This window comes from Miscanthus floridulus, chromosome 19, assembly GCF_019320115.1.
Source record: "Miscanthus floridulus cultivar M001 chromosome 19, ASM1932011v1, whole genome shotgun sequence".
Lineage (NCBI taxonomy): Eukaryota > Viridiplantae > Streptophyta > Magnoliopsida > Poales > Poaceae > Miscanthus > Miscanthus floridulus.
The window spans coordinates 97,475,997-97,615,418 of record NC_089598.1 but is presented as its reverse complement, the minus strand read 5'-3'; the positions used below and the strand labels follow the sequence as shown (position 1 = coordinate 97,615,418).

The window sequence follows — 139,422 nt, the reverse complement described above, 5'->3', positions numbered from 1 at the left end:
AGCGCTCAAACTTCCCCCTAGTCATCATTGGAGTCCCTCGCAAGGATCCCTCGCAAGGGCCAAACTCCTGATCGGGTAACTCCGTGGATAGCCTCGGACCTTCCCCACACGTAAGTGGGTCTCTGGTGTGCCTCTCCCGGACCGCTCCCCGCCGTCTTCACTATCAAGCTTTCGGCCGAACTGCCGTGGGCCTTGTTCCCTTCGGTACACGGCGGCGGCCACACCACAAACACGGTTGATGAGATCTCGCAAGACTTACAAGCCCCGCCGAGTACAATAATGGTGCACGCATGCACCGAGAGATAAGAGGTGTGTAAACCTCACTAAACACTAGGCCTAAACCTAGAGGAAGCGCATATGAGCGTGGTCTAACTAACTTAAGCACTTCACAAATCGCCTATGCTAATCACCTTGTGATCTATTAAGCCCTATGCAAATGGAGAACTCTAAAATGGTGTATCAACACTCTATCATCTTCCCATAGCTTCTCCACACTTCATTTGGCTGACCAAGGAGGTATTTATAAGCCCCAAACCAAAAGAGCCGTTTGGTTCCTTAATGGGCATTTCTGCGTCCAATAGGACCGTCACTGTTTATTGAGTCCAGAGGTACTGTTCACAGGGTTCGGTTCCCTTCTAACGGTCACTTGAGCTTACCGTTACATGCGCGTGAGTAGCTGCCATGTGGGCCACCCAACCGGACCGTCGTTTGATGGTCATGTTCATCCAATCGGACTCGGTCCTATTGAATTTGCGCTCTCTAGAACCAGCTGGATGCAACCGGATCGTCACTGTTGATGGTCCTGTTCACACAACCGGACTCGGTCCTATTGAATCAGTGCAATCTGGATACAACCGGACCGTCACTATTCACTAGGTCAGGACTGTCACTATTCACATGGTCCGGTGCTCATATTTTGGGTATAACTTTTAGCTCCGAACTCTGATTTTATTGATCTTGGACTTTTTGAAAAGCTAATGAAAAGCTCTACAGCCTTAACGGAAATCAAGTTGGAGCAGATCATAGCAACTGGACTAGGAAAGCATGGTCCTGTTGATCACTATTCATAGGGTCCGGTTCATTTCCAACCCTTCGTTTCTTCGCAACTTTTGCATCCATCTTGGTTCCTATCTTTGTGCTTGGACTTTGCTTGATTTCTTGGGTCTTCCATTGTGCTTCTAAGGTCTTTGCTTGAGGTGTTGATCTTCGGACCACCTCGTTGTCTTCGTCCAAGTCACATTTGCACCCTGTTGAACTACAAAACAGACACTCGCAAATTCATTAATCTAATTTGGTTGTGTTGATCATCAAACATCAAAATCCAAACGAAATAGGTCAAGGGTTTATTTTCCTTACAGTACTGCCCATGAAGTTGGAAATTAAGGCGTTTTAAGTCAGTTATTAGCCTCGGTTAACGAGAAAAATATAGAAGAACAACGTAGTAAACTAAAAGGCCCAATAGTACATATGATCTATGTCTAACCATAAACTATACGTGTGTGTATATGAACTTATCCCTTCTCTCTTTCAATCGCCAAACCCTACCTACCCTATACTCGACGACGGCTCCTCACATCCCTCCTCCAATCCTACCGGTGGTGGCTCATGCCCTCCCTACTCCAATTATATTGGTACAGCTCCACAATTATGTTTTTTTTTCTTATTATGGCTGCTATAGCTTCAAACGCATGCCTACACAGAATGTGCCAATGTTGAAGAACAAATGGATGGATGATAGACCCAAGTTCTCCTTCGCGGAAGTTCAAATGTCTGATGGTGAAGGCTCCACTGTGATGATTTTTTTTGCAAATACAATGATGTTATCTTTTGGCTTTGCAGGTGAATACAATGATGTTGTCTTTTGGATTCACAGATGAATAAGAGGAGGTTTGATTTTATTTGTGATCTTTGAGCTTACGGTGGTATCTCATAAAGCTTTGCCCATGATTTAGTTATTGTATACTAACGATGTGATTTAGCCTTTGAGATATAAACATTAAACCATAATCCCTCTGTTCTAAAACTATACACATTTCTAGTTTTGTAAGTCAAACTATACTAAGTTTAATCAAATTTTAGAGAACAGTATTAACATGAATACTATATCAAAGAAATAAAACATGAGAAATATATTCATTAATGAATCCAACGATGCTCAATTGATATTGTAAATGTCATTGTTCATTTTCTATAAATTTAGTCTAACTTAGTATAGTTTAGCTTGGAAAAAGGAAAAAAAATACTTATATTTTAAGAAGGAAGGAGTGATAGTATTGATAGATGCGAAAAGGTTCCGAAGGAGTAATAGTATTGATAGATGCGAAAAGGTTCTGAAGTCGTATAAACTATACTAGTATACAATTGTGCAAGATGATCGTAATTCATGGTATACTCTCTCTTTAACATTGTTCATCCGGATATTCCTCATACTTAGCGCTTATTTGGCTACACTTTGATACACCCCAGTCCATGTGTATTAGGGTGGATTGAGGTGCCCAAATACATGCAGAATAGAGTGGCTTAGAGTGCAGTCAAACAAGACCTTAGTAGGAGCAAAATTGATGCCGTTGTTCTTCCTACATCATAGAATTCACGTTGCGTCATTCCAGTGGGTGCAGCTGCTAGGCCCTGCTGACTCCACTTATGGATGGTGTACATCTCTCACAGTAACACATACTGCCATGGAGCCTAACTTCACTTATGGCTGGTCTTGTGCTGCCCTAATGCTGTCTTCATGGTGCGCTTGCTTAGACTAATGTCACGACCATTCGTTGGCTTTCCATTACCCAAAGAAACAAGACAAGCTTTGGCTCATTGCCCTGACCACAACAAAATGGAAACATCAGATCACCTGTTTAGTTCACCTCATTCCAGACAAGGTGATCTGATGTTTAGCCAAGAAACTCAGCTAAAGTGAGGTGAACCGAACAGGAACCTTGGCATCTTGGCGCGGTCCAATGAATTCATTCAGGCGGTAGCAAGCCGAGAGATGCAAGGAAACCTTTTGTCGAGTATCTATATGTGCTTCTTTGTTGGTCGGATCCAAACAATAAACCTGTCCATTGCTATCTATATCTTCATTATTGTTCCTCTGTCCATTTACATTTCGTGAAAGAAATTACCAAAATCAATAGCAGTCTCTCTCGTCTGCTTTTGGCTGCCTACGTTGCATGAACCTGTCATAGCCATTGTTGTGGTTCAAAGCTCCATTCCTCCCGTGCCCTTTAGAGGAGACGGCTGTACCGGTTCAGTAGAGTAGCTGGCTTTCTTTGGACAACTTGTTAGTTCGTCATCATTCAAGACTTGGGACATTTATTCTCCATTAATTTAATTATAGATGTTATGATTCACGCAATCCTTAGCTTTGATTTGGAGTAATAAGGGTGGATTGTATTAAAGATAGCCGTGTACTATTTGGTTATGGTTTGTAGATATAACAAGCAGATTATTATTTGAGTTTATGTTTTCGGATTGATTGACGACTAAGTAGTACTTGCTCGTATTCAAGTTAGGCACAGGAATTAATGAGGTGTACTTGGAAATCGTATAATTTATGTTAGGTATTGAATCATGTATGAAAAATAACTAAATTAAGGATGAAATTAAAAAGGAAGTAGAAGTGCAGGGCCCGGCATTGATGGCATAAGGTGTTGAACGGCAGGCGCCATGACTACTTTCCTCCAACAAAATGACTGTATTACTCCTCTAGTCAGGGCTATAAATGGCCCAAGAAATTGCTACTCTCAAGGGTAAGTATGTCTTGAGAACCTTCTCAAGTGTATAAATAAAAACACCGGAAAAGGTGAACTCATTCTACTTACGTATATATTTCTTCTCTTCAATCTCCACCACCAATGCAGTAGGATCTGGTAGTCACCACCATCTATGTAACAATGTGTTGTTGGCTAGTTTGCCAATTTGAGAATGAGAGGTGTTGGGACAAGAAGAGCTACGGAGCATGGATGTGGTGCTTCCACCAAGGGGACTGGCTCTACTTAGGCCTAACGTAGAGCCACCGTTTGGTAGCATGCTACTCTAATGGAGTTGTGTAACCCCACTTAGGGCAGTCCCAATGATGTATTGATGATGGTTTCTATCCTTATTAAATGACTTGTCACGTAGGCAAAACGCTGATATGGCAACGTAATTAATAAAGAAATAGAGCAAAAATCATAGAAATGGTTTCCTCATGAAGAAATCAGGTCTTCTCTTGACCCAATGCACCAAGAAACCATGAAATCGTCATTGGGGAGAAACCACCAGTTTCTAGGGGGCTCATGCCGCACTCTCATTGGAGGAAGAAGATAGAGTTGGGAGAGAGAAAGAGAAAATAATTATTACTCATAGAAATCATGGGTTGAAAAACAGTACTTTTTTTTGTGCGGTATCCTATATTATAGAAACTACTAGTTTCTTTCATTGGGACTGCCCTTAGTGTCTATTTGAACGAACTAGGACTAACAACTAGTCCTATTAGCTCCTATAAGTAGACTAGTGAACTAACAACTAGTTTATGACTAGTGGATTAATAATTAATCCACCAGTTTGATGTTTAAGGACTAAACATTATTCAATTAGTTGTTAGTTTTATGGATCAAACAGGGCCTTACGGAGTTACAACTCGTACATGATGTCCTTCTCGTCTATATCTTCTGTGTACGCTAGCGAAGACTAATTAGCGATGTCATTGGAGACACCACAGATGATCAATCCCTGTACCCGCAAATGACCCATCACCAACAGGTAATGTCCAACAAGGCTTGGATAATCCATGGGTAACATGGTAAGAGAGGGAGAGGGACTATGTAGACATCCGTGGACTCGTTGCCGCCTCTGCCTCTGTAGCCTGTGATACTGTTATCATACTGAGAGTCTAGAGGAACAAGGAACGCAAATGTGCCGTGTCGGGAGGCAAAACTCAAAACTATTTGGGTCGGAGTGGATCATTGTGCTGGCAATGAAGTAACTAGTGAGGCCCCAATCCCCAAGACAATAACGTGTGCGTGTGTAGCTCTATGAGCCGTATGTGTGCTCATTTTGGGTGTCAGGAACTGTAGAAACTTTACTCTGAACTCATACACATTCCAGTTTGGAACCCCAAATTCAATGATCCAATCCTCTGTTCTACAATATTCTTCGATTCCTATGCCCTGTTTGCTTGACTGATAAGTCATGGCTGAAACTGTTGGCTGATTTATTGTGAGAGAAAAATATTGTTCGTTGGCTGAAAAAGTACGGCTTATAAGCCAAGCGAATAGGCGCTAGTCCCTGCTGTCTCATTTTTTTTACAATTTGACCATTTTTTGAAAAAAAAATTACGTTTGGCCCCCCTGTGAGACGTAAACTCATCTTTGGACCTTGGGGGTTGACGTCAAGACTCATGGCTCCAAGGTAACACGTCTCAGCGCCACAGATCTTGGCTCCGAGGTGCCTGGCCGTGCACAGCAGGGCATCCTAGGTGGCGTTGACGTGGCTGGTACCTCGGCGCCAGAATGCATGGCTCCGAGGTCGACGCCACAGATCTTGATGCTTCGAGTCCTCATACACCGACGGGTTACGGCTAATGAAATTCTACTCCCTCGATCCAGACATAAAAAGTTGTGTTTAGAGATCTCTAGTTAGAATTTGCAGAATTTATCTTTTTTCCTGACATGTATATAGATGAAACCTCAGCTTAAATTATGTAAACACTTGTTGCATCTATTAGGTTTCAACTCTTGATCTTATTAGTTATTGCAATATTTTTATCCAAGTGTTAAATTAAAAGGTTGGTCCTTATTATATCATTTATTCAAAATTTTATTTTTTCAATTAAAAAATATTCTAAATCCTATGTTATCCTCTTAGTTACTTGAATAGTATAAAGAACATTTCAATCTGCATATTAAATTTGTTATTGGAAGAATTATATATGTAGTAGTATTGTTTTATAAAAACATGGAATGCTTAAATAAAAATTTCTAGTATTGGGTATAACATAATATTTTAGTTAAAACATACACAAATATTTATAATAAAGCTTATAAAAAATATTTTCATAGATTACTAATATAATTTAAAGTGAATAGTTAATGCCATTGATATATGATTTGTTAAGAAAACATTCTTTCTTGATAAACTTTTAAAATAAATAATTATTCTATTGTATGCATGTTTACTTTTGGTTTACATGGTGGCACGTAGCATCATGCTTACTTTTTAATTTAACAATGGTACATGTGTATATTTAGAAATGTAAATAAATAGCGTAGTTTGTAGTTATTGAGTTGAATTACTTTGTATAACCATTTAATACATAGATTTGAAGAATATTTTACTGTACTTTTTATAATTAACTAATGAATTTGCTTGTGTGTTGCTGCGGTCAAATATCTGTTTAGATGTCACCTGCAGTGCCGGGTGCCGCCACACGCTTTGTCTATCGTTTGTATATCGATCCAACCTCTCCATCTTTGCGCCATCTCCCTCATCATGTTGCCTCATTTGGCTCCACTCGTCTTATGTCCACGAAAAGGCAAGGAGAAGGAGAAAGCAAGTGAATTGACGCAAAAAAAAAAAAACACTTAAAGCACAAGGCACATGTATGCACTTAAATGCATTTTTAAATCAAACATAAGAATGTCGTGTTGTTCAAAATTGACTCAGCTGTGAAAAGTGATGGAACTTCTTACCCAAAACCTACACAAGCTGGTCAAATACTGGAAGCTCTAAAATCTAGTTTAATTATAAGAGACATTTTGATTTTTTTTAATATATACCTTTTGCTATGCACTTTCTAAATGCATACAAAAAACTATGTATCTAGAAAATACGAAACGTCTTATAGTTTGAAAAGAATGAAGTACTCCCTCTTGGTCCCAAAATAAGTGTCTCTATAGCATTTGAAAATTTTGTCCCATCATAAGAGCACTTTTAGCTTATTATGGACCACCTAAATGCTACCACTATTTCTATTTACAAAATACAATCATTATATGTTGGTATATTTTTGATAGGCGTATATATTTAATTTTACACTAGCATTGATTCTTTCTCTCATTTTCTAGAAGTGCACTTGTTTTAGAACGGAGGATGAACTAATTTTGTACCGGAGGATGAGATCGCCAAGTAGATGTGTATAGGCGTCACTCTCCCTTCTAGCCAGTAGTAGCAGATAGCCTCCACCGTGTTCGTAGAATGCGTGCAGGCGGACCTGGAAGTGATCTGCCAGCTAGCCAATGCAAGCCGCCGGCGGCTGCCGTAGGTAGAATCATGTCGCTCGCGTGCACGTGCCGAGAAACAACAAAATTAAGTTTGTCCCGGGGACACGCCGGCGACGACCGTACGTGGAATCCAACCACGTACACGTAAGCACGTCTGCACCCTGATGAGCCGAGAGAAAGAGAGAGAGAAAAGAAGTGGACGATCGAGTAGTACGATACATACGTGTCTATGTGGAAGCGTGCTGGACGTCCACGTCGTTACCACGTAGTACGAGCACACGAGGAGTGCTTGCTTTCTCAGCGTCGGCGTCAGCCCGTACGTACGTACCTGCCGGGCGGCATGCACTGTGTCGTGGCGTAGGCACCATGCCGATCGATAAAGGGTCGGGAGACCACGAGGAAGCGGCCACGCCCATCCATCCTCTCTGGTGGTGCGGCGGTCGGCTTCGCTCGGCGCCCGCCTGGTGATTGCCTGCCGGTGCCGGCGAGGTTGGTGCGGCGCCGTGCTCGCTCGTGAGTGGGAAAGGCAATATCGTAAGAGGCGGATCCGGCCGCCTGCACGTGGATTGCACCCATACCCAGGTGAGCTCACGATAGAAAAAAGAGAGGGTGGCTATGGCTATGGCTATGGCGTATGGATACGTCGTCGTCTTCGATGTGTGCCAAGATAAACTCTGGCATCGTGTGTGCTTGGACTCAGCTTTGGTGCTCTGCGACAGACGTACCGGGCCGGGGGCGATGAATGAATGGACTGATCATGTCTGATCTCATGACTTGTCGTCTGCTTACTGCATACTCACTGCATATACTTTTTATATATATATGGGGATAGACACGTACGTAGGTACATGGTCCCTGTGACCACCACGTATAGTGCTGCTATTCGCGTCAATCGAAAATGGTATGGTAACAGCCTGCCTATCAGCTGTGTGCCCCAACATACACGTAAACTTTTGCACCGAGGACGACTGGATCGGAGTACAAGGAGAAAACTCGCACACAGGTTTCGCCATTTATAGAGACGACCAGCGCCTCCACTTCCTACTTGCTCCAGGCATCAGCTAGCAGCGCCATTATTGTTCACCGCGCGCGCAGATCAGCGCAGCGAACGTACGTACAGCCGTGCGTGACTCCGTGACAGGGGAGGACCGTACCGATGGGCAGCGTCGGCGGCTCGCCGGAGGAGGAGCAGCAGACGGCAGAAAGTGGCCCTCCGCCGGCGGCGGTCTGCGTCACGGGGTCCACCGGCTACGTCGGCTCCTGGCTCGTCTGCACGCTGCTCCGGCGAGGCTACCGCGTCCACGCCACCGCCAGGGACACAGGTACGTACGAGGGCCAGGGATCTAGCTACCTGATGCACGTAGTGAGGCTAGGCGGGGTGTTGAGCTGCTAGCTGACCCACGGTGGTGTTGGTGGTGGCAGGCAAGGCCTGGCAGGTGCTCGGCGCCGTGGAGGAAGGGAGGGACCGGCTCAGGGTGTTCCGGGCGGACATGGGCGAGGAAGGGAGCTTCGACGCCGCCGTCACGGGATGCGTGGCGCTCTTCCACGTCGCGGCCTCCATGGAGCTCCACGTATCACCCGCCCATCACGACAACCTTGGTGAGCTAGTTGTTGTGAACTTGCCGTGATATATGATATAGATATATACATGTAAAGTTGTCGACAGCTAGCTCACTCTCCCTCCGTTCTGCGTGATCCACACAAATGCTTCGAGTCCTCATACACCGACGGGTTACGGCTAATGAAATTCTACTCCCTCGATCCGGACATAAAAAGTTGTGTTTAGACTTTAGAAAGATTTGATGGATAAAAATAAATCTTAAAAACTACAAACGTCAACAAATTTTTAAGTTGTGTAGTTTCAAAACATATAGCTATGTTTGTATATTAGTTTTTTTATAAAATGCTTTTGAAAACTCATAACTTTGAATGAAAGGTACTCTCTCAGTTCTAAATTGTAAGTTGTTTTGTCTTTCTTTGATACGTAGCTTTTATTACACGTCTATGTTTACATACTTAGTAAAAGCTACACTTCTAGAAAAATCAAAACAATTCATAATTTAAAACGGATGGAGTATATACTATTGAAAAATTAGTGTTCATGGGTACACATCGAAGACCATGCAGGTTAAATGTGTGATAACCATTTTTTACTCTCCGAAGTAGTAAAGTAACAGGAGAGCACCACCGCACCGGTTGGTTGGAAAAGAGATCGCCAACAGCTATGTAGACTAGATGTAGTTAAAGATGAGCAACGGGCCAGCATGGCCCGGCATGGCCCGAGCCCGGGCCAGGCACGGCCCGATCGGGCTCGGACCCTTTTAGCCCGCCGGGCCACTGGGCTGTGCCTGAACAGTCCACCGTGCCTGGTGGACGGCCCAGGCACGGTCCGTGGGCTGAATATCGGGCCGTGCCAGCCCGTTGAGCCCGTGGCCCACTGGTTCATCGGGCCAGCCCATAGCCCGTTACACAGTAAATACCATATTTCAAACAGCACAATCACAGGTTCAAACTTCAAACAATCACATGTTCACATATTCATATTCAACAATCACAGAAACACCAGATGACAAAAGATTTGAGCTGTTTATGCAATGCCGCCTCATTAAAAACCTTTCTAGGTAAAACTCACATCTCGTGAGATAAAACCCTAGAAAGGAAAAGAGTACGACCAGCTCAATAAATTAAAATGTTCAAATTGTTCAAAGTTATTACAAACCAGCTAGCTCAAATGTCTCAACTCTCACAACTAAACTCGCACTCACAGCCTCACAGGCTCTCAGCTCTCAGCAGTCAACCATCACCAGCAGTAGATGATCCACCAGCTTCATCATCAAGGTACTGCTCTTTGAAGTACTCTTCTAGCTCTTAGTCCTCCATAGTGTGCTGTCCATCGAATTCACCTAGCTCCTAGTCTTTGACACAGATTAGCATCTCCACGTTGTTCGCGCCCAATCGCCGTCGCCGCTCCTCAATGATCCTGCCAGTAAGACTAAAGGTAGACTCCGAAGAAGTAGTTGATACAGGAACAGTCATAATATCTTTAGCCAAGGTACAGAGAACTGGATAGGTTAGTTTATGCTCATGCCACCAATTGAGGATATCAAAGTCATCATCATATGCCACAACATTGTCACTGTCAAGGTAAACAGTGAGCTCAGAGAGACCAGGAGGCACAATAGATCCTACAGATGCACTTGAAGGACCAGAAGAAACTGATCCTCCAAAAATTTTGCCCCATGCCTACTTTCTCTTACCTGTCAGTCCAGATGGATGGGTGGTTCTAGCTGGCCTAGCAGCACCAAACTTAGATTCATACTTGTCATAGAGTTTATGCAACTCAGATTTAACCTCAGCAAAGTAATCAATGTAACTCATATTGTTACTTAGAGCAAGCAAGTCAAGCACATTTCCCAGACCTTTCAACTTAGCCCTTGGGTCCAGAATAAATGCAAAAGAGTATAACAGTGGTATATTCTTTCAATACTTAAGAAATTTATTCTTCATTGGCACAACTACAGCAGCAAGAGTATTATCATGTTCAAATTCATGCAGATGGGATGCAATCTCAAGTATGTGATGCAGTACCAAAGGACTAGTGGGGTAATAAACACCAGAAAGTACAACAGTTGAATCATAGAACAACTCAAGGAACTGCAATACCTTGTTAGCAATGTACCAATGCTGTTCATTCAATAGAGGATAGCCAGACTGAGAATTGATGAACACAGAAAACACAGATCTATATGGCATGAGATGTTTTAGCATAAGGTAGGTTGAGTTCCATCTAACATCTATATCCAAAGCAAATTTACGAGGCCTCATACCCTTAGCAATGCAGTAGTTTTTGAATTGTGCAATGCGATGATTAGATGAATTCAGAAAGTTAATTGCAGTCCTAAAAACCTCTATGTGTGGTTTAAGCCTTTTCAAACTAGATTTAACAATCAAATTAATTATATGGCAATCACATCTCTAATGCACAACATGATAGATCTTTTTACTAGGATTCAATGGATCAATATCATAACCCAAGTAACCAGCAAGCAGAGGACTCAAAGTAAGCATAGCAGATGTATTAGCAGATGCATTATCAAGGCTAACAGAGAAAACTTTGTCAAGTAGGCCCCAATCTCCAAGCACACCAGCAATAATTTCAGCAATGTTAATACCACTATGAGTCACTTCAATCAGTTTAAAGCCAATAATAGCTTTCTTAAGTTCCCACTCAGAAGTAATGTAGTGAGCAACAACAGTGATATAATCTTCCTTAGCATTGCCAGACCAGATATCAGATGTCAAACAAACAGAAGACACACCAGGCATTACTTTATTTTTTAGGTGATGCAGTTTTTCATTGAAAAGCTTAGAAAGATCTCTAGATGTGGTGAATCTAGACACTCTCTTGTATCTAGGATTGTGAGCACGCTGAATGTAATCATCCCAAGCATCATTGTCAGCAATAGATAAAGGCAGATCTAATCTAGCAATCAAACGGCAAAGCTCAGCTCTAGCAACATCAGGCCTATATTCCCAGTTCCTATAAGACCCATCAGGATTCAAAGCAAGCCTAGTTTGAACCAAATTAGCCTGTTCTGTTTTCTTCTTGCATGAGAGCATATGTCTTTTCAAATGACCAGTGTCATTAGCAGATTTACTAGACAAACGAGACTTACAGAGCTTACAAATAGCAACAACACGTACCTCACCGTCCACTGTCTCTATGATTTCATCAAAGTTAGCCCAGACAGGGGATCGACGCTTACTAGTGGTGGATGAAGCCAGAGATGTTGCATCGCTGGTGGCCGCAGCACTAGCCGCTGCATCGTCTCGGTTGGTCGGAGCAGCACTCCTACCGAACAAGAGATGAGCAGCATCTCCCATGTCGTCTTCGTCATCGGGGATCTACCCTGTGGCCCTGAGCTCATCGTTGATGGTTGGACCATCGTCACCATCAGCGGACTCAGAGCTGGCCATGGCAGATGGCACCCACCCAACCGGCACCGTCCCTCAACGCCTCCTGCGACACCAGCTACACATCGGCGACCTGCGAACCAAAAACACCAAGAAATGGATTAGGGTTCGTGTGATTGCCTACTAGATCTAGGGTTAGGGTTAGGGTTAGGGTTAGAGGTACTTGCCTGCATGGAGACGGAGCCCGGCGCCGGAGAAATGGAAAAGAAGACGAAGACGAGACGGAGAAGAGGGGGGAGACAAAAGGAGATCCCAAGATCCGGTCAGAGAGAGACAAAGAGTCAAACTAGTCAGAGAGGTAGGGAGGAAGAAGTAAGACGAGGAGGGGGGAGAGATCAGAGAAGAGGAGATCTCAACATCCGGCGTCGGCAGCGGTAGCCTGGGAGGTGGACGACGACAGCGGTAGCCTGGGAGGTGGTCGACGGTGGGCGGCGGGCGGCGACCGGCGACGTGAGGCGAGGCGAGGTGGGGATTAGGGTTAGGGTTTCAGAGCTCAAAGGCGAGGGTGGCGGGCGAACGGCTGCGGGCGCGGGCGGAGTGAGGGGGAATGGCCGAAGGTGGGGGTCCGCCGGGGCAGGGGGGCTTATATAGCCCCTCCAGCTGCCGGGCCTCCACCGGGCCGGGGCTTCAGCCCAAGCTCGGCCTGCTACGGGCTTTGGGCCGGCACGAGCCCGGTTAGGGTTCGGGCCGTGCCGTGCTCGGGTCGGGCCTAATAAGCGTGCTTTGGGCCGGGCCTTTGGCCCACGGGCTGCATGCACATCTTTAGATGTAGTCCACCAATCCATGCCTTGTATGTGCTAGTGGTTTTAATAAAAGATACAAGTGTTAAAAGTGCAATCAATGAATTTTGCCTTATAATTTACAAGTAATCAAAATGGTTTATCAGTGTTATTTCTCGTTTATTCATATTTTGACACAATACTCCATACTTTATAATATTTATTTATCCATTTTGTCATATGAAATTAAGTTATCAACCAGCATGCATGTGACATAGATGCCAAAAAACAAAGTGAACATGTATAAAATTTTTCATCTTGTGTGTTTCCTTCGTTTTCATTGAGTTCTGCTGGATGGATTCCAAAAGTTGACCGTGGGACTCCCTATTTTTACCCTGAATACGCTTTGGTATAAAACTGTAAAAGGGCAGAGAATTTGGGCAATGGAAAGCCCTGGGTCAATTGGGCCAACATTAATAATTCCTATGTGTGGATAGACCTACCAAGACGTGTTTTCTTTGCTGAAGCATTCCATCTTTGGTCAAGTATGCTAGTGATAGTGAGTCTTCTAGAAGTCATCGGTCACTTGCATCTTGCATCTTGCATCTTGCATCTTGCATGTGAGTCTTGTACGTCAAAATCTTGCGGAAAATGACCACGCGAGATAAGGTCAAGTGATCCTGCCACTCCTCGTACGTCTTGTTCTCATGATAGACTTGCCAAATAACTTCCTTGCTTCATGCCAAAGTGCAGTAAGCATGGCTCGACGTACATTGAGTTTGGACAAGCGGCGGCCGTGGGTTGGATGGACCAACATCCTGTCTCTAGGCCGATCGATCCAGGTAGTCTGTGATCTCTGGGCCGGTCTTTAGATATCTTTGCACATTCCCACATTACAAAAAAAAAAGATCTCATCTTGTTTTAGCTTGCAACGGAATTGCCACCAAGAACCTCTTGGGAAAACTACAATGGTCGAAAAATGGTATATACACATTGGCTCAATGCCAAATGCGCCAATCAAAAGTTTGAGATCCTCGATCATCCTGTTTCATGGGAGTTATGGAAAGAACATAACGCAAGAATTTTCTAGTCTAGAAGAAAAATTCGTTGGCCATTGAGGTAGTCACCAAGATCAAAGATGAAGTGACAAGCTAGATTTAAGTCGGAAAGAGTCTCCAGCAGAAGACGACAAAGGGGGCAATTCTCCGAGTTTGTCGAACCATGAGTCAATCAACAAATAATCAGATAACCTTCCTCGCCGCACAATGAACACGAGCCATGTGGCTCCACCAATGTGGGGGACATTCTCGCCGTGGTCCCAACTCCCAAGTCCCAAGTGTTTGGGAAAAGGTTGGTGATGTTAAGCCATGTCACGATGTCCTTCCACATTCGTCTAGTGAAACGACAGTCTTAGAAAAAACGGTTTAGTGAACCGACAATCGTAGAAATGGTGGATGTCAGTTGGTAAAAGACGACAATGGGGGCAATTCCCCGAGTTTGTCCAACCATGAGTCACCGAATGATGAGATATCCAGACTCTGTTTTGTAAAGCAAGTAAGTTGAAGAACTTGCACTTTGGCTGTGTCAACGTCTTCTAAACTGAGGGAGCATAAATTTGTTTTTGTGGAGTCTAGGTATATTATGAATTTCTTGCTAAATGAGTTGAACTGTCCAACTGATTTAGCAAGAAAATATATCACAAATTAACAGATAAATAGTCACTAGCTAATTCGAATGTCAATTAAAACAGGAAATGTACCACGTATAACGTTACTTTTTCTTAACACTTGTCGGATTGAATTAACCTGCCGTGATATTGCAGAGGAGCACGTGAGGTCAAGCGTGCTGGAGCCGGCGACGAGGGGAACCATCAACGTGCTGCGGTCCTGCGTCCGCGCGGGGACCGTGCGCCGGGTCGTCTTCACGTCCTCCGTCAGCACGTTGACGGCGGCGGACGCGGAGGGGCGGCGGAAGGCCGTCCTCGACGAGTCCTGCCTCAGATCCCTCGACGACGTCTGGCGCACCAAGCCCGTCGGCTGGGTGCGTGCACTAGCTTCTCGCTTCACGCAGTGATCTGCTTCGTCGACCTCTCAGCTCTTTCTGAGCTGATGAACCCTATGCTTGCTTCTGACCTGTGGCAGATCTACATCCTGTCCAAGCGGCTGACAGAGGAGGCGGCGTTCAGGTTCGCGCAGGAGAACGGCGTCCACCTCGTGTCCCTCGTCCTGCCCACCATCGCCGGGCCGTTCCTGACGCCAAGCGTCCCTACGAGCATCCAGCTCCTGCTGTCACCCATCACAGGTACGGTAAGCCGACACAGGTCGTTCGATCCATCACAGTCACAGAATCACAGGTTGCGCTGCTCTTGACGCTCTGTCTGATCTTACCTGACGCCACGCCGGCGCGGCGCTGCCCGCAGGTGACCCGAAGCTCTACGCGGTGCTGGCCTCGGTGCACGCCAGGTTCGGGTGCGTGCCGCTGGCGCACGTCCAGGACGCGTGCGACGCGCACGTCTTCCTCATGGAGGCGCCGCACGCCGAGGGGCGGTACCTGTGCGCCGCGGGCGGGTACGCGGCGGCGCACCTCGCGCGGCTCCTCGCCTCGCGCTACCCTCCGTTCAGGCCTGGCGACAGGCTGAGCAGAGACTTCGACGACGCCTCGTGCTCGCCGGTGGTTTCGTCCAGGAGGCTGCAGGATCTCGGGTTCAGGTTCCGGCACGGCGTCGAGGACGTGGTGAAGGACAGTGTCGCGCAGTGCCTTGCCCATTGGTTTCTGGAGCATCCTGAGACCTGAATGGGACAGAGGCACAGAGCTCCTAGTTGGTTTCAGGCTTTCAGCCTTCAGGGCTTCAGGCTTTCAACAGCGATATTGATATAGACCGGACGTCCGAAGCGGCCGGACACACCGTTCCACACCTCGCTCTTCCACACTCACTTCCCCCCGCACCCCCGCTCCCCCGCACACGCTCTCCCCCGCTCCGCCAGCTCGCTCTCAGTGCCGTCCCCTGGACAGGGATGCCGCGCCCACACACGCAAGCTCGTAGCGCGCCCCGGCCGACTGTGCTCCAACCCTCCCTTCTGTGTGACCTCCATGCCCACCTGTGCTCCCAGTGACCTCGCTCCCACCAGATACGAGGACAACCGCGACGGCTCAAACGAGGTAAGGTCGGTCCTTTTCTAGATTTGAGCCCTCCCCCTCCTCCCCCTTCTCTGGATCTGAGCGCTCCCCCTCGGATTTGAGCCCTCCTTCTCCTCCTCCCCCTCCTCCTCCACTGGATCTGAGGGACGTGGTGGCGACTAGGGTTCCGGCAAACTCTGTTGCAGTAGCCTTGTTTGGTTGTTGCAACAAGTAATATTTCTTTGTTGCATTAGTCTTTTTTTCTGATGTTGTATCTCACATTGCAGTAGCCTTGTTCTGATGTTGCAACAAGTAATATTTCTTTGTTGCATTAGTCTTTTTTCCTGATGTTGCTTTTCTCGCATTGCGCTTTGTTCTGTTTGTTGCAGTAGCCTTGTTCTGATGTTGGAACAAGTAACATTTCTTTGTTGCATTAGTCTCTTTTTCTGATCTTCATCTCAAATTGCAGTAGCTTTGTTCTGTTGTTGTAGTCACCTTGTTTTAATGTTGCAGTAACTTGTTTTGATGTTGCAAACAAGTAATACTTCTGGACACGCGCAGCTAGCCGGGCTTCCCGCGTCCGAACGCTAGGAGTGCCGTTTCAACAGTGATAGGATAGCACTGGAGAAGGCAGCCAGGCAGAGCCGGGATGGATGGTTGGGCTTGGGCTTAAGCATGGCATGTTACCTGGGCCTAACGGCTCTTATGATTTTGTGGGCTTGAGTTCATTGCGCTTTTCGATTTGTAGTAACTTCCCACACTTTTAAGCCGCTATTGAAATAGCTAAACTAATAGGAATATGTTTGTGCAATTGTGCGTACAAGCTTGTTATATATAACAAATTCTTAAGAACTCGTCTAGTTTGTCTGAAGTGCTCAATTTTGTAGTGAAATGTTCATCCGGGTTTATTCATTGAAAATTCCCCTGCATTTCAAACTGGCAATAAAATAACGGGGGACATAAAAAATATTTAAGGAGAACATGCTGCCTATAGTGTTCTTCAAGACTCCAACTTCTGGAATTTGTGCTACTAACTGGAAAGTACAAACCATAATGTCACGAGACTAATATAATCTCCAGCAACTATTGTACTAAACAGTAACTTTAATTGACAATCAAAATAAAATATACTAGGATGGATCAAATCTTATAATGTCTCTATGATCATTATATATGACTATGGAGCACGGGAGAAGAGCACATACGTGGAGTACTTTTAAAATTTGGAAAATCCACATAAAACCGTTCCTATAATGTTAGGCTTTTGCCGTGTTTTTTTTACTTATTATCAGAACTTCCTATGTTTAAAACCATTAAAGAGAGAGTCAAAAATAAATATAACACATTTTTATTTGTGTGCATCTAAAGCACGTGAATTTCATAGGAAACTATTCATTTAATGTCAAGGTTTTATCGTATTTTTTCAAACCATGGGAACTTCCCACATTTTAAACCGTTAGAAAAATATCTACAAAATAAAGAAAGTATGTATTTGTATTTGTTTGTGTAAATTGGTGGGAAACCATTCATTTAGCGTTAGATTAGAGTTTTATCCGACTTTTTCAATGTATGGGAAACTCTCACATTTTAAACTATTGAAGAAACATCTGAGAAAATAAATAAAACATAATTTTTTGTTTGGGTGTATCGTAGAGCAACTCCGGTAGCCCTCAAAACAGACCCCTACTTTTTATTTGGGTGTTCTCCCTACTTTTGGGGGCCTGTTTTCTAGACTGTACTCCAGCAGTGGCCCTCAAAATGGAGCCCACAAATTCATTTTAACTGCCAATGACACGTGGGACCTGGTTGTCATAGACTAACTCGGCCAAAGCAACTAGATTCGAGGGGAGCGCTGCGGGCAACAGGGAAGAGGCCTGCGAGTCTGTGCGCCGTCGCAGTTCGGTCACGGGGAGTAAGGCCACTCGCCGTGCCGCAACCCGGAGTGGAGGTCCAGCGTCCTCGCGACTAGATCCGGCGCGGGAAAGTGGAGGCCGGTGAGAAGGGAAGGAAGCAGGGAGCAGCAGCGCCGGCCGGTGAGAAGGGGAGGGAGGAGGCAGCGGCGCCGACTGGTGAGAAGGGGAGGGAGGAGGGCAGCGCGTCGGTGAGAAGGGGAGGGGGTGCTCGTCGGAGCAGGGGAGGAGCCGCCGCTCGGTTGCCGGGGGAGGGTGACTGCGCATTCCGTACAGGCGCGGGAAGAAAGAAAGGATGGGGGCCGGCGTGTTGGGCCAACCAGAATGGGGTCTGGAGGAAGGATTTTGGTGCCCCAACAAATTTGGGATCCTAGTAGGGGCCCTGCTGGAGTTGAATTTTTGACCTGGGCCCCCATATTTAGCTATTGAGGCTCAAGTAAGGACCCTGCTGGAGTTGCTGTTAAAGCACAAGAATTTCGTAGGAAACAATTCATTTAATATTAAGATTCTTTTGTGTTTTTCGATTTGTAGGAACTTCGCACGCTTTTAAGCTGATATTAAAATTGCTAAAAAAGAGCAAAGAGAACATGTCTTTTTTGTTTGTATGTTAGGGTTCTTTTGTGGTTTTCGATCTGTAGGAGCTTCCCGCGCTTTTAAAGCCGATCTTGAAATTGCTAAAAAGAGTAAAGAGAACTTGCCTTTTTTGTTTGTATGTTAGGGTTCTTTTGTGGGTTTCGATTTGTAGGAACTTCCCGCGCTTTTAAGCTGATATTGAAATTGCTAAAAAGAGCAAAGAGAACATGTCCTTTTTGTTTGTATGTTAGGGTTCTTTTCTGATTTTTGATTTGTCGAAGCTTCCCGCGCTTTTATGCCGATATTGAAATTGCTAAGAAGAGCAAAGAGGACATGTCCTTTTTATTTGTATGTTACTGTTCTTTTGTGGTTTTCAATTTGTAGGAACTTCCTGCGCTTTTAAGCCAATATTGAAATTGCTAAAAAGGGCAAGGACAATATGTTTTTTTGTTTGTATGTTAGGATTTTTTTTTGTGGTTTTCTGTTTGTAGGAACTCCGCACGCTTTTAAACCGCTATTGCAATAGCTTACAAAGAACAAAGAGAGCATGTCTCTTGTTTGTGCAAACCACGGACAAACATGATCTCCAACATCTAATGAACTAAACTGTAACTACTTTAATCCACAATCCTATCAAAATAAAATCTACTAGGATGGTTCTAAATCTTTTGCTATGTCTCTATGATATGATCGCTATACCAAGCCGCAAGATCTAAGCTTTACATATGACCACGAAGCACGGGAGAAGAGCACTCGGGTTGAGCAGGTACAGCTCCTCGATGCTCGAATCGTCGCCGACCTGGCCGGCCACCGAGTCGAACCCCGGCTGCACGGCGACGTCCCTGCCTCAGCTTCTCCAGCGGGCGGTGGATCCTCCCCGCGATCACCCTGCACACGAACAACGCGTGCTTCACGCCGCCGTCCGGCCCGTCCCTCAGCCAGTGCCAGCGCCGGCGGCGCCTGGTCTCCTGCAGGCAATCCAGCGCGTGCTTGCTCGTGGACGTGGTCAACACGCCGACGCCGCCGTTCCTGGAGAAGCCGTGGCGGATGATGCGGCAGACGTTGCACAGGCTCGACGTGCACACGCTGTGCGAGCCGCCGGCGCCGAGGGAGCAGGAGACGGTGGTGCCGTGGAACTGGAGCAGCTCGTTGCCGTCGGCGACGCAGCGGGGGTGCTTGTTGTTGTTGGGCAGCCCCGCCGCCCTGCCCTTCACCTCCTCCATGTACTCCTTGAACCGGTCCACTCGCCGCTCCATGCTGTGGACCTTGACGACTCGCTCGACGCGGTCCAGCGCGGCCTCGGGATTCGGCCACCCGACGCTGTATATGAGCTCCACCACCTTGCTCGCCGTCTCGCCGTCCGCCACCTCGGTGACTGCACGGAAGAACCGGATCGGAGCCATCAGACATGAAATGCAGCACAACGACTTCGAATTCCTGATCAGAGAAATATGCATGGATCGGAGCACGCGGTGCTGGCGCTTACCGGCGTGGTAGACGAGGTGATGCGATTCCAGAGCGTTGTCGTTGGGGAAGAGGCCGCCGCAGCGGTTGCACCGGACGGCAACCTCGCCGCAGGATGCCCAGGCGGGAAGGAGCGACTCGGCGTCGCCGAAGGCGCCGGCGCCGAGGCAGAGCGGTGACTTCCTCTGGGAGAGACGTGCGCCGCCGGTGGCAGACCGCATCAGGAGCGGGCTGTGCGCGAACGGCGGCACCGCGCCGATATCCCAGGCGGCGAGCCCCGGGGCGGAGCCGACCTGGAGGTCGCGCCCGGACCCGGTGGCGAGCAGCACGTCGTGCGTCACCGCATTGAGCACGTCGCCGCTCTCCACCGACATCGGGCTGTCGCACTTGCCGCGCACGGCCGCCGGTGGCGCCTGGAACCTGGCGCTGTGGATCACGTCCCGCAGGTTGGAGATGGAGCGCGAGCACCCCGACCTCGGCAGCGACGACGACGGCTGCAGCAGGAACGACGGCTTCTTGTGGTTGAATTCCCTGGCGCTGCCGCCGCGCGAGTCGTCGTCGCGCCTGATCACGTCGCAGGAGCCCTGGGACTTGCAGCTCAGGGACCTCTTGAGCGCCGTCCACCACAGAATGGCCATCTCCTTCGATCGATCTCCTCCGCCTACAAGATCCGGGAACACCGTACCTTCACCTCGCTGGATGGCCGGATTGCTGCTGCTGCTGAGAGGCATCGCTATTTATCAGCCAAAACACATAGGATGCATTCAATGCGAGATTGCAATCAAATCTGAGCACAATAAATGGTCTCAAATGAATTTGCCAAAGATTCACCAAAGTTCATGAGACGAGATCGAACAGCCTGAGGAGGCCAACCATGGAAGGGAGTGGGCGTCGCAGTCGCTGCACCACCACCACCGGCACATGCAGCCAGCGGTAATGGTAACTGACATGAGGAAACAAGTGAGGAGGAGGGGAGCGCCGCCGCCGCTGGAATTTTCCCTCCGTGACGATCATGGAGCGTGCGCCCCTGCCACAGGGCCGCAGGCTGCAGCCAGCGTGCTCTCCCCAGGGACCAGAAGGCACAGAGCTACAGAAGCGGCCGAACAGGTCGCCGCCAAACGGGCTGCGGAGTCCATACAATGCACAGAGCCACAGAGGTTAGTCGTCTTTGAACAGAAATTGAAGAAAAAAAACACTGGTCAGTCCAGCAACGGTTGCTCTATCTAGAAGTAAAAAAAAAAAGAGTGGACTGCGGCCTAAGAATTCAGAAATGTGAGTTACTGTATCAGCAAGAAGATGGACCTGGATCCAGTGCAGTTGCTATAGCGACTGTAACTTTAGCAGTCCCACCATCCTGATCGTCCATAGCGAATCGTAGGGCAAAGCATGGATGGTTTCATCCTATCCACTTTACTAGTCTCCATGCCTATCTTCTTTGCTATTTTGGAGGGAAAATCAGAAGTTTGGCATCATTTTTTCTGTTTGCTCGGAACGGAGCCGAGGCGATCGCGAGGGAGGCCAGAGAGGGGCCTCGCCACGGAACCTCCGGGGCCGCCTCCGCCATGGGTGCGCCCTATCGGACCTGCCTTGCCTTCTCCTCTATCTCTTGTCCCAACGCCTGCCCCCGCGAAGCAGTGCCCTGTTCGCTTGGCTGATGGCTGAACATCGGTTGATTTGTTGCGAGAGAAAAATACTGTTTGTTGGCTGAAAAAATACGAAAGCGAACACGGCGCATGAAGGCGTCGTCGCGACTGCTGGAGCTGCTGTCCTCTCGCGCTCTCATTCCGTCGGTCGTGGAGGCACCAAGGTGTCCGCGCCGGCGCCAAAGAAGACAGGCGCAATGAAGAAAGCCAGTGATGTTCAGCCTCCCCAAGCTCCTCTACGATCTGCAGCAGCACCGAGGACGCTGACGAGTGCTGAAGAAGCCATAGATGCCGTTGCAATGGATGACGTCCAGCAGCTGCTCGAGGAATCGCCTACAAGGTTTGTTCTCGTCTTGTAGTTAGCCTTGTTAGTTATTAGCTTCTGCATAGTTGAAGTTCTACTGCAAATGAGCAAATGTTGTTGGTCATGTTGTGAATGCATTATTTATAACTGCAGAGTTGCTGCAATTCCTTTTTGGATCCCACAAATTGGTATGACATTTAGCAGTTTCGATGAAGCTTGGGACTTTTGGGTTACATATGGTGGCCGGATTGGTTTTGATGTTCGAAAGTGTTACACAAACACAACTACTCTTGATGGATTGGTAACATCGAGTAGGTTCGTTTGTTCAAATGAGGGTTCTCGGCTGAAAATAAAAAGTTCTGTGTCAGCAAGCGTAATCGAGCTCATACTAGAATAGGCTGTAGAGTTCGCATGGGCATTACTTTTGAAAGAGAAAATATGACTTATAAGGTACATGACTTGTTTATCGAGCGCAACCACATTCTCCAAACTGCTCATACTAGTCATTTGATGCCGTCACATAGAAACATTGGCTTCTATTGGGTGATACAAGTTTTTGTATATGAAATGGGAAAGAGAACCTTCTTATGTGCAAAAGGTTTCCCATTAATCATACTCTCTTTTGTGGATGCAAGGCTGCTAATGGTTGATGCAAGCTTTTGTATATGAAATTAGAAATAGAGAACCTTGGTGTATAGAAAAGGATCTCAGTTTAGCATGTCTTTTGTATATGCAAGCTTTTGTATTAAGCTCTCAAATTACAGCAAACACATGCAGCTTTGTTCTATTTAATTGGATTATAAGATGTATGCATTCTCTTCTCTGCTCTTTATAATTTCTTCTAAAAGAAACAGAGTCTAACAGCACGACAGCCATAGGGAGGGAAGGAGAAGAAACTATGGCTTTGATCATAGCCATCCGTGGCTTTTTGAATGGGTCAGATGCAACTATTGCATATCTTGCAATAGCAGTTGTAACTGCATTGGATCCAGGTCCCAAGAAGATATCTTGCGTTATTCTAAAAAAAAAGATATTCTACGCTGTCGCTTTGTCAGTCAACGACCTAAGCGTATCCTACAATGGCCCCGTTCGCTTCGCTGAAAAAACAAGCAGAAACACTGTTCCGGCTGATTCGTTGTGAGAGAAAAACACTGTTCCGACTAAAAAAGACGGATTATAAGAGAAGCGAGCAGGGCCGATACCGTTGAAGGACAAGAATGAGTGACGTGATGCTTCCGCTGTGCTCTCCGGTCTCCACAAAACCTGTTTTTTCTTTTTTTCTTTTTTGATAAAAAACTATTGTGGCTCATGCTTCCTTATTGGCACTTGACTATAAAGATAACTTGTAATCTTTTATTGTTATTTAGATATTATATGTATAATTTTGTAATTGTTTGACTATAGAGAAATCTAAATTATTTCTGGTTATATAAGATTGTTGCCTAAAAATTCATATACGTGAGATATGGCAACTCTTGTTATTATAGCTATATACACTTCTTGGCCCTGTTCTGCCGCACTACTTCAGCAGTACTTTTTAATGAACGAACAGTGTTTTTCCCTCACAACAAATTCAGCATAAGCCAAATTTCAGCGAAACGAACAGGGCCAAGGCAAATTTGGGGTGAAAAAAATGCAGTGACAACCAATAGCATGTTAAGTTTGCAATGAACACAAACCATACCAAAATTGGTAACCCTAACAAAAGTTAGTCCCTATCGTCTGTTCAGTAATGTCATAATGGAAGTCAGTTCATATGTTGTTCATTTTCAACATACGACATAATGGAAGGCGATTTCTATTTTTTGTCTACTTCTGATATATATTTCGTGACAAAAAGTTGGCTTTGGTTGTCGGTTCAATATGTCATAACAACAGTAACATCGTAACAGAAGTTGGTTCATATGTTGTTCATTTTCAACATATGTCGTAATGGACTGTTTCTATTTTTGTCTACTTCTGATATGTATTTCATGACAAAAGTTCGCTTTGGTTGTCAGTTTCAATATATGTCATGACAAAAGCAATTTTCTATGTTGTTTCTTTTCAACATTTGCAATGGAAGTCGGTTCTGTTATTGTTTTCTGATATTTTTTCATAATGAAAACCGGTTCCTATTTTACATATTTATAACATCTATCATAACGGGATTTGATGTAAGTTCTAACAGGTTCCTATTTTTTATGTGTAACGGAAGCTGGTTCCTATTTTTGTCAATTAGTCGCTTTGAATATCCGCTTCCTTTATTTTTCTCCTGTGTTCTCTCTTCTCTGGTAAGCCTTGGGTTGCTTTTTTGTACTTGTGTTTGCAACCCTCTTAATGAAAACATGTTTACGCGTGGCTGCCAAAAAAGAATATATGACACAAGCCATGTTAGACGAATCTAGTGTCGCAAGCAAACAACTAGAGTATTATTAGACTCCTCATGTCTCCTCTAGGGTTTTGTAGCTTCCTCACCATGTGCCACTCTGTTTCTATACAAGTTGATGTCGAGGGACTAGTATCCATTGCTTAATGATGTGCTAGCACCCGAGGACACCTTTATTACCAATAATCAACATAAAAGCAGTCACATTAACTCTTGCATCCAATAGGATTTTTTTTGATAAAAAAACCCTTTGATACAACCTACTATCATCGAGGTCATGAGGCGATAAGGTATTTCTGAAATCTGAATCTTTTGATGCCAAACACTCAAGATGTTGCAATAGCAACAAACAAATAAGAAATATAATTGAGTATTTTCTAGATGACAAAGAAAGTCCAGTTAAATAACGTGCCCAAACCTACCCATGGGCAAATGTTTGACCTATTTTTTGGGCTAGGGCAACCACTCATTTTTGTATTAAAAAAATAATCGGGATAATAGTTTTAGGACCGACTGATTTCTTTTGGGCTTCGTTATCTTTATCCAAGCTAGGTCTATTGAAACCAGGGGCCTGAGGTGGGCCAAACTTGTTTAGGGGTTTGTTTGGTTGCACTCTAATCTATATGTACGTATTAGGGTGGATTAGAGTAAAACTAATGCTTGGCTACACTTTAATATACTCCAATCCCACATGTATTGGATTGAATTAGGATGAAAAAACAATTAGTTTTTCACTTAATCTACCATAATACATATAGATTAAGGTTGATTAGAATGTTGCCAATCGAAAAAGATGAATTCCTTTTCCATTTCAACAAAGAAAGAACCATCTTAAAAATTCTTTTGAGTCCTAACCCCTTTGTAGGTAATTAGTAAGTGAACCCACCCAAAGAGAGCCCCCTTAGAGTCAAGACCTAAGGGATTGTCTAAGACTGCTCCACAAGCTCTACCATGGATCAACTCCATAAACAAAACTAGAAAAAAATCCCTTTAGGTACTCACAACTACACATTTTTTCTAGAGCTGTGTTTGCGAAACTACACCTGTTTTTGACTTAAAAATATTGAGCGGTCCTAGACAGACACTGGCTCTATTTTTTTTGAGCCTGGACTCCTAGTGTACAAGTTGTAATATCTGTATTCAACACAACACACTCACACCACCACACACGCACACCCCTAGAAACTACAATCTATACACCACAAACGTCCTTCTAGAGATCATTGAAGCTCCACAAGCCTCGTAGACGACGGGCACGTCGTAGTTCCATTGTAGCACTACGTGATTGTCCAGGACCTACACGAAATAAATATGGGTGCGAGACCGGAAATTCTGCTCCGGGGGATCGAACTCCGGCCGATAGGCCCTAGCACCTGGGCACTTGCCACCCGAGCTAGGCTCGGTCCGCGACACTGGCTCTGTTACAGGACCCGAGAGTGAAATTTCACTCAATTTCAATCATCCATGGTTGGACATACAAACGGAGCAAGGACTCATGTCATGTGCCCTTGATCCAACCCTATATAATGGGCCGGGTGCCGGGCTGTAGGTCCTTTTCTAGCACAGAAGCACCTAGAAACCAAACCAGAGCCACGAAACAGGGGGGGGAGATCTAACTATTTGCCACTCTTACGGTGGCTGCCTCTCCGTTTGCCAACTTTATCGTGCCAATTACAAAATTGCCCGAGAAAATAATAACCAGACTAATATTTTGCCATTTTCGCTGACGTGTCATGCCAGATCAGCGCGCCAGCGTGGAAGTTAACGCCTCCATCTCCGCTGACCAACGGCGCCCGCAACTGTTTGTCAGCTCCCCCTCGTCCTGCTAATGGATGGCCATTTCCTTGGAACTCTGAACTCAGCAAGGTCAATCGACAAACCACGCATCATCGAATCAAATGACATCAGAGCAGCATCATTTCCATCTCCTCGCTGAATTGTCCTTGTGAGTTTGCACTTGGAGATGAAGAGGGTGTCAGTGTAGTTGAGGCGGCACAGCTTGAGCAGCTCCGACGCTTTCTGCTTCAGCTCCGGTGCACAACCACTCTGGATGACAAGTAGAAGCTTCGCGGCCAACCCCGCCTCCATAGCAGCAGGTGCACACTCTTCAGGAGCCATCCGGCACACCGTCCACAGCATCGACAGCGCCCGTCGCGTGCATGCCTCTGAAACTCTCATCAGCAAGCGGACAGCATTGGGTATCGTCCGCGGACAATCCTTAAGAGCCATCCTCCCCTCTGGAACTGCAGAAAGGGCATCTAAGATGTCCAGGGCCGGCTCGACACACTCCGTTGCTAGCTCCGGCAACAATTCAACCAGCTGCGACACCGCACCAATGCTAACAATCATACTCCTCGCTGGCCCGTGCACCGCACAGATCGAATTCAACAGCTCGAGCCCCGCGATGACACCGTCCGGATGCCGCTTGTCCCGGATGAGGCGCATGACACCAACCAAGAGGCTTAGGCTCGCCACCGTCTCCGGCCGGAAACCCCTCACATCCATGAGGATGCGGATGAGGCGGACACAGTTGATCTTGGTGTCCGTCGTGCCCTCGTTGAGCATGTCGACCACGAGAGACACCTTCGCCGGCTGCATGAGTGCGGCCTTGGCGTCAGCATCAAGCGGCACCCCGCTGACAAGAATGGCGACCGCCTCGGTCCCCACGGCGTGGGACGTGAAGGGGCCGAGCAGCGACGTCAACAGGGCCACGCCGCCGGCCTCGGCGGTGGCCTTGGTGACGGACTGGTGGGTGGTGGCGAGGGTGCGTAGCTCCCGCAGCGCCGCGACGCGGGCCTGGCCCTTGAGGGGCTGCCACCTGGGCACAGCTGTGCCCCGGAGGCTGTGGACGAGGTCGGCGGCGCGGCCGTGAAAGTCCGCGGAGCGCTTCTTGAACCGAGTGTACCGGCGGGAGAACCAGGTGGCGATGAGCTGTCGGAGAGTAGCGTTGGGGGTGAGCGCGTCGTCCCAGAGCTCCTGCATCGTGGTCGGGCACGTCCGGTGGCCCAGGGCGAGCCACCGCGAGATGTTGGCCTGCTCGTACGTCTGCCCCGTGCAGAGCGTCACCAGATCCACCATGGGCTCGAGCGAGATCGGGCAGATGAAGACCGCCGGCACCGCCTCGTCGCTGCCGCCGTCCCCGGCCGCGTCCAGCTCGTCCATCATCTTGCGGAGCTCCACAGGCTGCTTGCCGGCGTCCCCCGCCGCGGCATCTATGGGCTCCAGCGCGCCCCCGAGGATGCCATCCTTGAGCGCCGTGTCGATGTCGAGCACTTGCCCGCCGCAGGGCAGCTCCTGGTACTGCGGCATTGTGGCGGCGCAGCGACTGAGTCCCCGCCCACGCACACCACCACCACCACGACGGACGGCGAGGGGCGCGCTGATGACACAGCGAAAATGGTAAAATATTAGTCTGGTCACTATTTTCTTAGGTAATTTTGTAATTGACACGATAAGCCCTTGTTTAGTTCCACCTCAACTTCTAAAAAGTTGCTACAGTACCTGTTGCATCGAATGTTTACGGTTCGTGCATGGAGCATTAAATGTAGACGAAAAGAAAAACTAATTGCACAATTTGGTGAGAAATTGCGAGACGAACGTTTTGAGCCTAATTAGTCCATGTTTGAACACTATTTGCCAAATAAAAACGAACGTGCTACAATAACCTAAAATCCAAATTCCTACAACTAAACACAGTCTAAAATTAACAAACGAAGAGACAGCCACCGTAAAAGTGGCAAATAGTTAAATCTTCCGAAACAGGAGGACTTGTGATAACGGTCTAGGCAAAAAAAAAAAAAAAAAAAAAAAAAAATCCGGTTCAGACTGGATAAAAGGAGTCGAGACGCAGACACCTGTTTGGTCTCGGCGGTCCCCACGACACGTCATCTCCGTGGCCCAGCGCTCGTTTCCAGAAGCAGCCGCGAGCTTCCACCGTCTTCTTCCCGTGCTTTTTCTCGAGCGATTCGTTTGTTCCGACCACCACAGCGAGAGAGAGAGAGCACGCGCAACTGAGCAAGAGAGTGGACGGCGACGATGAGGGGGTGGCGTGAGGAGGTGGAGGTGGTCGCTCTGTCGCTGCGGGGCTACGGCAACGAGGAGGATGACCGGCCGGAGAAGCCGCGGCGGTACGGGGTGACGGAGATGCGGAGCCCCTTCTACTCCTTCCGCCCCGCAAACCAGGCGCTCCAGGTTCGCAGCCGGCTCACAGCTGCCAGCCTGCCACCCCTGTTTTGGGCGCTTCGTGTGCTCTGCTCTGATTCGTTTGGTGTTTTGTTGTGCCGAGCTCGATGCCTGGATTGGGCGTATTCTAATTGGGAGTGCGATTCAGTTTCCCTGGAATGCGAATACGGGTTGAAGCCGCGTTTGATGATTAATTAGTCTCGATAATAGATTCGTACATCGTACTAGTGCTTGGATTGAGACCATATGAGTAGTTTCAGAATGTCATCGTCGTGGGCGTTGCCAAATTTTTCGAACCGAATTAGCCGATTCATGCTAATTGTACTGGTGTTTTTATATTATTATATCCAGCATCTAGGTTTCTGTTATGTGATGGAGGCACAATAAAGTGTAGATGACTCCCTTGTATTTTGATTTTAGCAAGGAATAACTAGTCCCCAGCTGTTCTTTTAAGTCCCCCGGGGGGGATTTGACATAGACAGTAATGAAACTGAGTAAAGTACAGTTCACCATAGGAAAGAATATCAATAACTATTTACTGGTTTTTGCAGGCACTGGGTGGTTATGGTTAAATGACTGCTGTATATTTTCCTCTCTCTTTCACCATCCTAACCATTACTTACTGACATTCAAGCCAAACGTTTTCTGTTTATTATTTCAGGAAATATTGGATTCTCTTAGTCCATTTGTTGATGGTTTGAAGTTTTCTGGCGGATGCCATAGTTTGATGGGGAAGGAATTGGTTAGAGAGATCACTGATCTAGCACACAAGCATGACATTTATGTGAGCACAGGTGAATGGGCCGAGCATTTGCTGCGTCAAGGACCCTCTTCTTTCAAGCAATATGTAGAGGTATGCGTCTGTTATGGATATGTAATTTTGTGACAGTTTGAAAATAATGTGCAAAATCACTTCCGAGTAGCACATGACATGAGTATTCCACTTCAGGAATGCAAGGCCTTAGGGTTTGACACAATTGAGCTGAATGCTGGATCTCTCAACCTCCCTGAAGAAGCTCTGTTGAGGCTAGTCCGCCTCATCAAGAGTAGTGGTTTGAGGGCAAAGCCAATGTTTTCAGTGAAGTTTGACAGTTCTGATATTCCAGCATCTCGTGATAGGGCCTTTGGGGCGTACATAGCTCCAGTCAGGGAGAAGACCTCAGGTAAACCAAACAGGGGTGTCTTTTCAACATTTATTATACACACACTGTGATTGGTATGACCCTAGTTACCTCCTATCATACTGAATACTGAATAATGTTTGCACAAAGAAACGGCACTTATACTGAACAGTGGTCAGTTAGATGGTTCTTTTAACTAACTGCTTGTGTTGCGTTTTTGCCACTACTATCTTTTGTTATCACAGTTCACTGCGTTGCACACTATGCTACGCCTGTATCTTTTTTTCTAAGCTATAAGTAGTATGGCAAAATCAAATTCCTTTTTTTTTACTCAAAACACGTGTGTTTGGTGTCCACTCTTGCAGAAAAAGTTGAAGATGTTGACCTGCTGATTAGGAGGGCAGAGAGATGCTTGGAAGCAGGCGCAGATATGATCATGATCGACGCCGATGATGTTTGCCAGCGTGCTGAATCTCTGAGGACAGACATCATCGCCAAGATTGTAGGCCGGCTCGGGCTTGATAAAACCATGTTTGAAGCTTCCAACCCCAAAACCTCAGAGTGGTTTGTCAGACGATATGGCCCAAGGGTACTGACTCCTGTACCCCCTGAATAAACTCAAGCTGAGCAATGGTGATACCATTGTTTCTTGTGGTTCATTTGATCTCAAAGTTTTGACATGTATCGGCCTGCAAATGTAGGTAAATCTCTTTGTTGACCACTCCGACGTGATGAATCTGGAGCGCCTCCGGGGCTTCAACATGCTCAGAACCAACTCCAACATGCTCAGAAGCAACTCGGCCTCCCGTTTTGCCCCGCCGTTCTTCCTGATGTAAAATGCGCTAATGACCATTCTCGTATCCTGAGCTGTGACAGTTACGTTTCTACATGTAGTTGTGGGCCTCACGCAGCTTGTTATGGCCTCGATGTAACCACCAGCGAGCAGCGGCATAGCATCTGTTATGTTATCAGCAACGCTACTGTAATAATCAGTTCTGTTGTGTAAGTGGTGTATGGGTGTTTGTGTTTCATTGCATGGATGAGCCAGATCCTTGTATTCATGTTTGTGCTGTTGTATGCGTGTGAATATCGGCATTTTCTATTTAGCACAGATATCTTCTGTATAAACTAGAAACATCTCTGTTTAGCACAGATCTTCATTCCTGTTTCTATGCTGCTATTAGGTGGCATTGTCAGGTATATGAGATCATCAGCTATGCATAAGCATGAAGAGATTAACAGCCCGTTCGGCTGGTACACAAAAGTACTGTGTACCGGCTGGCTGGTACACAAAAGTACTGTATACCGGCTGGTTTCAGCTGATTCAATAGTGTTCTGTGAGAGAAAATAAGTTGAAACAAGCGAGACAAGTGAGGAAAAAATACTATAAATTCTCTGGAGTGTACACAAAAGTACTGTGTACCGGCTGGTTCTGGCTAGTTTAATAGTGTTCTGTGAGAGAAAATAAGTTGAAACAAGCGAGACAAGTGAGGGAAAAATACTATAGATTCTGTGGAGTGTAGAAGCTAGTGTAGGTTATTAATTCTTTTGGTTCCATGGCATCACCTTCCTAACTGATCAGCCTAGGTTTAGATAAGTTGTCAGGAACACGTCTTTACAATTTCAACAATGGTTCATACAGAATACTAGGTAGGAGCACATATACACATACTAACTTCCTTATGCGGTATGGATTCCCTGCTATCCGGATGCTCTTGCGTGATTTGGTGTTATCAAACAAAACTTAACTATCCGTAAAAATATACTTCCGCCACGTACTCCTCCCTAGACGCGTGCCTTCTCCGCAGGCCTCCGTGTCCCTCCATGGATTGCCTGCCTCCGCACCTATTGGGCTTTAATTTTTTTTTCTTCTCCTGATCCAATTGGCCCACCGTGCCTTCAGCTCGGCTTCGCCCTCGGTGCCGTCGTTTCCGGACGGTGCGGCGGCCTCTAGCCTCGCACGCGACGCCGGCGCTGCGGTGGTTGCCTCCGTCGGCTGCGAGGAGTGCCTTCTCCTGTTCCTTTGGGTGTGCTTGACAGCATATTTCAGTCTTATATATGTTGCCTACTATTCTCGATCGGTGATGTAGGGACACCCTTGCATTTCTTCATGGCGCCTACAAGGCCCCATCATAGTGCTGCAAATTCTGTTGCTTCCTCATCCAGCTCTGCCCGTACGGCTCTATCCGTGCGTCGCGGTCGAACCGGTCAGCGCACATCTCACACAGCCCTGCAGGCAGTAGTCAATTCCGGGTCGGTCTTGGAGCTTGACATCCATGGTGTGCTATTTTTTCCTCGCGGCGAAGCGCGCATCCCGACCTAGTATCTCTCATGTTCTAAGTGTATGGAACATATTACATTTTTTGAATGTACGGAAAATCATAAGCAAGCAAAGTTGTACTGCTGTACCTGGACCCTGGAGGTTGGAGTGCAGAAGCTTATGTAAGGAACAACATCCTTGTCGCCGCAGCAGTAGTTGGCTACCTTCCTGACCTGGCTAGAATTTGTCTCTATGCTGTATAGCCCATCAGACATCCTGATGAACAGGACTCGGCTGGCACCACCATCCGCGAAACCATTCACCTGAATTGAGTTCTTGATGAGTGCACCTGAAGGAAGCACCTTCCGTAGATCAATGTCTCTAGTTAGAACAAAGCCTGCATCTCCATCTGGACAAGCCACCCTCGACCATAGCTGCAGTTTGTCCTTCACGTTGGCAGCAAATCCTAGCCCACCATCATCATCAGTCATGAGCACAATGCTTCGTGTCAGACGACGGACTCTATGTGGTAGGCGAACCATAGATACTTCCCGTGTGGCCATGTCGTATTCCACGATCTCGTCGATAAGATGAACCAAGAAGTAGACTCCCCACGAGGACGCCGGGCGCAGGCTTCAAGATGCTGAGGAAATTGGGGGTGGGGCGCTCACAAACGGCTACGTTGCTCCACGCAGCAGCCTCAGATGTGTAGACGGACAAGTACATGTTGTGGGGCTTGATGTCAATGACGACAACCAGGAAAGGTCCCTGGCGGCAGTCGAGGTGGTCGCAGTCGCCACCGGCGGCGGCGGCGCAGGCCACGGCGGCGTTCCACCTGCGATAGTACCCGTGCAGGTAGAACGGCGGCTCGGGCAGGTCTCGCTGCTCGTCCGTGACGGGGTCCCAGATGGAGAGATCAGCCCGCCCATAACTCGAAGGAGCGCTCCGCCAGAGCAGGACGCGGCCGTGGCGAGCATCGATGGCGCACCAGCCGAATTGGCCGCGGCCGGCGGCCGGCGGCAGCGCGCGCCGGGAGGAAGGAGGCTGTGGGGACGAAGTATGCCGTCGGCATTCGCAGGAGGATTTGTACTCTGTCCCGGCCGTAACGGTCGTAGGTGTCTGTGGCTGTGACCACGTCCTTGCTGTAGAGCACGCCGAGCAACTGCGGTGGAACCTGCGGCGGAAAGCGGCGCCGCAGACGAGGCGGCACCAGAGCTTGCGGACGAGGGCGGTGCGGGCGAGGCTCGCGGGGTCCTCCGGCGGGAGGCGGAGGAGGACCTCCTCCACGAGCTCCTCCATCAGCTCCGGCGGCGGCATGCCTCCTTGGTTGGTGGTCGGTGACAGCAGAAATGCAGAATAGATCCAACGGACTATGGTTTTCTCATCAACAGGGCGGCTTGCCTGGTCTGTTTAAACCAGTTAGTTCGATGGTGTCTCTGCCAGGTGGGTCCAGATCGAGGTTCAGATCCCACGGGCCAGCGACGACTGCAGTTTTACGAAGTTACGATACACGGTATGCAGCAGCGAAAGCAGGCTGCGAAAAAACTTCTCTGAATGCAGAACAGCGGTAGCATATATCCATCATCACATGATTTCACTTTTTTGTTTATTTCTTATTTCCATTAATTTCCAAAATTCTGAGAGTGCTCAAATTCAGCATCGGTACACGGTAGATAGCTCCCATACCCCACCTGTATTATATCCGTATTTTTGAATTTTTTTTTCAATACCTAGAATCATGCACGTGATAATTCGAGTTTGAATACGTGTTATATTATAAAGAAACGATGCTTTGAGCGTGATGTTTTTAACATTCTGTTTGTAGCCGATCATCGATACTACATGAGTTTTCATGAAGCACGGAGCATTAGAATACAATCTATGTTTTGATGTGAACAAAGGTAAACATCTGTGTATTGATTAGTACGGTAAAATTATAGTACATCCATTGGCGTTGTCAAGTAGTACCACCGTTCTGCGTAAATTGGTTGACGAAGCTGACAACTTGTTTCAAAAATATATTAGAGGTTATCTGCTAATATGTGAAGATCATGACACTCACCATGAGTTGGATTGAATTAAAAAACTATACATATAACATATGGGCTAATGTATCCCAACACCCTGTGCTAATATTAATTCAAAATAGTTACTCAGTACCAATGTGGTGCTTGTTCTATATAATCACATAAAAACATTATCCGTGCATACTATTTTGTAAGAATATTTTTATGGCATGTTTTGTGGACATGAGTTCAGAATGAAGAAAAAAATCATAGCAGGAAGCAGAGTTGATTGGTATGATCAAAATCTAGTTAAAAGAGGCAGTAACTTAATTATACACAAGATTTGAAGTTCAGTTAGAACTGCACTTTACAAAGTTACTCCGTAGCATAATTGATTGTGAACATTAAGAGGTTGTTTGGCAGGACTTCTCGAGCGGTTCCGGCTCCGACTGCTGCAGAAGCCTTGCCAAACACCTCTATACAGAAGAGCTCAGGCCAAGGAGCCTGCTCAGAAAATAAACTAGGAGCTCGAAATTGTGGCTTCTACAGCTCCTCTCCTTTTCTCTGGTCACGTGCACAACCATGGTTGGCTGGAGGAGTCTTATGTCTGAACAAATGAAAAGGTTGTGAGCCACGACTAAGAGCAACTCCAGTAGGGGCCTCTACTTGAGCCCCCATAGCTAAATATGGAGGCTCAGGCAAAAAAAAAACTTGCTCCAGGGCCTCAACTAGGGTCCTGAAATTTGGTTGGACACCCAAATCCTACCCCCAGACCCTATTCCTGTGGGAGAATGGGGGCTCAGGTCTAGGCTCCCATCCTACAGCAGCGACACTTTCCTCTCCCGTGCACTCGCCGGAGCCCCTCCCCGCCAGGCCATGGCGCGAGCGCGAGCCATCTGCCTCTGCCACGATCGCCTAAAGCTCCTCCCAGCGACCTGCTGGCGCCGCCCTGCCTCCGCCACGCCCGGAGCCGCTCCCCCGAGGCCCGACGCGAGCACGCCGCCCGCCATGGATCTCACGGCAGGGAGCCCCCGCAGCTCCCTTCGCCGCTGGCGCAACGTCCCAGTGACTCCTCCGTTCGGCTAAAAGGTCCTAATTGGCTAGAGGGGGTGAATAGCCTAATTTAAAAACTATAAACCACTAGACAAACTTGTTAGACAACTCAAAGGCTATAAAGCTTTTTGCACTAGCTCTAACAAGTGTTGCAAGCCTCCTATCCTAACAATTCTAGTTGATATAATCTCTAAGACAATCAATAGCTAAGTCACTAAGAGCTCTCAAAAGCTAGTTACACTAAAGAGCTCAACTAGCAAAGGTAATACAAGCTCTTAAAACTAATTTCACTAAAGAGCTTGTTACAACTAGTTAGCACAAAGTAAAGAGACGATGGAGAAGTTTATACCGTCGTGTAGAGGTGATGAACCAATCAACCAATCAACACAATACGAATACCGGGTGAAATCCAAAGGCAAGAGACAATTAACTTTTCTCCAGAGGTTCACGTGCTTGCCGGCACGCTAGTCCCCATCGTGTCGACCAACACTTGGTGGTTTGACGGCTAAGAGGTGTTGCACGAACCCGTCCACACAATTGGACACCGCAAGAACCTACCCACAAGTGAGGTAGCTAAATGACACGAGCAATCTACTAGAGTGGCCTTTGTCGCTCCGCCGGGGAAGGCACAAGACCCCTCACAAGCAACCGATCGAGGCCGGAGACAATCACTAACTCCGCTCAACGATCCTCCAATCACCGGGCCGTCGAGGTGTCGGCAAACACCAAGAGTAACAAGCTCACCACTAGCCCAAATCACCAAACTAGTGCCACAAGATGATGCAATTCAATGCAATGCACTAGAGGCTCTTCAATCTCACTCAAGATGATGAAATTAAGTGAACAAGTGAGTGGAGTGTGTTGCTCAGCTTTCAAAGGGTTGTGCACAAGTGTATGAGGTGCCAAGAGGGTGGCCAAGGCTGGCCACACCCTCTATTTATAGCCACACAAGCAAATAAAGTCGTTACCCTTTTAGAGCTGTTTCTACGAGGGCACCGGACAGGGCGGGTCCCCTTTACTAAGTTGTCATCCCTAGCATGATACCAGAAATGCGTTGTTGGTAATTATAAATGACACTTGAAAACTCAAAGAAAAATTACACACACATATATATATATACATATATATACATATATATATATATATACGCACAGATAATATACTATTGTAGCATTTCATCCGGGAGTATACCAGGTATCGTTATTTATATTTTTCCACAAGGAGGAGCTATGGAGTTGTGTTGGAATATAGATATTGACAAATATATATATACTTATGATAAAATCACTCTCATGCTACGGTAGGGGTAAGTCAAGAGATAAATAAATGATAAGTGTAAGGTAATAATGATATTCTAGAGATAGAAATAGAGACTCATAAAATGTAGTACGGCTAAACAAGAGATTCGTTAAGAGCAAAAGATTTCTAAGTCATTCGTTATTTACTAAGTCTTTTGTACACACAAGTATATACACTCTCATCTATAGTATAACTAACTTTGAATCTATGCATAAAGAACATTACTAAGGAAGATCAAGAACATAGCTGATCTCTCTTCGTAACCGCGTAGAAGCAATCCTTAAGACGGTGGAGAACCGACGTACGAAGGAGGGACTGCCAGGTGGGCCTAGGGGGCTGGGCGGCCTTAGGTGGGGCGGGGCAGCCCCACCTGGTAGCCTCTTGCCCTCTACTTCGGTGACGTGGCTTCTGGAGTCCTCTGGAACCTTCTTGAGTAGTTTTCGCCGTGAATAAGCGCGATTTAATTTAACGTTTTGATCCCCCTTGACGATTTTCTGACATAACCCTGCTAAAAAACTCGTGGAAATTGTCACTTTCAACCCCTAAGTTTATGTTTGTGATCATTTTCATGCATTATTTCAAGTTATATTGAAATTTATAATGAATAATAACTATCGTCAATAGCGGTCACCGGACAAGGGGTGACGGTGCCCCAACGGTTGACCAACGGCTAGTTGGTCACCGGACAGGGTGACGGTGGCACCGAACAAGGTGTGGCGGTGCCACCCTAGCCGAGCCCCCAAAAACCCTGCTCTCTGAATAATTAAGGCAATGCACCACCACCCCACGGCGGTGACCAGGGCGGTGCCCTTTCGGCCCTAACTTCAGCATGTCCCAGCCTCGATTTAAAAGCGGCAGTGCACACTGCCGTGTCAGGTGACCACCTCAAAGCTGCTACTCTCGGCCATGTCCAGGAGAGCACCAGACAGGCGTGGGCGGTGCACCGCCTCACCCATGGCGGTGACCACCCGAGGCAAAAACCTCCGTTAGCTGCATTTTTTATTCTCAATTTGATCCACAAGCATTCTAACACAACTTTGCAAGCGATGCTAACTCTCAAAGTGTTTTCTCAAAATATATTAGAGCCAAGTTAGCATTACTCAAAATATTTTTTTATAAATATTTTTGCTTGCTCTCCGATGTACACTAGGCCTAAATACAATGAATGAAGTCCAAACCTAGTGGCACTAAGCCCTCTTAATAGTACGGCCATCTATTCTAAATGTGATTACACTCTCTATGATGTCTTGATCACCGAAACAAAACCCCCTATTTATACCCTTGCCTTGATCTCCATAGGGTTTTGTTTTTCTTTCTTCTTTTTCAAGTTGAGCACTTGATCATCATCACATGTGACCATCCCATCATTTCATGTGATCAGCATCACCATTTGAGTGCCCATGCTCCTCACTTGGATTGCACCTCGCCCCAGTGCAGCGGCCCCAGCGACATCTCCTCCCTGGACTTGTCTCAACGGCGATCCAGTAGTGCCTGCAGCAACCACGGTGGTCGCGACAGAGCAGGGCCAACGTGGGCGTGGCCACCAGACGCACGGATCCAGCTTTCCCGACTGCCGATGGCACCTTCGGTCCCGTGGGCCGTGGCGTCAAGACGGTTTCCTCTGCTCGGTCCTCCGTTTGCCCCTCTGTGTCTACCGGTTGTAACACCCTTAGTGTTACGAACTTGTTTAGCACCACGATTTAGACCTAAGAAAAATTTCCGAAACGAGTTTTTCGGATTTTTAATTTAAAACGTACTTGCTACGACAAATGAATCCCGTGTGACTTAGTTTCGTGGACTCAAATCAACGCTCAAGATAAATTACGCAGTGCGTAGAAATATTCAGGAATGTCCGACGACGATTCTAGAGAACGGTTTGTCCTGTTAGATTAAGCATGAAAATCAACTTTTATAAATAAAATAAAATCCATTAATAAATAGAACGATACATATATATAAACTCACGGGTTTATTTTGTTAAGCACGAACTGACGAGAAAGAGAGCGCATCAGCTTCGTTTATTTTTCCGACATGCAACGTACTTGCCTGGCATTACTTTTTGATCACTGTCTCGTTCTCATTGTGGCCCTACAATTCTCTGCATTGCAAAGTCTCCTCATCCATCCGCATCCATGCTCTCCGGCTTTTGCTTTGCTTCTGTCTCTGACTTGATTACTTCTGTCTACATTTGTCGAGCCGCTCCTTGTTTTCCCTCCCTCTTTGTTTGTCTCTGCGGCCGTGGTCTTGTCCGTGCCAACCGGCACACCCTGTCGGCCACGTTGGGCCTGGGCGTTCTGCCGTCGTGTTTAAAAAGTAACCAAGCCCGCACGCGTCTCCTTGCTTGTTTGTCTTGAGCTAGTCTGCGAATGATCTTCTCATTCTTCCTTCTTAATTTAATTAGCACGTACACTCTTTATTGCTGATCAGCCCCGTTGTCACGACAAAGACACACTGAAGTTCAAGTCCATCATGAATCAACTATAGGATGTGGCCTGTGGCTCGGTATGTCTAAGTGAAGTGCAACAATGGAGCTAATAATACGACTCAGCACAAGACTTCCAAAGTCATGGACGGATGCAAAAGGAGTTTTGAACAGCTTCAATTATTTGCTTGTTGTCTGTGCGAATGATGATCAGTGCACTGATGAAAATGACATGCTGGTCAAGTGGCAGTATTTAAGTGTAGTGTTCGTCGAGCATGGACAATTCCAGACTACTCTGATCAACTAGCCCAGTTGACACGTCGAAAGACCAAAGACCACTCAAGTCCATCACCAAAAATCAAAACACGGTTCACTGCGTCCTGCATGTCTTGCACGTCGGGGGCACTGTAGCACCGTGGGGGAGCACTGTAGCAGTGAAAATTACTGTAGCACGAAGTCAAGAACCGGCTGACACGCCAGGTGACTCAGCCTGTTGTCTTGGTCGAAATTTTTGACGAGAAGGCCAGCGGAGAGTTAATGCGATGCTAGCGTTTTTTTCTATGTTTCCAGTCGCATGTGGCTGCCGATCATGAGAGAGATGGACCGTGTGCAGGGCGTCCATTTTTTTTTGGACCGAGCAATTGAGAGAGGAGGCAGGCATGCAGGGTTCGTACATGACACTAGCACTAGCAGCCAACACATCTTTTAAAGGGAGTACCAGCAGCCGAGTAGAGAGTGCGCTCTTTGCAGCACCAGGGCGGCTGAGCAGTCCAAGCTGCAGTAGACCCTTGTTTCTCGTCTCCAAGTGCGGCCGGCACCCCGGCGTCCGTGCCCGGTATCCCAGCGCGCTCATGCTACTGCCGCAGCACACCGGCGCAACCACGCTCTGGTTGCCTCCGCCCGCCCGCGGCATAGCGACGCCCGCACTGCCGACCTGTTGCCCTGGCTAAGCTCCAACTTATCTCTTTCGTCTTTTAAATATCTTGTTTATGCATGTTTTCCTTAGACAAGCATATTGCAACGATGTATACCATTTAGGTGCGATGGTGGATTAACTGGAATCACCAAAAGAAGGCATGATGGTGACCACACATCGACGGAGGAACGATGAGGGATCGTGGGATCAACTGGAGTAGCTGAAAGATGATGCTATGGTGATCATATCACGAAGATGGAATGCTAACTTTTGGTTATATTTTACCAAGGCAAGCCCCGGTGCATAACCTCTACTTTCTGCAGTTTAAATTATATTTGTGCATTAAGTTTCAAGGAGTTGAATGAAACCCACTTGCATATATATATATCTTTATCCTATGAGTCTTACTAGTATGACAGGATCGTGTAGATTGCTATGCTACAGGACTCCGGTAAAAGTCGAATGATTGCCTGTCACTCGCGAGATACAGGAAATATGTTACTATATTATTATCACTTGGGAAATATATAATGGTGGAAAGGAAAAATGGTGACCGGACAGGGATATGGTTTGGGTATTGGTGAGTGTAAGGAGTTGTGTCGCCATGGACACGGGGCATAGCTTGGTTACACTATTTTTCCCTGTCTGGTCGGTTAAGGACCGATCGTTGCATATGACTCTAGGCAGGTCACAGACTTATTATCCCGAGCACATACTTGTGTATGGGCGCTTGGAAGACTTGTTGCTCTCTTGTCGCGGATCCGGCTCTTTCCGGACCGACTGTTAGGGTTTGTTTTGGTGGAGGAGGTCCTTGCACCGCACTGAGTCTGGGACTCAGGGGCGGGGGCTTGGAGTCCCAGTTTGGACGGGGACCTGGACACCCGGGACAGGAGAGTGATGGGTTGGTCCTGCTTGTGCCCGGGGTACAAGCGGGGCGTGTGTTTTCGGGGTACCCAGCTGGGGGCATTGATTCACGAATCGCCGGGCTATCCGGTACGGCTTGTCTGCGGTTTAGCATCGTAGTAAGAACTGAAGATGAAAGATGAAAAAGGAAATCTGATTGCTTACCACCTGCTTGAAAGTAGCACAGGTGCTTACATAGAATGGTTAGTTAATGAACCAATGCGACTTTTATTAAAAATCGAATATAAGGACGCACGCTTAGTAATGCTTCCTGCAAATGCAACCCACAAGCCAGATAGCCTTGCATATCCTTGGAGTTTTTTCTTTTCTCCTGTCGGGTAAGTCTTGCTGAGTACAATTGAGTACTCAGGGTTTTATTCCCCCTGTTGCAGGTGACAGGTTGATGCTAGAGCTGACCTTTGTGTGTGGATTCCTCCTAGTGGGCTCAGCGAGGATTCCTTTACGTCGCGATCGTAGTTTTTATTTATAACTCTCACCAAATGTTTTTATAAATGAAAGTTTCATAATCTGTTGTAGTAGTTTATATATCAATACTTCATCATATCATTAATAGATATTTATTTCCGCTATAATTCTGATCACATGTTTAAATTCCGCTGTACATTAATTTATTTATAACTCTGATAATATGATTACATTCCGCTGTTATACCATAACTATTATACTCTGATGTTGTACTAAAAGGGATGCATGAAATGGTTAAGAATGATGTAAGCTTTGTTCTCTCATTTGTGATCCTGATGGCAAAAATGTGGATTTTCGGGTTCTCCCCTGGGATGTGCTCGACGGAACCGAGTAATTTAGTGTTCTCCCTTGAGTGCTTAGTGTCTAACGGAACCGAGTAATTTAGATTAGGCGGTTCTGCCACAGGTGGTATCAGAGCATAAATGAGGAAATAAAGCTTTCAAAACCTTTTCTAAGCTAAAATTTGACAACCTGTTTTTACAAAAAGTTAGGACGTTTACATGCGAAGTTATATAAGTAGCCCTATTACTATGGTTATGTATCCAGGATAGATGGCACTCTGCTGACTTAGATAGGCTTAATCAAATTTTCTGTAGGTACACTGACTCGAGCATAGTTCGATAGTATCGACTAGCTACAAGGAGAGAACGATGTGCCAAAAATCTGAGAACGGTTGCCCTATATGCTGGCAATAGTGGAAGGACGTATAAGACGTGCATTCATGCATATCCTATTTGTGCATTGTAGCGCTCGTATTGCTTGTAGTTACACCCTCCATAGGTGTCACGATTGACTCGTTCCTGTTCCATAGTTAGGTCTGCACTGTGGCTCTGTGTTATGTGTTCGCTCATGGTTTCACGCCTGTCGTGACCCATGTCTCCCCGTACCCCTTTTATGTGCTCTTGTCGGACCCTTGCCCTGCAGTCGTACTAGTCAGTAATGGCCTCGAACGTCGCTCGCCTCGAACACGCGGAATTTGGTCGATTCATCGTAGTGATCTCGCGCGGGAACCCTGGTGAACCGCGCTAGGACCACTGAGCGCTCCGCCTTTATAAGCAGAGCCTGACTTAGCTATTGGTATCACCACTCGGCGCATTTTAGCTCGCTTAGCTTTTCCTTTGAGCTAGCTTTCCGCTCAGCCTTCCTTGCAACCACCACCAGAGATGGCAGAAGCCTGGGTTAGTACCTACTGCCTAAACGTTGAGGGTTTTCCCAAAATCCTGCATACCACCCTACAAAAGCTCGGAGTCAAAGATCGTCCCGAGTATGAGGGCCGTGAGTATGAGGAGCATGGCACCGAGCGGTGTGAGGTTACCGTCTACATCGGGAAGAGTGAGGAGTTCCCCGACCTCACTGAAGCCTGGAGTGTGACTGCAACCGGGTTTCGCTTCACCGACACCTACCAGGTTGTGGCCCGCAAAGCCTTGCGGTACCTCTGCCAGATCTATGAGGAGCCCATTGCCCGTACCCCCATGCGGTTCTTTCCACCTTTGGACAGGAATCGGCGGGCATGGAGGGCTCGCATGGAGGCCTTGCAAGGGCGGGATGCGCAAGAGGACAGTCCAACCGTGGTGCACTTGACCACGTACCTGCTTGCTCTAGATGAGCAGTATGATCGGCAAGCCTTGGAACTGAGGATCTGCCTCCATCGAGCCGAGGAAGCCGAGATCTTCACCCGAATGCTCGAGGTGCAGCTCGCTGAAGCGCATGCCAGTGCTGCAGCTGCTGAGAGCCGAGAGACTGTCATGTCAGAAGCTCTAAAGGAGGCTGAAGACCGGCATGTCCATCAGCTGCGTGAGGCCTAACTTGTCACTAGGGCCAAGCGGAGGACGCTGGCTACTGAAAGGCAGGATGCCCTGATCTTGGAAGGGATCCCTATCCACTCGCCAGAAGGAAGGAGAACCGGTGTGGCAGTCCAGTCCTCAGGAATCATTCATACTCAAGAACTCTGTATAGCACAAACAAAACAACACGAAAAAAAGGAGAAAATTGTCAGGAGACAAGAAAGCAAACATGTAGCCCTGAAAAAACACTCATTCAAGAACTCCATATAGTGCAAACAAAACAGCACAAAAAAAAGGGCAAAAAGAGCAGGACCATGTAAGACCATCTCCATAGGGGAATGCAGAGAAGACAATATTGGGCAAGGGCACTTAAGCCTGGGCGTTCGGGTTACCCGATTTTTTCGAGTCGGGTAATTCGGGTAGTTCAAAATTCGGGTAATGAAAATTGCTACCCGATATTACCCCCGAAAAAACACTACCCACAAATTCGGGTACCCGATAATTCGGGTTCGGGTTCAGGTATTACCCGATATACCCAAATTTATAGAAAACAACCAACTACACTAAATTTTAGTAGCGATCTATACATAATTTTAGCAGCAATTTGTATAGAATTTCAATAGCAATTTGTAGAGAATAATATATTACAATCACTCGTTCAAATAGAGAGAATTATATTCTAATAAAGTGATAAGTTAAATGGTTCAGCTAACAACATATGATAAATACAAAGACAAAAATAAATCTTTGGATAGTTCGGGTAGTTTGGGTACCGGGGGATATTACCCAAATTATCCAAACTAATTTCGGGTAATCAAAATCGCTATCCGAATTTGGGATCGGGTACCTCGGATTCAGGTAATTCAGGTCCGGGTTCGAGTAATTCGGGTACGGGTAATGGGTATCGGGTATTTTGCCCAGGCTTAAGGGCACTTGATAGAGAGCTGACTCGTTTTACAGAGCCGACTGAGGAGATTGAGGGAGCACAGAGCGACATGCTGCAGGCTGATGATATTTCGCAGCCTTCTGAGCCACAGCCGGATAGGTACCAACTGCAGGACCTATTTATGCAGGACCCATATTTCCAGAACCGGGATTCCATAGTATGGGGGTGAGCTTTCAGATCGGGGATTCCACACACATGGACAGAACTTCCAGCAGTTTGGACAGCATATACATAACTACATAACTATCAGCCAATCATGGTGTTATGAAGATGTAGCCCAAACTGCTGAAAGCTAGTACTACCCCATAGTCTGAAATCTCTTCATCTACTGCTAGCTCTCACCAAACTGTGTGAAGGTGTTATTCAAGAAATTCTGAATATTGTTCGAATTTACCAAACCACCAGGCAGCTCAAAAATTGAAATTGCATGGAAGGATCTAATAGCACTAACTCTCAAGTTTAGCAGGGCAAAAGCACTTAGCCTTAACATTATCATCATGGCCATATATGAATTTACCAAACCACCAAATAAAATGTGTAAATTGAACAGTAACTGTAATCACAGATAACGGCTCTAAGAACAGATTGAGATGCAGTCCCCAGGTTCCTATAAACATGTGAAACGTGGAGACCACTCTGTATAGGCCTAATCATAGCATCACCAGTAAATGCCCATGGCTACTGGAGACGTGGCATCAGGACCATAAAAACATCAGGACAGTACACATCAACAAGATGTTTATGTAGAATCCCTCAATGAACCTATTTAAATCACCCCCCACAGGTGAATCCAACAGCTGCACTTGTGAGCTCCATCCCAGAAAAAACCACAAAGGCTATGGTAGAAGGATGGACATCTACAGTTGAGGCCGCTGCTATTTAGAGTCAAACGGCACTACCTATCTATGGGTGTTGAGATCTTCACTGGGTCTAAATAGCAGAACTTGTCACAACAAACTAGAGAAATTATTGGTAAAGGCAAGATTAAAGCAGTCATCCTACGATACCTTGTGATCAACCAACAATGGAGAAACCAAAGGCCGTACACATCTGCAGAAGAAAGTTTGCAAAGGATTCAAGCATAGTGAGGAATGTTGGACATCGGGATGCACATACTGTTTGAGAGGACAGTGAATGCATGATAACTTATTCCAAGCTCGCTATTGGCAACGTACAGCGCTGAATGCACTACAGAAGAGAAGCACATCAGAGACTCTAATTTGTTGCCTCTCAAGACACAATATTACCACAGTGATGATTTTTTAATAGAAACCTCAAAACAAGCAAGATTAACATGATACATATATACATACGATACAAACAGCTCGGAAAATAAAGCAGAGGCCAACAAGATAATTCAGATGGCTCAGTTCAGCAGGATATTCGGCATACAGGTTAATCTCATTAAAATAAAGAGATTGACATGTGATTTGGTCTGTTGAGCTTGATTATTACCAAGTCTGTCACTGCCATCACTCTTAAATTCATTTATCAAGATATCAAATCAACCAACTTTTAAAATTAGCTCACAAGTGAACAAATGGTCTCACACCGCATTAGTTCATGAGAGAGATCAACAGATAATAGGCAAAAGTTTGCCTGTTCTGCAACAATCATCTCATTGAACGCCAAGATCAAACAAAAACGAAATCAGACAATCAACTTTTGTTCAGATTTAAAATTTAAAATAAAATGCAGCTGAAAGGAAAAACTTCAAACTACTATAAATACATAGTTGTTTCAGATAAGTGTTCTCAGCACCCTTTGGAATAAGACAGGGATAACTGTATTTTATTTTGTTGTCGTCATCCACACATCTAACTAGACCAATTGCACAATAAAACAAAGTTTCAGGGACTGATCAGGCGCTTTCACTTTTAAAGTTTTACATTATTTGTATCCCAAAAACACATGGATAATTTATCAGCTTGGCATGTGATGGAATATATGTGGCCTTTCCAGGATTGGATTGACACAAAGAACGCCACCAATCAGGATATAACCACACAACTATCTAGAATAGCATGTAGCGTCCAAGCCATTATACAAAGAGGAACAGAGTCATCCTCCAGAATTGGTAATGGACGCATCTAATGGAAAAAAAGAAAAAAAAAATCTACATCTAAAATGACAAAGATATTGCTCACTTGTTAGATGAGTTCAGACAGCCAAGGGTTTGGTCTTCAAATACCACTAGTATCAGAAACTCTAGTCCAAAACACAATTGCTCATCACCACTCAAAATCTAACTTCTCAGAGCAGGAAGTAAAGAACAATGTATGTAAACTAATAATAAAAAGGTTGAGAACTGGTACTTCGGGGCTCAGACAGCCAAGGGTTTGATCGTCAAATACTACCATGATAATATCTGAAACTCTAATCTACAAAAGTTGCTCTTCACCACTCTCATTTCAAATGAACCATTGTAACCACACAGAAATGAAGACACGAATCATGTCTACGATGCTGTCTGGAACAAAGAGAAAATAGACCAGAACCAGGACAAGACACTGAGCTACAGCTTCATGCCACAGCTGCACAGCTTATGCTTAGAATCCTAGGCAAGGACAAGAGATTGATGGGATGTGCCTGAAGCTATTTAATAGCTCTGCCCTCAGGGTTTCTAGGCATCATTATGCTGCATAGAATGCATTTTGGACTTTAGATTTAGTTATAAACTACCAATCCAGTCTAGTTTATAAGTCACACATGTATATCAAGAATCAAACTTTACAATCTTTGACAAATAATTTGGCCAACAATTTTTAACTATTATAATACAGATTTGAATATTTGATATAGTTAAATTTGTGATCAATGTACTCTTCAGCATAAGTTTATAACAATTATAATAATATAATGTAAAATAAATGAATAGTGAAATCATGAAAATGGAGTGGGGGACCAAATGTAACCGAGACTTAAAAACTGTACAAAAGGTAGTAGCCACTAGCCAGGCCAACCTAGCAAATAATACCGGTGGTTTCTATACAAGCTCAAATCAATTTGGTCAGTCCTGTTATAGATACAACTAGTCAATGGAGGACGTTAGCTACATGCAAAGGCAGCCAAAACTACAGGCTGTACATATAAGTAGCAAACTTCCTTGTTCTGAAGGCTGAAAAAATAATTATGTTGCAACAAAAAGGCAAAATATGTGGCTTAAACCCACAGAAGTAAACAATCTTGTGCTGTTATTTAACTCCCAACTCACAATACAGAGCTGAAGCTGATGACAACACACACTCTCCGAGTTTTTCAGCCTCAACACAAATCAGAAAGCACTAGTGCAAGGATAGTTAAACTCGGTTCCGATTTACCCAGTATAATTATTTGAGAGAAAAACTAAACTACAGTACTATTACTAAACTGCAAATGCATTTGGACACTGCCCAGTCTTGTCATGCGGGTGCAGCAGCTCCAAGTAGGAGCTACTACGCAGGAACTTGAGCCAATTGCAGCCTCCAAACATTGGACGACTTCATGAGTGGCCAATGGGATGCAAGGTTTGCACCAAGAAAAATGCATGATCCTAAGTATAGATTTGCCAAAACATGACACTGATAAGGCTCAGATATGAATCAGCTTTATCTGTCATGAGTTATCAGAAGCAGAACTGGCGTTGTAAGCTGAAGGTTGTATCATCACTGCTAAATCAATCACTTGAACGAAATGACCTAATGCAGAAAATAACAACAGACAAGTGAATGATTACTAGAAGGCTCATATTAAGAAATTCAACCATTAGTTTTCCCTTTGCTTCACGGGTTAGATCAGAAGCGCGGGTAATGTCAAATCACTGCCATCAATCATCAATTCAATCAAACGAAAGGGCAAACCAAACATAATAAGAAATTGTGTACTACGAATATCTGTATCCATTGCCTTGACACAGACCGATCACAAGATTCGTCAGGGCCTGCAACACTGAATGGCATAGTGGATCTAGCACAGGCATTGGGGCTTCCTTCTTCAAAGTAATAATCCGACAAGCCCGGGGTTAGCACCGTGCGGAAACCGAGTTAGATCTTCAAATCGCGAGCGAGATTTTTAAACGAAACAAACAGAATAAAGGCGAAGCAGTGGGAGACAAAACTGTAGTCAAGCAACAATCATTTTGCCTACTGGAGTCATGGCAACTGAAACGATTTCTTGACGCGTCGATCTATCCCCTCCTTGCGTGGGCGGTGCAGCACGGAAGAATTCGTGCCCCCGCCGGTATGAACAGGAGAGGAAAACAGTACGGTACAAATCAAAACGATGCAAAACAACTCCGCCTGTAAAGATATTATTACGAGTGAAAAGGGAGAAGCAGACTGCAGCGCGGAGGACAAACGATGAGGCGGGGGCAACCAGGACGAAGCGAAAGCTTTAGGCGAGGCGGCGGCGGCGGCGGCGGCGGGCTGGTTCTTCAAACCCTAGGTAGAAAAGAGCAGCACGGGTTGGCTCTTTTATAGCCTCCGTGGCGGCGAACGGGTCTAGGGCAAACGGCATACCGGCGAAGCCGAGTTCAAGCGTCGAGCCGACCTTGAGAAACGGCCGAGCCTACAGACAGCCTCGAGCTCGATTCCACTTCCACTGAAGCATGGGCCGCCTACAAACTCCCATGGGCCGCCTATAGGCCCTTCCGGCCTTCCCTGTTCTCCTCCCATTTCCCCTCGTGGCACTCATCGTCTTCGGTTCACCCTCTCGGCCGCCGTCTCGACTGTAGCAAGCGGGGTCGCCGTCGGCCGCGTTCAGGAGCCATGCGGGAGGGTATGAGGGAGAGGGACAGAGGCGGGAGCCCGGATGCGTCGGGCCCTCCTCCCTTCCGCGGGCCGGCGTACAAGACGAAGCTGTGCGCGCTGTGGAGGGGCAGGGGCGGCTGCCCCCGCCCCAACTGCGGTTTCGCCCACGGCGAGGCTGAGCTTCGGAGGCCGCCCCCCCGCGCCTCCTTCCAGCCTCGCCCTCGACCTGGTATGCACCACGCGCACCTCCATCCCCCCGCTCTCATTCTCGGACCGCGCTTAGTTTGTCGTTTTAGGGCTTTGCATCGCCTTACCGTCTGCTTCTGGGTTTTGCCGTACCCAAAATGTTGTCGATTCCGTGCCAATTTGGCGGATTAGGCTATTTGGATGGTTTCAATCCGAGCAAGAGACACTAGCGCGCTCTTCTTCAAAGAGACGCATCTTCTGCCTGTTTATTCATCGAGCTATTGGGATGATTTGTTGAATGACTGGAGGCACAGCCCAATGTTTGAATGCTAGTGGCGCAGCAAACACTGACAGATAGCATTGTGATCTGAATCGTATGGTCTCAGGAGCAGATCTAGCAAACAGGGAAGATAGTTGCAACTGCAAGAATTATATAATGGTAACAACTTGCAAGTGCATCCTTGGAGGATGTACAAATTGGGGGTGCAAATGTTAACAGCTGACCATTCTGGGAGGCTTTATAGTTTCTACTCGTGGCTGAGAAGACTCTACACTTCAATTGCATAACAGTATGATGGTCTGCCACCTGAATCTTTTCTCAGTTTGTGTTATATCTTCTCGTCTTATGGTGCATATACACTATGATTCCTGTGTAGTGGTACTTGAATTGAGTGCTTGCTGTTGCAGAACACAAAAATCATCAACAAGCCTGATTTCACTGCAGATAATCTTGGCATTGCTGGTTATTATTTTGATTTTACAATAGATGTCTCATGGGCAGATTTGTTGAGATTGACTACTTCCAGAGGATGACACATCCTATTTCCATCTTGGCCTTCTTTTCAGTTGGCACTCGATCATTTATGATCACTTGAATGCTTAACCTGCATCAGAAGAACTTAATATGGAAGATATCATACATTTTATCTTCTCGATGAGATTCATGCTATGGTCAGTGAGCTTTAACAATGCTGTTAGAAGCTTTTGCATCTAATTGAAACACGCCCTTTGAATATACTGCATCAAGCTATATCCGTGGCTTTATTGTTACCTGCCCTTCAAGTATCATCTTGGAACAAGATTTTTGGCAGTCATATGGGTAACATCTGATCAAGTGCAATTAAATTTATTTGGTGCTACTGGAGTTTTGGAAGATTTTACGTCATGATGATTGGAATATGATAGCTAGTTATAACTAATTTTGGTGATTCCATCCAAATGTACTTCAGGTGATTGGTATTACAAGTACTGGATCTATTCTAAGTGGTGAATCATGATGTATAATCATGTATTGGCATCTATTCTTTCATTAGTTGTATTGGCTCATCTGTGTTTATGGCCTATGGTGTATTGGTGTTATTGTGGACCCTCTAATTCTTGTAGCTAATTGAATAACCATATGGCTCAAGGTTGTGGTAAGCTTAATGGGTTTCTGTGTTGCCTTGTATGTATGCAGCTCCATCTAACTTTTGTTCTTTGATGGCATAATGTTTTTTGGGTAAATCTTCCACCTTCCTGGTTTGTAGGGAGAAGGGATTACAGAGATCATGAGTTTAGACTTAAGCCTGAGAGAAGACACTCACCGAGGTATTCCCCCGAAAGAGATATCAGGCGTCGCTCGTTTCGTGATAAGAGACCAAGTTCTGAAGATAGGGGTAATCACTTTTTCTGTGCACACTTGTGCCAATAAAAATTATTTGCCATTGTCCATTCTATCCTCTAACTACTCCCTGAAATTTGACTTGCAGGATCTAGTCGTTCAAGATCACCTATTAGGAAGAGGTATGTAGGAACGATTATTAGGGATTCAATTCAGAATGTGGCCACTGTTCAGTTTGTCGTGCGTTCAGTTAACTCTGTATATACTTAAACTTGTTTATTCCATCGGGCTAGTCTATCTTCATGTGACATCATGACTTAATCCCTGCTGATTTATTGGTTTCCTTTAATTTTTTATCTGTGCGAGCTGCAATGTTAAGTTTGTGGTTTATGAGACCCTTTATTCTATTGTTCAACCACAATCTACCATGGAGTGTAATCATTATCCATTTATAACTTTGGGTGGGTGTAGGGTCTTCAGTGTTGGTTTAACCAAGGAGAGTTTTGATCTTATGTTAGACATGTGACCTGTATACATGCTATTTTTTGCAACTTTTTATGGCTTCTGAAATTGCCTATCTTTATGTTTATGTTCTATGGACTGTTCAGTGAGAGAAAACATAGCAAAAGTCCTGATGGTGGAAAAACCGATTCATCCAAAAGTTTTAGAAGTTCTGATAATGAAGACACAGGAAAAGATGAAAGGTACTTAAGCAGTGATGAGAAAAATGGTCGTGAAGAACAAGTAAGTTTGAACTATGCGATCCATCTCCTTGTCATGATAACATACAAGTGAATCTATCCCCATATTCCTAGACCTTTTTATATATTTTTCATGTTCCCTGCAGCTGAAACAAATGCATCTGGACATGGAAGCATTACGTGAAGATAAATCAAAGCTGGAGGTCAGTTATGATTTTTCAGGACATGTCTTACATATTGATTACTTATCACCTTGAGTTGTTAATATATCTGGAGGAATTGAAAGGATAATGCATGGATTCCATCAGTTCATTTTATTTGTCAGTTGATCACAATTGTGATTTTTTTAGTTACTCTATGATTTCAATTGTTCCCTCTTTTTGTTATTTTTCTGCCTTAACTGTAATGATTGTGATGAAACTTTATTGTTGTGGAATTTCTCATCTATGTTACAAGACATTTAAATTAACCCATTAAGACCAAGTAGAACTTCTGTGGATGAGGACTAAGCAACAGTCCTGATCATCAAATTAGCATAATCAACCTTGGCTAGATATTACAATTATTCACTGATTCACTATGCCGCAGGCGATATTGGAGAAGAAGACTGATGAAGAGCGCAAACTTTGTAGCAGAGTAGAATATCTTGAATTGCAACTGAACAAAGAGAAAGAAGATTGCCAAAGGTCTTATATTTCTAGAAAATACTTCTTTACATATCAGTTGGTGGGTTCTTCAACATAAGAGAAGATCACCAAGTATTTGTTTCCCCTCCCTAATGCCTCCTTTTCAATTTAGGATGACCTCCAAAACCAAAAAGCTAATCAAATCACATGGGCGTTATATAAAAGCACAGGAGGATTTAAAGAGGCAGGTTTCTTTTCCCCATATATTAAATGTTCCTGAACTTGTGTATGGTCTGAAATAAAACATAATAGCACTCCTAGTTTTAGTCCTTGTATGATTACTGCATAGCTGTTCACCATTTTGAGGTCTGCAGGTCTCAGGCTCGCTTTGAGAGGCTAGCAGATTTGCTTGCTTCAGATATTTTGAAGCCTTGTACCAAGGAGCAGGGTTCCATCGGGATTACTGCCAATGAAGATCCATATGATGCTAATGGAATGAGCCCAAGTGACCAAAGACAAAACCATGTTTCAGCAGCAAGAAAAAGACCTATTTCCCTCCCAACAAGTGAAGAAGCAAAAACTGGTAAACCTACATGAGATCTTTGTAGACATAAATTTGATCCTGGGATGATATTGTTTATCCATATTGATCAAGTCTGTCAAGATAATTATTACCTATTCTCCACTTTTCCCTCTTACTGGTTGATGCTTGACATATCTCCTGTTCTCACACGTGGGCATCATTATCTTGAATATGTGCACATTTTACCACATTTTTTTTCATGTGCAAACTGTTCCTTTTCAGGAAAGAGACACAGAGAGAATGACGATGATATGATCCCAGCATCAGAGAACTATAGACCTGAAGATGCACTAGAACATGTCCAAGATAGCAAGGGAACTGATCTACCAGAATCATTTACAGTGAAGAAGTTAAGGGAGGGTGACTACGATGATGTAGGAAACATTGTCTCTTCAAGCAATATTTTTGCGGATAGGGTGAGACGTCTTTCTTGCATGAACTCATTTAGCAAAATTGTTTATAATCATTTGCTAAGTATGTCATGATCTGTTGCCTCATTATGTTATTATTAGACATTCTCTTTAATGCCCTTTGTTATCCTACAGCTATTGTAGTTCTGCAAATTCCATGGAAATTTCTGTAGTTTTCTGAGTTTGTTATCATAGAATTTAGGAGAGGTTTCAGAATATGGTTCTCAATATGCATGCCTCACTAAGATATAACACTCAATTCTCGCGACTTCCGAAATTTGACACCGGAGACACCCAATCTTTATTTCAGGTGTTTCTATCCCATTTTCTCTGTTTCCCTTCTTTTCCTTTTCCATTTTATTTCCCAACGCATGCTAGTGGACCATTATGCAGTTGCCTCTTATCCCTTCACACAGAATACATCTGGAGGCCAACCGCTGTCTACAGTCACTTGCTCTCTGGTGAATCATTCCCCGAGCAACTCACACTTTCTTCCTCCCTGTCACCTCCCACACATGGATCACAAGGTCCTCTCCAGACATTGCAAGGTATGATCCGACCAGGCTGGAGTTGATGCACCACACAGAGCCCATTTGGACAACCAACTCCTGACTGAGTGAGCCCCTTGCACGTCTTTCTATACAGCCGCACCTGAACCCTTCCAGCATTGCACGAGCCAATGCCATCAAGGCTGTCCAGGTGGCAGAATTGAGGCGCTAAAATTCTTTCTGCTTCTCCCCTTACTTGGTGCTGTGGTGTCCATATGTGACAGTGGTCCCTAAGTGTCTGATGTCATGCAGCCACCCTCCTATGGCTTCCTCTGGGGCTTGGATGTGGGGGTGGACGGGGACGTGGCAGTTGTCAACAGCTTCATTGGTTCGTGCACGATTGATGAGCAACCAATGCAGAGCTCAAACTCCTTGAAGGTGAGCTGCCGGCCAGTACGCATCTCACATACTACCTCCTCATGCACCTTCCCAACCTTGATTCTGTGCTTTTGCTTCCTGTTCTGGCATTTTCCCCCACTCCCCATCGCTGGAGCTGGCTGCCGCAGTGCAACTACAGAGCAGCGGCTAGCGTCCTTTGGCGGCGCATCAGGACGAGCGATATTCAGACGCGGGCTGGCAGTGGCACAATTCCGGAGCATGCTCAGGGGGCGATCCTGAGGAGGGTGCGGTGCAAGAGAGGAGCATGGATGGTGGAGGTCCAACCAGCAGGAGTGGCAGCACAAGAAAGGATGAGGCGAACAGGAGAGCCACACATTGATATGTTGCACTCACCCTCTAGAGGTGTTTGGTTGCCTGGGCGAGCCTCTAGGCTATGCTATCCCTTGGGCAATCTTACTGAATGATTCAATAACTGTGGAGGAACATATGTCTGTTTTTGTACAAAAAAAACGTGGACATAGGACTAAATCTTCATGTAGCCATATAGGTGGCACCAGTAATGGTTACGGTGATCCGACATTTCAATTGTTCAGCAATAATAACTTTATTTATCTATATGTAGCCCCATGTTACCAAGTAGTAACCAGCAACTGGGTTATGATACCATTAATTTTCTTTGTTATTATCTATTATGTATATGTAGAACATGAAACAGCCTAATTTTAGCATGTCCTTCTTGGTCAAGCAACTCATTGCATATGCATCTTATTATTTACAATTTACAATAATTATGTCATGAGGCAAATCTTAGTCATGTACAAGTTGTAAAAATACTTTTCACCTTGACCATTTTCAAGAATTTTGCAGTGTTTTTCTAGGGCCTGATGGGTTCTTGTGGTATTTCGAGTCGTCTACATGTCTCTTTCTAACCTATATTTTTATCTTTTGAAACATTTTAGTGTATCATGGAATATTATGTTGTAGTTTGCCTGACTTAAAAATGTGCTTTAGTTTTTCTCTATTGCTCTAAAGTTTCAGTAGTACCACCTTCTCGTTCAGATATAACAGCTCATTTATCATTTTTGGAAGACATTTGAATATGTTTTTAAAATTAGCTTTTGTATGCATTTCTTGAAACAAACTCTTGACACTATGCCTTCTGTTTTTCAGTACAAGGGTGATGATGAGGAAGTTGATGTTGATTAGTGAGCAGATGCTGTCGGTGGTTGATAATGATTTGAGCTGTAGGAGGCAATTTCAACAGACGACATCGATGCCAGCTTCTAAAACTACTTGTATGCCTTTTGCTTCGGGTCATAGGGGCTGGTATATTTGGTAGCTGGTATATTTGGTAGCTATTTATGTGCTTAGACTGAGTTGTGATGCTGTCAAACATGAGTACATTCTTTTTCTTTTTGTAGTATTTCCTGAGGCTCGAAGAGGATACTAACCTGTACTTGCTTCATGTATTATTCTTAGCCAGTTTGAGTAGAGACTTTTGGATTGGTTGTGTTATTCCGCCTCAGCCTCAGGTTACAAACTATGCATCCATGATTCATCTACCTATCATGAAATGCATGCGTGATCCTTGAACTTACCAAATGCCTTCTAAGTCTATGAATTCTGATACTAGAGGTTCATAAAGTTGTGGACTTGTCTTCAAAGTGCACAAAAAATGCTCACAAGTTTGACTTGTCAACATGGAATCTCCACATTGCCATGCCATGTACTCATGCTAGCAACATTAGGGCGTTCTGAACATTTCATACTTGAATGGCATGCTAACTATGATATGATTGTCTTAGGAAATCAACAGTATGTATAATCATGGTTTTTAAGGCGTCGCCTAGGTGTCCAAACACTAAAAAAAGCCTTAAAAAAATCAGCAAAATGAGAGCAGGGTAGGGAGAAGAGAACTCATTGCAACATTGCAACAGTAGGCCAACAGTTCTCACACAAGGCTGAGCACCCATCTCCATCCGCTCTAGTTCCCATCTCCATTGCAACATTCTTCACCAGCAAATTTCTGCGAGATTTCAGATCTAGGAGGGGGCTCTAGAAGGGGCAGCAGTAGGCCAACAGTTCTCACACAAAGGATTTTTGGAAAGGGTGTAGCGCCAGCAGTGAGGAAGGGGATGGGGATATGGAAGGGGGCGGCAATAGTCGTGAGGAAGGGAAGGGGAAAAGGTCGTTGGAGATGCTCGACGATGGTTTGGGAGGACCACAAAAGGTCATGTAACATGCCAGGAAGGTTATATGGGCTGCCTCGTGGTCTAGGCCTTTTTTGTGTGCCTTGTCCTTCTTTTATTTTATTTTTTTTCATTTTCATTTCTCTCTTCTCCATGCCTTGTCTTGCTTTATGATCGCCTAGGTGTCGCCTAGCGACAGACCAAGATCCTAAGGGGTGGCTCGCCATGTCTCGTCTCACTGCCTTAAAAATTATGTGCATATAAAATTCATATGCTTGATTGTTTTCATGCATGTAACATATGTACTCTTATAAAGATCGTAAATGAGAAATCCTTTTGAATTTTATAGAAACTCTAGAGAATCAATTTCCTTGTGATCCTAACCTTAGCAGCCATGCCTCCACAAGGGAATGGGAACGTGGAACGAGAACGATAACTTTTGGTGTCATTTTATAACGTGAGAACATCGGGGATGTGGACGTTCCCGGAATGAGGAATGTGGCCATGTTCTACGTTTTCGGCTGCTAAGATCCTGACAGATCACAATCCAAATTTCTTTTAGTAGACGAATTACATTATCTTGTATCGAGAAAAAGTATTCTATCTTCTTGAACTATCGTTTTCTCCTTAAACTTTAAAACTAGATATCTTATTCACCAAACTCTCAAAATCATTCAAATTACTTGCCTATCTGGGTTTGGAGTAGTTTTGAAGGTGGGTTTGTATTTTTAGTTAAAATTATCAGTAAACACTTGATAAGGTTTTTAAACCACAGAAAATATCTAAACTTGTAAGAATTCCAAAAAAAAGTCTAGAGATATGGGATATGACAAATCCAAATAAAGTATATAAAGCTCATGAAAATATCCCTAGATGCTTAAAAATAGATTTAGCTCCAGGAAAATGGAAAAAAAATATCCATAAAAATCTAGAAAAAATTCAAAACATTATAATATAATTGATATGTAAACATAATTTGAAAACTTTTTGAAACAAAAACATAATACACAGCTAGCATGATTGCATGAATGCATTCAACATTAATGTATGTTGTATTCATGTTGGTTGTATCTTATATTTTTATCTTGCAAAGTTTTAAAACATATTTACACATCAATCATAATGTTTTGTATTTTTTAGTTTTTTCGGATATTTCTCACTTTCCTACATCTAAATTTAATTTTTGAAGTTTTTAAAATACTTTCACAAGATCATAAAATTCTGTTGGATTTTTTAATATCTCATCTATCTCTAGATTTTTTTTAAAAAAAATTAAAAGCTTAGAGATATTTTAAATCTTATCAATATCTAGTATTTATCTAACTAAAAAAGATAAAGCCGCCTTAAAACCGCTCCAAACCAGATCTGCAATTGATTGGTGGGCCTAGTCGATCACGAAAACGAATCTCCATCCTATTACATGATGGGCCGATTGGAGTCTGGAACGGGACCGTCTTGTCCAGCGGCCTTTAGCCCTTTGCGAGGCCAGCGTGACACCTCGCGCACTCTCTCGGCCCCTCGTCTCCTCTCCTCCTCTCCTGTCCCGTCTCCGCCGCCGCCGTCGCCGGCTCTCGGAGCCCTACCCTTCTTCTCGCCGGAGCCCCTCATGGACCGGCAACCCCAGGATTATGCGGCCGCGGCCATTGCGTACGCGCAGGGGCAGCAGCCACCTCCGCCGCAGTACGGCGGGTACCACCCGCAGGCGCCGCCGCCTCAGTACCCGCCTCACCCTTACGGCGCGCCGCTCCCGCAGTACCCGCCCGGGCCCTACGCGCGCCCCATGCCGCCGGCCTACTCACACCTGCCGCCGCACCAGCAGCCGCCTCCCCCCTACGCGGCGCACCCGCCACCGCCGCACGTCTTGTCCACGCCCTCCCCGCCGCCGCACCACCCTTACATGCACCCGCCGCCGTTCGAATCCGCCCCGCCGCCTCCGGCCGCGCCCCCCGCCGATCCGGAGCTCCAGAAGCGCATCGACAAGCTCGTCGAGTACATCGCCAAGAACGGGCCGGATTTCGAGGCCATGATCCGCGACAAGCAGCACGACAACCCGGACTACGCCTTCGTCTTCGGCGGGGAAGGTCACGCCTACTACAGGTACATGCTCTGGCTCTTGCCGCGCCCGCCGGTGCCGGCACCCTACCCGCCGGGCTCGATGCATATGATGCCCCCTATGGCCCCTATGATGAGGGGGCCGCCGAGTCACCAGCCGGGGTACCCTCCATTCTATGACCAGCACCAGCAGTTTGCTGCTGCTCACGGCCATGGGGACTATGAAGCTGCGGCGCAACCGTTCAAGGGACTGTCCGGGCCGCTCCCAGCAGATGTTGCTGCTGAGCTGCAAGATGTGCTTAATAATCTTAATGGCACTAAGGAATCAATAAAGGGAGCAAAGTCATGGTTTATGCAAAGATTGCCATTTGCGCCGGCTCTGGCTGAAGCTCTTAAGGAGAGAGTATTTGTGTTGGAGGATTCGGAGCGGCAGCTGCACATAATTTTCCTGGTGAACGATATTCTTTTTGAAAGGTATGACTCGATTTGTTTCCTATCTTTATGTTTCAATTGTAGTTCTTCCGTTGAGAAATAGTCCTTATGTTCCTTTTGATGAATACTTCAGTTATCATGCTGACTGACATACCAGTGCATGAAGTGTTATCTTATCAGCGTATATTGTTTTCATATCTCATTGCTGTAGTGCAGCAGCTTGTAGAGTGACTAATTCATATTTCAAGCATCCACACTATTTATCTCTTCATAAGCACTCACTGAATTGGGAGTACTTGATGCAATCTTAGTTCACCCTAATTCATTTCAAAAACTACTAAACTTTGCTAAGGCGAACATTTTAACATTGGAAGACAAGTACTTCTAGGCAAATAGAAGGCCTTCAAAAAAAACAAATCTACTTTTGTCTTTTGGCAGATTATAAAATCGATAAACATAGAAACTGCAGTTTCTAATGGATATCATATATCTTGTAATTTAGGACCCTTTTCACATGCGGATGAAAGTGGTACTCCCCAGTTTGTTACCATTTTTTGGTCCATTAGAAACTGCAGTGCTACAAACATAGCAAGTAGCACCCTGGTGAAGCTGTGATGTGCTTTTCTAAACGATATTCTGTTGTACCAAATGCATACATCCTTTTGTTTAGAGGGACCCAAACAAGCTTATCAATACCATTCTGGTTTACCCATTGGAACGGAATGTTTCGGTACCAGACAATATCTGTGTACGGTGTACCAGTCTAGAGTATAATAAACTGTAAATGCATTTATATTTATTAGTAATTATTTGCGTTGCAACGGGGAGAAAAAATTCCCCGTAGTCATATGCTGGCAGGTCTGAACCAGCCCCTAGGAGGCGTATAGCTCTAGCAGGTCACCCGGACCCACATGCCACATCTGTTCTGAGTATTCCAAACACTGTGCTCCCGCGATGAACGATGGTTCAATTGTGAGCATAGAAAATCAGTGTGAGACTTGAGCGGAGATGACGGACAACAGAAACACCATATTTAGATCCATATGTGGAACACGCGAGGGGCAGATACGGGGGACTAAAAATAGCTAGAACTATCGTTCCCAGCGGAATCACTAAAATGTATTGAGACGAAGATATATCTTACACTTAATACATAATTATGTGTGTGAGAGCGATTTGTATGAAAAAATTTCATGTCCGCGAGGGACCCCACCAAGATCACGGCGTTGCTATGGTGTGCCCTAGCCAGCTTGACCAGCCTACATATAAATGCATCACGCTTCCGTTGCCTTGCATGAACCGTTTCTTTAACAGGGCAAGTGTACTATAGTAGGAGGCTATTCCTTGATTTTCTTCAATTATGTACCATAGTAGCAGTCTGTTCCTTGTGTGTGTGACAGCTTTTCCATTTAGGCAAACATGCAAGACAGCCCTATCCAGGCACGGGAAAGACATAGGAGAGAAATAGAATGGGAAACTAATGAAGGAGGTTTCTAGAAACGGCAAAAATTAGCCTATTTAATATTATGGATAGATATAACAATGTATGCATATTTTCTGTGCTGCATAAAATAGGATTTACTTGCTTACAATCAGGTTTACACACACGTGTACCTATAGTACTGGCCCTACCGCTCTTCCAATAAAAATATTCACTACCTATTCAGAAGGTAGCTACTGCCACTTGCATATTCAGAAGGCTTACACAGACGTGTACATTTGTCTCCTCTTACCTATTTCTTCCACTCAGTGAAAGCCAGAACAAAGTATATCTCATTCTCTCTCTGCCTTATCCTTTCTCTTATCCTTGCTGGCTCGCTGCCATGGCCGGATGGCCCTGAGCTGCTGGCCATAGATGGAGTTGAGGTTCCAGGGGCGCTCTGTGTCTAGGAAGCAGACATCTTCTCCATCCCAAACTTTTTTTACTGCGTCACAGCTGCCGGGAGGGAGAAGCAACTGCAGTTGCTCCTGTAGTATCGCTATCACGCCCGCCCAAGCTGAACTCGAAGAATCTGTTCTTCGACAACTGGGACTCTCCTTTATTAACTAGTATTGGCATCCACGGAATGCTAGATTTTGCCTGGTACAGCCGAAATTAGCCAAAACCATGACCGGTACTGGATTTGACCGCTGTTGTACCAGTCTACACGGCAGTCTGAGGTAATCCAGACGTTTCCACCTGTACCAGAATGAGATTGACAACTCTGTCTGTAATCAGATCTTAGTCTCCATGTACCATAAGGAAGTGCTAAAATATGGTACTATAAATTTAGACACTGCAATAGGAGGGGCCTATGTGGGAAAATAGAAATGCATCCATATATATGTTATCAAGTTGAAACAAAGTTTTGCTGTATGTTTTAAATGGGCTGATCTTTCATGGTATTGAATAATACCCAACTAAGAATATTGGAATGGTTTAGATCACTAAGGATTCTGTTTGGTTAGGATATTTAACACCTGTTCTCAAGGAGCTGCTAATGCATGACCCTTGACCTATCAAATCTAGCTTCTGAGAGTTTTGAAGTGCACATGACTTGTAACTATGTGTATTTAATTTAATGCGTCGCTGATTTCTGAATGTATTTGACTTGCTACAGCTTACAAAGACGAACTAATATTCGGGACCTTGACAATGAAGCTATTGCTTTTAAATCCGTACTGGGTTCCATGCTTGCAAGGGTTTACAATAATTCACAAAGTAAAGATGATAACCAGACTCGCGTTGAGAAAATCCTGCACTTTTGGGGTTCCAAGGAAGTTTACGACCAGGAAACAATCGCTAATTTTGAAAGAGAGATGAAAGGTGGCTTGCCTTATCCTTTGGTGCCACGACATGTTTCACCAGATCCCTCAACCTTTTCAGGTATCTCCTTTCTCTGCTTCCTTTACTACCTCTATTTCCCATTCTGTCTAGGTACAGGGTACTTCAACCCTTTTTTTTTTGTTATCTGATGATGATGCTAGATCTGAAATAAGGATGCTATTTTGTATTTTTTGAGTACTTAACCTGTAAGTTTCCATCTGATTACCATTTTTCTTCATTTGATTCATCAACTCACATAGCTGTGATCATGATATGTTGATCCCTGAAATTTTCTGCACTAGTAGCTCTGGACTGCACTAGCTGCTATATGTTGTAGCCACTATTTAGAATGATTCATAACTTTCTAGAATTCATTCCTGGAAACCTATCTGGCCCATCATCCAATTAGAGAACTATATTCTCTAGCTGATTACTTGTGTTTCTCAGTTAAATCATTCTTTGTTTGATTCTCTGGTGTTACAATGTCTATTTGGAATAGCTTTTAAAAATGTAAGGCATGGATATTTTGCTTTTTGGTAGTAAAAAAACTAAAAACTGCTAGATGTTTTTGCAGGATCAGCGCCACTGCGCTCAAAATGGTCCTCGGAACCTCCAGAGAAGGATAAGGCTATTCATCCTGATTTCTGGTGCAACCCAATCTGTTCCCTCTGCACAGTTTCCTGCAAACCAACTTCCAGCTGGTGTTTATGCTCCTGTAGGCCAAACTACTTTTGCAGCATCTTTGCCAGTGCAACCATCGTTAATTCCCTCTGTGGCTCCTCAAAGCACTGCTGCTACAAATGATTCGACTCCACCTCCTTATCCACTCTTCCCCCCTGGCCTCATTCCTGGAATGGTTCGGAAGATGCAAATAGGTAGTGGAGTGCCGTATTCTCCCTTAAGCCCGCTTGACATCCCCACAACCATCCCTCCATCAACCGTCCCAGAGTCTGAGATCCTTGAGCGTGTATCAAAGTTCTTCAGTGATATTGGGGAGGTAAACCCATCAGAAGGTCCAATGAGACAAAGCGAGCCCGACGACTATGATGACTATGAGAGGGAACTTCCTGCGCGAAAGGGAGGCGCTTGCATCCCTCCCCCACCGAATCTGCTTGTAACAAACCCAGAGACAGGGATGCATGCTGATGGTAGCGTTGACAGTAAACCAGGGTCCAGCGGTCGGTTGGGTCTCGGAGCTTCTGCCGATCCGAATGAGGTGGGACAGTATGATGATGTATATTCTTCTTATCGTAAGCAAAGGAGCACAACGTATCATTCTTCCATCACTGCTCGGTCATCCACGTCAAAGTGAGGGCGGCGGAGATGCCTCGAGCACCCCCTTTTTCCAACATTTCCAGGTGATGCTGTAAGGTTACATGAGATGACGAAATTGTAATAACTATCCTGTCGTTATTGTACGATGTAACTTTGTATGGCAAATGTGATCTACAGCTTCTTAAATCCAAACGTAGTTGGCCCAATTGCAAATTATACATGTTGCAGGGATCTGCTGTTTACTCCCAAAAATTTAGGTACTCTAGAAATTTATTTCGTACTTATAATGTTTCTAACAACACGAATCCATTTTTGGAACAAAGTTTACATCTTGTAGGCTGATTGTCACCTTATAAAAGGAAAATTTGAGTATCACCTTGTAAAAGGAAATATAACTATATACTTGGGTGCTTGTGCTAGGGATATACGGCTGTAAAACGTAGGCACGCGTGGGTTGGCCAAGAAGAAGGTCACGACGTGTGTAAGCGCGAGACAATAGGATGACGAAGCATACGGCACAACACTATACAACTCAGCGCACACGTACAAAAAGTAACTATTTTGTGATGAAAACATAAACCGATGCACATACAGAATAATGGACACAGGCAAAGATAAACAAAAAATGGAAGTACAAGCTAGGATCTCGAACTGTACAAAGCACAAATGATGTCAAAGCGTTGATTGCAATAAAAAAAACTGCCTCAATGAAGAGTATACCTTACACTTACACCATCAAGGAAAAAACAATTTTCTTGAGGGTTTAGTTTTTAGCTCTCAAGTCTCAAGGTAAGGTAAATTAAGATTCTAGCAGTGAGAGTTTGATGTAGTAGGACCCAGGATACCGTGATTTGGAAAGTTGCTTGGTCCAACATCAAGAGGAAGGTTGACGAAAAGTAACTATTTTCTGATGATGACTAATACCTTTGTTTCAAAAAAAAAGATGACTAATACCTAAACCATCGTAAGTGTATGTAGTGCCTTGTTTAGTTATGCGCAGGCAAACCGTGTGTTTAATAAATCGTGTTTGGTTATTTACATTTTGTGGCATTTAGTTACCTCCATATTCTAGTTGAGATTATATAGTTGGCCAAAAGGTCCACGGCCCGGCCTGTTGGCGTTGGGACCGTGCTAGCCCCGACAGACTGAAGGGCCATGCCTAGTAGATTGTCCCACCATATATAATCCTTTGGCTAGTCTGTCTGACTCCTTAAATCCTACGGAACTGTTAGTGCTCGTACGTCTAATCCGGGCGCTAGCGTCCGGACGCCCCTCAGCGCTCGACCCCCTCGTTCCCTTCCCAGTCCGCACTCCCCAGCACGCACCCCTTCCCAGTCCGTACGCCCCCAGCACGCCACCCCGCCCCAGTCCGCACGCCTTCAGATCGACCCGCAGCTCGTCGCGTCCGCCCCACGCCCGCGACGAGCATGCTGCATGCCCAGCACCCCAAAATGGCCACATCACCCCGGTTCGCCGGCCCCAACACCTCCGCCCGCTAGGCCCCAGCGAACCACGCGCCCCCGTCCGCCCGCTCGCCCCTCCCCGGCTGAACAACATAGAAAGCTGGAATAAAACACGTGCAATAACGCGGAACAACTACAGCAACATTACGCTGAAGCAGTAGAAACGCCATGAATATATTATTGCAACAACACAGAATAACTGCTGCAACATGAGGCTGAAGCAGCTGAAACGCCATGAACATATTATTGCAACATCACGGAACAACTGCTGCAACATTAGGCTGAAAGCGTATGAAACAACGCTCGAATAAAAACACTTGCAACAACATGGAACAACGACTGCAATATGATACTGAAGCAACTGAAACATTTCGAAAGTATTGTTGCGATATTTTTCGAAGCATATGAAACATCCATATCAGAACGATTGCAACATCGTCTAGAAACAAGTGAAACATTTTTGAAACCGTGCTTGCAACAAAATCTTTGAAAACCCGTTGAAACATGGGCAAAACATCCCCTAGATCTACTTGTGCAACATCCTTACGATTCAAGTGCAACGTACCTCTGAAGCGTCTGAAGCAACTGAAAGATACAATTGCAACATATAGGGGGGAGAGAGCCCTGCATGGGGAGCGCCATGGCCGCCAGATCTGAGGGCGTCAGGAGCTCCCTGTGGGGGAGGACACCGGTGTCGGGGAGGGGCGCCGCCGGGGTGGGGAAGACGGAGCCAGGGTGGGGGAGGAGGACGTCCGGGACGAGGAAGGAGACGTCGGTGTGGGAGAATGAGCCGCCGTGGTGGGGGAGGACGCCGATGTCGGGGATGGGCGCCACCGGGGTGGGGGAGGAGGACGCCGGAGTGGGAGAGGACGCCGCCGCCGCCGGCCAGGGAGGGAGCAAGGTGTGTGGACTGTGGAGGATGGGCGGAGGGCGGGGAGGAGCGCGGTCGCCGGCTCGCGGCGCTGCGGGGCGTAGTCGGGGGCGTGTGGCGCTCCTGGATCCATGGGGGAGGAGAGGGAGAGGAGAGGAGCAGCGGCAGCGAATGTGTGGACGGACTGTGAAATAAACTGCAGTGCTGAGCGGATAAGGCCATGAGAGACGAGTGGAGGAGGACGTGCAGCCGCCGTATCCAATAGTTATCTGACGCGCGTTTGGAACCGTCGGACGTCAGAGTCATAGCATTACCGTAAATCCTAACGCGGTCATGTGAACTCAGAAGAATGGATTCAATTTTTTTTAAAGCAACCGGATTCGTGTGCATTTTTAAGCACGCCGGGTTCACATACTAAATAATGGACACAGGCGATAAACGAAAAATGTAAGGCTAAGTAGACCATTTGGCCATCTATAGCTAAGATCTCATATTTCTAGATTTAGTACGGGAATGAGAATATTTCATTTTTGTGTTACATCGGCTTGTACAAACCAAAGTTGTCTAATACTATAAAAAACTAGTGAACAGGCCTGCTTTGGGCACTATAAGCCCATAAGAGCTCAAGCAGACAACCGTAACGAAAAATACATTTGTACAGTTCGAGATAATAGCTTGTACATCATTTTTTTATTGCGTGAGGTAGGCAAGATGGTAATTGCGTGAGGTAGGCAAGATGGTAATGGCAGGCGTGGACATTTGACACCGTATGGATGGGATGCGAGCAAAGGGCTGCCATCAGGAGAAATCAAGGTACAGACAGGGGACTAGACAAAATAGTAATTGTCCCTAGAGATCATTTGGCTCTCAGAAATAATTTGGCTGCAATGTTTTTTTTAAAAGAAATCATTTGGCTGGTAGAAATTTCTGTTCCAGATTCTCCTTGGCAAAAACACTTACGAAATTGAATAAAAAACTTGATCTCATGACAAATATAATAGTACTTGTTTCATATTTACAACAAGTACTGCTAAAAAGAGACCGGAGAGCCTCCACCTCTACACGTTCTCAACAGCTCAACTTAGCGGAACCTGCCGCATCATCTGGTTGAACTCACGATTTCGCCATGGCATTCACATTCACAATCAAACTCACGATTTCGCCATGGCATTCACATTCACAATCCTTGTAAGCCTGGACGATAATGCGGTGGCAGTCGTGCTTGAACCGAGTCGAGTAGTTGAGTCCACTACCTGTCTCGAACCAACACCCAGCTATGTTGTTTCCTGTTTAGTTCATCTTGAGTATGACAAGGTTATAGTAATAAAAAATAACAATACAAACGACCAAATAAACAACCATAGGACGATATACATCCATCAAAATACTTTTCGGATACATCCCTCTCAAACGAAACCACCAAAGGACAAACGATTTCTTTGGCCTGGTTTAGATTAGGGTTATGAATCAGTATTTGATACTGTAGGTACTTTGTTTGTGATTTGACAATTATTGTCCAATTATGGGCCTAAGCTCGCCGCAAAAGAGTCGTCTCGTTAATTTACAATCAAACTGTGTAATTATTTATTTTTTTATCTACATTTAATACTCCTGCATGTGTTCTAAAGATTTGATGTGATGGAGAGAGAGTGAAAAAAACTTGCAATCTAAACAAGAGCCTTTGAACAGAAGAGGAAGGCGGAAAGGGCCCAGAAAATCAGGTGTCCAGATCCAGGTGAGTATGATTGCCGATTGCCTGGACCGGATTAAAAGTTCAAAGTCCAGAAACAAGAAGCTGATCTTGCAACAGCACACAAATTAGTCAAAATGAACAAGAAACCATAACCACATAAAACTATTGGCAAGACTCTAATAAAGCAAACGAAAACCCAACAGGAAAAACTAGCACAAACCAAGATTACATAAAGCAGAAAAACACATATATGCAGAAAAATAAGAAAGAATTGCATAGCATTGCATCAGACATCCAAGGAAGGATTTAGCAGCACTTGCTCTCAAGCCTGGCAAGGCGAAAGCTCTTAGGCGGAAACTGCGAATGTAGAGAAACAAGCCTTGATTTTGTCATCATTTGCAATGCACCTGAAAACATGTCTAGGATCAATCATGCATCATACCTAATAAATGCTCAAATACAAATCATAGTTTGTACAATGGAGTCAGAATCGATAACATGTCAATCAGCACAGGTCCAGAAGTCCGGATCCTAAGACTGGGGCGACAAAACCATATCATCATCCTCCAACACAGCCAACAATGAACAAATCAAAATCTGATAGCAAAACAACACTGTTCTGACTAACAATCCACAAGAACCAAAGAATCAACAACAATTCAACACATCAAAGGATTATGTAGAATCCCTCAGAGACCCGATTTAAATCACACACCACAGATGAATCAAACAACTGCAGGTGTGAGCCCCATCACAGACCAAACCACAAAGGTTATGATTGGATGGACACCAGCAGCGGAGAGAGCCAGCTGCTGGTTACAGTGTCAAACGGCACTTCCTATCGGTAGGTCTTGAGATCTTCACAGGGACTAGATACACAATTTGATATGCACATTTGATAGTAAAAATTGACATGTAATAATTATAACGCAAATCCTATTAAACTTCATAGTAACTTATAGACAAGCAAGCAGCCTAATCTGGGTCAAACATATAGGATACACGAGTGATAGATAAATCCTCAGAAAGCCAGACAACTGTCGTCACAAGTAAATCTGACGGTAATTCCAGATGTATAAGCTAATCATCACAGGACTAGCTGGACAGTGATTTATAGTAATTTATAATTCTCTAGTCATTTAAAGAGTTCATGGACAAGAAAAGCAAAACAGCAAACAAAAAAAGTTTGAAGGGAGAATAGTTACTCAGTGGTGGCAATAGGGTTAATTGGTTCGATTCTGCCAGCAAGTGTCCTCAATTCCTTCAGAAGAGGGAGCTTGTTTCACATCATCACAACATCAACACCCAATTGTAAATTAAAATACAGAAAAAGAATTCAAGTGTAATTAAACAAGGACAAAAAAAGAAATCATATGGCTCGGTTCAGCGGGATAATCGGCATACAGATCAATCTCACTATAGAGATAGACATGTGATTTGGTCTGTTGAGCTTGAATATTTCCAAGTCGTCACGGCCACTCTTTCGTTGGTCAAAATATCAAATCTAATCTAACATTTAAAACCCACTGAATGATTGTTCAAGGAAACAACTGGGCACAAATTGTCAAAAAGATTCATGGTCATCAAATGGCCTCAGACCGTCCTAGTTCATGAAAAATATCAACAGATTAGACAAAAATTTGCCTCTTCTGAAACCATCATGTCATCAAAGGCCAAGATCAACGACAACAGTGAAGCAGTTAAGTGTTTACTCCAGTTATTGAAAATAAAATGCGCATGAACAAGACATCAAACTTTTAAATACAGAAATGTGTCAGATAAATATTCTCAGCACCCTTTTGGAGGAATCAGACAGGGATAACTGTATTTTACTTGTGTTATCATCATCCACATCTCTAAACAGAGAGGAGCAAAGAAACAAAAACAAATTTCAGGGATCTATCAGATCTTCCTATTCAATATGAAAGAACTGTCATGGTACGTCACAATCACAAAGATTGAACGCTTTCCCTTTCAAAGTTGCACATCATTTAGATCCCGAAACAAATGCGCAAAAAAATCTAACAATATCTAGAAATTGTACATGTGAATGAATATATGTGGCCTTTCCAGGATCGGATTGGCATAAGAACGCCACCAATCAGGATATAACCACACATCAAGAGAATAGCTTGTTGCGCCCGAGCCATTATACCGTGAGGAACGAGTTCATCCTCCAGAATTGGTAATGGACGCATGCAACAAAAAGACATTTCTATTAACGACAACGCAACAAACAAAGAAATATGCTGGTTTGTGAGATTTGAGTTCAGACAGCCAAGGGTTTGGTCTTCAACTACCACCAACAAAGTAGCAGCATCAGAAACTCTAGTCCAAAACACAGTTGTTCATCATTACTCGTAATCTCATTATACCATGGCATAGCAGCAGGAAACAAAGACCACCAATCTAGTAGATATAAACAGCGAAAAGGTTGAAGATTGTGAATTGGGAGCTCAGACAGCCAAGGGTTTGGTCGTCAAATACTACCGTGTTAGTATCAGAAACTCTAGTCCACAAAAGATTGCTCATCACCGCTCCTATCACCAAATCAAACATTGCATAAATACAACAAAAGAAACAATACCGATATACCCAAGCTAAAGAAGAGGGCGACGAGAGTACGTAGAGCAAGAGCTGCGATGGATACAACGACGATGACGAAGCATCAGCATCTTCGTCGACGGCCGCGGCGGCGGATGGTGGCGGAAGTCGGAACCCTAGGTAAGAAGAAGCAGGGTCAGGTGATTATTTATAGCCTCTTGCTCTACAACAGAAGAAAACCTAGATTTTTATGGGCCTGTTTGCACTGCTTGGGCTTTTGTGGGCCTATTTCACTGCTTGGGCTTCGCCAGGTATAATAGAAAAAAGTGTCTGGCCTTGACTCCTCGCCGCTCCGAACGCCGCCGGCGCGCCGTGCTCCCGTCATCTCATGACCCGAAAACAAGATGCCGCCGTCCCCAGCCGCGCCGCACGACGTGGCCGCTGTCCTCCGGCTCCTGGACGTCCCGCGACCTACCCGCCGCGCGCCTCGCCGCCTCTGCTTCCTCCTCGCCGCTCCCGCTCGCCGCGGTGCTCCTTGCACCGCCCGCTGCCCCCGCGCCTCGGCTACAGCCTCCACGCCCGCGCGGCGCGGGCGGGACCTCCTCGCGGACCGCTACCTCGCTAACGCGCTGCTCGCGTTCTACGTCCGCCTCCCGGACCACCTGCTCCACGCGCTCAGGGCGTTCGATGACCTGCCCCGCCGCGACGTCGTCGCGCACTCCTCCGTCCTCGCCGCCTTCCTCCGTGCGGGCCTCCCGCGCCGCGCGCTCCTCCAGCTCAGGACCATGGCCGCCGGCGGATATGGCGCCGACGACGACGTCGCCCCCAGCGCGCACGCGCTTTCCGCCTCCGCCAAGGCGTGCGCCGTGCTGCGCGACCTCCGCGCGGGAGCCTGCGTGCACGGGACCACCGTCGTACGAGGGTACGGCGACGACGGCGTCGTGCTGAGCGCGGTCGTGGACATGTACGGCCACTCGGGCGCGCCGGGCGACGCGCGGAGGGCGTTTGAGGAAATGCGCTCCCCGGACGGGATATGCTACACGTCGCTGATATCAGCATTCGTGAGGAACGACTGATTCGACGAGGTCCCTGCGGTGGTTCCGGGCTATGCTCGCGACAGATGGGGTTTATCCGGACGGCTGCACATTTGGCTCCATGATGACGGCGCTGGGGAACTTGAAGAGGGCAAGGCAGGGTAGGGAGGCGCACGCGCAGGTTGTGACTCGTGGCCTGTGTGGGAATGTCATCGTGGAGAGCAGCACACTTGACATGTACGCCAAATGTGGGATGATGGTGGATGCACACAAGGTGTTCGACAGGATGAAAGTCCGGAATGCAGTTTCATGGTGTGCCCTGCTTGGGGGGTATTGTCAAAGCGGGAAGCATGAGATGGTTCTCTCATTGTTTCGTCAGATGTATGTGGAGGACAATGACTGGTATAGCTTCGGAACTCTTGTGAGGTCTTGTGCTGGTCTGTCTGCGGTGAAGCTAGGAAAAGAAATCCACTGCCGTTTTATGAGGATGAGAGGCTGCGGAGACAGTCATTGTTGAATCCACACTCGTGGACCTGTACGCGAAATGTGGTGTGGTAGAATACGCCTACAGAGTTTTTAAAAGGAGCAGTGTCCGCAACATGATTACTTGGAATGCCATGATTTGTGGTTGTGCTCAGAATGTCCATGGTGAGCGAGCCATCAGCCTGTTCAATGAGATGGTTAGAGAAGGGGTCAAGCCAGACTACATCAGTTTCATTGGTGTTCTTTTTGCTTGTAGTCATACTGGGATGGTTGAGGAGGGAAGGAACTACTTCAACTCAATGAGCAAGGACTATGGTATCCCCCCTGGTATTGAACATTACAATTGCATTGTTGACCTCCTCAGTAGAGTAGAGCTTCTAGAAGAGGCCGAAGATCTTGTAAACAAGTCACCATTTAGAGATGATTCATCACTGTGGGCAGCAATCCTTGGTGCCTGCGCCACACATACTAACCCAGATGTAGCAGTAAGGGTTGCAAAGAAGATGATGGAATTAGAACCTCAATACCACCTGAGCTATGTTCTTCTTGAAAATGTGTACAGGACGATTGGGCGATGGGAAGACGCTGTAGAGGTAAGGAGGCTGATGAAATCAAGAAAGGTAAAGAAAGAAGCCGGAACAAGCTGGATTGATGTAAACAGAAGCAAACTATACATGTGTAATGCTAAGGAGGCAGCCTCACAACCTGTAGCCTCTGAGGACATCAGGAAGTGCAGTCCATATGTACTGATTTAGCTTTGGCTGTGATTTTGGTATCTGAAATAATGTTTCAAGTCATTTCTCAACAGTACGGATGAATTTGAGCAGGTCCTTGTTCCAAATCTGTTACACAAGCCCTCCCTACATATGTGATGAGTGTGTTCTAACTTCCACTGACTTTATGTGATGATCTGATATTCTGATGAAGCACATACAGGCCTTTCTGGTGAGGATCTGAAAATGGTAAGCGAAAGATTCAGTGGATTCTGGAGTTATGGGTTTCAAGGATTTAAGACGTTTCAATCAGGCTTTACTTGCTAGACAGTCATGGACGCTGGGGCCTTCCTAGATAGCCTCTGTGTGTATCTTTTGGAAGCTAAATATTTCTCTCAGGGTAATTTACTTGATACTGTTCCAGCAACTGATGGATCTCAAACATGTAGAGGAATTGAATATGGGTTGGAGCTTTTAAAACTTGGTGTGGTGTACAGGATTGGTGATGGGAGAAGTACAAGGATATGGAGGGATAACTGGATTCCACGGGAACACAACCTGAGACCAATAGGTAGTACCCGCGTTTGCCGTCTTCAGGTGGGTGCATCAGTTAATTGATTCTCAATCTAACTCTTGGGATGAAACTGCAGTGAGGAGGTTTTTCTATCCATATGATGTTGCTGAAAATTCGAAGATCAAGCTTCCTGGTGAAAAAGACTGAGGACTGCTTTGTGTGGCATTATGGGGGAAAAAAACTGTACTGTTTACAATCAGGAGTACATATAGAGTTGCCATGTGCTTGGCCACTTGCACCATGGTGTGGGTGAAACTTGTGGAAACTCAACATCTGAGGAGGGGAGATGGATTTGGGAGGAGCTATGAGAGCTCAATATACTGGCAAAAATCAGAATCTTTGCATGGAAAGTCATAAACAATGGATTGCCAACTCGAGCTAACAAATGCTTTCGACACTTATCTACACAGGCTAATTGTGAGTCGTGTGATCATGACATGGAGGACCGCTTCCATGCATGTGATTCCTGTCCATGCAGCTGCTCTCAGATTTGAAATGCACAAGTACTTGACCTTGCCTGCAGAGGATGACATCAATGGACAGGGCCAGACTGACTACTCGTCTCTTGTCTAACTATACAGAGGAGGTAAAAGCAAATTTCTTAATGCTCACTGGAGGATCGGTTTGTTTGGAATAATGTTTTAAAAGCTAATGGCAAGACATCCATGCATGGTTCGGTTGTTTTCCTAACCCGGTATATGGACTCTCTGTAACTTGTCTGACAACAGAGGCAGCTGGTTGATTACAGCAGGAAAGGGAAGTTTCTGCCATGGAGCGCAAAGTCCTCAGCTAATACCAAGGAAGTCTTGTGCAAGAGCTGGATCCCGCCATGTCAGGGTACTCTGAAAATTAATGTTGATGGGGCTTTTAACCCTGACAGTCTGACACTGGCGTGATTATCAGGGACTGGGAGGGCCAGCCAAAACTTACTTCCTGGCGATTGCATTTCTAATGCAGGGATGCTAAGGAGCTGAGTCTGCAGCCTGTCTCGAAGGTGTCAGTCTTTGCAGCTCGCTGGGCTCATTGCTTCATTTATCCTGGAGACTAATTGTGCTGCTGTGGCTGGAAAGCTCAAGGCGCGATGTCATGATAGATCATTGATACAACCACTGATCCAATAAGTTCTTGAGAAAGTGTTCTCTCTTCATCGCCTAGAGGAAGACTTAAGATTAGGCGTGATCAGAATGAAGTGGTGCACGAGTTATGCCAGATAGCTATTAGACGCCATGAGGGTCTAGTGTTTTTTTTATTCTGTTTCTAGGGACGTTGTTGCCCTCCTTTGTACCCAGTGCAGAGAGCTCCCGCTCTGTGCGGGGTCTGGGGAAGAGTGTTAGTGGCAAGCCTTACCCTCGCCTGTGCAATGCGAGGAGACCGCGACTTGAACCCGGGACCTTCCGGTCACAGGCGGTAAGACTCTACCGCTTGCACCAAGCCCGCCCTCCTTTGTAATGACATTAAACTTTAATCTTTAATAAAAGCTCTGGTTCAAAAAAAAAACTGATGGAAACCAGGATCTATTTTGTCTACAAAGATAATCATATCTGCTTTACAGTTTGCAACCACAGCCTCTTTTGTCAAGCAAGCTGTCCACAACTGTAGGCTTCTTTCTGTAAGGACAAACACATTTAGCTGTGTCTGGTTTCTTTGATAATCTATGACAGGTTTTTCATGTTTTTCACCTGAAGCATAACTATCTGCAGTCAATTATTCCTTCAGGGATTCAAGAGGACTCGATCCTGTCCAATCGAGAAGACCTTTTAGGATAGAGTGGCAAAAAAAGTGTCTTAAAGCTAATGTTGTGGTGTTACCATGTTAGTAGAACAACTTATCCTGATGGTTGGGAAGTCAAAGTCAGAGAAATAAACAGCATTTCCATGGCATAGGGCTTAAAACACCTCGTTACATATAAGCTAAAGTTACCATTGCCTGCGTTTCACCATATACATAATACAATTTTCAGCTACTTATACCCTTCTAGAAACGCAACACCTTCCATGAATCACAAACAGAATTTACTCTTCCGTATGAAACTGGTTGTACAGATGTAAATAATTACAAGATAAAATAAAATACAGATCCCAAAACACTTGTTACCCAAAGTTCTGAACAAACTACTCTAACTTCAGTCCATGTTCATCTCTTGTCCTGATGGCACGGCTTAAGGAAAAACAAAGAAACTACTCATCTGGCCAACCCCCCCCTTTATACAGTGTTGATAAATCACACGGTCCCAGGCAACTATGAGACGACATCAGTAGCATTGGTACTGCTGGGCAAATGAACCGGGTCATCAACCATGCTAACAATTGGAGTTTCCTGCTCTTGCTGAACAACCTGTGGAGACTCTCCAACTGGTATGTTGATCCCAGCAAAACCGACTAGGACGGCAGCAGCTCCAATATAGTCCAGTAGATGAGGAGCATGACCGGTGAGCGTGTCCACAATGGCAGCAATTGGAACTTGGATTGTGAGGCCAGCTGTAGCGACCGTAGTTGTTGTGAGAAGGATCGCTTTCGCCCACAAGTAGTCACTCAAAACATTGTCTATCAAACCTGCAAAGAATGTCGAAATCATAAATTAGCGGCAGTTGATTTCTCACCGTGTAATTTTATTAATGGATCCTCAATATTTCTACAAGTTATTCCTACATACCATTGAGATATGGCATTGCAGTACTATCGTTTATGTTATGAATCAGACAGTAGGGAACTTTCATGAATAGAGAGCAAACCTACCTTTTCCGACAACAAGACCAACTTGTTCCCATGTGAGCTTGTGAAATGGCTCCAGCTTGGCGAAATTCAACACCAATGCAACAGGAAGGAAAAACAACATATTAAACAGTCCCAGGAATCCCAGAAACTGAGCCATGCTCACTTGTCCTTGACCTTCTTTCTCATCGGGCAACTTTTTTCGAATCAAGGTGATATACACAGCATATAAACCAGCAGAAACAATGGACAGGAAATCTCCAAGGAGAGGATTTGTAGCAATGGCATTAACTGAACTACTTGAATCAGCCAGGCTGACAATTATTGTACCTCCCATGCAGAGAAGCACACTAATTAGCTTCAACCATGTGAATGTCTCTCCAAGGAAAACTAATGCAACCAAGAAAGTGAAGAGGCTAGACGTGCTACTCAAGATCGTGTTTGACTGCAAGTTCACAGAAATAGAAGCATATTTTAGACCAAATAGTGATAGGACAAAACAAAACTAGATCTCAATAAAATATGGAAGTAGCATTCGGTTCTTCTTTAGTAACACTTACCGTAACAGTGGTGTATCTTAGAGACAGATTGAATGTAAGCTGTGCAAGGAACCAAAAGGGGCTGATTAGCATGCTCACTTTGGCCACACGAGCACGCGTCCAGCGCCCTTTTGCATCCAACCCTTTGCTGGCAGGGAAGCTTGTATCTGGAACTGAAGTGTCTTCAGACGGCCTTGTTTGTGATTGATCCGAGGCAACATTGATCTCATGGCCCCCCACTTTGGAGAAGATTCACACTCTCCAGGTCAGATGCCTGCTGCAGGCTTTCAGCATCCTTGAATTTCAACTTTGTCCAAAAGTTGCCGATAGAATCCTCAAAGTACCGGGCAGCCTCAACTATGGGAATGTAGACGACAAACAGAGAATTGCATATGTAGGTGATCAAGAACGGAGAGACGCCGGCATCCACAACAGACTGCACGATGTAGCTAGCGGCAATCCATATACCGGCAACAGCAACGATGTAAATCAACCCTAGGCACCATCTCCACGAGTTTGTGCTCGTAATTTTGGTCCACTTGTTGATGCTGCTTCTGCTGCCATCAGCACACTCCAAACTTCCTGTTAAGGTTAGGAACCATAAGTTCAATATTTGGTGTAGAAAAAACAATTTGCTAACAGCGGGAGACATCTGTCATCTAGAGTATACACCTATGCGGAACAAAACTTAGGCAGAAGAGCATGTATTTTCTTTTCGGAAGATTAAGGGCATCAACTATAGTTGGTGCGCGACCAGCATGTTCCTGCTTATGTACCAGTAACAAATTGCTTCTTTTGTTCAAATGCTGTGCCCAATTCACTCATTGCAACCCAAGGAACGGCCCCTAACTGAAAAACCAACCCATGTCTGCACAACACCCACGTGATTGGCGCCCATTGATATGCCAATCATTGTATAGTCATAAAGGAAGAGAAGATGAGAGAAGCACGCAACCCCATACTATCAGCAAATTTGATGGGTTAGTAATCCACATCCAAGTAGGAGTATGACGAAACTGCTGAACAGGAAATTTGCTAGGAAGGGTATTGACGAGAGCCGAGTTACCTGGCGCGGAGATGGAATCGTGCTGGGAGGACGAGCCCATGGATCCAATCTCTATGGATACCGCCACGTCGCCGACCAACCCGGATCCAAGATTTCCCCGCCCGGCCCCCTCAGCAGCCTCACCACTGCGTCAGCGAGCCACGCACCGGGGCATCCGCGCGCGGCGCGCAGCAACGACGGGGCTGGTTGCACGGGCCTACCAACGACCCTGCGGCCAAGCGCACGAGGCACGGCGCCGGCGGGGCGACGGGGCCTTAGCAAGCAGCTGGCCGACGGGGGGGCGAGTGTGGAGGAGACGACCCCGCTCGCGCTTCCGCAGGGACGGCGCAGTGCGCCGGGAGGTCGGCGGCGGACGGCCGTTGACGGGCCCGGGGAGCGGCGGTGCCCGGCGAGTTCGGACGACAGGGGCTCGTAGCCGCACGCGGATTCGGAGACGAGGCGTGCGGCCGTGCGGGTGGCCGTGGGCGCGTCCCCCACGGTCGTCGGTTGGTGCCGGCTCGGTCGCTTCTTCCTGTTGCCGTGGGTCCCAGCGTCAGCCTCAGCCAAGCGGCCTAACTATTTTTATTTTTTATTTGTTTTGTATTCTGCCGACGAATACTTGGAATATCGTGGAACACGTGACAGTGAACCTCCCCTCTTGTTGCATGACCGCGATGGTTGTTCAGGAATTAGGTGCGTGCCATTGGCGATATATTAGAGCAACCACAATGTATATGGGCTAAGTAGTCCATATTGGTAGTTTTCTTCAGGAATTAGGTGCGGCCATTGACGATATATTAGGGATGTAAAGTTAAGTTGGGTAACCCAATGAAATAACGCCTAATTTGAAAAAAAAATGTATAGAGATACTATAGAGTTGGTTCATTATTTTCTGGTGTCTTGTCTTACACCACGGGCCACTGGGTTACCCAAATAACGTCAGAGGATGTGTGCTACTAGTCGGCGGACGATTGATGAGCACGAATCTGCACGGGAAGAGCATATGGTGGTCAGATGGATGATGCCCTAGGAGGAGATGAAGATGGTGCCAGAGGTGCAACTGGTGAATGGGCTACTCGTCGTGGTGTTATTAGCAGCTGCGCAATGGCATCACCGAGTAGGCTGAGCCTTCTTCCATCTCACCTCCTAAGGCAGACGACAACGTATTGCTTCAGTTGAATTCAACCTCACGTCACGTGCAAGAGTGCTTGTGGAACTCCAAACTTGGGCCCAACGTATGGCATGAGAACAACTCCATCCACGCTGGCATCGTCGTAGGAGGAGACGACATGGCGGTCGTGGCCATGGTGGAAGGAGAGAAAGAGCTCGTCAAACGCCTTCCTCGCAATCTTTCCACGGTGGTGGAGCTCCATGGCGAGCTTGCCACCCAACAGCGGGCCTTGGCACAACACAACAACTATAGGAATACAAGATGGCGTGCACCACCCATCACAACCGCCACGCCACATTCGGCTCCGCTGCAGCCACAATGCTCTGTTGTTGCTTCCCGACCACCATTGCTTATCGCTCTTCTCCGTGATCGCGGAGTTGGAGAAGATCCTAGTTGTTCAAGATGCTTTGGTTTTCGCCACCGTCCATCTCTTCTCTTCGCATGCTTATGTCATACCTCCTAGTCGTGGCGGCATTAGTTAGTCATGGCCCCCACAAGGAAATCATGCGCTCCCAATATGATCATCCAAGCATCTCGGGGATATTAGAGTATGTCGTGCCCCACCAAGTATGCCCATTAGATCTACCTCTTTATCCTCATAATGAACGATAAGATTAGCTACTGCATACCATCATAGTTCTATATAAGGCCAATCGTTGTTATAATAAGCTGGTAGAACCACGTACATTGGTCTACCGTAGTTGACTCAAATTTGTGTAGCTATAGTGGCTCCTCTACCTCAATGTTAGGGATGGCAGCGTGTAGGGGAACCCGGTGGGAGAAAAGCCCACATACCCACACCCGTTGATGTATAACTCCCCAATCACCCGCACCCATTATCCATGCCGGGTACAAAAAAAACCATACTCGTCACTCGATGGATAACGAGTACCCATCGGGTAACCCACACCCGCCACTTGATAAGTAGAGCAACATGAGGATTAGAGAAGGGGGCTAGGGTTTTCAGTATATATGTGCTAAATAGTATCCTCTTGCGTTCTAGATCCACCTATTATCTGCTAACAGGTCCCCTATCGAGTAGCGAGTATGGGATAGAAGGGAATGTACCCATACCGATGTACCTGATGGGGGAAGAAATGTCCCCAATAGCACAGCCTGTTCGCTTGCTCGTATACGATCGTGGATTATAATCTGAAATAGTATTTTTCTCTCACACCAAACCAGCCAACGGTAAATAATCCACGATCGTTTACGACGAAACGAACAGGCTGCTCATGGGGTTAAAAAGGCCCCATACCTGCACCCTAATATGTTTTTTAGCCATTGGGTTTTGGGTACCTGTTACCATTCCTACGCAATGGGGAGACATTTGACATGTTTGGACCATTGACCTCTCTTTTTTTTTCACCCCTTGGTTGCACACAATGGCACATTGGGAAAGAAGAGCACACTTCCATAGAAATCAAGTGGGACTAATATGAACCCTGCTCTCTACTACATGCACCACGAACAAGGTTTTGGGCTTTTAGCTACTTTCATTTCACTCGTAAAATTTTTGATTTATTTCGGGAAAAATACAACATGATCGAAATGACAGTGGTGCAAGGACATGATTGGAATCTCACCTTATTATTATCACATTATCACATATCTCCATGTATACCATTCACTAAAATAAAATTACAGTTGCAAAGATCACAAAAACAAAACAATAACAAGAGAAAAGGAACGAAAAGAATACAAGAAAAAAAAATCAACTGAACGTACAAAGTAAACAACAAAATCCATGCACTGATGTACAATTTAACGTTCACCACACCACCGAGAACGCCTGCAAATGCAGAGCATGTATCTGACAAGGATTTCCCGGCGAGCAATCGAGCCAATTTCCCGCATCAATTCCGGCGTCCCAGATGGGCCGCCGCGCTAGTGCTTGTTGACGAAGGCGCAGTGCTTCCTGATCTCGCCCTCGGAGCCGGTCTTGACGTCGATGGCGCCCAACCTGACCATGGAGCGCGCGAAGACCTGGAAGAACACCTCGGGCGGCGCGTTCACCACGCTGAGGATGTCGGCCTTGGACGTGGCGTCGGTGATGAGCGCGGCGTCGGACTGGAACAGGCCCCGCCGCTTGAGCACGCCCCGGTAGTAGCTCAGGTCGAAGGTGAGGAAGCTCCCCGGGTCCATCTCCACGATCGTCGTGTTGTCCGTCAGCGTCTTGCACTTCCGCCGCAGCTTCGCCGCGTACAGCGGGTCCAGCGACGGGTCCGCGTCCCCGGGAACGGCGCGCCCCGTGAAGTTGTACAGCCGCTTGCTGAAGGAGTTGCAGTGGGAGATGCCGATCGTGTGAGCCCCTGCATGGTTCAGCATTTCAGCATCAGCAATTAGCAGTGTTCTCTGAATCAGCAATTAGCCCCTACATCAGAAGAGGTTGCCGATTAATGTCACGCAGACATGCACATACGAAAAATGGACGCCCATCAGTGGCTCAAACCAGTCTGGTCACTGGTCAGTGACCCGGGATGTCCTCCTCAAATGATGAGGAGTATACACATATTCTGTAATATTCAGATTCCAAGTTCTCCTTCTCCACATGCCATCAAATCTCTTCTTTTACTTTAAGCAAGATGACCTGCTCTGAAGAATGCTGTAAGTTAAGCCTGCCTCTGCCTGGGATGCAATGTAGGGGGGTCACCTACAATCTCTTTCAGTTATCCTCATAACTAGTTTTTTTAGGCAAATTTCAGCCTGTTCGGCTGGGGCTGAAACGATCGTATACGATCGTGGATTATTACTGCTGGCTGGTTTGATGTGAAAGAAAAATACTATTATGGCTGGAAATTTACGATCGTTTACGACCAAGCGAACAAGCTGTTTATCTTCTCTCTGTCGTACTGAATCATTTTCCGGCTACATACATAGGCAGGACAAAACCATCCTTTAGATGCTAACTACTAACATGCTGTGTCTCTTCTCAAGGACGACGTGCAGCTGTCAGCTACTCTACTCAGACCTGTCACTGCTAATCTCTGTCTAGTTCCTTGGCATGTCAGTCGTGTGCCTGTGTAAATTAAGTTGATTGATTGACAGGTGAAAAGATAATCTTCTTGTTTGTTTCTCCTTTTTTTTAGCAAATTGTTGAATGATGGTGAAGTCGTCGTCAGGTGAAATAACAAATAAGCAGTGTAGCTGAGCTCAGAATGGTGGCGGCAATGGAGTACCGTACCTGAGAGCCAGACGAGGTCGGCGAGGTCGAGGCTCTTGTTGCGGAAGGACTGGAGGAGTGTGGTGAAGTTCATGGTGGGCGCGGGGATCTGGTCCAGCGCCTCCTGCTTGATGGACACGGTGCCGTCGCGCCTTCCCGTCGGCACGCTCCAGAACGGCCCGCCCTGCATGCATACGCGCGCGGAGAGAGAGGAGTCACGGTCACCGGCCGGCGGCTGATGCAGCCATCACGCATTCAGATGGGGACGCTCAGGAAGGCTTACGATGACGCCGACGGAGTCGCGGGCCGCGAGCGCGAGGATGTCGGCGCAGGACACGACGCCGCGGCACTCCTTCTCGAGCAGCGCCTTGATGCGGTCGATGAAGCCGAAGCCGCGCAGCGTCAGGTTGGGCGTCGCATCCTTCTCCGCCTTCTTGCCGCCCGTCGCGTTGAGCAGCACCGACGCGTCGCAGCCCTGCAGCAGGGGAGCAAGCATGCATAGCGCAGTCGGTCATTGGCATCGATCGGCATTCGTCGCCGCGCACGCAGGCAGCTGAGGCAGGACGATGGCATGCTAGCTAGCTGCAGTGCTACGTACCCTGACGAAGCAGTCGTGGAAGTGGGTGCGGATCAGGGTGGCGGCGACGTCAGGCGCGTGGGGAACGTGCGCCTTGACGAACTCCTTGATGATCTTCTCCGCCTGCGGGCAGGTAGAGTCGTAGAACCCTTCCTTGAGCTGCGCCCTCGCGCCGCCGGCGAGGACGGCGGCGGCGGTGGCCACCACCAGCGCCGCCGCCAGCACCATTCTTCTCACCATCGCCGCTCCGAGATGGACTGCTGCTAGTGGCTGCTGCACCTACAACTACAAGTCTACAAGCAGGCTACAATACAAGCTTCGCTTTCCTCCGCCGTGTCAGCTGAGTCCCGTCTCGTGGCTCTCGTCGGTCTCGAGCTCTCTTGCTCGTACAAGCAAGGTGCCGAGCCGGGTGCTGCGCTATAAGAACACAGTAGTGTGCCGGACAGCAAAGGCACGGTGACGTCTGACGTGTGTCTACTAGTGTCTACTGGCTGGCTAGTGCGCTAGTGGGGTTCGGATGCCGCTGCGCATTGGATATTCTGGGGACTGAGAAGCGGACGACGCGGTCTCCGTCTCGGACAGCGCCGGGTCCGTCAGTCTAAGTACCTGCCGCCGACCTGCGTATGTACGGTCGGTAGAGCGGCTTGCCCAGTTCGATCGTACGTATGGTCGATGTATGTACGCTTATACTGGGCCGGCCGGTGCGCACGATTCTGGCTTCTGCTACCTGCTTCGCAAGCGCAAATGGAGGACGAGGACGACGCCGGGGCGGCCGGCCGGCGGCGGCGGCAGCGCCAGTGCCAGCGGCGGTCTCCGCTCCAAGTGTCATCACCCATCAAGGCGTAGGTGGGATGTGCGCGTGGACTTCCGCTCGCCTGCCCGCCCGCCCGATACTTCTTCTTTTGCTTCCTGCAACGAACTGCCGTCCCTTGCAAATGATCGATGCCTAGTACGTAGTACCTGTGCGCCAACTTGGTACTCTGGCCCTCGCCAGTCGTCGTCGTCTGAAGATTTCAGGCGCGCCATTGGTACGAGTACGACGTGCTCTACAGTGGTAGGCTTCTTCAGTTGAACCGGGGACGACGACGGGAGAACAGAACAGGACGGCGTGCGGCGGAATGGAGCGAAAAGGCGTCGGCTTTCCATGTCCGTCTGGCTTCCACATCCACATCCACATGCGCACGCACACGAACAAATTAAAAGCCCTACCACCAGCCATTCACAGCCGTGGCGGCAAATCTGTGACTGAGCAGCTATCTGCAGTGCTGGGGGCTGGAACACGTCTCTGCGTCTTCTGGTACCACCCTTTTTTGGAGTAGTACTGCTGCATCATGCTGCACACTCTGTTGTTCTACTGCTGCACAGGTCGCATCAATGTATGATCTGGTAAGTACAAGCACAGCGCATTCAGGAACAGCAGTTCAATGGATCACCAGCAACTGCGATTGCTGGTTCGGCTGTGATCATTCAGGGATAAGGTCTGCAACTGCAAGCAGGGCGAGTAAAGCAGTAGCTAGACCGTAGACGCATCGTGCCATGGCTCGCGCCCTCGCGGCTGTGTACATGCATGTATCACCTATCACGGAGTCCACGACGGGAGTAGGTATACGTAGGGCATGGGCGCATGGCTACGGCCTTGTTTAGTTGATGAATTTTTTTTGGAAAATGGTACTGTAGTACTTTCGTTGTTATTTGACAATTATTGTCCCATCATAGTCTAATTAGGTTTAAAAGATTTGTCTCGTGAATTTTGTCTAAACTGTGTAATTAATTTTATTTTTTATTTATATTTAATGCTTCATGCATGCGTCTAAAAATTCGATGTGACGGAGAATCTTGAAAAATTTTACAAAATTTTGGGAACTAAACAGTCACTGCTTACTCCTGAAAGCAGAGGCTACCAAGAATCCCAGCGACGGCAAGCGACGTACGCAACTCCAGCAACGCTCCTGCCCTGCTGCTAGCCCTGCTAGAGTGCTAGCTGCCTGCTGTTCCTGGCTTCCTGCTCCTGCTCATGAAGCTTCCTTTCCTTTATCTTTTTTTCTGTTACACAGACGGCAGACGCTGCTCGTGGTCACGGCCATACCGGCGAACTACTGAACCATCCGGAGATGAGATGAGATGAGATGACCTCCAAATAAAAAGGTGCAGGGTGGTTAGGGCGCGTCACTGCTCACCAAATACCCATGTTTCTGTCTTGCTCTTGTTGGGTCCTGGTCCTCGTCGGCCCTAGCTCTCCCGTCGTCGTCTCGTCGTGCTCACCGACAGCCTCACCACACTGATGGATGGCCACCAGTCGCCTTGACAAGCCGGCCGGCCAGTTGTTTGCATTGTCACCAAGACACACTGTTTCCATTGGTTCATAATTTTAACGATAAACGGATACATACAAGATAGACGAAGTAGACTACCCAACCGTACTTAACCCCAGATTCGGCATCACATTACTGTTGCGACTGCGAGATAATTAAGGTAAACACTGAAACTGAGGCTTTATTTACAGTCTTACTGATGAGAAACGAGAAACAGGAGAGTCAAGTGAAGCCCATGAAAAGCATGCATGCATGCAATAGGACTCTTTCCCCTGCAAGCAAGCAGGCAGGCAGGCATTCATCGCCTCTTCCACATCTTTTGCTTCCTCCCTGATCCATAGCCGGCCTCTAGCTATTAGCGGCCTGTTCGCTTGGTCGTAAACGATCATGGATTATAAGTCAGAACAGTATTTTTCTCTCACACCAAACCAACCAGCAGTAATAATTCACGATCGTTTCAGCCGAAACGAACAGGCTGTAGGCTAGCGCAGCATAAACATGCTGGTTCTTTTAGCTTTGCTCAAGTGAAGAAGATCTTTTGGAATAACGTGTGACCAGGATCAAATGGTCTCTCTCATGCATTGCTAGCTGTGGGTTACAAGCAATGCCAACCTAGGAAGTGTACTACTTTAATTTTGTGTTTCCCCTTGACGAGCAGCCTACAGATTAAACAAGAAGCAGCAAATTTCTTTTGCAATGCTTCTCAGCAGCTTAGTTTGATCATGTAGCTAGTTCAGGACCAGTCTAGACATTATTCCTGAATGCTCTCAAGAACAGAATCAGCTCAACATCTGATCTGGTTTATGGTATGCACCATCATGACGGGAATAACGAACGTGCATGCATGCTCATCACTCGTACTGCCTAGCTAGCTAGCTAGTGCAACACTACTTTTTTCTAGGCAGTGGCGGCTGATCATGCATATGCATACAGCCTCGAGTCCATGACACACTACTCTGTCATGGAATGCAAGCCATAATAGCAGATTTTTAAGCAGAATGTTTAATTTTCTGAAGGAAGTCTTCATGCTACCACATTCCAACTCAAGTAGTTGGCACTTGGCAGACAATGGTCCTGAAGGGGACAATTATTGAGGCCACACGCATAATACACTAAATCATGCCTAACAATGTGCGCTAATTGACCCACACTATATCATCAGCAAGCAGATACCATTTTAATCGCCATGCCTCTTTTTAAGAACATTGTTGTAGTTGAGTTGACTTACATATATATGCGTCAATGCTTTTATATATGCGTGTGTACTTTGTGGCGAATGAAATGGCATTGTACTTTTCCAAAGAAAAAAGCATCATCTTAAACAACTCTTCAAATAATTGGAACTTGGTATAGTACAAAACGAGTTGGATCTTGAATATGCATAAGAAGAAAATAAATACCGTCACGCCCTAATCTTTTTTTTTCTCGAATACGCAAAAGCTTTGCGTATCATTGTATTAAGTAGAAGATGTTAGACAAACATACAACGCGCTTGTACCGAGCGGGAGCATCCTAGCAAGAGACCTCTAGAATCGATATTACATTAAAAGAAACAACCTATACCGACACAACAGTACGACCTAGGAGGTGGCCTTGCGTCTTCGCGGCTGCCTGAACCGAACAACCAGGAAGAGCCCGTACAACGCTTCGGCTTCGGACGTAGTCGGGTCGCCGCCGAAGAGATTGTCATAGGCCTCCAGCTCAATTGCCGTGAAAGCTAAGCACCAAACGCTCCATTCAGTACATGCGCCCTGTACAGTTCATAGTTCACGCATTGGTATCGGATCTCCGTTCATATATATGTACCGTAAATTCGTTGCGCCGTCCAATCAGAGTGGTTAGGGCACAAGTTTGTTTTAATTTGGCTCTGCCAACAGCATCATTATATTTCGATTTTAAATGTACGAAGACAAAGGACTGACGATTTTGATGTGAGCACATGACTAGAGCCAGCTACCTACTAACTGATGAGCTCAGCACAATGTACATCTAGTTAGTGACAGCTAATCGACAAGCTGAATATAGCTATGACTGAAAGTAATGTCGGTCGTTGACTGAAAAAGTACAGCTTATAAACCAAACAAATAGGATGTAGATGCACGCTGTGGACTGGTTAAACTTGTTTCTGGGCGCAATCCATCACCGTCCCTTTCTTTCTTGACTACTACAACATGGTTCCTGCAGGGATCACTTGCAGGGGCAAGCAAACAAGCTCGGCTTTGTTTAGTTGTAAAAAGTTTTCTTAAAAAGTGCTACAGTAGTCATCACATCGAATCTTGTGATACGTACATGGAGTATTAAATGTAGAAAAAAAACTAATTACATAGTTTGGTTGGAAATCGCGAGACGAACGTTTTGAGCCTAATTAGTCCATGATTGAACACTAATTGCCAAATAAAAACGAAAGTACTACAGTAGCCAAATTCCCAAATTTCACCCAACTAAACAAGGCCTCGGTCAGACAAAGTCACAAAGAAGGTTCATGGAAGAATCATCAGGGACAGCAGGCTGCAGGTGGCTTCAGGGTAACTGTTGCTTGCTGCAAAGTTGAGCGCCAAGCTTCCTTCGGGGTTAGCATTAGCATAGCATATAAGACACGCGCTTTTTATGGGCAAATCATGTGACTGGAAATCGCCTAATAGAACTTTGCATCTCTGTTTGTCTGTCTATCTGTCTGTCAGAGGTAGGCGGTCAAGACTCACTTTCAGCCTGTGTGTCTGTGTGGGTCCCAAGTCAGTAGTCCCAACCGTAATGATAGGCTGTAATAGCACAGAGGAATATTAAAACACATCAGCTACATTTAGATCAGAGGTTTTTGGTAATCAAGCATGCACTAGCTGTGCCTGCTGCTTCATCTTTTCAAATTTAAGTATCTAATAAGCTTTCCAATTGGGGATTTTTAACCTTTTGCCATCCTTATGGATGGCACTCCTTCTGTCAGTTTTGTGCGCGCCTCTACATATTTGTTATCGCAAACAGTAAACCATCTACGTTTTTGTCATTTTCGCTGATGTGGCACGCCAGCGTGACAGGGAACCTGAGAGCCCTAGCTTCTCACTCGAAATGACTACGCTGCCCTCGCCTCCTTTTCACGCCAGCCGGTCCAGCCCGGGTAAAACCCAGTCCACTCCCCACTCCCGCAGCCGCATCCCTTCTCCCCACTCCTGGCGACGGTGGCTCTGACGGACGCGGCGGCGGCGGCGGCATCGCCTCCCCTTCCCCTTTCCTTGGACGCACGATGACCATACTAAGTATTGCCCGCACTCTCCTAGACTCTATTTCCCCGGATCCCCAATCTCCAAACCCTAGGGTTTCCAATGGATACAAAGATCATCTCCGTTTTCCTTCGTCTGGTCTAGGAGTGTTCAGAAGATCCTTTGTCAAGTTAAAGTTGATTGCTGAGTGACCGGTGAAGAGACCCATCATCATCCGTCAGTACTCGGGCCTTGTTTAGATCACCTCTAAATTCCAAGTTTTTTCACTCTCTCTCCATCACATCAATTTTTAGCCGCTTGCATGGAGTATTAAATGTAGGTAAAAAAATAACTAATTGCACAGTTTAGTTGAAAATCACGAGATGAATCTTTTGAGCTTAGTTGGTCCACGATTGGACAATATTTACCAAATAAGACGAAAGTACTACTATTCATCGGGTTGAAATTTTTTGCAATCTAAACATGGCCTCGGTAGCTACCTGTCTTCGCTGGGAAAGTAAAAAGGCGCTTTCAGAGATGGGAACAGACAAAAACAAAAAACAAAATGGAGAGAAACCAAAGGATAATTCCGATCAAATTAAAGTTGTTTAATTGTTTGTCTATGCTTGATGACGGATCACCAGCGTTGCCAATTGTAAGGCACGATCGATGATGGCGGTCTACAATGACTGCGCATATGGATGGATGTGTCTTGAGACGCTTCACCACCAGTCGGTTGCGACGTCGCCGTCCGCCGCGTCGCTGTCGTAGAGTACGTAGAGACGACGCGCCTTTGCTGAGAGGGTCGTCCAAGCACAACGACAACGAGCTTGCGACTGCGGGGTTGTTGCTGCAGCCTGCAGGCAGAGTCAGCAGCAGCTATCAGAGCGGGACAGGCGTGTTGTTGGTGCGCATTGAAGAATGACCGGCCGGCCAGTCAGCCACCGCCCACCGGCGCGCGGCGGCCTCGGCTACGGACGGGCAACCGACGGAATTGTCGGGCCTCGTGCGCGGCACAATTGCAGAAACATTCGTCCGCACTCGCTCTGGTGTAAGTGTAACGACTAACGAGCAGACGACGCAGTCTCTGCTTGTGCTTGGAAGAGGCAAGGCAAGGCAACACACGAGTGGCGAGGTCATGTGCTGGCCCGGGGCGTCAACCACGGCGGCCGGCAGCGGTGAGCCCGCGCGCGGCGGGCCGGGGTGGCGTTGGGCGCGTGTCGCGTCATTTTTTTTATTTTATTTTATGATGAGACCAAAGGTGCCACGCGGCCATGCTGCACGCAGCACTGCACCAGCGGACCACGACGGCTCATTCTCTCGTGTTGCGCGGCCCAACGAAAAGTTCTTGTCACTGGTTCGGCTGGGCCTCTAGTGCAAATGCAAAAATCCAGGAATCTTGTCCTCTAGTGCATATGCAAATGAAATTTGGTATTTTCATATGAATTTTTGCAAAACGAGTTTGATTCTCAAAATTTGTGACAATGCACATCTACAGGTGCACTATTGGTGTGAATAGTTTCAAATTTTATGAAAACTCCTAAGTATGGTTTTGCAAAGGGTTTTCACGATTGCACCGAAGATGTAGTTTGCACCGAATATTTTGTCGTAAACTTATACTCCAGATTCAAGTGACAGAGTTGACATTAGGTAAGAGCATAATCATATTTCAGATATAAAAGTCATATTCATTGTAAGAACCATAGGATAGGAAATCAAAGAACGAAGCCAATGCATAGGTATAGTCTAAAAATTTAAGGGAAAAATGACCCTCATATTGCAGTTCACCAAGTAATAAATTATCTTGCTAGCAAGCCCAACTGCAAATACATCATTGGCAATGGGGTGTGCTCAGTAATATAACAACCGATAAATTGTATGAAACAAAGACATCATTGACAGTGGATGTATGCTGACTAACAAATGGAAAAAAATTTGCAACTAATATAACAACATTGTCACCACAAAGACACCGAAAATAGCAAGATTCATGGAAGAATGAAATAATTATGTAATCATCACTGCACAATTCCATTGTCTCGGTCTAAAAAAGATCATCATTGCACAATCCCAAAGCCTCAGTACATAACATGAATGAAACAATTAATCATCATTGTAGAATGAAGGATATCAGCTCTACACAGGACGAAGGGGAGTGAGAAGGGGAGAGAGGGCACGCCAGAGTCTAGGATTTGGCCCGTCCTGCATGGTACCTAGGGTTTCGCCGACCAAAGGAGCGCACGCTTCCCCAGCGGGAGGAGGCACTAAGGAGACCGCGCGGACGATGGGGGAGAGGGAGGGGGGCGTCTGCCGCCACCGCCTCGCGCCCGTTGCTGCCTCAAGAGGGAAGGGGAGAAAGGGAGAGGAAGGGGAGGGAGGGAGGGAGGAGGAGGAGGAGGGTGGGCACCACCGCCGCGGACCGCTCGCAGCCGCCGCCGTCGCGCATGCCCGCGTCGGAGAGCGAAGGGCGAGAGGGAGAGTGAGGAAGAGAGAGGAGGGGGGAGAAGCGGGAGCCGCGAAATATATTTGTTTCACCGGATTCAGCCGTGAAGCTAGAGAAGCCTGAGAAGCGCACGAGAAGCAGGAGAAGCCACTCCTGGAGGAATCCGCTCCAAGAGATCTGGGCCGCATGATTGAGGATCCGACGGCCGAAAATAATTAGGGTGACATGGCAACTGCTTCCTTTTGAGGAGCTAACGCTAGATATAGGAGGAAACTTTTTGCAAATACACACTCATGTACATAATATATAATACACAACACCGGAATTGTATGATCTGGAATGGATCGGCCGGTACCAACACATTTCAATTCAGGCCGTGTTTGGATGCAGTCGTATTCACCTCAATCCACGTGCGTTGGGGTGGATTGGAGTGGAATTAAGTTTCCACTCCAATCCACACCAACACATGTGTATTAACACGAATCCGACTACATCCAAATAGGGCCAGGAGGAAAACTAGAATAGATACATGTGGTTTGTGCCAAACTGCCAATGTATTCCCTTCAATTTGTTCCTCGGTTTCACCTTGAGGCTTGAGCCAGATCTCCATCCTCAATTCTGTTTCTTCTCCATCATTGGTATCCTCATGCAATTCACTACTATTGCCAACCCTCTTGAGCACCTGCACAAACAACATCAACTAGAAACCTGCTAATATTGCATGTTCTAAATATTCTAATTAATAAAGAGATTTCTTAACTTACAAAACCTAGTCCATGCTATCCTATGTACAATACACTACTCCCACTAAATATTTTCAATTTAATTTTAATAGAAAACCATACTACATAAATATAATACGATAAATACGACTTATTAGCTAAAATAATCTCTATAAACCTATTGACCACTAAACCTATGTGTAGATCCTAGGTCCAAATCTAATCCTAGGACTAATTCTTATCAAAATGGTAGGCCTAATTCGATCTGGTCTAATACTCTAACTCATCTAAATCTAAACACTAGATAACTAAAGTGTAATCCTTGGTACTCCTGCCAATAGATCAAATGTAAAATAAAGTTTGTGCAATGCATCTAAAGCCAATCCCAATTTCAATAGCGCCTCGCTATTCCAACTCCCTCATCCCTCTGTCTTTCCTCTCCTTCCCTCCTCTTTTTTTTTTTGTAAAAAAAAAAAATCTAGCATTTATAACAATCTTCTCTCTTTTTATAGGCATGGCACACAAAGCGGCCGCTGCACCAATAAACAACCAAAGGCCTTCTACCGTTTCTCGTGGCATGGAAGCCCTTGAGATCGAGTGCCGACAACTTACCCCCATGCTACTCGTGGCTTTTCTCAAATAATGGCCGTTGGAACGATGGTAGGTCATACGGTACGAGTAGGAATAAAAGAGGACTTATCCACAAAGACATATATATAAACTTAATTTTATAGGTTATGCATAAAGTCATAAAGATTAAATTTATTTTGTTAGAGCATCTCCAAAAGTTCCATAAACATCCTCATAATCCTTGTTTTTTAGAAAGATGGAGAAAAATTATTCTCCAACAACTCATAATATTTTAGGACTTGGAAATACCTCCCCATTCCATGTAACTTTACGCGGACGAAGCCATGCGCGGAGACGCCGTTCCCACGCGTCGTCCTCTTCCCGCATATTTTGCCGCGAGGACCACCTCGGCCTCACCGTTCCTGCTATCCGGCTTCGCGCATTACGGGCCGCTGCACCACGGCGCGATGAGCCTAGTACAGCTCCTGGAAGGCAGCGTCTACGGCGGGCTCCCAGACATGTCCAACAAGCAACAGCAGCAGCCCGTGCCGGCGCCGGCGCCACCGTGCAAGAAGGGGGGCGGCGAGCGGGAGCGTCTGAGCGCGTCGCAGGACACGGGGCTGACCTCCGACGTGAACCCCGAGATCTCCTCCTCCGGCGTCCAACGGTTCGACCACGACCACCTCTGCTGGGCTACTGATCGAGCCGCACATCATCACGTCATTACTAGCGATTAGTATAGCACTGCTGTAAATAAGCACATCTACTACATCTGTGTGAGGTAGATCGATCGATCATCGATCGCGGCATGCATCGAGCTACGTACCTCCATCGCTCGCCACCAGGAACTCGCCGCTCCATCGCTCGCCACCAAGAAGAGGATCGACACAAAAAAAGCTGAGTGGAACCCAAATTTGATTATTGAGCATTGAAATATTAGAAACTATAGGATATGATCTTCTTTTTTTCTCCTAATATATTTTTAGGAGTTGAAAAACATGGAGTTTTTAGGAGAAAAATTTAGGAAGAACTTGAAGATGCTCTCAGGTTTGAGAAATAAACCCGCTTGCACTAGAGTGTGGTGTGAATTTCTTACTGCTGATTCCACTACCGAACAATAGCTGTTTGAAGTCGCGTTACTATTACACATCAAAATGCGTCGAATGTGGCCAAATAATACGAAATGCGTGCAACGGCCAACTTCAGAAAATATCACTCCAAACGGCTATACGTTTTGTACTGCCTGCGGGTACAAATCTACTACCGCCGTTGTTTCAAGAGGCGGTATTTATAAATCGTATATTAGCCTAAATTTGGCAAATCTTTTCCGTCTGCAACTATTTATTATTATTTATTTATACAAAAAATTAAAAAAAAAATCAAATCCCGCAGTGGACGCCGGCCTCGCGAGGTGCAACGGTAACGGTTCCACACACGCCGCCCCGCTGGATCTTCGCCGCGGACGCTTCGCTTCGCTCGCAACTTCCGCATGCACGAGAAGTGAACGCGCGCCGGCACAGGCACAGCTCACCGCGCCACCACGTCAGGGACCTTCCTCTTCTGCGCCTCGCCGCGCCGACCCGTGGGGACCAGCAGGGGACCACCGCGATATATACAGACCGATCATCGATCGGCCGAGAGGGCGAGGGATCGTGAGAGACGGCGAACGAAGGAGCGCGATCGACGGAATGGACGTGACGTTCGCGACGCCGGGGGGCCGGGAGTTCACCCTGGAGGTGTGGTACTTCGCGACGGTGCGGGAGATGAAGGAGGCGGTCCACGCGCGCGAGGGCATCCCCGTGGCGTCGCAGCGGCTCTTCCTCGCCGGGCGGGAGGAGGAGGAGGACGGCCAGGAGCTCGACGACGCGCGCGACACCGCGCACTACGGCATCGTCCAGGGCTCCCGCGTCGTCCTCGTCCTCCCCGACGACGCACCACCCTCGCCCTCCCCGTCCCCCGCCACCGGCGTCCGCGTCGCCGTCTCGGCCCCCGAGATCATCGGGCCGCGCAGCGTCGCGCTCGACGACGTCCCGGCCTCCGACACCGTGGCCCGCCTCAAGGAGCTCGTCCAGGACCGCACCGACGGCGCGCTGCCGGCCGCGAGGACGGCGCTCTTCCTCGGCAAGGCGGAGATGGAGGATGGCAAGACGCTGGCGGACTACGGCCCGCCGGCCGACGGCATGGACGTGAGCGCCGTCGTGCACCCGCAGGCCCCCGTGGCGTCGGGCGGCGGCGGCGACGGAAACGGCGCCGGGGCCAGGAACCAGCAGAGGATCGAGGTGAGCGTCATGTTTGGCGAGACGGCGGTGGCGCTGGAGGTGGGCGCCATGGATGTGGTCCGGGAACTGCGCAAGGAGGTGGAGAGGCTGCGCCTCCCCGTGCGCGACGGCGGATACTTCTTCGTGTACAAGCAGAATGTTATGGATGAGGACCGTACCCTTCGGTGGCACGAGGTTAAGAACGGCGACACCATCGAGATCTTCAACGGCACCGTCACCGGCGGCGCCTGATCGCCCCCATCAGATCAGGGGTTTAACAGAGGGTTTATGCCTTTAGGGTTTGTCTCATCTCCAATCCTGCATTGCCATATTTCAGAGCTTCATCGTTTTAGGGTGGCATGTCCAACAGCCATCGAACAATGCTATGCTATAGTAGGAATTTTTCTTCTATATAAATTCAATTGGTACGGAATGGAAATGTAGGAATGTCCACAGTACCAGGATTTAGTCAGATCCATTTCAAGAGATTTTGTAGATTCATTAATCAAGGCTTGGCAGAAGAACTTGAGGAGTTTCCAACAATTAAAGATCCAGATCACGAAATTGCATTTCAATTATTTGTGAAAGGATATCAATTGCTGGAACTCTTGATAAAAGAAAGGAATGACGTGTATGAATCACTCACCTATTCTTCTGAATTATATGTATCCGCGAGATTAATTTTCCTAACCTCGAAAGTATCATCTAGTTTCCATAACCATTGTATCAGCAAGAAACTATCTTTAGAAACTCCTTATCACAATGCATGATTTCAATACCTAAGCCCTAATAATTGCATCTATCATTTCTCTCTCACCATCATCCTCTTCATGTGAATATCGAGCAGCTGGCGATCTCAACCTTTGCATGACAGTTGGGCCCAACGGATCTCTAGAGTGCTAGGGCATAGTCTGGTCCCCATCTTTGGCCCCCACAAACGTGTGGGCGAAGAAACACCCTCTCGTCCACCCCCTCATGACATCACTAATTTCTACGTGTGTTGGAAGTTGTGGATTCCGTTTCTTGCATGATAAATGATTTCTTTCTCTTTTCTCTTTTTCCTTGTTAATTAACTCTCTTGTCACATAGAATATTTGCCAACAAGGAAGGTTGTTTAATGCTGTGAAAATCATATGACCTGACTAGTTGGGTCTGCCCTAAGCATAATGGTCATATCTTGTTCTGAATCATAAGGTTTAACAAGGGGTTTGTGGTGTTCGATCTGCAATCCTGCATTGGGATTTCACTATTTCAGAAGTTGTTTTGTCTTTTAATAGATTTCCTCTGCTTTTTAGAAAGCCATAGAGTTTAAAGAGTAATGTTGGGGTTACTAGCTAACACAGTTGCAAAAGTCAAGAACTGAACTCAACTGCAATTACACACAGATTAGATTTCCCCAACATCAGAAAGCCAACCTTTCTTTCTCTTGGTAGTCAAACTCATTTTTGTGGAAATTGGTCTTCAGAGTAATTTCCACAAAAGTGAGGTCCTTGTGTATTTTCTTGCAAGGACTACTCTGCTAGTTGTACATGTATTTCGAGAGGATATAATTCTGTATGCACACATTGTCTTTTTGTTTTGAAGAGTTAGCTTAGATTATTAGTCTAGTCTCTCCGCTTAATTAAATTGCCCAATGCATTGTAGATCCATGCTTAATTTTCCTTGTCCTGTTGATCGAGATGTCGCATTGTTTGATACAAAAACAGTTCTCTGATGGATTGAATTTGTGTGTTTGGTCCTTCCAGAAGTAGATGTTGACTATTCTATCTCAAGGAAAGGCATTAGGGAGAGTTTCAGACAGCCCTCTCTGTCTCTTGTCAAGGAGCAGGCAGAGAGACGAGTGGACTGTGGAGTACAGCTTTCTTGGTGCTTTTCGGTTAAGAAATGTTGATATTGCTGTCGGCGTAAACAAGTTAACCATGAGACATGCTCCAAAAAGATAATTGACAAGTCTGTGATTTTGAGATATGTCCTGCATAAGTATCATGTCCAGAGTTTTTTTTTTTGGGTCTTATATATGATATGACTAGCCGCATTACAATGTACACTAAAATTACTATAATTTCTGTATTAGTAGATTGGATAAAGGCTCCAGTTTTTCATAACAGTTCTAGATCTGTAGAGTCTATCATATGTCATATGTCTTTTTCAACAAAAGAACAAGGAAATGTTTCCTTCTATATGTAATAGAGGATTGTAACTCAAAAGCTTTAAGAAATTGTCTTTTTTTTTTATAAATACAAATTGTCTTCATTACTTCAGTTTGCGAAATTGTCTTCATAAAAGATTCCTAAAGTAAGAGGAGATAAACAATGGATGTCAGAAATAGATTGTTTGGTTACAAATATAAGAAAGCCTTTGCTACAACTATATTCTAATTCTAATGCATTTTCAATTTTCCATTGCATAAACATTATATCTATAGGATGTGCGCAGAAGTCAAAGCAAAATGGTAGTTTAGGTAAACACTCGGTCTTTTTCATAAGTAAACACTCGGTCTTTTTCAGTAAACGAGATATTATATTTACCTAAATAATAATACCCTTTGCTTCGTTGGTGCTGCTTCTTTGATTTGTCAAGGTGATATGGAGCAGAAGAGGTCTGATTTATCTGTTAAGTATAAGTTTTTTTTAAAAAAAAGAACTCTGTAGTAGATTATTTTGGAGAAAAATAGTGCACTCTTGTTCGAGCACTCATCTTGATCCCAAATGCTGAAAGTTTAAAGTTCATAGAAGGCTTTAAAAATGTTAGTTTTGAAAATAAACTATTTTTTTTCTCTGACATACCAAGTTTGTTCGATATCCATGTATTGTATCCCACAGAATGCTAAACATGATCTAAATTTGTAGCCTTGCAAAATGGAGCAACACGTTTTCAAATTATGCAGTGCTGTGTCAGAATCGAATTGGTGGACCAATACTGCTGTGTCAAAATCGAATTGGTGGCCCAATAGTACTACTACATATATACAGTGCTCAGCAAAAATTGCAGCCGATTAACAGGCATTCCACAGATTGATCAGGAAGCCACTGGAGCTGTGCAGGACCATGACAGATGACATCCGGTGTTTAATATATCTGAATATTTTTTTATCTAATAAAGTATACTCAACCTGTTCGCTTGGTCGTATACTATCGTGGTGGATTATAGGCTGGAACAGTATTTTTCTCTCACACCAAACCAGCCAGCAGTAAATAATCCACGATCGTTTACGGCCTGCCGAACAGGCTGACTATTATCAGTTGAAACAAAGTGCAAGGTTCTAAGAATTTCTTCCCTAAAGTAAAGGTGTACCTTTCCTAGGGATTGATCAGTTGAAACAGAGTAGTCACCAAAGATTATTACTCTTGAAAGTTACTCTTTGCAGCATCAACCACCCAACTAAATGCAGGTACACAGAACTTTTTTTTTTTTGAATTAAACGGGAGATCTAAACCTGGGGATCTAAACCTTTTTAGATGTGAACACCGGTGGTTTTTGACGATCACTCGAGCAGCACAAAACCTGAATAGATGTGAACACCGGTTGTTTCTTAGATGTGAACACCGGTTGTTTCTTACTATCACTCAACCAGCACAAATGAAATCTAGAAACCCAGAGCAACCAGCATGACCAATTGAACAATGGCCCAAAGCTCAACTGCATCTTAGTCTGTGGAAGCAGAACTTCCTCTGAACGAACTAACAGAAACCAAGAACCATCAAAACACAAGCAGAATTGTAGTAGCAACGCAATAGAAGATTAGAGCTTCCACTTCAAAAACATTAGCTAACACACATATAACCAGAAACCAGGGTTCAATTATTTCATTGCACAGTTCCAACCAAACTGCTGCGCAGCAGCAGAAATGTTCACAAACACAACCAGACTGACATAGGACTCACATTTCTTGAAGAGAAACATAGGGACTCGACGACTCGATCAGGACACAACCACGACATGCAGATAATCTCCATCGGAGGGACAGAAGAAGGCACCAGACTTGTGAACCCTGGAAGGACAGCTGCTCACGGCCCAGGACTTACTGGCCACCACGGAGACGGAGCACCAGGTGGAGAGTGGACTCCTTCTGGATGTTGTAGTCTGCCAGGGTGCGGCCATCCTCCAGCTGCTTGCCGGCGAAGATGAGACGCTGCTGGTCCGGGGGGATGCCCTCCTTGTCCTGGATCTTCGCTTTCACATTGTCGATGGTGTCAGAGGACTCCACCTCCAGGGTGATGGTCTTGCCGGTGAGGGTCTTGACGAAGATCTGCATACCACCGCGAAGGCGGAGCACCAGGTGAAGGGTGGACTCCTTCTGGATGTTGTAGTCTGCCAGGGTGCGGCCATCCTCAAGCTGCTTGCCAGCGAAGATGAGACGCTGCTGGTCCGGGGGGATGCCCTCCTTATCCTGGATCTTCGCCTTCACATTGTCGATGGTGTCAGAGGACTCCACCTCCAGGGTAATGGTCTTGCCGGTGAGGGTCTTGACGAAGATCTGCATACCACCACGAAGGCGGAGCACCAGGTGAAGGGTGGACTCCTTCTGGATGTTGTAGTCAGCAAGGGTGCGGCCATCCTCAAGCTGCTTGCCGGCGAAGATGAGACGCTGCTGGTCCGGGGGGATGCCCTCCTTGTCCTGGATCTTCGCCTTCACATTGTCAATGGTGTCCGAGGACTCCACCTCCAAGGTGATGGTCTTGCCAGTGAGTGTCTTGACGAAGATCTGCATGCCACCCCTGAGCCTGAGCACGAGGTGGAGAGTCGACTCCTTCTGGATGTTGTAGTCAGCGAGGGTGCGGCCATCCTCAAGCTGCTTGCCAGCGAAGATGAGACGCTGCTGGTCCGGGGGGATTCCCTCCTTGTCCTGGATCTTGGCCTTCACGTTGTCGATCGTGTCAGAAGACTCGACCTCAAGCGTGATAGTCTTGCCAGTAAGGGTCTTGACGAAGATCTGCATGCCTCCCCTGAGCCTGAGCACCAGGTGGAGGGTGGACTCCTTCTGGATGTTGTAGTCAGCTAGGGTACGGCCATCCTCGAGCTGCTTGCCAGCAAAGATCAGCCTCTGCTGATCCGGAGGAATGCCTTCCTTGTCCTGGATCTTAGCCTTGACATTGTCAATAGTGTCTGAGGACTCAACCTCAAGGGTGATGGTCTTGCCAGTGAGGGTCTTAATGAAGATCTGCATCTGCAAGCATTGAGGACCAGAAGAGTAAGCGACCATAAGTTACTATGAATCTAACAAAAACTGATCGACTGTTGAACAGAAAAGAATTGAAACATGAAACAGAGTTATAGGATCAGCTGTTCAGCATCCTAATTTGAGGGATAGTCAACTAAACTATGAAACAGATCTTTCTAACAAGTACCAGAACTATATAGCATTTAAAATAAGAGAATCATTACCAAAAAAAAAACATGATATATGGTCTAATCAGAATAGAACAATTTAGCAAAACATGCAGGGACCAGTTCAATCTGCATGGGTTAAGGAAGCGACTAAAAATTGTGCCATGGTATGTACTTGATATATGATTAAACGATCAGCTAATTAATTCCAGTGATATATGATTATCATCAGGCATGAGCAGAAGGCACATACAGCATTAAGCATACGAACCTGATTCTTACTAACAAGTAGCTATAGTATTTCACATTAGAGAACCACGCAAATCATACATGGATCAGTAAAATTTGCATTTGTTAAGGAACTAAGCAATTGTGCCGTGGTATGTACATGAAACATGATTCAACAATCAACTAATCAATTCCACAGTGATCTATGATTATCATCAGGCATGAGCAGAAGTCACGTATGGCATGTAATAAGGGTAATAAGTTACCAATATAATATAATCTACTAAAAAGATTAAACAGCAATCTAAGCAGTGTCCCTTTTACAGCCTAGATGAGTGGAACAAACAATCTAAACTAAATCGCATAATTGCAACATGAGTACAGGACCAAACAATTAGACAAGTCCCTACACCTGTAGCTGATACATGACTCCGCAATCAACTAGTTAGTTCCACAGGCATCTGTGATTATCATCAGGCATATGAGCAGTAGGCGCATCTGGCACATAAGCAGAAGCTACAGATCTAAAAAGTCCAAACCAAATCACATAATCGTAACGAGATCTGGCAATCAAACGTCCTGCCGCAGGATCACGCGCAACGGCGCATGCAACATCATCCCAGCCCAACCCTAGCGCGGCAAACGAACCAACCGGTCCAACCATCATATCTACTCGAGCCAACCCGCAGAATCACGCGAGCACGATCACACCAAATAACTTCATCACAGCCCGCAGATCTACACCACGACCCGCAAATCGACTACAGATCGAAGGACGCGAGCAGGCCATCGCCTCACACGACCTAATCAAACACTACGACGAACACGAACAGGGAAAGCATACCTAATCAAACGCTACGACGAACACAAACAGGGAAAGCATACGAGGGGGGTCGAGGGAGGAATCGGAAACTCGCAGTACCTTGAGAGGATCGGGAGGATTCGCTTCGCTTCGATGAATTTCTCCGACGATGGGATTGGGGACTGGGATTTGGATGGACGAGGCAGGGAGGGGATTAAGCCAATTTATACACGGGGGAGGAGGGAGAAAGAGTCCCGTGAGGCTACGGCACCGAGCGGTGTGGGGCCCAGCGGCGAGAGGCCGTCGCGTCGCGGCCTCGTGGAATCCGTCCCCACCACGCAATTCCGCGGAAAAAGTCAGAGGCCGCCGCGGAGATATCGAGGAGGAGGACGCGTTTGCTTCCCGCGGTTGGTGGCCGTTAAGGAGTACAAAAGATCTCTAGATTAGGTTAACACCGTTACTAGACCGTTTGCTTTAATCATGCATTGGCTTGATTTTTTTTCTTTTCGTAGAACATTTCAAGTTTTCTATATACCGTTTGCTTCAATCATGCTCATGCATTGGCTTGAATTTTTTCCCATACAACATTTCCGGCCCCTTCGAAACGCAGGAATTTCACATGATTCAGTTTATTTTTCGCAGGAAAAACACAGGAACAGGAAAAAAAATCCTACGTTCCAAAGGGGCCTTCAAGTTTTATATATTGTATATATATACATACCATTTCACGAACACCGCCGACACTTTAGACTGTTCATGTTAATTTGAATACGACATAGGCATAGGTCGTTGTTGCTGAATCCATGGCGAACAAGATGGTCACCTTCCCAAGCTCCATGGCCCCCCTCGAGCGGGGCCAGATCTTCAATGTTGGATCCATGACCTGGATCATCGGCCTCAATGGCAACAGAGAGATCGTGGAGGCGGTGCAAGACCGCCCTGCGCCAATCGTGCTGACACCAGCAATGACATCTCCGGTCCCGGCGCAACGTCACTGGATCAGGAGTTCTATCAGCAACGATGACCTGATCACATCCATCGATCGGGTCACAGATCACCTAACAAAATGCTAGCTCCTCGTGAATTCGGTCCTAGATCGATCTAGAGCGAGCGACGATTTTCCTACGCTCCAAGATCACCAAGCCACTGTGACCGAGCGACCAGCTCGGCCATACCGCGCAAGGCGTATAGATTCCGATCTGGTGATCACGACTACTCTAGATGGGCGCACGGTGCGGCGCCGACCACTTCCCGCCACCGGCCTTCGCTTGGATGATTATGAAGCCCCGATGGAGAACCCACTGAGGCCCCACCCCTTCGGACTGGAGGGTGCAGGATCTACGTATTAGAACGTCGTCCACCACATCTTTGCCAACCGCGTCGAATGCAATCACGTCATCGACCTCTACGTGATTGACCCAACTAACTCCGGTCAGCCCGCACCCATGGTCAACATGGTGGCCATTCTCAGCTCTCGAAGGATTCCCCGCTTTCGACCGAATCTCTTCACCACGTCTTGGATGAAAGCCCTAATGATTCTTCCGAGGGCTCGACCGGGACCCTGTCGAGCTGCCCTACTTTCCCTCCAGGGTTCGGGGGCATGATTTTCCACGTCAGCCATGATAGTGTTACCAAGGAGGGTGAAACCGCTGAAGAGCACGATGCTCGTCTAGCGAAGAATGTCGATCACCAACGTTGTCGAGACGTAGAAGCGGCCCCTGAGGCCAGCGAAGATGGTCGCGGCCCGTCCCGCCATCAATGCAATCTAGAAGAGGCATTTGACATGGTTGGTGACTAGCCAGTCTATCAGACTCTAAGCACCAATCTCGCTGTCACTTTCAACAAACTCGACAAACTCCCTCACACTCCAGAGGTCGAGAAGGTCCGTGCGCACATCATAGCTGCACAAGTCCAGGACAACGAGTTCTAGAATGATGCGCCATCTTACTCCACCACGTTGGTTCATAGCCACCGCTCCTACCACGATGGAGGAGGCCAACATCATGGCGTCGACACCCCCTGACCTTAGGCTGGAGGCCTTTACCTCTATAGAGGATCCAGGGGCAACTATGAAGCCTATTCACGCCACGACGCCCGCCCACCGTGTCCCTAGGGAGGTTGGGGTGGCAACCATAATCAGGAGGTCAATCAACCCACCCCTCACAACCTTCGTGATTACCTTAACACCAGTGTGGATGCCCGTGGCCACATAAAAAACAAGTCTGCATGCTACAGAGCAGAGATGGAGTGTCACCAGCGATTCGATGCTGAACATGACGAATTCGCTACTCGCCAAGCACCACTCCCCGCCAGCGCATCGGGACTTTGCCCCTTTATAGAGAGGCTCTGAGCCGTCCAGTGGCTGGTGGGCTTCAAGGTCATTGGTGTCAATACCTACGACAAAAAGGCCAACCCCGCTCTATGGCTAACTCTATACGAGATTGCTGTAAAAGCCACGGGGAGAGACGAGGACATCATGGCAAACTATCTTCCTGTCATGCTTAACTAGTCTACAAATAATTGGCTCCTTAGCTTACTGGAGAACTCCATCCGATCTTGGGACGACCTCAAGAAAGTCTTCACCGACAACTACATGGCTATATGCGAGCAGCCCAACACCAAGTATGACTTGGAAAAGCTTCATCAGTCCTCTGGGGAATCTTTGCGTGACTTCATCATGTGCTTCTCGGAGACAAGAAACTTTGTCCCCAACATCACCGATGCCAAGGCCATCACCGCCTTCAGCAAAGAGCTCTGACATGAGTAGCTTCATGGCAAGCTGTACCGCAAGAAGCCTACTACCATCGGTGAGCTGATACAAACGACGAATGGATACACCGATGTCGAAGAAGCTGAACGTGTTGCCCGCTTCGCTCATCACGAGGACAGACGCTATGACGATCACAATCATCACCTCGATGATCATGACCATCATGATGATCGTGACCCTCGAGCCTCGGCATGATGATCGTCCAGAGAGCTCAAGAGGCAGACAAAGCCATCGTCACTGACCTGATACCTCCATCAACACCATCGACACCCGTGTTAAGCGCACCAATGATATGGATTTTGGCAAGCTACTAGACGGCCCATGCCCTATCCATAAGGATGCCAAGCAGACCATGTAGGAGTGCAGGGGCCTGAAGACTGCGCTCGGGGGAGAACCATCAAAGAAGCAGTAGCACAACGATGAAGAGACCAAAGACGGTCAAGGTGGAGAGCGAGGCAAGAACAAGGGCCCTACATACTAGGATCCCACCAAGACCGTTGCTACAATTTTTGGTGGAAGGGCTGTCTCTGAAGATAAGTAAGAGCAGAAGCTCGTAGCCTGACGCGTCATGTCAGTCGCTACATATGATGACCCTGTCTCTGATCTGAAGTATCTTGACTGGTTGAAGCACCCGATCACCTTCTCTAGGGCTGATCAGTGGTCGAACATCCCATACTGAGGGTGTTTCCCACTCGTCTTGGATCCCATAATCAAGGATGTGCGCTTCCAAAAGGTCCTCATCAACGGAGGGAGCACCCTCAACATTCTTTTTGCTAGATCTCTGGAGGAGCTAGGCCTCAAGAAGAAAGACCTCACCCCCCATGGACTCTCTATTCTAGGGAATCATTCCTGGGAAGGCGTCCCTCCCCTTGGGACAGATTGTACTGCCAGTCTAGTTCGGCATCGCAAAGCAGTTCCATGTCAACTACATCAACTTCCTCGTCGCTGACTTTAACACGGCATACCATGCCATGCTTGGCCAACCAGCTCTTGCCAAGTTCATGGCCATGCCACACTATACATACCTAGTGCTGAAGATGTCAACAGAGCAAGGGGTCCAATCCCTGCGCGCCAACCTTGACGTTGCCTACAACTAAGAGAAGGAAAGCTTTGCGTTTGCCGAGGCAACTAACATCTCCATCCATATGTAGGACTGCATCACGATTTCACAGGTGATCCCTCTAGAAGACCTAGAGATCCATACCCTGGAGGCCGCTCGAGGTTCAACCAAGTCTAGAGAATTCAAAGAAGTGGTCCTCATCCCCGGTGACCAGTCCAAGACTGCTCGGATTGGGGCCAACCTTGATTCTAAATAGGAAGACGCGCTTGTCAGCTTCCTATGGGAGCATGTTGATGTATTCGCATGGAAACCTATGGACATGCCTGGCATGCCAAGGGAGCTAATCGAGCACTCCTTAAATGTCTCGACGACCGCCAAGCCCATCAAGCAGAAGTGTAACACCCTCTATGTTACACTATAAATCTTTTGCTAAAACACTACACGAGCATCATATTTATGTGTAAATGTGTGTAATATAGGGTGTAAAGCAATGTACATAACTCAAAATGTTCATCGGAAATGTGAAACGAATGTTATATTTCATGTCGCGTGATATCACTTATGGTTCTAAATGAATTTTTATTGAATGAAAATGCTATAGAACGCATATACGAAACTTTAATAAAGTTTGTAGTATAAACTTCGTAGGTGGCAGTGAAATACTTACGGTCGAGAACGGAATTCCCTAGCTAGCATGGTTGGTAGCTTGGAAATCGAATTCGACGCGAAACCGATCAAGACTTAGTCGAATTTCCTAAGTCGGAAAACGCTTTGACTAAGCTAAGTTCAGTAATTTTTGTAGGAGATTTGGGTTAAGCAATGGTGTGGTATTAGGACTTGTTTTAGTAGTTTAACATACCCTCTTTAGTATAGAAAAATTGGTTTGGCATTTGAATCATCGAGTTTGATTTGTGGAACGCTTTAAAAGTCATGCGCATGACGTTTCTAGCTAGTTTCATCGCGTGGACACGGTCACCACTGCCCTGTGCTGTTGTTGGTGCACCGACCATGCACGTGCATGTTTGGCTATGCCTGGCTACCCATGATGGCTGTCGACGAAATATGGTTGGCAATCTACCTAGGGGTATGCCCAAGGTAGTAGATTATTGGCAGACAGATGCGCAAGCTACAAACAAGATGGTGACACAAGACCGACACGAGGTTTTATCCAGGTTTGGCCGCTATAAAGGCATAATACCTACGTCCTGTGTCTGATTGTATTGTTGTATGTAAATGAGATGTTTTTTGAGAGGGGTCCCCTACCCGCCTTATATAGTCTGGGGGGTCAGGGTTACAGATCTGGAAACTAATCCTAACCAGTTACAATTGCCATAGGTGGCCGAATAAGGATTCCTATTCTAACCGACCACGATCTTGCTTTATCTCTAAGTCTGCCTTGATTCCTTGCGCGGGACTCCGAGCAGATTGGTCGGGCTACGTGTCGTCTTCTAGTGGGCCAGACCCCCTGGTTCGGGTCGGCCTAAGCCTAGTCGTAAGGGTATAGGGGTTAATACCCCCACAGCTAGTCCCCGAGCACCATGTATTATGTTGTGACACACCGTTCGATCTTCTTCGACTAATGCGATCTATCTTCATGTCATCTCTAATTGGCTGAAACATTAACCAAGCAAATGTTCCAGTATTCTGGTCAGCATAGAGAGCAGTAGACCACAATTATAGCCGAAGATTCTGGTTGTCCAAAGAATACATGGTGCTCTAAAGAAAAAAGAAAAAAGATTTCTTTCCTGATCAAGTGTGCCCACTTGTATTTCTAAAAAGAAATGTAAGTGACCCTTGTACAATAGTAGTTATGGCCAATAGTCAGAGCACAGGGGTCGATAAAATAAGCACATTCACCACAAGGTGAAGTGTGCCCACTTAGTCCCCGAGCCTGGTAGTAGGTGATGCAGGCACGTGGTGCCAGGGTCTAAAAAGAATTCCCAATTAAGTTGAGAATCCAATCATCGTACAAGCGATACAAGATGCACCAGCAGGTGCATCGTACCAATGTAGTCCCTGAGCTTGCTAGAAAGCAAGGTATCAGCCTTGTAGCAAGGTCTAAGTGAGAAAAAATAAATGCCTCTCAACTGTATGTGAGTACAAATCACATGTAGCCGAGGAGAGCGGTCTTCGAGCAATGGTCGAAGAGTGGTCGGGGCAGTCCCTGAGCACGAGAGTGGTCGGAACAGTCCCCGAGCACGATGGTGATCTGGACAGTTCCCGAGCATGATGGTGGTCTGGACAGTCCCGAGCACAAGGATAGTCGCGACAGTCCCCGAGCACGAGGGTGGTCGGGACAATCCCCAAGCACAAAAAGTGTGGCAAAAAACCATATGATACTTGTACTATTATTTTATGTATTTATTTATTTACTTGTTCTGTCAAGTCCAATCTGACACATCTGGTCAAAGAAGTAGACGGGTATAGCACGTTATGCTACCTTTTTGTCTTGTCAAGCAAACAGTTGCGTGGCACCTATCAGTAGGTGCGTCAGCGTGGGCCCTCCCACACTAGCAACGAAGAGGCGCATATATTGGCATAGATCTCGAGGCTTTGAAAACAACCATCTGCAGCGTGTGCGTACATCCCCCAAGAATCCCGGGCAGATGAAACGGCATAACTCTTGGGTTAAATACGATATGTGATAGGTTAGTTACTATTTACTGAACCCCATTGCCATTCGCAACCGCAACTTTCGTCTTCCTCTCACCAACCAACCCTAACACATCCAAAATCACCACCAAACAATCCGCCGCCATTTCCCCATTCACCAGCAAGGCCGGAGTCATGGCGAAAAATGATGCACAGAAGAAAGCAGGGGTCATGGCGAAGGAATGGTGGAAATCAAAAAGCAATGAGCAGACCATTGAAGACCTCATCACCATGGGGGTACTCCACAACAAGGAGCTCGCAGGATGGCGTGCGCCAGAGGGCGAGGGGTACCCCGATCCACAACCAGGTAAGATCATGGTGTTCGAGGATTTCTTTAAACAGGGATTTGGGGTTCTGGTACATCCATTTCTTCAGGGGCTCTATCTTTACTACGAGATTAGGATTTGCAATCTGCATCCCAACTCGATCCTCCTTATCGCCACTTTTATTCATCTCTGCGAAGCATATAGCGGCTTCCAACCCCATTTCGAGGAGGAAAGGAAGCGGTGGTTCAAAGATAGCCGAGGGTGTGTACCTCAACCTCCATGATGGCATGAAAGCCCAATACCTACACTACCCATGGAACACGTCGCTCGACGACTGGTACAAGAAATGGTTCTACATCCACGAAGAGCCGAACATGATCACACTGTGCGACGTGGGCTACATTCCGGAGAAGAAGACAAGCTCGTCGGAGAAACCCGAGCATCTGGGACAGATCCCAGAAATATTTGGAATGATCCCATAGAAAAAACTGGATGGTCCGAGCATGGTAGGGAGCTTCATCAGTCGATAGATCCAGCCCTGCCAGAGGAGGGTACATCCTGGCTATGAGTATCAAGGGAGCGCGGACTCGACGAGGATGAGGCAGGGGGCGCTTGATGTCGATGAAATATGGTCGGCAGTCCACCGAGGGGGGTGCCTGTGGTGGTAGATTGTTGGTCGACGGTGCATGTAATCAGGAACCAGATGGTGACACAAGGCGAAGAGACAGCGATTTAGATAGGTTTGGGCCGTCTGATCGACGTAATACCCTACGTCCTGTGTCTTTGGTGTATTGTATTGATTGAGGTGTAGATGATTGTCCTCTCTGAGGGGGACCCCTACCTCTCCTTATATAGTCTGGAGGAGGAGGGTTATAAGTAAAGTATCCTATTTGGTACTATTACAATATCTTGTACAACTTGTAATCTAGCCGTGTACGTCTTGATCTTACGGGCTGGGCCACCTCGGATGGTGCGGCCCATGTACCATCTTGTGGTACCCAGGGGTATATCCCCCACAGCTAGTCCCCGAGCACCATGTATTCTGATGCGACATGCCATTTTAACCTTCTCCGAACAGTGAGGCTTGAGTTCTGGACATCTTCGACCACCATTGTCGCCGGAGAAATAGGTTGTCCGAAGAATGTATGGTGCTCTTAAGAAGAAAGAAAAAGATTTCTGTCCTGGGAAGTGTGCCCACTTGTATTTCTGAAAAGAAATGTAAGTGCGTCTTGAAGTGTAGCGTCTTTGATCATCAGAGGCGTAGTAGTCGAAAAACAAGCACATTCACCATAAGGTGAAGTGTGTCCACTTAGTCCCCGAGCTTGGTAGTAGGTGACGCAGACATGTGGTGCTAGGGTCTAAAAAGAATTCCCAGTTAAGTTGAGAATCCAATCATCGTACAAGCGATACGAGATGTACCGGCAGGTGCATCGTACCGATGTAGTCCCCGAGCTTGCTGGAAGATGAGGTATGAGCCTTGTAGCAAGGTCTAAGTGAGAAAAAATATCCCAACTATATGCGAGTTGCCAGTCGCATGTAGTCAAGACACAAAGTCCCCGAGCCATAGTTGGAGAGTGGTTGAGGCAGTCCCCAAGCACAGGTCGAGGAGCGAGCGATGAAGTCCCCGAGCCATGGTCAGAGAGTGATCGAGGCAGTCCCCGAGCGTAGGTCGAGAAGTGAGCGACGAAGTCCCCGAGCATAGCTTGAAATTCCTGTAGTATAAATATGTAGAATGGTAGTACATGATATATAAAATAATAAATTATGGAGAAAAATTCAGTGGTGAAGAAATAGTGTATGACGCTTAGCAGTCATGAGCATGATGTGATAAAGCAGTTGGTGCTTTGTAAACATCAGTGTTAATGTGAAGTTTGTGTTTATACTTAATATAAACTGCTCGACCAGTTAGTATGTAGCTGAGTCTCTAGCCCTAGCTAGCCCGTTAACCATAATGCGGGGCGTGGAGCCCGTGCATGTGTAGGATGAACAAAGCATCGCTAAGGAACCACTGCCGACCACCCATAATGCAGAGGGCAGACGCTCATGCACATGTAGGGAGGAGCTGGAGACAGGGCCTTTTCTGGAGACATCGAGCATCAACATGACTGGTCGAGGATTTGCATTAAGTATAGCTATATGTTATATTTAAGATTGTATACATGGACAAACGTTATTTGAAGAATAATCATGGCAAGGATGTTGTGGAGAAACGTCGTAATGAAAATTATATTAAATATAAATATTAGAAGTGTACTTATCTTTGGATAGAAATCCAGTCGACGGTGATGAAGTTGTTGGGTCCTCGAGCTTTTTGACCTATTGTGACGTTGGCCATGGTTGTCATAGCGCCGTTCTTCGTGGTGATCATCATTGCGACGTGGTCTGGTGGTCTGGTGGTCGGAGCTCGGCGGAGCCGCTCAGGACATGGTCCGATGGTCTGGTGGTCGGAGCTCGGCGGAGCCGCTCGGGACGTGGTCTGGTGGTTGGAGCTCGGCAGAGCCGCTCGGGACGTGGTCTGGTGGTCGGAGCTTAGTGGAGCCGCTCAGGACGTGGTCGACGTGGTCTGGTGGTCAGAGCTCGGTGGAGCCGCTCGGGACATGGTCGACGTGGTCTGGTGGTCAGAGCTCGGCGGAGCCGCTCGGGATGTGGTCTGGTGGTCGGAGCTCGGCGGAGCCGCTCGGGACGTGGTCCAGTGGTCTGGTGGTCGGAGCTCGGCGGAGCCACTTAGGACGTGGTCAACGTGGTCTGGTGGTCAGAGCTCAGTGGAGCCGCTCGGGACGTGGTCGACGTGGTCTGGTGGTCGAGGTGGTCTCAGGGGAGCTGCTCGGGACATGGTCGACGTGGTTCGTGGTCGATGTGGCTCAACGTGGCTCGCCAGATGGCTCGGCGTGGCTCACCTTTGGCTAAGACCGCTCGCTGTTGGAGTCGTCATATTTGGCTCCATGATGATGGATACGTGCAAGTAGACCTCACGTGTAGTTGCTTTGCTTCCTTCCGTGCAGATGTATATACATATATACATGCTACGTATCTTGTTAGCTTTGCATGGCTTGGGTAGATCACGCGTCCTTGCTGCATGCAAAGCCGGAATTAACTAGAGCTTTTCAGATTTTGCATGCTGTCGATGGTTGACTCCGATCCGGTGCATGGCTGTGATGCCTGGGCCCATCGCGTGGCCAGAGCATGACTCTGTAGATTGAACCCACGTCGAGCCTCCTTGATTGGTCAATGATAAGCGTCGTCGGTGCAGATCCATGATCGATCGTGCCTGTTTGCTAGACGCTCCTGCATGCAGCCGTGCGTTGTGATGCATGTCCATGCATGTTGATCTCATCTGGAGTTGGCTTCTTTTTTCTCGCTTGTTCCTCCTTGGTCCCACTGATCTGGCTGATCCGTACAAGGTGGCCACAAGACCTGGAGCTATGCCGCCGACGTATAGCAGCTTGTAGGATTACTGATCACTCCCGATGAGATCCGTACTGCCAATATGGGGCAACACCGAACGACGATGAATGCAATTAGATTCTTGAAATAATTACGCGTATATGTAGGTATCTAGATACGTATTATATCATAGGATATTATAGATTGAAGATTGACTTAGCTTTCGAGATGAAACTGCATGTGACAACATCAAGCAGCCTGCATCCCACCGCTCCATAGATCTAGATGCATACGTGCTCGAATATTTCTTTGATTGCTCTAGTTTGCTCGTACGACCGATTAGCATCTTTGATGGAAACATAGCTCCATGTTGCTTTATTGCTGGCCACCGCTTGATCACTGGCGCGCCACTATCGACGAAATATGGTCGGTAGTCCACCAAGGGGGGTGCCCGTGGTGGTAGATTGTCGGTAGACGGTGCGTGTAATCAGGAACCAGATGGTGACACAAGGCGCAGAGACAGTGATTTAGACAGGTTTGGGCCGCCTGATCGACGTAATACCCTACGTCCTGTGTCTTTGGTGTATTGTATTGATTGAGGTGTAGATGATTGTCCTCTCTGAGGGGGACCCCTGCCTCTCCTTATATAGTCTAGAGGAGGAGGGTTACAAGTAAAGTATCCTATTTGGTACTATTACAATATCTGGTATAACTTGTAATCTAGCCATGTACGTCTTGATCTTACGGGCTAGGCCACCTCGGATGGTGCGGCCCATGTACCATCTTGTGGTACCCGGGGGTATATCCCCCACACTTGACAAAATCAAAGTTAAAGCCAAAATTGGCGAGCTATTTAACTTAGCCAATCCAAATTATGCCAGACTGAGCGACATCGAGCATGCTTTCAAGCTTGCTCGACCTCCCCCAAAGGTAACTCATCTTGCCTTTACCCATAGTCTTATATTATGGTAGGATAAGTGGAAACTTACTGTGTTCACTCCCTTTTGTTACCCAGGTTAATGGTCGAGATAGTGCGACAGTGTTTGTGTTGCCACCCCCTGGAGTAGAGTGGCCATAGGGAGCTAATCCCACCACCCAGACCAGCATCGAGATCGAGGACGAGGACATCGACTGGGCAGTGCTCAGAGCTGGAGAGGAGGCAGCAGCCAAAATTGTTGATAAGCAGCCGGCTGCCCCCAAACAGTCAAAGAAGAGACCAATAACCACCCTGCTCACTGGGGGGTGCTAAATATCAATGAGCCCGAGGAGGACCCAGAGGAGAACCCAGCCAGCAAGCGTCGGAAGGCAGTTTTTGCCTGGTCAGACGATGACACAGAGGAGGAAGAAGATGCAGACACCTTTCAACTTGTCCCTCGGAAAAGGAGGAAGCAACTAGAGACAATGGAGCAAGGTGGGTCCTCTGTGCCTGTGGAACTCACATCGCCGACGGCGGTGAAGGATGTAGCCTAGTCGATCTTGAGAGTTCCTGGGCAAGGAACATGATCGGTGACGGAAGCGACAACTCAAACGAGCACACCACCGACCACTACAGCGTGAAGGACAAGCAGCAGAGGGGTCGAGCACCAAGGCCCAGTGACAGTGCTGGATGTACAGGGAGACCAGGAGTCACCCGCACAGCACGTGGAGCAAGTACGGCTGAAGAGATGCGCCTTCTCCACATCATTCCGTGCTTCCAACATGTAAGTATTTGTAACCTTGATATAAGTTAGCAATTTTCATTTAATATGATTGCCTTCTGAACTTATCTCGGATGTACTAGCTCGGCGTCCATAGAAAGTCCGCATCAGCTAGCCGGAAGTGGCATGGCGCCACCAATAAGTACAGAGCAGACTGCCCAGTAGCCAACCACTGAGGAACCTATAGTAGAAGATCCATCAGGGCCTCTATAAGCGAGCAGGCAGACAACAGTCCCCGAGCAGGTGGTCAAGGGACTAGCCGAGCCTGGCACAAGTGCTTCGAGCATGAAACCTGCTAAGGGCAACACCTTAGCGTTGAGGGTAACAGAGCAAACCAAGGAGCAGCGGTCGGAGGTGAGGGCATAGACCACATTTACCGACGCTGCAGCTCATGGGAAGGCTATGATGATCACAGATGCTGCTAACGCTGGGCCAGCATCAGGACCCAAAGAAGAGCCCGAAGAGGATGAGGTGGAGGAGGTCCTAGGCCATCTGCAAGACAAGCGACAACATGTTTATGTGTCGCGTTGGCAGAATGACCAATGGGTTGTCCATGAGGAAATCCCAGAGGTCGAAGAAACCAAGCAAGTTGAACGGGTGGCGAAGTGGCTTGTTACGGAAGTGCAGGTAAGCTTCGCTTCACCCCCTGGTCTTGTGGTCTAGCTGTAGTTGTCTTACTTAGCTATCTGCACATAGGACTTAATGAAGACCGCAAGGTACCGCAAGAAATGCTTCGACCAGATCGAGGGGATCACTGCAAGCAACAAGGAGCTGACGGCGGAGGTGGAACGCTTGCGCTAGCGACTTGAAGCTGCCAATCATGAAAAGGCGGTGCAAGATTCCTAGAACCAGAACCTAGTCATCTAGCTTAGTAATAAAGAGCAGGAAAGAACAAGTAAGTAGCCATTTTATCATACCGACTACTGATAAGTGCTTCTGCGTAGTTGGTAGTAACAGCTATAGTGTAGGTTTAGAAGCTGAAGTGATCCGTCTCCCAGAGGAGAACAATCATGTGGTCGGGGAGTGTGATCACCTAAATGAGGACAACAGAAAACTGGTGCAAGACCAGTTGTAGCTCCAGGACCACACGACCAAGATGACAGAGGAGCTGAAAGGTTAGTTGTCCAACCACCTTTACTCATTTTTGTTGCCTACCATAGTTTGGCGTGGTCTAACGTCTTAACGGCGTGTGCGGTTTGTAGTTATAAAAATCAATACAAAGAAGCATCTGGAAGCCATGATGAAAGACCGTGACGGCTTGAAGGCGTAATGCCAAGAGATCACCAAGGATCATGACACCTGGAAGAGCCGGTGCCAGGAGGTGGCAAAGGCCATTTTGCCGATCCTTAACCTCATCGATCCGGTGCTAGCAAAAGATGTGCCAAGGACGCAGCAGCTGGGATTAATCAAGAGATGCTAGAGGGCACAGGGATGGTTCCAGGGGTTCATGAAGGAGGCAGGAGAGTATGTAGGCGCACATGTGCTAAGCATGGTACGTGCTCACTACCCCCTGATTGATCTCAAGCGCCTGGAGGCTGGATACCCAAAGGAGTTAGATCCAGACAAGGGCGAGGAGCTACGGATGACCTAGCTGGACTTGTCGGTGAAAATAATTGGTGATATTAACTTGTGTGGAGGTGCGACACCACCCGTACAAGGAGTGCCATCAACAAGTCAGCTGGGAGCGTCATCATCTTCAAGCCAACCGACGAAGCCTACGGTCTCGACCAGCCAGGCATCGGCGGGGCCATCTTCTTTAGCTCGATCAATGCCAGAGTCCCTGAGACCCAAGCACGATGTCAGGCCCAGCGAGCAGTAGGTGCCGCGTGCCCTGACCAGCCAATAGTGTAGGCTATAGCTATAGAAGAAGATGTAGTTGGGTTATTGTAAACTTGGACCTTATCAGGCAAGCTTGTAATAACGTAATTGTATTTCAACATAAGCTTGTTTGTTTTATAGAAAACATGTTTAAGCTTGGATATCGTGTTGATGTAACTAAGTTAGAACATATTGGCGTTCTGTTTAGTTGTACTAGTTTAGTCGACACGTCATCCTGAAAGGTTTGTATAGCCCTGGTTTGTCTTACGGTCAGAGTGTGAGGTGCGTAGCTTATGCACATGTAGAAACACACAAGTCAAACCAGAGAGCACCTACCGATCACCCGTAGCGTAGAGCGCGGATCCCATGCACGTGTTGGGAGGAACCGGAGATAGGGCCTGCTCCAAGAACCCGAGAAGGAATGGTGGTCGGTTTTCACTGGTAGAGTTAGAATAACAATAGACTTCGAAGTGACACATTAGAGTGGTCAGAGAAATTATAATAGCTTTATTGAAATAAATCAAAAGTACAAGAGGGGTACATATCTTAGTAGTTAAGCATAGAAACGCCTAAGCTTGTCGATGTGCCAGAAATTGGGTACGTCTGTTCCGTCTAGGCGAGCTAACCTATAAGATGTAGGGCGTGTAACCTCTTTGATCATGAAGGGTCCTTCCCATGGGGTTGCGAGTTTATGGACACCAGCCTGATTTGTCTTCCACTTTAGGACCAGGTCTCTGACCGTGAAGAACCGCTCCTTGACGTTCTTGTTGTAATACCTACGCAAAACAGCAAGGTATTTGGCTGTACGTACGCAAGAATCAAGCTGCTTCTCTTCTACACTATTCACTTCTAGCTCCCGCACTTCATTGGCCTTGTCTTCGTTGAAATTCTCTACCTGTGCTGATCTGAAGGCTATATCTGCTGGGAGCACTGCCTCAGCACCATAAACCATAAAGTATGGTGATACGCCGGTATTACGACTGTGCTAGGTTCTGAGACCCCAGACCACGCTGGTAACTCTTTGATCCATCTTCCAGGAGCTTTGTCATTCTCTCTGTACATCCTCTTCTTAAGTGCATCCAGGATCATACCATTTGCCCGCTCGACCTTTCCATTAGCTCTAGGATGTGCCACCGAGACATATTTTACTATTATGCTCCTTTCATCGCAGAAGTCCCAAAAAGCATTCTCGGTGAACTGAGTACCCAAATCAGTGATGATGCTGTTGGGTTTGCCAAAGTGGTGGATGACCTAGTTGAGGAATGCGACAGCCTTTTCTGAAGATGCCTTGACCAGGGGCATGTACTCTATCCACTTGGAGAATTTGTCGATCGGCACGAAGACGCATGTAAATTTCCCAGGGGCCGGTTTGAAAGGACCAATCATATCTAGTCCCCAGCATGTGAAGGGCCAAGAGGCTGGTATAGTCTGAATCTCATGTGCTGGTATGTCGATTCTCTTGGCGAAGAACTGACAACCTTCACAATAGCGGACTAGCTTCTCTACATCGGCTATGGCTGACGGCCAATAGAACCCTGCTCGGAAAGCCTTGCCAACCAGCGTTCTCGAGGCCGTGTGGTTGCCACAGAAGCTAGAGTGGATTTTGTCTAGGAGATGTTCACCATCCTCCTGGGGTATACACTTCATCAAGATTTCCTCCTTCGCGTTCTTGCGCCATAATTTGCCATCGACGAGCAGATACTGCTTACTGCGACGCATTAGGCGTTCGTTTTCTGTCCGATTGGTGTAACCGCTACCATCTATCAGGTACTTGATGAAAGGTACTCTCTAGTCAGGCTCCTTAGTGGTCGGAGGTGATTTGGTGGTGTTTGACACCGGAACCATAGCCACCAATAGCTGGTCTAGAGGCTTGTCGATTGTGGGATCTTCTTCTTTGATGGAGGGCGTGAGCAGGTCTTGAACAAATACGCCATGTGGGACTTTGGCTCGAGATGATCCTAACTTTGACAGCGCATCTACTGCTTGATTTTTGTCCTAGACCACATGTATGTACTCGATGCCATAGAACTTGCCTTCCAGCTTTCTGATCACTTTGTAGTATGCGTCCATCTTTTCGCTGGTCGTATCCTAGTCCTTGTTGAGTTGGTTGATGACCAGAGCCGAGTCTCCATAGACATAGAGATGCTTGATGTCGAGCTTGACCATAATGCGCAGACTGTGTAGGCATGCTTCGTACTCAGAGGTGTTATTAGACGCTAGGAAATAAATCCTGAGGACATATCAGAGCTGCTCCTTGGATGGTGATACAAAAAGGATGCCTACTCCTACGCCGTCGATGTTGAGAGAGCCGTTGAAGTACATCTTCCAATACTCGGTGGGCCCCTGAGAGGCAGGTGTGCTTAAGTCTGTCCACTCAATGATGAAATCGACAAGTGCCTAAGACTTGATAGTAGTACGGCTTGCAAATTCCAAAGAGAAAGGGCATAGCTCCATTGCCCATTTGACGATGTGCCCGTTTGCATCCTTGTTGCGAATGATGTCTCCCAAAGGGTACTCAGTCATGACCACCACATGATATCCGTCGAAGTAGTGTTTCAACTTTTGGGATGTGATTAGTATGGCGTAGATCAGTTTCTGAATATGTGGGTACCTAGTCTTGGATTCATTGAGCACCTCACTGATGAAATAAATTGGTTGTTGTACCTTGTAGACATGGCCGGGCTCGTTGCGCTCGACCACCATGGCAGTGGAGACCACTCGATTAGTTGCCGTGATGTAAAGCAGGAGGGTTTCGTCTTCTCTAGGAGCAGTAAGGACCGGAGGTGATGTAAGGAATTGTTTCAGCTATGTAAAGGCAGCATCTGCTTCCTCCGACCACTCAAACTTCTTGGATGCATTGAGCAGCTGGAAAAACGGTAGTCCTTTCTTGCCTAATCTTAATATGAAATGACTGAGGGCAGCCATGCATCCGGTAAGCTTCTGAACATCCTTCACCTTTTTGGGTGGCTTCATGTCCAAGACAGCTTTTACTTTCTCTGGGTTAGGGCGTATGCCGTCATGACTGACGACATTGCCGAGTAGTATACCAGATGGAACATCAAAGATGCACTTCTTTGGGTTTAATTTCCATTGGAATGTGTTAAGGGCTGCAAAGGTACATTCTAGGTTGTCAACAAGGGTGTATGCTTCCTTGGTTTTAACAACTACATCGTCAACATAAGCCTCGATGAGGACGTCTTTTATCTCATCTTTGAGGCAGGCCTGTATGGCGTGTTGGTAGGTAGCCCCAGTGTTCTTGAGCCCAAACGACATGGTCATGTAGCAGTAGGCGCCAAAGGGCGTGATGAAGGATGTCTTGATCTGGTCATCCTTTTTGAGAGCGATCTAGTGATAACCAGAGTAGCAATCGAGAAAGGAAAGCAGCTTGCAACTGGTAGTTGAATCTACGACCTCGTCTATGCGAGGTAAGCCGAAGGGGTCTTTAGGGCAGTGTTTGTTGAGATCAGTGTAATCAATGCATATTCTCCATTCATTATTCTTTTTGTGTACAAGAACCGAGTTGGCTAACCACTCCGGATGATACACTTCTTTGATAAATCCGGCTGCCAAAAGCCATGTAACTTCTACCCTAATAGCCTCCTTTTTGTCATGAGCAAACCATTGTAGCTTCTGCTTGATGGGTTTGGCCTTGCCATTGACATTTAAGGAGTGCTTAATCAAGTTCTGAGGTACACTAGGCATGTCAGCAGGTTTCCATGCGAACACACTCACGTTGCTCCTGAAGAACCTGACGAGCACGTCTTCCTATTTAGGATCCAGGTTGGTCCCGATAAGGGCCGTTTTGCTGGGATCACCATCGACCAACTGGATCGCTTTGTGCTCTTTGGACTTGATGTTCTTGCATGGGGCCTCAAGCTCTGGGATCTCTAGGTGGTCGGCTGGGGTCTGCTTGGCGTTGAGCATGGTCTCGGCCATGCGAATAGAGAGGTCATGAGCCTCTACTATTTTGAAGCTGTCATCCTCGCAGGTGTAAGCTACGTATACGTTGCCCCTGAGAGTTAGAACCCCCTTCTTAGTAGGCATCTTGAGCACAAAATACCTATAGTGAGGTATGGCCATGAACTTGGTGAGCGCTGGTCGGCCAAGGATAGCATGGTAGGTGCCTTCAAAGTCGGCGACCACGAAGTTGACGTAGTCGGTGTGGAAGCGGTCTAGGGTACCAAATTGCACAGGTAGCGAGATCTTCTCGAGAGGTGTGGAGCTCTGTCCGGGGAGAACACCCTAGAACTATGTCTCGTATGGCTTGAGATCAGCTTGGGTTATCTTCAGGGCTAGCAAACTATTCTTGAACAGTATATCGATGGAACTGTCGCCGTCAATCAGCACTCTATCGAACTGAACCTTATTGATATAAGGATTGAGAACCAGAGGAAAATGCCCTGGCTTAGGTATTGCAGCCCATTAGTCCTTTCTACTGAAGGAGATCTCGCGGTGAGACCAAGTAGGGAGCCACGGATCGACGATGAGGTTGTCGGCATTGGCCACATTCAAGCAAGCGCGGGCGAGCAGTTTGCGTTCTCGTTTGGTCTTGATGGACACTCTGCCCCTAATGATGGTGTGGACATGGTTGGTTAGCTTGATGTACTTGTGATGGGGATCTGCATCTTCATCATCGTTGTCCTCATTACGCTGCTCCCCTGCGTCGTTAGGCTTGTTGGATGTATCCGGAGCCTGTTGGCGCGTGTAGATAGATTTGAGAACACGACAATTGTCCATGGTATGGTTTGACTTGGGATGTAGCTGGCAGGGTCCTTTCAATGCTTTGGCGTAGTCTTCTTTATAGTTGCAACGTCTGCCACCTTTTTTAACGGTGTTGACTTTGCCGTCATCTTCCCGAGCACGCTTGCCCCTGTAATCGTCACGGCAATTACGCCGCTAATTACGCTGGTCACGGTGGTCGCAGGAATCGTTGCGCTGGTTGCGGCGATCAAAGTTATCATTTCGACCATGGTTGCCACGGTAGTCATCATGGTGTGAGGGGTGGTCGGAGTGTGGAACCCTTGCTGCTTCTTCAATAATTATCTTTTTAGCATTATTGGCATCCACATATTTTTTAGCAGTGGCTAGGAGCACTGTGACCGATTTAGGTCTTTTGCGGAGGAGCTTGTCCCTTAGGGCATCGTGGAAGCAGAGACCAGTGATGAAAGCTTTGATTGCCTCGTTGTCAGAGATTGATGAGACCTTGATGCACATCTCTGAGAAGCGTCGGACGTACTCGCGCAGTGGCTCATCTTTGCGATCTCGAATCCGCTGCACATCATATTTGTTGCCGGGTTGTTCACAAGTAGCAATGAAGTTGTCGATGAATGCTTGCCTAAGCTCTTGCCAAGAATCAAAGTAGTTCGCCGGCAAGCTGACCAGCCATTGGTGGCCTGCATGGCCGACGGTGACTAGGAAGTAATTAGACATGAGTACATGACGTGCTCGTCAGCCATGGCTGATCTACACGCGGTTTCATAGAGCATGACCCATAACTCGGGGTTCTCCTTGCCGTCGTACTTCTGGAGTTTTTCGAGCTTGAAGTTTTTAGGCCATATGACTTGGCGAAGGTGAGGAGTAAACTGCTTCAAACCCAGAGGGCCGTGGGTAGTATCATATTCCATACGGCGATAGCTTTCGTGGGATGCATGATCATTGGCCCTTTGGTTAATGCGATCGCGCAGATCACGTTCACCGAGGGAATGGTGGAGATCGTTATTGCCATCACGGTGATCCCGATTGCCACCCTGGTTGACCCTGTGACCGTGGTTATCATGGTGATTGTCGTGGTAGTCTCGTCGATTATTGTCCCAGTTGTTGCGGCAGTTGTTGTCCCGACCACCATCATGACCATCGTGATGGTTGTCTGGTGGGTCATTGTTGCGCGAGCCACGTTGGTTGGGTGACTGTGGGTGACTTGAGTACTGGCGGCTATGGCTTGATTCAATTGAGACAGACAGAGCCCGAGCTTGGTTTGTAATCTCTGCGGTCTGGGCCATAGCAGCCATCAGGTAGGCTTGTACATCATCACGAATTGCCTGGGTTTCTGGGGTTTTGGGTAGTCGTTGCATTGTCGCCATAGCAACAACTACGTTGGCGCTTAGAGTCCTGAAGACCTGCTTTTCCCCTACCCTATCAAAGGCATTATTGAGGTCACATGGCTAGAACCTTATGCATTGTGCCTCCTCTTCTGCCTCGGCTTTGGCTTGTCTGTGATTAAACCGGTCAATATTGCGTGCTTCGCGTGCTAGCCTCTGTTGTTCTGTTTCGCCAACTGCCGGTGGTTCGTCATTACTGATGACATTGATCAAGCCTCCTCGCCTTGGTGGAAAGGATGGGAATCGTGGGAACCCCGGGGAGTGGTCTGGGATATCTAGATCGTATTCAACTTCTTCATTGTCACGATGCTAGAGCTCAGTGTGGATGGAGCCATTAGATGCGATGCCGGACGGGGAGCTTGAGCTACCCTCTTGAACTGTGTGGACCGATCCTTCTTGATACTCCTCAATTTGAACCATGCTGATGAATTTGTGTAGGCCGTAGGGCTAAGCCTGGTAATTCTCCATCAAGGCTTCGCACTCGGAGAGCCGGAGACCCATTGCTGGGGCTGATCGGCGACGAATGGAGCACTCTTTAGGAGTAGACATGACCACGAGATCTGTACCGAGTTGTGTAGGACGACTGGCCCAAGCTGGTCAGGTAGATCTATTGTGGGTAGTGGTTACCTGCTCGGTAGGTTGATTTTGAATCGAATCTACTAGAGCTAGGGTTTCAGCAAGCTTGGTGCCGACTCGATCGATGGAGTCGAGCAGGTCGATGTTGTCGATCTACCTCCCTTTGTAGCGAGGAAGCGAACGACGGGTTGTCGGTGTGGCTGAAGACAATGCTGGTGTGGCTGGAGCTAGATCCAACGTGGTCAGAGCCGTAGCTAATGCTGGTGAAGTAGTGGTCAACATAGATTGGATCTGTGCCTCCTCCGTGGTCATGGCGATGAAGTTGTTGGAGCCATTGGTCCAGGTGATCTAGCCAATGGTGAACGTGAGGCCGTTTGGCGTAGCCATGGAACTAGGGATGATGACCATCTTGTTCGTCTAGAGAGCAGTACGCACACCCCCTACCTAGCACACCACTGTCGACGAAATATGGTCGGTAGTCTACCAAGGGGTATGCCCAAGGTAGTAAATTATCGGCAGATAGATGCGCAAGCTACAAACAAGATGGTGACGCAAGACAGACATGAGGTTTTATCCAGGTTTGGCCGCCGTGAAGGCGTAATACCTACGTCCTGCATCTGATTGTATTGCTATATGTAAATGAGATGTTTTTTAAGAGGGGTCCCCTGCCCGCCTTATATGGTCTGGGGGGTAGGGTTATAGATCTGGAAACTAATCCTAACCAGTTACAATTGCCATAGGTGGCTGGATAAGGATTTCTATTCTAACCGACTAGGATCTTGCTTTATCTCCAAGTTTGCCTTGATTCCTTGCACGAGACTCCGAGTAGATTGGCCAAGCTGTGCGTCGTCTTCTAGTGGGCTAGACCCCCTGGTCTGGGTCGGCCCAAGCCTAGCTGTAAGGGTATAGGGGTTAATACCCCCACAGTGGCCGGTTGCCCAGGGCATGTGGCTGCTCCTTCCCACTACCACAGCGTGCGCTCCTGTCAACATTGCTACTGGTGCCCTTGGGCCACCCATGTTGTGTCGTTGTTGGCCCTGCTCCGCCAGTCACCGTCCACTCAGGTGCAATGGCATCCCTAGGCCATGACCGTCATCGCCAGCATGCATACGTGCCCCTACATCACGTTATCATCTCATGTGCGCTCACATCACTTGTGTCGTGTTGTCACTGCTGCTACTGCGTGCGCCCACTGCACCATCACATGGCCTGGCCACCGTCATCTTGCAAGTCATGGCGCTGTGGTCACACGTCATCATGCTAAACTCATACACGCACATGGAGCCATCTTCCATCGTACCATGTCCTCTCCCATTTAGTGGCTATGACATGCCACGCTCCCCATCATGTTGCCTTGAATGGCGTCACGCCGGCTAGCCAAGCCACGCCAAGGCCAATCCACAGAGCATGCCCCATCCTTGTAATTGCGCATGCCTAGAGCTTGATTTGGAGTATATCTTTGTGCCAAGCCTACCACTGCTACAACCATATGATGTTGGGGCATCAATTTGAGGTTTCCCCCGCTGTTGACCCCCTTAAGACCGAATAGTGTCGTCCACCTAATTGGCCTCTCACCGTCCACCTCCGTCCAATTAACCGTGCTCACAACTAGCTCTAGTAGTTAGCTCACAACCAGTAAGGTATTGCAGAACATTTTGCTTGTGGCAGTCCACCATGGCCATCGAGGTGGGTGCTCAGCTAGGGCATTGCTCTGTGCTCCGTTGTTTCAATTGAGCGGTGCTTTTGCATCATGCTAACTTGGTTGCCTCACCCGGGTAGCAATTTTGCCATCGGAGCAATAGGTCACTAGGGACACCATCATCGCGCTTGCCGTGAACCAGAGCAACCCCACACTCATGGCCAACCGCCTTGTCAAGACTCACGACTTCGTCTAGGCCATCCTACGTGTCTCTAGTGAGGCCCTCATGCTCCTAGGGTAGATGGTTGAGTTGGTTAGGGATGAGGTTTGCCTGAGCACGTGGCCACCACCGGCGGACGTGGAGTAGATGCTGTGTCTATGGACGGCTTGTTTGAGAGTAGAATGGGTACATCTAGGACCTCTAGAATGTTATCAGTACTCTAGGCATGGAGTCTAGGTAGTGATGGTAGCACTGGGCTAGACATTTTCACCAGCGTTAGTATCACCATGGCCAAACCCTACCATGGTGCATGGCCACGCCTCTGAGCGGCACCATTCGTGGTGTTTTGTGCCTCTATTGACTGCTCTTGCGATGAAGAGTGTCACGATGGTGAGGTTTGCTGCCGAGGAGGTCCGTGATCGCCGGTGTTTGGCCACAGATGCCGCGGCCTCTGTTAAGTTCTGGCTAGGGACCTTGAAAAACAAGAATTTGAGTAATTGCAGGGTGCTAGACGCAAAAGCCATGACTTAGTTAAATAGTGTTGAGTTAGCTTCATGAATAGGAAAGAGAATAGGGGTTCTTTAGCAAAAGAGCCAGCTCGCGCGTGGGCTTCACCATGGGCCACGTAGCGTGGGCCGCGTCCACACGCCAAGCCACGTGGGCCGCGCTGGTGTGCTACGCATGTGCGGGAGTGGGCCACGCTGGTGTGCTATGCATGTGTGGGAGTGGGCTGCGCTAGTTGAGTAGTTTGACAGATGTATTTTTATTTTAAGAATTGTTGTTGTCGTATTACTAAGTGTTGCATCATCATTTTATGCATGTAGATCACAAGTTGGTAGAGTTTGTGCCTACGGACGAACAGGACTATGAGGAGATTATTGAGGAGTACAAGGAGGAGGTTCTCGTATATGAGGGAGCTCCAGAGTCATTCGTTGCTGACTGTGTTGACCCACTGCCTACCCAAGGCAAACCCCGGTGCATAACCCTTATTTTTGAATGATCCTTGAATATATATATGTGATATGCATTTATGTTATAGGCATTTTATGAAAACTACTTGCATAGATATATCTACCTATGAGTCCTACTAGTATAGGTCAAGTAGCTGCTATGCTCAGGGTATCAGTAGTGTGAGTAACCTACCGTTACTCATAATAGGTGATAATTATGATCACTCATGATAAAATAGTGGAAAGGAAAATGAAGACCGGACAGGGATATGGTTTGGGTATTGGTGGGTGTAAGAGGTTGTGTCCTGCAGCCAACAGGGCATAGCTTGGTTACACTTTTTCCCTGTCTATGTCGGTTAAGGATCGACCATTGCATTGGGTTCTAGGCAAGTCACAGACTTATTATCCCGAGCACATACTTGGGTATGGGCACAGGGAAGACTTGTTGCTCTCTTGTCATGGGTTTTGGCTCTTTTCAGACCGACTGATTGGAGGTGGGGATGGTGGAGATCCTTGCACCGCACTAAGTCTAGGACTTAGGGGCGAGGGCTTGGAGTCAAGTTTGGATGGGGACCTAGACTCCATGACAGGAGGGTGATGGGTTGGTCCTGCTTGTGCCTGGGGTATAAGCGGGGCATGTGTTTTTGGGGTACCTAGCTAGGGGCATTGATTTGTGAATCATCGGGAAATCTGGTATGGCTTGTCTACAGTCTAGCACCGTTATAAGAACTGAAAGATAAAAGGTGATGAATTGGAACTGATTGCTCAACCCTTGCTTGAAAGTAGAATATGTACTTACATAGAAAGGCTAGATAATAAATTAATCATGACTGCTAATAATAACATAAATAAGGATCCACTATTAGTATTGGTTACTACAAAAAGAAACCCAGCAAACCATACAACTTATCATATTCCTTGGAGTCGGGAAATTATTCCCACTAGTAGGATAAGTCTTGCGAGTACATTGTGTACTCAGGGTTTATTTACCCCTGTTGCAGGTTCAACTTGAGGAGTACCCATTGTGTGAAGGATTTTTCTGGTGGGCACAGATGGATCATTGCTCATTATCGATAGATGTTTATTATCATTCCGCTGTTTAATATTCTGCACTCTGAATTTGGTACTATAATAATATATTTCTAAGAACTCTGGATGTATGAAATGGATTAAGTATTGTAACTCGTTCTCATTATTGAATCCTTGGGGAAAATATGGACTTTTTGGGCTCTCCCTTGGGGTGTGCTCGATGGAACCCACCCGCTGTGGCGTGCTTTCGGGGTGCTTAGTGTCTGGTGGAAGACGAGCGCCTCCGTAAGTGCGTTATTTCATGCGGTTCTACCATAGTTGGTACCAGATCCAATAATGAGTTTATGAGTTCATCACTCTTTTCCAAAACCTAAAATTTGATCAACAAAAGTTTTGCGAAAAGTAGGATGCGCTAAAATTATCTAAATAAGTATAAGCCCTAGCAATATGGTCTATCTAGGATAGTGGCACTAGTTTTATCTAATCAGTTTTCTGCAAGTACACTGACTTATGTTGCGTAAGAAATCGCTTAGCATACGGAAAGTGAGTGTGCGATATGCTAAAATTTTGCGAATGCCGCTATATTCCAACCTGAGTGAGCGTATGCGCTGATGCATGCATCATGATAAGAGAGTCTTGCTTAACTAAAATCCCCCCTACACGTATAATTGGATTAGTAAATTGGTAGGATAAATTAAAAGAATGCTTTAATAAACGTCTTAGCATTTCTCTAATCCCTTGTTTCTGATCTGGAGGGTTATTCTAAATCTATGGTTCCTATCTGTTACATATGAACCTGAGGTTCAGTCATAGGAGCACCAGTGCCGGGGTGGGCCATGGTCTTGGCGAGGGCCACGGTGAAAGTGGCCAGGGCAATGAGCACGGTAACGGTGAGAGCCATGAGGCTCCACTTCTGGCTCCTCCTCCTCTACCACCGCCACCTCCAATGACTCATGTGGAGATGATGGTGGAAATGTTGGCTGCTCGCCATGAGTCAGCCCGTGCCATGGAGCTGCTGGCATAGGCTATCAGTGGTTTCACTCGTGGAGGCCACGGGGGCAATGGTGGGAATGGGGGTGGTGCCCATAGTCCTAAGGGACCCTGCTCTTATCAGGATTTCTTAAAGATGCACCCACCCACATTCACACTGACGGCTAAGCCCCTGGATGCGGAGCATTGGCTTCACATTCTAGAGTAAAAGTTTCTGTTGCTCACTGTGACTGATGAGTAGAAGGTGCGCTTTGCAGCGCAATAGTTGTTAGGGTCCATGAGTGCATGGTGGGATACATTCAATGCCATGCAGCAAGCGGATCATTAGGTGACCTAGCAGGAGTTCACAGTGGCCTTCAGAGAATATTATATTCCTGCTGGTGTTCTCAATAGAAAGTTGACAGAGTTTCTGGACCTTCGGCAAGGGAGTATGTCCGTGATGGACTACGTCAACAAGTTCAATCACTTGTTGCAGTATGCTGGGACTCATGTTGATATAGATAAGAAGAAGAGGGACCGCTTCTATCATGGCCTCTCTTGTAGCTTATAGAAGGAGTTATATACTGGGAACTATCAGACCTTTGGGGCGATGATGAATGTGGCTATCGCCATGGAGGGCTTGCAGCGTGACTCGTAGGTAGAATCAAAGCACAAGTGGGTGGCTACTAGGTCTTCTAGTCACCCCCATGCCCATAAAGTATAGGTTGTTAGGCGGGTGCCCTATCAGTCCTCAGGCGGGCATTCATTTCGATAGCCTTAGCAGACTTTTTAGGCTCCTTCCACTCAGTATCGTGCACCCACTCAGCAAGTGCAACATCAGCAGCCCTAGGGACAATAGGTCCCACCTCATCTGGGTTAGGGGAACAAGCTTGATGCTTGTTTCAAATGTGGCAAGGAAGGCCACTATGCCTAGGAGTGTCCACAAAACCAGCTGGCCCAGTCTGCTCACCCATCAGCTAACTCCAGGCTAATCAAGCGGACATTTATCAAGAAGAAGGTGCTAGTCAGCCGATCTAGATAGGTTAATTTCATGGAGGCTATGGAAATATTGCAAAATGAACCGGTGATAGCTGGTATGTTCACCATTGATTCCCATCCAGCTTATGTGTTATTTGATTCTGGTGCATCATATTCATTTATGAGCATGGGATTTGCACACTGGCACAATATACCTCTTATGGCTATACCTTTTGCCTATAGAATTAGTACTCTGGGTGCATAGATGTGCGTTAATACTCAGATAGACATAGTGAGCTTAGTGTTAACCACTCATACTTACCGTCTCCAGTTCATGGTGCTGCCTGGGCAAGGCATTGATGCAATTCTGGGAATGAACTGGTTGTGGGTATATGGGGTAGTCTTGGATCTGAAGCAGAGAGTTGTTGAGTTACGACTTCCTTTTTCTGAGGATAGGATGTCTCTTCTTGTACCCTTAGATCTAGTCTTACCTGTTGCTGCTCATGCTAAAGCTTCTCCTGATCTTGCCTCTATTCCGGTAGTATGTGAGTTCTTGGATGTTTTCCCTGAAGATCTGTCTGGGTTGCCACCAGATAGAGATGTAGAATTCTCCATTGAGTTAGAGCCTGGTACTACTCCTATCTCTCGACACCTGTACCACAAGGCCCCAAAGGAATTGGCTGAAATGAAGAAGTAGTTGGAAGAGTTGTTAAAAAAAGTCTTCATCCATCCTAGCTCTTTACCTTTGGGTTGTCCAACCATTTTTGTGAAGAAGGATGGCACTCTTTAGATGTGTGTGGATTACTGCCCTCTAAATGCGGTAACTATTAAGAACAAGTATCCTTTACCCCGCATAGATACTTTGTTCGATCAACTATCTAGTGCCAAGGTGTTTTCCAAGATTGACCTTCGTTCAGGCTATCATCATATCAATATTAGACCACAAGATATACCAAAGACAACTTTTTCTACTAGGTATGGGCTGTATGAATACCTAGTCATATCTTTTGGTCTCACCAATGCTCCTGCATTCTTCATGTACCTAATGAATTCAGTTTTTATGTCGGAGCTGGACAAGTTTGTAGTGGTATTCATTGATGATATCCTGATATATTCCAAGAACAAGGAAAAGCATGCCCAACACCTTTAGATAGTACTGACTCGATTGAGAGAACACAAGCTGTATGCTAAATTCAGTAAGTGTGAATTCTGGTTGGATCAAGTGTAGTTTTAGGGCATGTTTTGACACCTGACGGTATCTCCATTGACCCCAGTAAGGTGCAAGATGTGCTAAACTAGAAGTCTCCCAAGTCAGTGCACCAGATTCGTCAGTTCCTTGGTCTAGCTAGGTGCTATCGGTGTTTCATTCTAGATTTCTCCAAGATAGCTCAGCCAATGACCAAGCTGCTCCAAAAAGAAGCCAAGTTTGATTGGAGCCTAGCCTATGAAGAAGCCTTCCAAGCTTTGAAGAAATTTCTTACCACTGCTCTTGTCTTGGCCCAACCTGATATTGATAGACCTTTTGATGTATATTGTGATGCCTCGAAGACGGGGTTATGATGCGTGCTGATGTAGGATGGGCATGTGATAGCTTATGCTTCGCGCCAACTGAAAAAGCACGAAGTGAATTAGCCCACCCATGATTTAGAGATGGCTGCTGTAGTCCACGCTCTAAAAATGTGGAGGCATTATTTGTTGGGCAACAAAGTACACATTTTTATAGATCATAAGAGCCTCAAATATATTTTTACTCAGTCTAAGTTAAATATAAGGCAAAGAAGATGGTTGAAATTGATCAAGGATTATAACTTGGAGGTACATTATCACCCCAGAAAGGCTAATGTGGTAGTTGATGCCTTGAGCCAAAAGTCACATCAGGTTGAAGAAACACCTTTGTCTCTCAACCATGCAGAGGAGCTGGCTCACATTGCCTTAGTCTCAGAATTAATTAAGTAGATTTTTATGGAGCAAAGGCAAGATACTTTAGAAATTCCTCACATCAAGAAATTGATTCCAAAGGGCGTGGTCCACAGTTTAGTATTGATGAGCAAGGTGTAGTGAGGTACAAGGACAGATGGGTGGTTTGATCAAATGAGGAGCTAAGAAGGAAGATTTTGAATGATGCTCATCATTCAAAGCTGTCTATCCATCCTAGCAGCAACAAGATGTACCATGATTTATGCCACTTGTATTGGTGGTCCAACATGAAACAGGACATCACCAAGTACGTCGTGGAGTGCGACACTTGTAGGAGAGTTAAAGCAGATCATATGCGTACCCTGGGATATTTGCAACCCTTGCCCATTCCTATTTGGAAATGGGAAGATATCTCCATGGACTTTGTGGTGGGTTTGCCCCGCACATCCAAGGGCTATGACTCTATTTGGGTCATTGTGGACTGTCTCACTAAGTTTGCTCATTTCCTTCCGATGGACACTAGATATACAACCAAGAAGTATGCTTAGATATATTTTGATCGGATTGTGACCCTACAAGGAGTTCCCCTTACTATCATTTCTGATAGAGGGTCAGTTTTTGTCTCCTATTTCTAGGAGCAACTACAACAATTTCTCGGTACTCGCCTCCTCAGAAGCTCAGCTTATCATCCACAAACTGATGGCCAAACTGATAGGGTGAACCAGGTACTCGAGGACATATTGAGAGCTTGTGCCATTTCTTTCCCTAAGAAGTGGGATGAATGCATTCGTATGACACCATTTGAAGCTCTATATGGAAGCTGAGTTTTCTTACATCAATAGCTATCAGTTTGGCCATTTGAAGCTGAGTTTTCTTACCATTTGAAGCTCAGCTTACCATTTGAAGCTGAGTTTTCTTACATCAATTGCTATCAGGAGAGCATTCGTATGGCACCATTTGAAGCTCTATATGGAAAGAAATGTAGGACACCAACTAACTGGGTTGAAGTAGGAAACCGTAAATATTTTGGGCCTGATTTCATTAAAGAGGCTCGAGAGCAAGTAAGCATTATTCAGAGTCACTTGAAGGCAGCTCAGAGACGATAGAAAACTTATATGGACAAGCGAAGAAGGCCCTTGTAGTTTGTAGTTGGGGATTATGTGTACCTCAAGGTATCTCCTATGAGGGGTGCATCGGTTTGGTGTCCATGGCAAGCTAGACCCTCGATATTTGGGTCCTTAGAAGGTTTTGGAGCAGTGTGGCCCAGTTGCTTATCGTCTCTAGCTTCTTGATATTTTATCTATGGTATACAATGTGTTTCATGTATCTCAGTTGAAGAAATGTTTACGGGTACCTAATGAAGCTATGGAAATTGAAGGAATTCCCCTCCAGCCTAATTTGACTTATATTAAGCACCCTGTCAAAATCCTAGATGAAAAGGAAAGAGTGACAAGAAATAATGTGGTGAAGTTCTACAAGGTGCAGTGGCAAAACCACTCAGAGGATGAGGCCATGTGGGAACAAGACAGCTATATATTGAAGCATTACCCCCACCTTCTCTCTAGTTCAGATAGGTAGTTGTTTACATTGAAATGTATTTTCTATCTCCTTTCCCACACTAGACACATAAAATCTCGGGTTGAGATTTTGTTTTAGGAGGGTAGATTTGTAACACCCTCTGTGTTACACTATAAATCTTTTGCTAAAACACTATAGGAGCATCATATTTATGTGTAAATGTGTGTAATATAGGGTGTAAAGCAATGTACGTAACTCAAAACATTCATCGGAAATGCGAAACGAATGTTATATTTCATGTCGCGTGATATCACTTAAGGTTCTAAATGAATTTTTATTGAACGAAAATGCTATAGAATGCATATATGAAACTTTAATAAAGTTTGTAGTACAAACTTCATAGGTGGTGGTGAAATACTTGTGGTCAAGAATGGAATTCCCAAGCTAGCATGGTTGGCAGCTTGGAAATTGAATCTGACGCGAAACCGATCAAGACTTAGTCGAATTTCCTAAGTCGAAAAATGCTTTGACGAAGCTAAGTTCGGCAATTTTTGTAGGAGATTTGGGTTAAGCAATGGTGTGGTATTAGGACTTGTTTCAGTAGTTTAACATACCCTCTTGAGTATAGAAAAACTGGTTTGGCATTTGAATCATCGAGTTTGATTTTTGGAACGCTTTAAAAGTCATGCGCGTGACATTTCTAGCCAGTTTCATCGCTTGGACGTGGTCACCACTGCCCTGTGTCATTGTCGGTGCACTGGCTGTGCCCGACTGGCCATGGTGTGTGCTCCTATCAATGTCGCTACTGGTGCCCTTGGGCCGCCCGTGTCGCATCGTCGCCGGCCCTGCTCCGCCGGTCGCCGTCGCCGTTCGCTCGGGTGCAGTGGCATCCCTAGGCCACGGCCATTGTTGCTAGCATGCACACGTGCCCTTGCATCACGTTATCACCTCGCGTGTGCTCACATCACTTGCATTGCATCGTCGCTGCCACTGCTGCGCTTGCTCGCTACGCCGTCACGTTGCCTGGTCGCTGTCATCTTGCGAGTCATGGCGCTACGGTCGCACGTCGTCGTTGAAGGGGACTGTTGACACCGTTTTTTTGCACGTGTCAAAATAATCGGAGTGGACTAATCGGCAAGGGGAAAGTTATTGAATACTTTGATAGCCGATGAAAGCCAGTTTGTAAAGATGGTTGCCGATAGCTGGTGATGGTCGATGGAAAGGTTGATTTGGACTCGGGCGTTGCCGATGAGGTTGGAGGTGTTATTGTCGATGCCGATGAAGGGAGGCTTGAGGACTACTGCCGATGAAACATGGAGTATGCCGATGAAGGGAGGCTTGAAGACTACTGCCGATGAAACAGGGAGTATGCCGATGAAGGAAGACTTGAAGACTACTGCCGATGAAATAGGGAGTATGCCGATGGGAAGGAGGACGGTGAGATTTCCATCGTAATTGAGGCGGACAGGGAAATAGATAGGAGTTGATTTCCTTTTCTATATTTGTTAGGGTATGATTCATGTAAGAGTCACGTGTTTCCTTAGATATGGGATTGGTGTCCTAGTTGTGTTTGGTTGTGTCTCTTTAGATCAGGGTATAAATATGGAGTAAGGGGCAATGTAATATATACATCAATCAATATCAAAACCAATTTTTACTCCTATTTGCATCTACTTACTTTTCGGCGACTTCGTCAATTTGCATATTTTTCCTTTTTTACGAGTTCTCATTGATTCGGCGAGCTGCATCGTTTCAGTGCGACCTTCGGCGATTCTCGAGTTCCGCGTGAGCACCTCTTGGCCGTGACTTCCGGGCGTATCGCTGTTGTCAGGACCAAAGTGTTTGTATCTTCATCCTTGTCGATTAGCAGGTCAAATCGACTGGCACGCTTTGGATATCGATTCGGGTATTAGCCCTTTGTGTTTGCAGATCCACTTTTGCATCAACACATCTTTTGGCACGCCCGGTGGGACCAATCAATCAATATGTTCAATCCCGAGATCGATTCAGGGAACATTATCGCAGTATCAGAAGAAGATCTCAAGGAAGAACAGAGGCAGGCTATGGAAAAGGCTGTAGAAGAATACAAGCAGCTTTGTCTGAGATCGTTTAGCTTGAACAAGAGTGGACAAGTCATCCAGAAGCAAGATTTGCCGTTGCCTCGGCAGGTTACCTTTGACTCCAATCCTGGTAAACTTCAAGAGATGGTTAATTCTGCAGTAAATCATGCTTTGATTAATCATTCCAATGTGCTATTCAATACTGTTCATAATGCTGTGGTTCGAACTCTCAAAGAAGGACAAGCGGCACCACATTACGTTGGGCCTGCCTATCATCAACCAGAGCCGGCATCTGTCAAAACTCCATCGGCTCCTTCGGCCATTGTGGGTACAGAAGTTACTTCCCCTCCAGTATTGGCAGGCTCACCTAATGTTCAATCTACACCGATACAATCAGATCAGGTACTACCAGGAGGGCGAGTTCAGCTTAATACAGATCTATCGGCATCAGCTATGTCAGGCCCTGTGTCTCAGAATAGCCAGATTCCTACTAATTGGTGGGGATATGGCATGCCTCCAGAGTCATCTGCTTTCAATCCTAGATTACCTCAAGTGTTTGATGCAGTTGGAAGAGCGCCTATACCATCGGCCGTTTCGCCGATGGCTCAAGTGCCTCAATATGCCGCAACTACTTCTGTGCAACCAACTCTAGGAGGTTTCCAGATGCCTATGGGTCAAACATTCAATTCAAGTCCATCGGCGAGCTTACTGCCGATGCAGCAGAAAGCCCCTGCTATGAGTCAAACTGGGGTTCAGTTCATGCCTCAAACCAGTTATAATTATCCAACAATATCAGCAAATTACCAGCCATCGGTAAGTTTTGTACCGATGAGTTCTAATAATGATTGGTCAGGACAGTTACCTGTTCAACATACAGTTCAGCGAAATCAGTAGGTTGCAGGGATTCAACAAGGTCATATGCAAGCTGGTTTCCAGAATCAAGCATCGGCAGCCCAGCCGATGAATCCTTTCCAACAGGCTAATGGATCACAAGTAACGGCAAATATGCCGATTGCTGGAGATCGTGGGCCACAAAGATATGTGGAGGGATGTCAGCAGGCACCTCCTATAGAAATTCAACCAGTTCATCAGCAGGAGGCTGATGCTTTTTGGGCCGATAAGATAGCAGAAATTATGAAGGATCAGTTTGGGATAAAGCCCAAGGTCAATACTTATTCTTATCGGACTCCATACCCTCCTGCATACGATTTAATTCCTCTCCCAAATCGGTACAAGGTATCGGATTTCACTAAATTCTCTGGGCAAGATGATACATCAACAATGGAACATGTCAATCGCTTCATTATTCAATGTGGAGAGGCAGCTAACAGAGATGAATTAAGAGTTTGATTATTTTCATCATCTTTGTCTGGATCAGCATTTACATGGTTCATTTCATTACCACCAAATTCTATTATTACTTGGGTTGATCTAGAAAAACAATTCCATAAGTATTTCTTTGCTGGAATCCATGAAAAGAAGCTTACCGATTTAGTAAAATTGAGACAGCGTAATGATGAATCGGTAGAGAGCTTTGTACAAAGGCTACGAGATGTAAAAAATAAGTGCTACAGCCTAGTGCTGGATGATCGGCAGCTTGCTGATCTGGCTTTCCAAGGGTTATTGCCACATCTTAAAGATAGATATGCTTCTCAGGAGTTTGAAAGCCTCAGTCATCTTGTGCAAAGGATCTCTGATCAAGATACTAGGGTTTTTGAACCTAAAAAGAACTGGAGTAAAAAGGTATCATTTGTTGAAGAAGTAGGAAATTCTGACTCTGATGAAGAACCAGTTATCGGCTTAGCTGAGTGGGTTAAGAACAAAAAGCCGATATCATGTCCCTTTGGTCAAAAAGAGCCAGAAAAGTTTACCTTTGATATCACCAAGGCCGATAAAATATTTGATCTTCTGCTTCAAGAGGGCCAAATTAAGCTATCACCTAATCATGTGATCCCATCGGCAGAAGAGTTGAAGAAGATTTTGTACTGCAAATGGCACAATGCAACTTCACACAGTACAAATGAGTGCAAGGTATTCAGGCAACAGTTACAATCGGCTATTGAATCTGGGAGAATTAAGTTTGGTACTTCCAAGGCCCAGAAGCCGATGAAAATTGATCAACACCCTTTTCCAGCAAATATGTTGGATGCCAAAGGAAAGACCAAGGTATTGACGTCAGAGGCTGCTGAGAAAAACGTGTCAGTGGACCCCCAACATCGGATAACTACCGATGATGCAAAGAGTAAGGGTTTGCTAGGAGAAAGCAGTAGTTCCAAAAATCCTCCTCGACCTGGCATTGTGATTACTCATCGAAGGCAGCAGGAGGGTTGGCGTCAACGTAATGACCGATATCGACAACAGCAAGAAGTGAGACGTCAGGAAGAATGGAATCGACATAAAGATCATTGGAGATGTCCGTTTTTCATCCATTGCTGGGAAGAAGGTATTAAATTGCCAACTGTTGAAAATTGCCCTGAGTGTAATGGTTATTACGGAGTCAATCGCTCAGAAAGAAGGTTTCAACTTGGTAATCAGGGTTTGTCTATCAATGAGCCGATCAGAGGCAGAGCATCAGTGCATGATCGGCTGGGGGCAGACTTAGTGTACATGAGAGGCTTGGTAAACGCGCTGGATATTTTCCAAGGAATCAAGAGGAGCTTGAGAAGATGGCAAACGCAAGAGTTCCCGATGAGGAAATATTCTATAGGGACCCTAATATACGTCGTGTAGAACCAACTAGGACTTGTTATCAGCCAGTTTGGAAAACCAAGTTTCCTCGATGGTGCCCAGAGGGTCTGACAAAGACGCAGAGAAGGAGGATGCAACGTGAGCGTCAGGAGGATTTATACCAAGAGGAAAATTCCTCCAATGAAAGGCCTGGTCATCAGCAGTGGCAGGTAAAACACAAAAATAAGGGTCCATCGGCAGATGTTAATATGGTATTCATGTTGCCGATGGAGTTTTTGGCACTATCTGATAATGAGGAAGAAGTTGTTCTCTCTGATCAAGTAGCTCAGTTAACACTAGATCCAATGATGGCTGTTTTTGAGAAACCTACCGATGACGAGAGACAGCATCTTAAGGCTTTATTTGTGAAGGGCAGAGTTGATGGGCAGCCTGTGTCTAAGGTACTTATTGATGGAGGGGCTGCGATTAATATTATGCCTTACGTGATGTATCGGAAACTTGGTAAGGGAGATCAAGACTTGACCAAAACCGATATGATGTTGAAAGATTTTGAAGGCAATGTGTCACCGGCTAAAGGGGCAGTGTGCGTTGAATTGACCATCGGCAGCAAAACCTTGCCAACGACGTTCTTTGTTATCAACGGCAAGGGTGCATATAATCTACTTCTAGGGAGGGATTGGATTCATGCTAATTGTTGTGTTCCTTCTACAATGCATCAATGCCTCGTACAGTGGATTGGGGATAAGATTGAGGTCGTCCCTGGTGATTCTTCTTATATCATCGCATCGGCAGAATCAGATACTTATGAGCGAACTAAATGCATATCAGGAGAAGCTTGGGAAAAAGAGTTCCTTAGAGTTGCTGATTATGAAATTCCACCGATCCAAGCAGTCGGTTCTGAAGAGGAGTTTTAATGGATAGGTTTGCCGATGATGGAAAATTAGGTCAAGGGTTCACATCGGCAGATGATTTAGTAGAAGTAGATATCGGTGATGGTGATAGGTCAAGACCTACTTTTATTAGTGCTAAGTTAGATTCCAAGTGTAAGCAGCGAATAACAGATTTGTTAAAAGAGTATAAAGATTGTTTTGCTTGGGATTATACTGAGATGCCTGGATTAGACCGATCGATAGTTGAACATCGGTTACCTATCAAATCTGGATTTCGGCCACATCAGCAGCCAGCGCGCCGATGCAACCCTAATGTACTTCCTGACATTAAGGCCGAAATAACTAAATTAATTGAAGCAAAGTTTATTCGGCAATGTCGATACGCAGAGTGGATCTCTAATGTGGTTCCTGTTTATAAGAAAAATGGAAAACTTCGTGTCTGTATTGATTTCAGGAATCTCAACAAAGCCACACCGATGGATGGCTATCCAATGCCGATTGCTGATTTGTTGATTGATGCTGCGGCTGGACATCAAATTATCAGCTTCATGGATGGTAATGCAGGTTACAATCAAATATTCATGGCTGAGGAAGATATTCCCAAGACTGCTTTCAGATGTCCAGGTCATGTGGGGTTGTTCGAGTGGATAGTCATGACGTTTGGTTTGAAAAATGCCGGTGCTACTTATCAAAGGGCTATGAACTTTATTTTTCATGAGTACATCGGCACATTAGTGGAGATCTACATTGATGATGTAGTGATTAAGTCTGGAGATATCACAGCACATTTAGCCGATCTGCGAAAGATACTGGAGTGCACAAGGAAGCATGGATTGAAGATGAATCCTAATAAATGTGCATTCGGTGTATCGGCAGGACAATTCTTGGGTTTTATGGTGCATCAGCGGGGCATTGAAATCAGTAGGAAGTCTATTGATGCAATTAACAAGGTGATTGCTCCTGCCAATAAGACTCAATTGCAATCTTTGATCGGTAAGATTAATTTCATTAGAAGATTCATATCTAATCTGTCGGGTAAGATCAAGGCTTTCAGCCCACTACTTAAATTGAAAGCTGATCAGGAATTTGTGTGGGGAGTTGAACAGCAATTAGCCCTTGATGAAATTAAGAAATATTTATCAAATCCTCCAGTGCTAGTTCCACCTCAACATGGGAAGCCTTTCAGGTTATATTTGTCAGCTGATGATACAGTTATCGGTTCAGCTCTTATTCAAGAATTTGAAGGGAAAGAACGTGTTATTTATTATTTGAGCAGAAGATTAGTGGATGCTGAGACGAGGTATTCGGCCATCGAAAAATTGTGTCTGTGTTTATACTTTTCTTGTGTCAAATTAAGGCATTATTTGTTATCTGCCGAATGTACGGTCATATGTAAAGACGATGTGGTCAAGTATATGCTGTCGATGCCGATATTAAGTGGTAGAATCGGCAAATGGATTTTAGCATTATCAGAATTTGAACTACGCTACAAATCAACTAAGGCAGTTAAAGGGCAAGTGATGGCTGATTTTGTCACTCAGCATTGTAATACAGTGGACTCTCTGGGGATTGCTCCCTGGACACTTTTCTTCGATGGGTCCACATGTGGTGAAGGAGCAGGTATCGGCATTGTGTTAATTTCACCTCAAGGAAGGAAGTATGAGTTTTCATTGCCGATTGTTGCTACAGCGACAAACAATCAAGCTGAATACCAAGCCTTGATAAAAGGGTTAGAATTGCTAAAGGAGATACGTGCCGATGTTGTTGAAATCTTTGGTGATTCTATGCTAGTTATAAATCAATTGGCTGGAATTTATGAATGCCGAAGTGAAGCTTTGATTTCGTATTATGAAAGATGTTTGCAATTGTTGAAAGGATTTAGAGATTTTCGTCTTGAACATATCTCTCGATTGCATAATGAGGAAGCTAATCGACTAGCTCAGCATGCTTCAGGGTATCAGCCTATTTAGGAAGTGCTAACATCGGCAGTTGATACCGATGACTGGAGGAAAGAGATTGTCGATTATTTAAAGGATCCATATAGAAAGGTTGAGAGACGTATAAGGTTCCAAGCTACCAAATATGTGCTCCTCGATGATGAATTATATTATCGAACTATAGATGGAGTTTTACTTAGATGTGTTAGCAATGATGAATCGAAAAGCTTGATGGGTGAAATTCATGAAGGAGTATGTGGGGCACATCAATCGGCTTTCAAGATGAAATGGATGATCAGAAGGAATGGGTACTATTGGCCGACTATTCTTGAAGATTGTTTTAAATATTTTAAGGGATGCCAGGGGTGTCAAAAGTTTGGTAATATTCAAAGAGCGCCTGCATCGGCTATGAATCCTATAATCAAACCATGGCCGTTCCGGGGATGGGCTATTGATCTCATTGGTCAGATTTATCCGCCATCGAGTAAAGGACATAAATTTATTCTGGTTGCTACCGATTATTTCACAAAGTGGGTTGAGGCAATTCCTTTAAAAAAGGTGACATCGGTCAATATGATTGATTTTGTGAAAGAGCATATTGTTTACCGATTTGGTATTCCTCAGACTATCACTACCGATCAGGGCACTATGTTTACATCAGGAGAATTTGATGAGTTTGCTGTAGGTATGGGAATTAAAATTTTAAATTCTTCTCCATATTATGCTCAAGCTAATGGTCAAGCTGAGGCTTCTAACAAAGGGATCATCAAACTCATTAAGCGCAAAATTGAAGAAAATCCTAGGAGGTGGCATACAGTATTAAATGAAGCCTTGTGGTCATATCGGATGTCATGTCATGGTGCAACCAAAGTAACGCCTTATCAGTTAGTATATGGACACGATGCAGTATTGCCTTGGGAAATTAAGGTTGGCTCTAGATGAATACGTTCTCAAAATCAGCTGACAGCCGATGATTATAATACTCTTATGAAGGATGAGTTGGAAGATGTGGCGGGTCATCGGTTAAGGGCTTTAGTTAGTATCGAAGAAAATAAGAAAAGAGTAGCTAGATGGTATGACAAGAAGGTGAAAGTAAAAGAGTTTGCCGATGGAGATCTGGTCTGGAAATTGATTTTACCGATTGGGACTAAAAGTTCAAAGTTTGGAAAATGGTCTCCTAATTGGGAAGGTCCATATCGGATAAATCAGTCTGTTCCTGGTAATGCATATATTTTAGAAACCCTCGAAGGGGTTGTGTTTCCCAGAGCGTTAAATGGAAAATATTTAAAGAAATATTACCCTAGTATCTGGATAGATGCATAAAAGTATAAATGCCGATAACAGTACTATCGGCTAGAATTATGCAAGGATGTCAATATCTCATAAAGTGCCGATACAATAAATAAGATTACACGTTCAACAAGGATTGGATAGCTAATATCGCACGCAGGCGAATCTGGTCGGCTTCCTCCATTTCTTTGATATCGTCATCGGCAGCACCCTCCACAGGCTTGAGTTTTTTCTTCATGGCTAAAGCTTTGTGAGCTTGGATTTCTCTTTCTTGCTGAAGGGCTTTGACGGCATTGGGTAGCTGACTTTCTTCTTGTTGAGCATGAGTAAAGGCTGCATCGATTTCTTTCAATTCAGCCAATAGAGCTATCTTCCTTGCTGATAGATCCAAGATTTTCTGCTTAAGTGCAGCACCCGAAGTCTGCAAGTTGACGATGCCCTTGTGCTTCTCATCAGCGATTTGTTTCAGTTGTAGCATCTCTTCTTTGAGTTGAGCTTGAGCTGCTCTATCGGCAATGCGCTGAGCAGCCCGTTGATATTGCAGTTGGCGGCTTTCTAAGTGAGCTGCTGGGAAGAGTACTTCTTCAACATCGGCAGGGACCTGGCCACGAATTGTTTTGAAAATTGCCTTTGCGGGGTCCGAGTCATCTACCAGTTGGGCGGTACCTTGCTGTAGCAAGTTCAGGAGGGTTTCCAACTTGGATTTAGTCTCTGCCGATATTGTTCCTAGTGCAAGGGAAGAACTTGTCTCCTCTCCATCGTCGTCAGAAATGTCAATGGCAAAGGAAAATAGGCTGTTCGGGGAATCTTGTTCCTGAGAGAGAGAAAAGGAGATCAGTTAGGGGTAAGTATGAGTATTGTAAAATCAGCTAGGTTGATCGGTTTACCTGTTTCAAGGCAATTTCCTGTGCTTGACTGGAGGAAGCAACCTGGAGTATGTCGTGTGGGGGATCGGCTGAGCTTGCCGATGGGATATCCTCTGTGACTTCATCGGTGGTGGGCTCTTGAGGTATGATGACCGATGACATTGGGGCAGATGTAGGGATCGGCATAGACCTTTGTCGTTTTGGCTGTGCTTCAGTATCTGTTGAAGCTTTGCGCTTTGCTTGGGCATCGGCAACGATTGGCTGAGGGGCATCGACACTTGTTGGTTGTGAAGCTTGGACATCTGGTACGTTTGCCGATATACCCAATTGTTGCTGCAAAACAAGTGTAAGATATGATATTTAACAGATAAAATGTAAAGTCAAGAAGCTACCTCTGAAGGTTCATCGAAAGAAGTGGTGCTTGATATCGGCGGAATTGCCGATGACGATCCAGTAGCAGCTCTTACCCCCTGATGATTAAGGTTAATACAGTTTGTGATCGGCATAAGTGAAAATAAACAAGGTTGTTACCTTAAATGCTTTGACCAAGGTTGTAGCAGCGGCCGATGGAGTAGCCCTGGATGTAGCCAATTTGGATTTAGAAGTGATGGTCTTGGTATGAATCTTCTGGTGGGTCAAAGCGGCTAAGGTGGGAGCGTTGTAGCCGATCGGCGATGTTGGGGAAACAGGCCGGAGATTGAAGGGTTTCCCACTTTTGCTCACCGATGGTGCTGGGTTGTTAACCTGTTACAAGAGAATCAGTTACTGATATATGAAGGGAAAAGCAGAAGGGAGTTAAAGGAAACTTACCGCGTCGTCAGGGATGGCATATTCAGGGTCGATCATGTGCCGATATGTGTGAGCAGAAGTTGCGAACAGTTGTTCTTTCCACTCTCGCCACCATTGCTTATATGACTCGGTGATGAAAGATATTGGTGTCCAGGTGGATATATCAACATCTGTAGTATCGGCATCGGGGGAGAGTTGTACTACCTTGTTCCAATCTGTTCCGCAGGTGATTGTTTCCCTGGGTTTGATCACATCGGCAAAGCAGAGTTTGATTGGCAGTTGCCCAAAAGCCAATTGGCGGGATACTGCCGATGGGTTGTAAAATTCATATGTAATGTTGGTGTTTTTCCCGCTGCCGAATGTGTTTACTGGAATTGCCCTAGGAGTGATGATAGCCATCATGAGCTCATTATCTTGATTCAGAGTGTCATCGGCAAAGTTGAAAAGAAGGGGGAATCTGTTTTCTTCATCAATATAAGGCACCCAGGCCCTATGATCACGAGAAAGACCATTGTAGAAGCTTTGGAAGAATCTGCCGATTTGGTCTTCGTTGGCTTCTGTTCCAGGAAGGACAATTATGGCTTCACCAAAATTGAGGGGTGAGCGTGTTGCCGATTCATCATCCCCAAGCACATAGTCTTCAGCAATTTCTCGTGGGAATTGTTGAGCAAAAAAGTCCCATTGCAAACGTTTGTGCATATGGGCATTCAGCCACATGTTGATAAACCACCACGGGCCTCCCAGGTTGCCGATGGGTTCGCCAAGCAAAAGTTTCTGAGACACTTGATGAAGAAGAT

At 46.4% G+C, this 139,422-nt stretch overlaps 8 protein-coding genes, 21 non-coding genes and 7 pseudogenes across 33 annotated transcripts; 6 read left to right on the top strand and 30 right to left on the bottom strand.

Moving 5' to 3' along the window:
- Positions 1-8,149: 8,149 nt before the first annotated feature.
- On the top strand, positions 8,150-15,807 carry LOC136528675 (putative anthocyanidin reductase). Its single transcript, XM_066521640.1, has 5 exons — positions 8,150-8,524; positions 8,625-8,801; positions 14,718-14,935; positions 15,037-15,196; positions 15,315-15,807. The coding sequence occupies exons 1-5, from the start codon at positions 8,359-8,361 to the stop codon at positions 15,686-15,688; spliced, it is 1,095 nt and encodes a 364-aa protein (XP_066377737.1). The 5' UTR covers positions 8,150-8,358; the 3' UTR covers positions 15,689-15,807.
- Positions 15,808-19,207: 3,400 nt separating this feature from the next.
- LOC136526445 (uncharacterized) lies at positions 19,208-20,690 on the bottom strand (annotated as a pseudogene).
- Positions 20,691-26,080: 5,390 nt separating this feature from the next.
- On the bottom strand, positions 26,081-27,583 carry LOC136526444 (U-box domain-containing protein 75-like). Its single transcript, XM_066519109.1, has one exon. It carries the CDS (start codon positions 27,581-27,583, stop codon positions 26,081-26,083), a length of 1,503 nt encoding a protein of 500 aa, XP_066375206.1.
- A 603-nt stretch (positions 27,584-28,186) lies between these two features.
- Positions 28,187-30,642, top strand: LOC136527674 (protein HEAT-STRESS-ASSOCIATED 32-like). Its single transcript, XM_066520466.1, has 5 exons — positions 28,187-28,465; positions 29,118-29,309; positions 29,406-29,619; positions 29,943-30,166; positions 30,279-30,642. Exons 1-5 carry the CDS (start codon positions 28,310-28,312, stop codon positions 30,411-30,413), a joined length of 921 nt encoding a protein of 306 aa, XP_066376563.1. The 5' UTR covers positions 28,187-28,309; the 3' UTR covers positions 30,414-30,642.
- A 1,314-nt stretch (positions 30,643-31,956) lies between these two features.
- On the bottom strand, positions 31,957-33,154 carry LOC136526443 (uncharacterized). The gene is made up of 2 exons (XM_066519108.1): positions 32,386-33,154; positions 31,957-32,303 (listed from the first exon to the last, which is right to left on the bottom strand). Exons 1-2 carry the CDS (start codon positions 33,152-33,154, stop codon positions 31,957-31,959), a joined length of 1,116 nt encoding a protein of 371 aa, XP_066375205.1.
- Positions 33,155-44,203: 11,049 nt separating this feature from the next.
- On the bottom strand, positions 44,204-44,354 carry LOC136530219 (small nucleolar RNA snoR2/U65). The gene has a single exon (XR_010777704.1). It is a non-coding gene; the product is annotated as a small nucleolar RNA snoR2/U65 (small nucleolar RNA).
- A 46-nt stretch (positions 44,355-44,400) lies between these two features.
- On the bottom strand, positions 44,401-44,583 carry LOC136530173 (small nucleolar RNA Z112). The gene has a single exon (XR_010777664.1). It is a non-coding gene; the product is annotated as a small nucleolar RNA Z112 (small nucleolar RNA).
- A 429-nt stretch (positions 44,584-45,012) lies between these two features.
- Positions 45,013-45,126, bottom strand: LOC136530194 (small nucleolar RNA Z107/R87; annotated as a pseudogene).
- Positions 45,127-45,385: 259 nt separating this feature from the next.
- Positions 45,386-45,469, bottom strand: LOC136530124 (small nucleolar RNA R38). The gene has a single exon (XR_010777619.1). It is a non-coding gene; the product is annotated as a small nucleolar RNA R38 (small nucleolar RNA).
- Positions 45,470-45,593: 124 nt separating this feature from the next.
- Positions 45,594-45,731, bottom strand: LOC136530207 (small nucleolar RNA snoR80). Its single transcript, XR_010777692.1, has one exon. It is a non-coding gene; the product is annotated as a small nucleolar RNA snoR80 (small nucleolar RNA).
- A 73-nt stretch (positions 45,732-45,804) lies between these two features.
- On the bottom strand, positions 45,805-45,896 carry LOC136530163 (small nucleolar RNA Z157/R69/R10). The gene has a single exon (XR_010777656.1). It is a non-coding gene; the product is annotated as a small nucleolar RNA Z157/R69/R10 (small nucleolar RNA).
- A 71-nt stretch (positions 45,897-45,967) lies between these two features.
- On the bottom strand, positions 45,968-46,062 carry LOC136530169 (small nucleolar RNA Z157/R69/R10). The gene has a single exon (XR_010777660.1). It is a non-coding gene; the product is annotated as a small nucleolar RNA Z157/R69/R10 (small nucleolar RNA).
- Positions 46,063-46,833: 771 nt separating this feature from the next.
- LOC136530203 (small nucleolar RNA snoR97) lies at positions 46,834-46,935 on the bottom strand. Its single transcript, XR_010777689.1, has one exon. It is a non-coding gene; the product is annotated as a small nucleolar RNA snoR97 (small nucleolar RNA).
- Positions 46,936-47,039: 104 nt separating this feature from the next.
- LOC136530114 (small nucleolar RNA Z278) lies at positions 47,040-47,141 on the bottom strand (annotated as a pseudogene).
- Positions 47,142-47,215: 74 nt separating this feature from the next.
- Positions 47,216-47,308, bottom strand: LOC136530073 (small nucleolar RNA Z223). Its single transcript, XR_010777580.1, has one exon. It is a non-coding gene; the product is annotated as a small nucleolar RNA Z223 (small nucleolar RNA).
- Positions 47,309-47,371: 63 nt separating this feature from the next.
- LOC136530225 (small nucleolar RNA U36a) lies at positions 47,372-47,457 on the bottom strand. Its single transcript, XR_010777709.1, has one exon. It is a non-coding gene; the product is annotated as a small nucleolar RNA U36a (small nucleolar RNA).
- Positions 47,458-47,522: 65 nt separating this feature from the next.
- On the bottom strand, positions 47,523-47,666 carry LOC136530229 (small nucleolar RNA snoR134). The gene has a single exon (XR_010777713.1). It is a non-coding gene; the product is annotated as a small nucleolar RNA snoR134 (small nucleolar RNA).
- Positions 47,667-47,747: 81 nt separating this feature from the next.
- On the bottom strand, positions 47,748-47,874 carry LOC136530211 (small nucleolar RNA snoR111). The gene has a single exon (XR_010777696.1). It is a non-coding gene; the product is annotated as a small nucleolar RNA snoR111 (small nucleolar RNA).
- A 292-nt stretch (positions 47,875-48,166) lies between these two features.
- Positions 48,167-54,987, top strand: LOC136526947 (zinc finger CCCH domain-containing protein 13-like). Of its 5 annotated transcripts, XM_066519519.1 has the most exons (12): positions 48,498-48,608; positions 48,676-49,142; positions 49,253-49,980; positions 50,092-50,220; positions 50,314-50,347; positions 50,774-50,909; positions 51,013-51,069; positions 51,455-51,552; positions 51,665-51,736; positions 51,867-52,075; positions 52,298-52,491; positions 54,543-54,987. In XM_066519519.1, exons 3-12 carry the CDS (start codon positions 49,965-49,967, stop codon positions 54,576-54,578), a joined length of 981 nt encoding a protein of 326 aa, XP_066375616.1. In that variant the 5' UTR covers positions 48,498-48,608; positions 48,676-49,142; positions 49,253-49,964; the 3' UTR covers positions 54,579-54,987. The 5 variants fall into 5 exon arrangements, with proteins under 5 accessions (XP_066375612.1, XP_066375616.1, XP_066375617.1 ...); XM_066519520.1 differs by having other exon boundaries at positions 48,676-49,974; XM_066519516.1 differs by having other exon boundaries at positions 48,676-49,980.
- A 2,059-nt stretch (positions 54,988-57,046) lies between these two features.
- Positions 57,047-62,318, top strand: LOC136527764 (uncharacterized; annotated as a pseudogene).
- A 4,117-nt stretch (positions 62,319-66,435) lies between these two features.
- LOC136530005 (small nucleolar RNA SNORD14) lies at positions 66,436-66,554 on the bottom strand. The gene has a single exon (XR_010777516.1). It is a non-coding gene; the product is annotated as a small nucleolar RNA SNORD14 (small nucleolar RNA).
- An 80-nt stretch (positions 66,555-66,634) lies between these two features.
- On the bottom strand, positions 66,635-66,720 carry LOC136530216 (small nucleolar RNA U31b). The gene has a single exon (XR_010777701.1). It is a non-coding gene; the product is annotated as a small nucleolar RNA U31b (small nucleolar RNA).
- A 117-nt stretch (positions 66,721-66,837) lies between these two features.
- LOC136530171 (small nucleolar RNA Z112) lies at positions 66,838-67,023 on the bottom strand. Its single transcript, XR_010777662.1, has one exon. It is a non-coding gene; the product is annotated as a small nucleolar RNA Z112 (small nucleolar RNA).
- A 143-nt stretch (positions 67,024-67,166) lies between these two features.
- Positions 67,167-67,250, bottom strand: LOC136530195 (small nucleolar RNA snoR77Y). The gene has a single exon (XR_010777681.1). It is a non-coding gene; the product is annotated as a small nucleolar RNA snoR77Y (small nucleolar RNA).
- A 104-nt stretch (positions 67,251-67,354) lies between these two features.
- On the bottom strand, positions 67,355-67,454 carry LOC136530075 (small nucleolar RNA R30/Z108). The gene has a single exon (XR_010777582.1). It is a non-coding gene; the product is annotated as a small nucleolar RNA R30/Z108 (small nucleolar RNA).
- A 71-nt stretch (positions 67,455-67,525) lies between these two features.
- On the bottom strand, positions 67,526-67,633 carry LOC136530192 (small nucleolar RNA Z107/R87). Its single transcript, XR_010777679.1, has one exon. It is a non-coding gene; the product is annotated as a small nucleolar RNA Z107/R87 (small nucleolar RNA).
- Positions 67,634-67,743: 110 nt separating this feature from the next.
- LOC136530197 (small nucleolar RNA snoR20a) lies at positions 67,744-67,827 on the bottom strand. Its single transcript, XR_010777683.1, has one exon. It is a non-coding gene; the product is annotated as a small nucleolar RNA snoR20a (small nucleolar RNA).
- A 93-nt stretch (positions 67,828-67,920) lies between these two features.
- LOC136530121 (small nucleolar RNA R38) lies at positions 67,921-68,009 on the bottom strand. The gene has a single exon (XR_010777616.1). It is a non-coding gene; the product is annotated as a small nucleolar RNA R38 (small nucleolar RNA).
- A 196-nt stretch (positions 68,010-68,205) lies between these two features.
- Positions 68,206-68,340, bottom strand: LOC136530208 (small nucleolar RNA snoR80). The gene has a single exon (XR_010777693.1). It is a non-coding gene; the product is annotated as a small nucleolar RNA snoR80 (small nucleolar RNA).
- A 74-nt stretch (positions 68,341-68,414) lies between these two features.
- LOC136530165 (small nucleolar RNA Z157/R69/R10) lies at positions 68,415-68,517 on the bottom strand (annotated as a pseudogene).
- An 84-nt stretch (positions 68,518-68,601) lies between these two features.
- On the bottom strand, positions 68,602-68,697 carry LOC136530160 (small nucleolar RNA Z157/R69/R10). The gene has a single exon (XR_010777654.1). It is a non-coding gene; the product is annotated as a small nucleolar RNA Z157/R69/R10 (small nucleolar RNA).
- A 404-nt stretch (positions 68,698-69,101) lies between these two features.
- LOC136526442 (pentatricopeptide repeat-containing protein At1g03540-like) lies at positions 69,102-71,648 on the top strand (annotated as a pseudogene).
- Positions 71,649-73,387: 1,739 nt separating this feature from the next.
- Positions 73,388-76,307, bottom strand: LOC136527598 (uncharacterized vacuolar membrane protein YML018C-like; annotated as a pseudogene).
- A 2,261-nt stretch (positions 76,308-78,568) lies between these two features.
- LOC136527518 (peroxidase 3-like) lies at positions 78,569-81,165 on the bottom strand. The gene is made up of 4 exons (XM_066520278.1): positions 80,729-81,165; positions 80,414-80,605; positions 80,152-80,314; positions 78,569-79,279 (listed from the first exon to the last, which is right to left on the bottom strand). Exons 1-4 carry the CDS (start codon positions 80,945-80,947, stop codon positions 78,855-78,857), a joined length of 999 nt encoding a protein of 332 aa, XP_066376375.1. The 5' UTR covers positions 80,948-81,165; the 3' UTR covers positions 78,569-78,854.
- A 10,317-nt stretch (positions 81,166-91,482) lies between these two features.
- Positions 91,483-92,883, top strand: LOC136525173 (polyubiquitin-like). The gene has a single exon (XM_066518169.1). It carries the CDS (start codon positions 91,637-91,639, stop codon positions 92,456-92,458), a length of 822 nt encoding a protein of 273 aa, XP_066374266.1. The 5' UTR covers positions 91,483-91,636; the 3' UTR covers positions 92,459-92,883.
- Positions 92,884-95,986: 3,103 nt separating this feature from the next.
- Positions 95,987-98,815, bottom strand: LOC136529399 (polyubiquitin-like). The gene is made up of 2 exons (XM_066522472.1): positions 98,685-98,815; positions 95,987-97,373 (listed from the first exon to the last, which is right to left on the bottom strand). Exon 2 carries the CDS (start codon positions 97,371-97,373, stop codon positions 96,228-96,230), a length of 1,146 nt encoding a protein of 381 aa, XP_066378569.1. The 5' UTR covers positions 98,685-98,815; the 3' UTR covers positions 95,987-96,227.
- Positions 98,816-139,422: the final 40,607 nt, after the last annotated feature.

Coding starts and splice junctions, on each gene's coding strand:
- LOC136526947 (XM_066519515.1), top strand. CDS start 48,398: ATGCGGGAGGGTATGAGGGAGAGGGACAGAGGCGGGAGCCCGGATGCG. Junction 50,348..50,773: donor AGATCACCTATTAGGAAGAG/GTATGTAGGAAC, acceptor TGGACTGTTCAG/TGAGAGAAAACATAGCAAAA. Junction 50,910..51,012: donor AAAATGGTCGTGAAGAACAA/GTAAGTTTGAAC, acceptor TGTTCCCTGCAG/CTGAAACAAATGCATCTGGA.
- LOC136529399 (XM_066522472.1), bottom strand. CDS start 97,373: ATGCAGATCTTCATTAAGACCCTCACTGGCAAGACCATCACCCTTGAG.
- LOC136525173 (XM_066518169.1), top strand. CDS start 91,637: ATGGACGTGACGTTCGCGACGCCGGGGGGCCGGGAGTTCACCCTGGAG.
- LOC136528675 (XM_066521640.1), top strand. CDS start 8,359: ATGGGCAGCGTCGGCGGCTCGCCGGAGGAGGAGCAGCAGACGGCAGAA. Junction 8,525..8,624: donor CGCCACCGCCAGGGACACAG/GTACGTACGAGG, acceptor TGGTGGTGGCAG/GCAAGGCCTGGCAGGTGCTC. Junction 8,802..14,717: donor CGCCCATCACGACAACCTTG/GTGAGCTAGTTG, acceptor GTGATATTGCAG/AGGAGCACGTGAGGTCAAGC.
- LOC136527518 (XM_066520278.1), bottom strand. CDS start 80,947: ATGGTGAGAAGAATGGTGCTGGCGGCGGCGCTGGTGGTGGCCACCGCC. Junction 80,606..80,728: donor TCCACGACTGCTTCGTCAGG/GTACGTAGCACT, acceptor CCCCTGCTGCAG/GGCTGCGACGCGTCGGTGCT. Junction 79,280..80,151: donor CGACCTCGTCTGGCTCTCAG/GTACGGTACTCC, acceptor TGAACCATGCAG/GGGCTCACACGATCGGCATC.
- LOC136526444 (XM_066519109.1), bottom strand. CDS start 27,583: ATGCCGCAGTACCAGGAGCTGCCCTGCGGCGGGCAAGTGCTCGACATC.
- LOC136526443 (XM_066519108.1), bottom strand. CDS start 33,154: ATGCCGCCGCCGGAGCTGATGGAGGAGCTCGTGGAGGAGGTCCTCCTC. Junction 32,304..32,385: donor ACGACATGGCCACACGGGAA/GTATCTATGGTT, acceptor ATGGTGGGCTAG/GATTTGCTGCCAACGTGAAG.
- LOC136527674 (XM_066520466.1), top strand. CDS start 28,310: ATGAGGGGGTGGCGTGAGGAGGTGGAGGTGGTCGCTCTGTCGCTGCGG. Junction 29,310..29,405: donor CTTTCAAGCAATATGTAGAG/GTATGCGTCTGT, acceptor ATTCCACTTCAG/GAATGCAAGGCCTTAGGGTT. Junction 30,167..30,278: donor TCAGACGATATGGCCCAAGG/GTACTGACTCCT, acceptor CTGCAAATGTAG/GTAAATCTCTTTGTTGACCA.